This window comes from Dermacentor variabilis, chromosome 3 (genome assembly GCF_050947875.1).
Source record: "Dermacentor variabilis isolate Ectoservices chromosome 3, ASM5094787v1, whole genome shotgun sequence".
NCBI classification, from domain to species: Eukaryota; Metazoa; Arthropoda; class Arachnida; order Ixodida; family Ixodidae; genus Dermacentor; species Dermacentor variabilis.
The window spans coordinates 152,131,182-152,245,266 of NC_134570.1; the positions used below are offsets into that span (position 1 = coordinate 152,131,182).

The 114,085-nt window shown below is 47.3% G+C and overlaps 1 protein-coding gene across 3 annotated transcripts; it reads right to left on the reverse strand.

Annotated features, from left to right (window-relative positions):
- Window positions 1-44,914: 44,914 nt before the first annotated feature.
- On the reverse strand, window positions 44,915-96,692 carry LOC142576402 (monocarboxylate transporter 14-like). 3 transcript variants are annotated; one of them, XM_075686521.1, is made up of 5 exons: window positions 96,243-96,692; window positions 63,743-63,982; window positions 62,795-62,938; window positions 51,571-52,572; window positions 44,915-45,264 (listed from the first exon to the last, which is right to left on the reverse strand). In XM_075686521.1, exons 2-5 carry the CDS (start codon window positions 63,969-63,971, stop codon window positions 45,116-45,118), a joined length of 1,524 nt encoding a protein of 507 aa, XP_075542636.1. In that variant the 5' UTR covers window positions 63,972-63,982; window positions 96,243-96,692; the 3' UTR covers window positions 44,915-45,115. The 3 variants fall into 3 exon arrangements, with proteins under 3 accessions (XP_075542636.1, XP_075542637.1, XP_075542638.1); XM_075686522.1 differs by lacking the exon at window positions 96,243-96,692 and adding an exon at window positions 73,712-73,808; XM_075686523.1 differs by lacking the exon at window positions 96,243-96,692 and having other exon boundaries at window positions 62,795-62,895; window positions 63,743-63,865.
- Between the last annotated feature and the right edge of the window lie 17,393 nt (window positions 96,693-114,085).

Below are 114,085 nucleotides of genomic sequence, written 5' to 3' on the forward strand. Positions count from 1 at the left end.
CACAATTATCTACCCACATTTGGTGACATGCTGCGTCGTCACTTTATTGCCGCTATTGTTACATTGCGTAGACACGATAGCCCAGCAACTGCTTCCACTTTCCAAGCTCATCAGCTCAGCAGACACCCAGTTGTCAACTTCATTACATCTGTGAAATAATTGATATGAGAAATATAATTGAGCATTTGTTATAACAAGAAGATTCTATTCGACTTTCATGTGTAGTTTGTTTTAAAATGAGGAAGAGTTCTACATTTGAAAGCGGTATTTCGCGATAATTCGTATTTGATATGATTTTAGCATTTCGCTATTATAACTGCCCTGCCAAAGTAGGTGATCAATAATTTCAGCACACTCAATGAATATGCATAGAAAAAATAGCTATGCACAGCAGAACCGTAATATTTGTTGTCGCGTGTCTGCTGCCGTTAAGGGTGCCTACCAGTTGCGTTGAGCTCGTGACTCAAGTAATCTGTTTTGACTCAGGGATAGCTACAGCGTAAATTGATGTGAATCTTGTGCTCAAAAGCAGGATGTCGAGCAGAAGTATTGTCTCGCTGTAGACACTATACTGCACATACTGTTGGCAACCGCAATTCATTTAGGTAAGACTTGTTACGTGCCATCGTATTTACATGTCTCTACTGTCTTCCGCCAAGGCAAAATGAAAAGAAATAGCAAAAACGACAATAGTGAGGTATTTACAGTTCAGCAAATATGCTACTTACACTAATTTTTTAAATCTTTATGACATCACACACACCGCAACGTTAACTTAGATATCAAACTATGCAGAAACGACTGACAACTTGTAATCTTCGCTAAACGAAGCGTTCTTGGAACGGTGAATGAATGCTATACAGGTTCATTTCTTGCGTGCCATGGTCTGTTTGTAATTCAATGCATCATATAATAACGCGTACTGTTTGGGTTTATGCATGGTACAGCGGACGCTTTTAATATACTGCAATGGTCATGCTTGCGCACTAGACCGTTAATGCGCTGTGCTTAAGTGCAAACAGCAGTCCGTACCGATGCAGGTAGTGAGACATGCATGCTCAAATGCTACGACGCCGAAATCGAGGCGTGATGTCTGAGGAAGAATCGTGAGGAGAAGTATAACACAGATTGCAGCGGAGACACATAATTAAATAAAATTAGGGCTCCTATAACCGTAATGTAACAGTGGCACATTACTAGTCGCACATATTTAGCGGCACAAGAACTGGGTAAGCCAAACATAAAACAAAATACTGGAAAATGAAGGAAGCCATTCAAAATCGGGTGGTATGGCATTAATTCACGTGTGTGCTTTAGAGTTACCTAAGAGCGTACATTAAACTAACAGTTACAGTGCAGTACTATAGCGTTTAAAAATACAAAAATAGCAGCGGTCGCTGGCAACATAAGTCCTGAACTTTTCTGTCAGTGGTATTTAGGCTTCAGAAGGAGCCTACGAAGAACAATCAACATCCCACTGGAGCTATTTTGAACGTAGTTAGTGACCGCGTCACAACGTGAAATAAAGTAGGCGTTCCTTTGAACGCCTACTTTATGACGCATACTTTTCTCTTTATCGTTGTTACGTAGTGGGGCAATGAAATGCTTAACATGGGACGGCATTATCAAGTTGGCTTGAAATGAGGTATGGCCAGTCAGGCATGCGACCAGGTTCCGGGCCGGAAGAGCTAGACGACGAAGGTTTCTGACTAATTTGCGTGTATTATATGCTCATTCAAGACTGGCTACTTGTTTATACATTCTTTATATTCGCCTGCGGCCCGCCTTTTTACCTGTTTGGCGATATTTTCCGTCATCGAGTGCCACCTAGAATTCTTTCCGTTGCTCGAAGCCTTTATCGCATTCTTCCGGGACAACTTTTGCGTAGCGAGGTCATGTGGACGAGACAAGAGCGTCTTGTAGGTTCTTTTGAAAGTTTGCCTAGCAATTGTTATTGGCCGCGTACACTGTCCGCTCTCAAGGTGTATATAGAAGTAGACATAATGGGTGCGTTCCAATTCTGGTCAGCATCGGAGACAGTCTCTGTAGGCAGCTGAAGAGATGGCCAAGACAGCTTCTAGGCCAAGTTTCGCAGTTGGAGCCCTGTGGAAGACGCCTCTGCGACGTGACGGCACCTCACGGCGACAAAAAAAAGTTGAGAAAAGCACACATTATTTCTGTATTTTAAGTATTTATGCCTACGAACCCATGAAAAACTCAATGTGAGTTGTATTAAGGGCATAGAGAAGCGAGACTACGTTTTCGTGGTCGGCGTAGACCACATCCCCGTCGACTTTCCATGAGTAATACTTTGAGTGATTATTAGAGCAGCGATAGACTTATCAGGCACACATATAGTCGCGTGGTTAACTTAAAGAACAAAATGAGATAAGTCTTTGACGTCACCCATATCATCGGCGTAGACAGGAAAAGCAATGCACCAAGTACTTATGGATTAGTAGGTCTTGGTTAAGCTTTTCGGGAAGTAAAATGTTCCACTCGCGTATGCAAGAAATACCCTGTAAGAGTGATAACGTTTTGAAAACATGAGGATAGCATGAGTTATTCTATATGCTGCTTGTCTACGAAATATTATCACGTTATTAGTAGTATCAAAGGCCTAATCAAGGTCTAAGAAAATTCAACAGGAGCATTCATTTTTATCAAGACTATTCCGAATGAAATCAGTTACAGAAAGTAAAGCTAAGTTTGAAATAATTCGCGGTCAAAAATCGAAGTGCAAAATTTATTTATCCGAAATTTTTCCTAATGGTAGTTTAATGATATCACAAGTTATTTTTAAATAATTTTGCTTAAGGAGGAACCAAACAATATTGCTAAACGCGTGTGGTATTTGAATGTTTGTAAGAGGCGCGTGGGCGCCATCACTCGAGAAAAGAGGAGGGAGAACAAACTGGGCTCGGGCTGTGAATCTAACCGGTCAGCGCTGCAACCGCTGTTGTAAATATAACCTGTAAATAGTTGCTCGTCTTACTGACTCGTCCTTCACGTAACATTGTGGTTGACGTGGAACTTTTTCATCGTCGCCACGGAGCTCCAAAGCGGCCGCAATGTCGTCTTCTCAGACATGGCTTCCGATGGAACCACCCCGTCGCCACCTACACCTGCGGTGCCAACCACAACGCACGTTACGGTTCCTAGACTCCGTGATCCTGGGACATTCTGCGCCCAAAATGACGTTGACATCGACGACTGGCTCAGCTTGTATAAGCGTGTTAGCCAAAGCCACCGCTTGGACCCTACCATCATGCTTGGCAATGTGACCTTTTATATGGACGAGACACTGCGTGTCTGATTTCGCACCCATCAGATTGAACTCTCCAGCTGGGACATATTCAAAGAGGGGCTTCGCGACCTATTTGGCAACCAGTCAGGTTGCGCGAAAAGAACTTTCCAGACTGCGCGAAAAGAGCTCACCACCCATGTCCAGTCGTCGACCGAATCCTATGCCTCCTACATACAGGAAGTGCTCGCGCTTTGCCGGGAAGTCGACGTGCACATGACCGAGGTTGACAAGGTGGGCCATATCCTAAAAGGCACCGCGGACGACGCCTTCAATTCGCTCGTCTATAACGACGTTTCTACCGTCGATGCCATCGCCAAAGAATGCCGCCGCTTCGATGTAGACAAAAGCCGCCGTATTGTCCCCCAGTTTTTACGGCTCCAAAACATACCCCTGCCACGTCCTCTTGCTCCGTTCTTATCGCCACACGACCATTCTATGAGAACGTCACCCGTATCGTTCGCTGTGAGATTGAAGCGGCGAGTCCCGCCCCCCTTCATCCACGACCGCCTGACGGTACCTTTGACCAAGCCGCCCCCACTATTGCAGTTATCCAAGCAGCTGTGCGGCAAGAAATTGCAAACCTTGGCTCCCTACCGCCTGCTCTGTCTCCCGACCTTATTGTGCATCTGTTCCCATGTCCACAATCTGTAATGACCAGTATTTCGCTCCCAGACCACGCAATCCTATGGAATGGCGAACCCCAGACAACAAACCGATCTGCTTCCGCTGCAGAACGGCGTTGGTCAGGTATCCCACCACTACCGCACCACCTGAATGCCACCGTACTGGAGCTCATTCGCTGCTCCTCGCCCATACGCCAACGCTCGCCGTTATTCACCTCGCCGTCGCCTCAACGCCGTCGCTCCCCGTCACCCAAACTTCGCCACTTTTCCTCGCCAAACCAACGCACGGAAAACTAAGGCATGCAGCTCTTGTAAGTAGAGCTGCATCACGTTCGTCCTGTCCAAATCCTCCGTTGACGCTCCTCACCAACACGAGCCTAATATAAGTCGACGTAGATGGTGTTCCGTTGACGGCATTATTTGAAACTGGAGCCCAAGTATCCATAAAGAGCGGTAACCTATGCCGTCGCCTCAAAAACGTTATTACGCATGCCATCACTAGAGCCATGAGGGTCGCCCATGGCGCCACTGTTGCCGTCAGAGATATGTGCACTGCTCGCATAGGAATTGCTGGCCGCCAAGTTGCAGTCCTGTTCACCGTGCTGACCAGTTGCCCTCATTACCTAATTTTCGCGCTCGACTTTCTAACGACGCATTCTGCCGTTATCGGCTCTTCCACCAGTACGCTGTGCCTCGAGCTTGATCTTCTTTCAGACGTTCGCCCCGAACAACGGAACACCCTCCGCACTACAGCGCTTGTTTGCTTACCTCCAAAAGCCCTAACCTTCGTCGAATTGGCCTCAAGCGCAGCCGTGCCTGATGGCAACTATGTCGTCGTACGTATTCTTGATGTGCTCCTGGCGCGGGACATCTCTGTGCCTCACTCCGTCGTAATCCTTGCCGCTAATCAGATGTGTCTTCGCGTTATCAATTTTGGCTTGACGAAGCAAGTGTTACCTAAAGGCATAGTGGTGGCCTCACTCAGGTCAGTGACATACGACCACGTCACTGCTTTTGCAGTTCACGCGTCTCTAGATCGTCCTGATTACCGGCAGGATGCGTTGAACCTCGAATTCCCAGTACGTCCCATGGTCCGCCCGGACCTCGCACCTGACTAAGCAGCCGCTTACATTGCCTTTTGCTTTACTACCGCGACATATTTGACACTGACAATAGACCACTTGGTCAAACGTCCCTTGTTAAGCATCGGATAAACACGGGTGATGCTGTTGCCATTCACCGCCGACCGTATCGCGTGTCCATGGCACAGCGGCAACATGAAGTAAAGCAGATGATCGCCAGAGGCATTGTTGAGCCCTCGTCGAGTCCTTGGCGGTCGCCGGCCGTGCTCGTGAAAAAGAAAGATGGCACGTCGCATTTCTGCATTGATTACCCCTTACCACGAATCGACGACGCTCTTGATCGTCTTCATGGTGCCAAATACTTTTCGCCCATCGAAGTTTGGTCTAGTTATTGGCAGATTTCCCTCGATGAGCACGACCAAGAAAAGACCGCTTTCGTCACTCCAGGTGGCCTCTACGAATTCAAGGTTGTGCCGTTGAGTTTATGCAATGCCCCCGCCACGTTCGAACGTATGATCTACCCTCTGCTTCAAAGTTTCAAATGGTCAACATGCCTTTGTTACCTCGACGACGTCCTTGTGTTTTTTCCTACAGTTTATTCGCACCTTGAGCGCGTCGCAGCTATCCTTGACGTCTTCCGTAAGGCTGAGCTCCAAAATTAAACTCATCGAAGTGCCACTTCGGGCGCCGACAGGTTACAGGGCTAGTCCATCTCGTCGATGCTTCCGGAGTACAGCACGACCCAGAGAAGGTTCGAGCTATAACGGCTTTTCCTGTACCTCAGTCTTTCAAAGACGTCCGGAGATTTGTGGGGCTCTGTTATTATTGGTGACGCTTCGTGAAAAATTTTACAGCAATCGCTCAACCACTCACGGAACTTCTGAATAAAGACGTGCGTTTTACGTGGGACGTTAGGCTGGATTGTTGGGCGTGTTGGTTCGTTTTAGGTTTCGGTTGTAGACCGTGTTGTTCGTTTTAGCACCTTCACTTCAGATCATTTTACGTGGCGTTCCCCTAGGGCCTTCCGCATTTTCACGCCTTATCACAATTCTCACCAATCCAGCGGTCTTGGCCCACTTTGACCCGTGCGCACCTACAGAGGTTCGAACCGATGCCAGTGGTTATGGGATCGGCGCCGTCTTATCGCAATGCCAATAGGGACAGGACCGAGTTATAGCCTACGCTAGCCGGCTGCTGACAACTGCAGAGCGCAACTATTCGATTACCCAACGCGAATGTCTCGCTCTTGCCTCGGCTGTCTCAAAGTTCCGCCTATATTTATTTGGCAAGCACTTCTCAGCAGTCACGGACCTTCATGCGCTCTGTTGGCTTTCGTCGCTCGACCATCCCACTGGCCGACTCGGTCGTTGGGCCCTCCGATTACAAGAATATCCCTACACTGTGACTTAAAAGTTGGTACGCCAACACCAAGACGCAGATTGCCTCTCCCGCTACCAAGTCGAAGACGCGACCTCTACGTCTGATACTGACACCGAAGCCTGTGTTCTCTCTGTTCTCTCTGTTTTCACTGCGTCCTTGCGTATCATCATTGACCGCTGGAATCGTCACTTGCCAACAGTTCTCTTCGCTTATTCACACTTCATGGTGGCGTACTCTACGGCCACAACGTTCACCCCGACGGCCCTGCATTAGCCCTTTTGATGCCTAAACACCATCGCTCGGCTATTTTCCACGAACTTGACGGCCTCCCCACTGCTGGTCCCCTGGGTTTGTCACGTACCTACGACCGGATCCGCCGACGCTTCGTCTGGCCAGGGCTTGCTCGCTGCGTTCGAATATACGTAGCTGCGTGTGAGAGATGCAAGCGACGCAAGACACCATCGAAGCTCCCTGCTGGGTACCTTCAACCACTCGACATTACCGTGGATCCATTCTTTCGGGTTTGTTTAGACTTCGCAGTTTTCTTCTTTCTACCTCTGGGAAAAGGTGGATCGCTGTAGCCACGGATTACGCCACGTGCTACGCCATCACACGTGCGCTTCCTACAAGCTGCGCCACAGGTGTCACCGATTTTCTTCTGCGCGACGTGATTTTATTACATTGAGCTCCGCGACAACTTCTCACAGACCGCGGCCTCACATTCCTATCAAAAGTTATCGTGGACATCCTGCCGTCCTGTGCGACGAGACACCAGCTAACCACGTCATACCATCCGCAAAGAAATGGCCTCACTGAGCGCCTCAATCGCATTCTCACAGACATGCTCGCGAAATGTGTCTCTTCGGACCACAGTGACTGGGACCTCGCTCTATTGTTTGTCACATTCGCTGATAATTCCTGCTGCCACGACAGAGCTGGTTATTCCCATTTTTCCTTCTGGTCGGCCGAGAACCAGCACTGCCCCTCGACACAACCCTCCCTGTTCACACGGCACCGGTCAGGGGACTGCATCCGCTGTCCGGAGGGATGTCACTCGATGATGCTCGTAACCGAAGTCGGTCGTCCCTCGGCGTTTCTTGAGCGCAGCGCACATTGAAGGCCTGGTTCTCACGTTCAGGATCACACAGGACACTGCAAAGTGACTTCGGGAGAGTTGCCATTTTTGTTCTCGTTCCCAGCAAGCGTTAGAACTACGCCGAAACTCAACCGCTCAGTCAGCAAGCACGACGCAACCCTCCCTAAGCCCTGCCAGGCTCTTTCCCCTCTTATACTACTGCCTAGTTCCTTATAGTAGTCTAGCAGCACTCAGAACGCGTCCACAAATTTGAAAATTGCACTAGAAAGCACGTCATGACTTTGAAACACTAAACAAAAGCAATAGGTTAAAAATCCTGCCTCAGGAAGAAAAACATTAGTAAGAAATAACTTTGAGACTCATTCCTACGTTAGGGGCCTCGACTTAAGCCATCGGCGTTACCGTTGAGACTCCCCTTTTTGTAACGCACCTGAAAGGAATATTGTTGCAAAGCGAGGCTCCAGCGCGGGAGGCGGCCATTTAGGGAAGAGATGGTCTGCAGCCATTGGAGAGGGCAGTGATCCGTCTCAATGATAAACCTCGAGCCGGCTAGGTAGCATGACAATTTCTGAACGGCCCATACGAGACACGCACACTATTTCTCGGTGGCGCTGTACGCCTGCTCACGACTGGTCAGCTTACGACTAGCATACGGGACGGGGTGTTCCACTTCTCCATTTTCCCGTTGGCACAGTACAACGCCCATGCCTCGCTCACTAGCATCGCACTGAACAACGAACCCTTTTGTGTAGTCTGGCGATCGTAGCACAGGCTGGCTTGTTAGGGCGCTCTTTAGGGCGCTAAAAGCTCTTTCCGTTGTCTCGTCCCACACGACTGTTTGGGGCTCTGTTTTTCTTAGAGCATCCGTCAGGGGAGCCGCGATATCAGAGTACCTGGGGATGTACCTCTGATAGTAGCCGGCGACACCTAAGAACGACCGAATATCAGTCTTCGTGCGCGGTTGCGGGAAGTCTCGCACAGCGGCCACCTTTATTTCAGAGGGGCGGCGACGACCCCGTCCAATCACGTGACCGAGGTAGACAACCTCGGCCTGTGCTAACTGGCACTTGGGAGCCTTGACTGTCAAGCCCACTTCGCGCAGGTGGGTTAGCACTGCCCGCAAGTGTGCCATATGCTAAGACCAGGATGCGGAGAATATCGCTACGTCGTCTAAATACGGTAAAGCGAATTCTTCCTGTCCCATCACCACTTTGTTCATGAGGCTTGAAAAGCAGAATGGCGCGTTCTTCAAACCAAAACTCAAAACTTCAAGACCGAATGTTCCCATTGGTGAAATGAACGCCGCATACCTACTAGCCTCTTCTGTAGGTGGAACCTGCCAATAACCCCTGACAAGATCTAGGGTGGAAATAAACTGAGCGCTACTAACTTTCTCAAGGCGCTCCTCGATGTTAGGGATCGGATAAATTTGATCCTTATTGATGGAATTAAGCCTGCGGTAGTCGACGCAAGGACGAGGTTCCTTGTCCGGTACCTCAACTAAAATCAAAGGGGAGGTATAATCACTCTCACCCGCCTCAATAACACCGAGCTGTAGCATTTTCTTTACCTCAGCCTCCATAATATCGCGCTGGCGGGGTGACACCCGCTACGCCTTGGATCGTACTGGCTCTGCGGAGGTAATTTCTATTTCATGAGTAAGGACAGAAGTCCTACCAGGCCTTTCAGAGAACTGACCTTGAAACTCTTGTAAGAGCTGGTGTAGTTCGGTTTTCTGCTCAACGACAGCGGTGCTTTCCTGATTATGTCACTAATGACTTGATCGGTGTCTTCCCTGTTCGTCACTGAGCCTAGTCCCGGAAGCTCGACCGGAAGCTCTTCGGGAACGTTTACCATCATACACACCACTGCTTCCCGTTGTCTATAGGGTTTGAGCAGATTATAGTGGTAAACTTGCAGTGCTTGCCGTTTTCCTGGCAGACTCACCACGTAGTTGACGTCCGACAGTTTTTGAACAATCCGTGCTGGGCCTTCCCACTGCACGTCGAGTTTGTTTTTTAGCGATGTGCGCAATATCATTACCTCATCGCCCACCTCAAAACGACGGGCCCTGGCTGTCCGATCATAATAAACCTTGGCCCTCTGCTGGGCCTTTGCCATTGCTTCGCCTGACAACTCCTGTGCCCTTCTTAAGCGTTCGAGGAGCCTAAGCCCGGTCTCCACCACGACTGGGTCGTCGCCCCTGCCTTCCCACGATTCTCGAAGCATGCGAAGCGGAGACCGCACCGAGCGACCGTACACCAGCTCAGCTGGCGAAAACCCTGTAGCCGCATGCGGCGCCGTCCTTAATGCAAACATCACCCCAGGCAGACACAGCTCCCAGTCAGTTTGTTGTTCAAAACACAAGGCTCTCAACACGCGCTTCATGACGGAGTGGAGCTTCTCAACGGAATTCGACTGTGGGTGTTACACTGAGCTGTGTAACAGCTTTACCCCGCACCTTTCGAGAAAGGCTGTCGTCAAAGCGCTAGTAAACAGTGTGCCCTGATCTGACTGGATTTCCGCAGGAAAACCAACTCGCGCAAATATGGACAGTAGTGCATTGACTATCTTAACTGAGCTGAGTTCTTTAAGCGGCACTGCTTCAGGGAACATTTTCGCTGGGCAGATCACAGTCAAAATGTGTCTGTACCCCGTGGTTGTTACCGGCAGAGGTCCCACTGTATCAATAAGAAGAGCTGTCTAAAAGGCTCCATAATGACAGGCATCAACTTCAACGGCGCCCTCGATTTGTCCCCTGGTTTGCCCACCCGCTGACAGGTGTCACATGTCCTCACAAAGTGTTCTGCGTCACGAAAACACCCTGGCCAATAGTACTCTTGCAAGAAACGGTCCTTAGTCTTCTTAACTCCTAGGTGTCCGGACCACGAAGCTCCATGCGACAAGCGCAACAGATCCTGACGGTAGCACTGAGGCACGATCAGCTGATCGAACTCCACTCCCCTGCGGTCTAGATACTTCCGGTACAGGACCCCACTTCTTTCCACAAAACGAGCATTTTTCTTGGCGATACTTTCCTTCACATTGCAGCGCATGTTTTCTAGGCTGCCATCCTTTTTTTGCTCGGCTATCAAAGCCGACCGGCTGACTTTTAGCAACCTATTAAGTCCATCTGACGTAGGCGCGATGAGCAAATCTGCAGATAGCTCTTCTAACTTTCTCGTGTCGGGCATTTCCTCTCCAGTACCTGGTGCCTTCAACGCTACAGGCTAAATTGTATTCAGTTCGGACGTGCTCAGAATATCAGCTTGCTGCGCCTCCGACCCTTTCTCATTGTTCGACAACGTCGGCCCCGCAACTACCGCCTTTGCAGCGAGCTCCCGAACTCTCGATCTGGTTAAGGCCTAAACGCTAGCCTCGCCAAACAAAAGCCCCTTCTCGCGCAGGAGGTGATCGGACCTGTTCGAAAATAGGTACGGGTACTGGGGGGGCAGCATAGATGACACTGCGGCCTCTGTCTCAAGCGCTTCGAAAGGTCCTTCAATAAGCACTTTTGCTACGGGCAGACACACGCTATGAGCTTCCACGGCTTGCTTGATCCATGCGCACTCGCCCGTGAACATATCGGGTTCTACGTAAGAGGGGTGAGCGACATCCATTGTAGCTGCGGAATCGCGAAACACTCGGCACTCTTTCCCGTTCACGAGGAGGTCTCGCATATAAGGCTCGAGAAGCTTCATGTTCCCGTCAGTGCTGCATAATGACAAAAACACGACTTTTGTTTTCGTTTCTGGACACTGCGCCGAAAAGTGACCCGGCTTCTGGCACGTATAACACACGCGCGCTTGCCTCATCTCGAACTGCTTTCTGCGTTCGGCTTCGGCTGCCGCCATCTCCTTACGTTCGGTCGGACTGCTTTCACTCGCATCCGCACTACGTGGGTCCCCCCTTGCTTTCATGGGTGTGAATTTCGGCCTCTCAAACTTGGAGCCAAATTCACCCTTTTGACCGTCCTTAGCTCCACGAGCCCGACGCGTCACAAACTCCTCGGCTAGCTCAGCGGCTTTAGCCACCGTACTAACGTCTGGCCTATCCAAGACCCAGTACCGCACGTTCTCAGGTAACCGACTATAAAACTGTTCCAGCCCGAAACACTGCAAAACTTTCTCGTGGTCACCAAACGCTTCCTCTTTTTTGAGCCACTCCTGCATGTTTGACATAAGTCTGTAGGCAAACTCTGTATATGACTCACTTCTGCCTTTCTCATTTTCCCGAAACTTCCGACGGAACGCCTCCGCTGACAGCCTGTACTTTTTTAGCAGACTCGATTTCACTTTGTCAAAATCCTCTGCCTCCTCTCTCTTCGAGCGAGCGACTACGTGGGCCGCCTCGCCGGGTAACAAAGTGAGCAAGCACTGTGGCCACGTTTCCCGAGAGAACCGCTGCTTCTCGCACGTTCGCTCAAAGTTAACCAGGAACAAACCAATGTCCTCTCCAAGCTTAAACGGCCGCATCAGGCCAGTCATTTTGAACAATACTCGTTCTCCTGCACCGTGTGCCTGACTTCCATTACGAGCGCGTTCCATCTCTACCGCGAGACGCTTCATTTCCCAAGCGTGTTGACGGTCGCGCTCTTTTTCTTTCTCTTGTTGCTCTCGCTCTTTCTGTTCTTTACGTTCGCGCTCCTGTCTATTTGCCGTCACCCTCTCCTCAATGGTCTCAAGGCATTCCGGCAGCTCGTCATCCTCAACTTCTAACTCAAGAATAGCCCTTAGCAGTTCTGGTTTTCTGAGTTTGTCTGAGACATCCAGACCTAACACTCTTGCAAGCTCCAGCAATTTCCGTTCGCGCAACGACTTCCAATCCATGGCTGCTCTGAATGCTGCTTTCTCTACTGCCTACTATTGTCTTGCCGCAAAGTAACCCGGCAGCAACGACAACCACAATTACCAGCTCTGTTTCTGACACTAACAAAAGCCTGGCAAAACTCAGAAGAAGAAAGTCCCGCACTCACCAAACCTCGCAGCCAAGAATTCAGCGCAGTCGTTCCGCTGCAGGCAACCAGTCATCACACAGGGCTCGTTGCACTGCTCCCGGATGGTCGTTGTGCTGCTCAGCATACAGTCGACCGCATATCTTCGCTGCTGGCCTCCGTTGTCGCGATCTCACCGCTAGCAGCCAGTTATTGCAAAAGGGTCGCAAGCCCCAAGGGTAGCGTTGGCCTGGCGGCCTGGGGCACAGCTGGAAGCATCCGAAGGTCCCGGCAAAGCATGAGTCGACTGCTAACAGAACAACTTGTTTATTCTAGCATCGCAAAAGAGCGGCCGGTCAGGTCGACCGAAGAGGAGAGACGGGAGAGCACGTTACTCGACGGAAGAATTCGAAGCCTCCCTCTTGGCGTCCGGGGGCAGCTGCTCTTATACTCTCGGAGTTGAGGGCAAGAAGGAACGGCTCTCGATGGGGCGCACGTGACGGCGCCGCTCGGCACGTTGAGACGAGTAGTGACGCATCCGCCGGGCCGGCGCCGTTCAGACCTCCTCGCTTCACAGTTGGGGAGCTCCTCTCCCCGGCTGCCGCGCTTTGACAAGCGTGGGCACCAACATGCACACACACACGCACGCACACACGAAGACACGTGGCATTGAAACATGCCTGGACGCGCTTGGCGGGAAGCGTTGCGGCAGCACTGAACGGGCCAAAATGTCCGCCCCTTTGAACGAAGCCCCGGCGTCCGTTGCATCGGCGCCGGCTATACTGCGCGTCGTAGGCAAAACGTAATAAGACGTAAGAATGATCTAGATGGAATCACGAAGATGGTGGGACAACAAATACATAGGACGACGCATTGACGGCGATGCCATGAGAACGGCATGAGGACAATGGGATTATGATGGATGTATGATGACAACAGTGGGATGACGACTGTATCATAAAGCCTGTATGGCGACGATTACAGGATGACGACGCTATGACGAGTCGGATGATGTAGGTAGAGTGACGACAATGGCAAGGCCACAATAGCACGACGACGCTGGTCCAGGCAACGTACCCAAGACAGCAATTGTCTGACTACGACGGCACGATAACGGCGGCATATTCACAATTCAGTGAGGAAAAAAGATTGATGTGGAAGCGATGACGACGGTGAAATGACTGCGTGACGACGACGGTATGACAACTATGTAACGACCATGACTGCATCGGGACCCCAAGTACATACCTAGTTTCCCAAGCTATTAGCGAAATTCGTTCGCCGGGTTGGTGAGAAAGGCTTTATAATGACGGCATGAGCAAAGGCAGATGACAAAGCTGGAATGACGACAGTGGAACGACTAAGAATACAAGACCAGGAGCACGTAATTAGGGGTCAATGCAGGCAGACAACTGTCCCGTGGGTTGGAAAAACAGGCTGGTGGATAGATAGATAGATAGATAGATAGATAGATATATAGATAGATAGGTACATAGATAGATAGATAGATAGATAGATAGATAGATAGATAGATAGATAGATAGATAGATAGACAGCAGACGGATATATATATATATATATATATATACATATATATATATATATATATATATATATAGAGAGAGAGAGAGAGAGAGAGAGAGAGAGAGAGAGAGATAGATAGATAGATAGATAGATAGATAGATAGATAGATAGATAGATAGATAGATAGATAGATTAAAGCAATTGATGCCCACTGGGTGCGTTATGGTTCAGCTGTACTGCGAGCAAGAATGTTGCAAACTTTCTGCTGGATGATGGGTCGCTTAGTAAGAGGGATGCGGTTTGGCCGTGTATAATTCGGGCTGGCTTCACTGGTGCCATTCCATGCATAAAAAAGGGTGTTCGTCTAAGTCGAATATGTTGCATTACAGAGCAAGGAAGCAAGCTTGTCGTGCTGCGTTATTAGAAGGCTTGGAGCAACTGTTCCCTTTAAACATTGAAGTCAGAAGAACGACGAGGCGAGCCAAAAGCAGTACATAGGGTGCTGTCACAAGATAACGCAGAACTGCAGCAGTCTTGGGCGGACGTGATGTGCGCAAGCGATATACGCCGCGAGGGAGAACTTTCGCACATAGCCCAAAAGCAGAAAACATCGCTTCTTGTGCGTAATTCTAACAACCCTGTTAGGAAACCTGACGCTTAGCGACAACATGGGACCTGCATTAGGGTATACGATGTAGTCGCCGTCTGATGTCTGATACGGATAGGAGGGGTGATACATCCACGTAGGTCTGTGATGGTTCGTGGGCATAGGGACTCAGATACAGGTAGCAAAGTCATAGACAGGAAAGTTTTATCAACGAATCATCGACAGACGGCACATACACTTACGATGAGCTAGCAAGGCACTGAACCATTTTTAGAGCGGTCCACGCAGTCCACGGCTGATGTGTACTGTTGCAGCGCGTGTCCTTACTGACAATGCGGCTTCGTAAGATGGTCCCTCACATTATTGGTGACGAGATCGGAGGCGTCGGCGCTTGCAGACTTGCAGCGCAGTTTGTACGACGCAATCGTACAGGCGGCCAGCGCACGAGGAGACCCTGAACTGCTCGCGCGTAGCACGGCAGGCCCACGCTGACAGCATCGCGGCATCGCGGCCACGACCCCAGCAGGCGTGTTGTGCAGGACCCTTTCACACGGCTCGCCTGAACATCGCAGTCTCGGCCAGGGTAACCAGCTACAGCCGGGCTCCAGCGTTCGTTCACTGCAGGAACAGCACCGAACTTTTCTGTCTGGTCCGCACCTTAGCTCTGGCTTGGAATACTGGTTCATCGCAGGAAACGCCAGTCACGTCCCGGCTGGTGTGGTAGCACCGACTCGGCCCGTGTTGTGCCTCACTTTGAACCCGTAAATGCCATGGCTAGCGGAAGGGTACCGAGAACGGTTCCTTCCATACACGTTCGTCTCGAGCGCACGCATTCACTTCTTCGGCTTCCGTTGGCTTCTTCCAGGTAGCCATACTAGTTTTTTCCTACATTCCTCCCAACTTCTGACCGTTGTACACAGTTACCTAGCAGTTCCTTAAAATGGGACATAAGTTCAAACGCAAACTTGCAATAAATTACAAGGGGCGAATCAGCGCACCACGAACCTACGCCAGGAATAAGACGGTGTAGAACGACAATACGTCACAAGTGTTCAGTGAAATCCGCGCTACTCATATAGTCAGCACCGACATAGTCCACGCCGCGAATGTATTCAACATGAATTACATGCTCCATAAGGAGTAAATTCTAACGTAGAACCCTGTTATTTAGGTGTTCCGCTGACTGGTTGTACGCACTGCTTGATGATCGCACTGCAATTTGAATGGTCTCCCATACAGAAAAACACGACATTCCTGAATTGCCTAAACTACAGCAAGGCCTTCTCTTTCGATGGGCGATTAGGCTGATTCACGTGGCACTGATTTCCGGCTTGCATAAGAAACTGGGTGCAGACGACCTTCACATTCCAGGAGTAGTACAGCTCCTAGGCTTCGTGAAGACGCATCTGTTCGTAAAACAAACGGCTTGTGTAAGTTTGGGGATTTCAGCGCAGGCTGCGTGACCAATAGTCTCTTCACAGCTTGAAATGCTTTTTCATGTTCTCCATGCCAGACTAATTTATTCGGGAATCCTTTCTTTGTAAGTTCTGTTGATCCATATGTCAGCTCAGCGTATTGGGAACAAAGTCATGATAGTAACCCGCAAGGCTCAGGAAGGCATTCAGCACCTTTTTGTGTTTCCAGTTTTACAACCACTCGGATCTTCTCAGTAGTAGGTTTCGTCCTATGTAGTACACCATGGTCGACGATGTGATCTAGAGAGTTGGTCGTTAGGCAGCTGACTTCGCATTTTGCTGGCTTAATCGTTAAAGGAGCTGTTCGGACGTGTTGAGAAAATCTCCTCAGTCTTTCCGGATGCCATTTCCAGGTTTTGGTGGCAACAAGCGCGCCATCAAAGTAGTAGAACAAACTGGGAATGGCTTCGGTGATGACTCGCATTACCCTATTAAACACTGCCCGTGCAGTCTTGCTGCGAAAGTGCATAAACTTGAAATGATAGAGTCCGGATTCACTGGTGAAACCGTGAATACGTGCAGCTGCACTTCGCGTCTATGAGTGGAGTGCATAATTAGCCGCACGGCGAACTAGCCGGGACGTGATTGATCAAATTCGCATTCACATAAAGATGTCGTCAGTTCTCTAGGCTGGCTGGTCATCGGTACTTGCCAGTATCCTTTAGTAAAATAGAACCGTGAGAAGAAGTTCCATCCCGTGAGCTTAGAAAGCATCATATCTGTGCGAAGGGTCACCTCACAACCTGGGAGAATAACCCTACTGAGTTGGCGAAAGTGGATGCACAACCTCGTTGTGGTATCTTTCTTTTTAACGACCGCTTTATATGAGTGGTAGGCCGACGTTGACCTTTCAGTGATGCCCAGCTGGAACATGTCATTAACTTCTCTTTCCAAGGCTTGTTTGGCACAAAAACGCTACGGGTAATGCTACACCTGTGTTGGAGGCTCTGAAGTAAGTTGCAATTCATATTGAACAACGGTCCGTCCTCACCGGTAAAACGCAGATGTCTCTGAAATTGTCCTAGACCTGCCTGGTTTCGTGTCGCTCGTGTGCTGTGAGCTCCAGAGCTATACTCATGTCTGTCCACTCCTGCGTCTGTCCAAGTGTTACATGTGTTACATCACCGGGAGAATCCTGGTTCGGCGCAATTTCAGTTGGTTGAGCGGTGGTAGCGCCTTTAACCATTGGTTGGCTTAGTGGTTTGCACTCTTCATATTTCTTTAACATGTTACAACGAAAGAGTGTGACCGTATTTCCAAGGTTTACAAGGTAATCGAGTTCACTGCGTTTCTCGATTACTGGAAACGGACCTTTCCTAGAGGGCACCAGTTTGTTTTTATGGACTGATAATAATACTACCTAGGACAGGTACTGACTGCAGATCCGGATCATGAGACTGAAATAATTAGAAGAATAAGAATGGGCTGGGGCGTGTTTGGCAGGCATTCTCAGATCATGAACAGCAGGTTACCATTATTCCTGAAGAGAAAAGTGCATAACAGCTGTGTCTTATCAGTACTCACGTACGGGGCAGAAACCTGGAGGCTTACGAAAAGGGTTCTACTTAAATTGAGGAAGACGCAATGAGCTATGGAAAGAAGAATGATGGGTGTAACGTTAAGGGATAAGAAAAGGGCAGATTGCGGTTAGGGAACAAGCGCGAGTTAATGATATCTTAGTTGAAATCAAGAAAAAGAAATGGGGCATGGGGAGGACATGTAATGAGGAGGGAAGATAACCGATGGTCATTAAGGTTTACGGAATGGATTCCAAGGGAAAGGAAGCGTAGCAGGGGGCGGCAGAAAGTTAGGTGGACGGATGAGATTAAGAAGTTTGCAGGGACGACATGGCCACAATTAATACATGGCCGGGGTAGCTGGAGAAGTATGGGAGAGGCCTTTGCCCGGCATTGAGCGTAACCAGGCTGATGATAATGATGATGATGATGATGAATATTAGCACCCGGTCACCTGGAACAAGTTCTGGCTTGCTCGCCTTCTTGTGATAATATTATTTCTGCTGTTGCACATGTGCGTTCCAGACGTCTCCGAAGCTCCATCATATATGCATATGTCGTGTTTGTCGCATCGTCTAGGCGACAATTTGTCCATAACTCCTTGAGAACAGTCATGAGCTCTCCAAAATGACGCCTATGTAGCAACTCAAACGGAGGGAACCCAGTGCTAGTCTACGGAAACTCTCTAGAAGCGAGCAATAATGGTCCAAGGTACCCACCCCAGCATTTTGGACGTCCTTGACAGGTCACTAGAAGATGAGGGAGGCAAATGTTTTCAGCAAAGCAGAGCCGGTTTGGGAGCGTAATCGGAAGAATGAATAGCGGGAGGTACACGAGAAGCATAACGCCGGCAAAACAGTCTGTCATGATGTAACGTGCCAACAGAAAGTAAAGACCTAGGATATGTTCGGGGGGATAGATTGAGGGCATAAGCAAAACAGAATTACAGAGTCTGGTGGCACTCACAGGAGCAGGACACATACCAATAACGGCCCGTATTTCACCGTCGTCAAACCCGTACCCAGGCGATGGGGACGAACTGCTGGTGAGAATGCTAGCATTCATTATGTTTACGTGAACGCCAGTGTCACTCAGAGATGTAACAGACACGCCCGCCACGTCCACTTTGATGAGGTTGAGATGAGTGGGCAAGGTCAGGGGAAGATTTTAGCATCGAGCCGTTATCTCTAGGAGGTGCTCCCATTAGTTTTCCGGAAGAGATCACTGGGAGAATCTAAGGGACGGCGAATGACGAGATGGAGACGAACTAAAGTACCGGCTATGTAGACAAAGTACATGTCTAGATTACATTGGCCGAGAAGGATCGCCAGAAGTTACCCAGCATGCTTGCGGCTGGAAACGAGAAGTATCAGGGCGTGGACGGTGGGATCAAAAGTTGAGCCAAAGAGTCGAGTTCTCCGAAGCACAGCAGTGATGAGAAACATGGGTGACACGCCCAAAAGCGAAGCATATAGGGCTCCATTGTGCAGGGCTGCGGGAGCCCGTACAAGCATGCAGGCTTTGGTTGCGAGTGTCAATTGGTGGTAAAGTTCAGTGAAGTCTTGAAACAAAGCTCCATCTCTACCGCGCAGCTCCACGAGAACGTTACGTGCAGAATAAAAGCACAAAATATATTAACCAAATATTTACAATGAATTTAGAGGCTGACAGGATGATGTTAGCACGGGAAACCTATAAACTTCATCGTCCTCGAAATAATCTCCAATATTATTTTCATCAGCCTCTGAAGATATACGTGAAATAACAGATTTGATATGCTACAGTTCACGCGAGATAAATTGCTGGTTACTGGAAAAGAGCGCCATGACCTCATTTAATTGTAATGACCATCATTCAAAACAAAGTAAATTCATTTTGTTTACAAAGAATCCTTCAAGGTACAAGCGAGCATTTACTTACTTTGAGCGTCACAACAATACTGTCATTTCAGGGAACACACAAGCACCGCTTCTCAGAGGAAATATTGCTGCAACCCAAAACAAGGCGCGTTTTCGGTTTGTCTGCTTAGACATCTAATGCCGTGCTATATCAGTTCAGGTAGTTTCATGTGTTCAAGCTATGGTTTCAGACGAGCTAACGCATGCAATGACAAAAAATAAATACCGAAGCTTCCGAATTCTCATCACCTTGTAGTAGATTTAACGAAAAAAAAATTGCGGGGTCTTACGTGCCAGAACCACGATCAGATTATGCCACTCAGTGTGCGGTCTTTCACTGACGCTTGCATGTTTTGTGTTCTTGGCCTGGCGAGCTCCCATGTTGGCTTGCCTAGCAGCTAGCCAAGAGTGCACCGCCGTTTGTGAAGTTGAATAAAAATTAAACAAAAAATGTGGCTACCATATTGATTAAGGGGGCGGACCCATCAAATCACAATTTGTGCCGTAAGAAGGGAAACAATACAGAATATAAAAAACACATAAGAATCTTCCCTTTACTGACGCTCTCTCCTTTCTCTCCTGTTCTATTCTTGTATTGCATTGCTTAATGTACTATTACGCCATAACAAGTACGAACTAGTTCAACAAAAAGTCGTGATGCATAAAGACCGAATAAGGACGTCTAACAGACAGTTATTTGCATAAGCAACAAAACCAGACGGACGAAAACACATAAGGAGCTTTCCGGCAAATAATTTCCTCAGTGTAGGCGAGCTTTATGTCAAGCGAAAATGAGTGCCAGAAAAGAGATAATTTAAGCAACTTCTCACAGCACCCTTGTATCTCGCAGGAATGCGAATGAACTGCAAGAGAAACGTCCCATCGCCAAGTCACTACAAGAAAGCAGTTCGCTGAGGCACGCCCTGGCACTCTTCGTCATGCCGTCTTTCTACGTGATTGTCGCGGCCATCATCATTGACGACTATAGTGCTGTGCAGTTCGCCACGACAATAGTGGACTACGCCATCGACAAGGGCATCGCGTTCGATGGCGCGAAGACGCTGATTTCCTTCGCGGCACTCGGCGGGCTCATCGGTCGCGGCGCGATACCCTTCATTGCTCACATCCTGCCACGCATGCGCACTTCGCTCTACGGGCTGGGGTTCATTTTCATCAGTGCTCTCCTGTTTCCAATGCCAAGCGTGCCGGCATATGCGGGTGTCGCGACGATCACCGTGATGCATGGGGTCTGCAAAAGAACTCTGTTATGCTTCATGGCCTTTATCATTGCTGAACTGCTTGGCGTCGATCGGACAGCCGCTTGCTGCGGCGTCACGGGCATGGCAATGATACCACTTAGTCTAGTCAGCCCTATGATTGTGGGTAAGTGTTACGAAGATTATTCAGCTTTAAGAACTGAGCCAAAAACTTGCAATGGGGGGGGGGGTGGCACCAAATTTTATTGGACATGTTATTCTTCTCCATAGCCCGGAACAATTTTATTCGTGTGCTTCGGGATTTGTTGCACTGCAGATACATAAATTTAGCGCAATGAAGCGCTATATTCGAGGTTTTCTAGTTAAGGGTTGCTTTAGCTAAGACTGACAATTTAAAAAAGAGCATCTCGAATGTGGCACGTCACATAATTCCGTCCTTGAAGTCGACTACTCGTTAACGCGGATTACACATGCAATAGAAATTTGAATAGTTAACCAACCAATTACCACAATTTCACTCATTATGTACTAAGTACATTACAACAGATCTTTAATTTTGGAGTTCGAGCCGGTGATTTCGCAAGAAATATTCACTGTTAACGAATGTTGAGGATGACACCAGCTTGGAAATGTTCATTCAGAGATGTTGTATCAATAACACAGAACCAATACTAATTAACGAAATTTCACTAATTAGGTACTAAGCACATTACAACATATTTTGTTATTTTGGAGTTGTAGTCGGTGATTTCGGAAGGAATAATCACTGTTAACGAATATTGAGCATAACACCAGCCTGGAAATGTTCATTCCAAAATGTTGTAACAAAATACATTGAGTGCAAGTTGCTCTTTGGCCTTTATAGCATAAAATGCCGTATTTACAAACGTTCTCAATAACTGTTTCTAATGCTTGCCTTTCTGCACACAAGCCACATTGACCATGCGCGGGTAGCTACAAAATCCATCGTGAATGTCATCAATTGCCGATTACGTTTATTACCAGCGGCAAACTATCCGCCAAGGATGACCTAAATTTTTTATGAGAAAAACGTATGGTTAACCACCTACTTTTCGCATAAAGGGGCAAAAAAGGGAAACAATAAATAACACTTGACTAATATATATCATTTAAAAGTCCGAAAGAAATTCAACGTCATAGTGCAATTTATTGAATGTTGTGCCGAAACCTCAGCGCTGCTATACCTCAGTGTGACGTCACACATATTGAAGTCGTATTGCGTACTTTACTGGCTGTGGCTCAGATAAATCTTCCTGAACCTTGCTAAGTATATAGCTCTGTTAGAATACGGTGTAGTTGATCTTTACCAATAGCGACTGAACTATGCCAGAGAAGGCGCAGTCGAAATCCATGACGTCACCACGCGCTGGTGCGGGAAATTTAAGGCGGCGTCGCCACCTGTATTTCGTTTTTTCTTTTCATTTTCTTATTTCACGGCTTATCAAGCCTCTTCTCATGTTAAGAGTGTGCTTTGTGGTAATGTTGAAGGTTAATGTACTAGTACAGACTGTGTAATTCTTTCTCTTTAGTACCACTTGAAAAAATAAAATTAAGCAGTTTCTCCCGAACGGCGAAGCATCGACGGCAATAGCAAGGTTCCGCCTTACGTTTGAACTGATCGGATGGCCTCCTCACTATACGCGTGTGCGTCAAAAAGTCTGCCACTCTTGGAAGCTTAAACGCTGTGTAGGACTTGTGTAATGGCATCACACAGGCGCGACTGTGTTGCCTGTAAGAAGTGCCATCAGTGAAATTACATGACTTTCAGACTTCGAGCAGTGATATTGATTTGCTTTTAGTAGTCGAAGAAGATTTAAGATGAAAGGTGTGCATTGTAAACTAAATGTTCGGTTAATTTTTCTTTGAACACAGCAATTTTTCTCCAAATCTAAGGAATAGTTCTATGAAGAACATAGGTCCTGGTTTGTGCAACTCTGCTGGTTAAATAGCGACGCATCTGCCTTAAATACGCGGCGTAGATAAAGATGTAGCATACATAGGCACATTTGTACGGAACATTCGGCAACGGCGTGTACACATAATTGTTAGTGCCATAGAAAGCCCTGTTCACAGACGTCCTCGTGGCCGCACGGCGCATGGTCTTACGCTTCGGCTATCAGTTCGTTCTGTGTATCCTGCCGCAATGACTTTTGCCAACGGTCCGTCCCGTTACATGACGCCGTGTGAATAGCACTTGCTCATAACTACAAGTGTCGATTCTGATGGAACCGATGTCGGCAATCATGGGGTCAATTGCGACGCGCCAGGAAGTGATAATCGCTCGGAAGTTCGTTCCCGCGACAGGACAGCACTACGTAGGCCTCCGAGTATCACCGCTACTGCGTTGGCTGAATAAGTCACGAAGGTGACGAGAACCCAAGAACGTACCGCACAATACGGATGTGTACTTCGAAGGTTTCAGCGCCTTGCGTCGCCCCGTAATGAGAAGCAGTCACACAATAACTGGGCAAACATAATTCGCGGTGTATCTGTCACTGTCGCATATGGTATCAGTTGCAGTAAAAATACTCTCGCGCAATCTTATTTCATGCAATCAGGAGCAATCTCCAAAAGATATAAAAATAAAGAAAAGTAAAAAGTCGTGTGTAGTGTCTCTATTCTTCCAGTCATCTTCATTTGTGAAGGCGGCTCCCCGTGGTCGCGGACAATAAGGAACCTTCACGCAAGCGTGTGCAGGTAGGCTTCTTAGTTGTGGAGAAGTAGAAAGAAAAGCCCTCTTTATTCCTCCTCTTGCCTTTCTTACCTCTTGTTACTGACTTCGTGTATATTCCTTCTACTCTGCTTTCTCGATAAGCTTCACTGCGTGGCGTCATCTAGTGATACATAATAAAGAGCGCTCAGGACACCAGGAGCTTTATTTTGTGCTGCAGCGTTGGTGGGACATTGTGAAGTACAATCTTCGAAGTGTACTCTGTGCGTCCTGATTTAGAATCATCACAAGGAACTAATTCTTTTCTTTGTCTTTTTATAAACTCTGGCAGATAGCTCTGTGATTTCTGAAGCGGAAGGCTGCGGGCAAAAAAAAAAAAACACTAAGATATGTTGGCGGCAACAGCTATCTGTGTAAAAACAGTGACAGTTGGCTTCAGCGAAGGTCGCCCTCATTGCCTCTCCTTCATATTTACTACACATCACCGATCTCTTGTGCTTAAAACAGCAGCTGTTTTCTGCTATCCTGTGTGGCTGAGAATCTGGAGAAGCCCTTAGGGTTTGTAAATGTGTCGATGTCACATTAAGGGTCAGTACTACTGGAATACAAGGCTGAAGAAAAGTTGCAGCTACCTGTAATGCGCAAGAGTGACTACTATATCGAATAATGCTACCCCTTTTCTGAAGGTTACTTGGCACCATCATTCTTTTATGGCACTGTGCGCGTTCTAATGCAAAGAGATAAGATTGTAGGTGGCCTGGACAGAAGCGCTTTGACATATATTGCAAAATCTAGCATAGAGGGTCGCTTATTAAATTGCTATTCTTTGTTATCTACCAATATTGAACTCTTACACGGTGACCTTTCTTTCCATAGATCGTTTCACAGTCCTTACTTTCCTATGACTGTCTAGAGGAGTTGCTGTCCTTAAGGAGCCTCTGTAGTATGAGTTCAAACTTGACCAACAGCGGAAAAATTTAAAGTATCCTGTTCTTCATTGAGGAACGGCAAATTTCCCGTTGCACATAGCCGGTTGACTAAATTGGCGTCAAAGATGCTAATTTAAGAGTGGCACACAATTACTAGCACAAACCCAGGCGCCAAACTTGGCATCACTGAGGTCCATTGAAGATCCTGCAGGAACCGTGTGACACATAACCAGCACTCCAATTGGCGTCAAAGAATTTCATTGAACAGCGTTAACTACCAAGTGCCGAATATATAGGGACCGATTCCGGTGTGAAAAAGGTTCGTTGAAGTGTGGCCCATATGTACACTTTGCCGCGTACTAAGAGACCGAAGTTGGCGCCACAGTTAGTTCCGAACCCTGGTCCCTCAGCACAGGATCCCGAGGAGTTACCCATTAGATTATTGGCTGTACAGCGGACGAGATAGGCGTGAAAATGATTAGAGACACAGACACATCTCCCCCGATAGTGCATGAAGTAACCTAATATTGATCCGTCGCCAATAGCTACAAGGAATTCGCGTTACACTATATTCACTTCAATCTCAGTGCACCAGAGAACCTGCACTAAATCTCACTGCCCTACTGAGGAGGCCCACACTTGATTAAAGGAAACCGGCACAACGTGGCGAAATGACACCTAAAAGAAAGCTAAAAAGAAACGCTGTGCCGATTTGAGTTAGCGTTAGGAACCGTTATAACATTATTGGAGATAGTGAAGGCTTAACATTTATTCTAAATTTTGCCGATTTTCTTTTGTTTGAGTAGCGACTGGTCATTTCACGTCTCAAAGTGCAGATGCCAGTCAATAGGTAACAGCAGAGAGACTAATTTTACGTGCCTGCGGTTCCTCAACTTATAATGAAAATTTCCTTCAATTGCTATTTTGCATTCGTGTCCCCTCCAAATGCGGTCATTGCGCGCTGTGGTTCAACGGGTCACCTCGTGGTTATCAGAAGGACTTCATTGCAGCGGAGCCACTGCCCAGGTCAATAGCAGATCCTAAATGCTTGCCATACTTTCTTCACAGTTTTTCACTGCAGACATGGGTAGGTACGACAAAAGACGGGGTAGGGTATTACGTGCGAAAGCTATCGACGCCAGCTCTTCTGACATGAGCTGCAGTGTGCACTACCATTAAACAAGTTTGGGTACATTGTTCTTAAGTACACAAATTCTCCATCCCCGCCCTCCCTTATCTTCTCTCGTCATTCGTCCAGGATCCTACCGGGGCGGAAAAGGCACGTACGATGGATTTTACCAGATGCTAGCAGCGGTCAATTTGGCGGCTGCCCTCGTCTTCGGTGTATTTTCTGTGTGGAACCGAAGGCGATGAAATCTTGTATGGACAAATGGTTATTGCGAGTTGCATAGTCGAATTTCTTTTTGCGCATATCTCTTTTGTGATGACGCCGCCACAAATTCTCTCTTACTTTTTCGTTATTACTTACGTCACGTGAAAGGTGCGCCATGAAGGTGCAATGTATATATGCTCATACAGAATAAAGTTTCCTAAGTTGCTAGTCTGCAAGACTTTACTCACGTCCGTTGCTAACGGCGACGTGGTAGGTAGGAGACCGGCGCAAGTCTTCATCTCACTGCATCGTCGGCATCAGGGAGCACTACCGACCAGCGGAAAGCAACCGATAGCTTCGATTTTGAATTCCTTGCCAACCTCGTGGCGCACAGCTGTGCAAACAAAACATAAGTTATAAAATTGTATAAATTAAGATGTGCCAATTGGTCCTGCCGTTGCAGTGCATCTACAAATGATGCAATAATAAAATAAAACAATTTCGATTACGCGAAAGTGGCTTCGCTTTGCCTCAGCTGATCTTGTCAATTTTTCCTGAGAAGACGAGACGGTGGTGACTGACGGAAGCTTAGCTCAGCTGGTTGGGCCACTCGTGCTTCTTGTGGGTGTTGCTCAGTGTTGTGCGCGCATTCCTTGACTTTCTAGACAACGTTCACTTTCTCTAGACGATGGAGCACGAGGAAATTCGCAACCATTCGCATTTGTGGCGTGACAAGAAAAAAGAGAGGCAAACGAGCTCGAACAAGACGACGAGATGAATTCAGATGAATATCACCACACTTTAGCAGCTTTGTGGTAAAAAACAGGTTATTTCGACTCCCCTAAGACGACAGGTAAGCGACGTGCTGTACACTAAGCTTTGATTTTCGTTATTGAAGCATTTTTTGTGTAGTTAAGAAAACTGTAAACGAACTGGAGTAGCTCACGCAATCTTATCGAACACTATGTTCTGTTCGATGAGTTTGCATTAACCTTATTCGTGTTCCGTGTAGTAACGGTAATTTTACGCCCACCTACGCTCTTGGATAGCCTCCTATTTGGTGCATTCACAAATAGCCTTCTCATTTCTAGATGTTTTATTGTGAAGCTCCAATAGCCTGGCTGCCAATCACGAACTTTTGTTTCCTTGCCAGGTTGTTCAGCATTACGTTAGTCTGATTTTGCCTGAACCACTCCATTTGTAAACAACCCACGTCGATCTGTATGTGGACGAAAAGGTATCAACCCTGGAGCCACCAGAAACTTTCCCTGCCAGTTAACGAAGCTCTGCTCCCTTGCACACTTTACGAAACACTACCTCCAGTAAGTCAGACTGTGTGTGTGCGAGAGAGGGGGGCAAGAACAGCGTGGTATGCATCAGCTCCCCTTCGTCCTTGCTGATGGCAATGTTGCCCAGCTGAATTAGTATTATGGCTAGTTCAGCAATCAATATAAGATTACGATCGCATGACCATCTCACTGCTTTTCCACCACATCACATCAAAGCAGACTGTACAATTTGAATCGCTATAACAGAAACCATGGCCTGATGCTGGAAAAAACTGGCGATCTGGCGGTTGATGCGACAGAAACGCGTTATCATAAGGTCGCACTTCTTTGAGGTCCCAAATTCGTGATATAAAGCACGTTCACCACCAGGGATAGTGCTGTTCAGGAGCTCACTCTACACATGTCTTGCCTCTTCGAGGAGCGAAGTCCAACTGACGGTGGTCCGGGGCAGCCAGTTGCACTATATAAACATATATATGGGTATATATTGTAACGCAAACACACAATGGTCTGTCGTTGTTGTTGTTGTCCTGAGTGGCCATGGCACATACCCACAGTGGGGGATTGGCCAAGAATCGGGTGGTTTAATTAGGTGCATACAATTAATAATGATAACAAGGGAGTTAACAATTTGAGCGTGTGAGTTTAAAAGTAAACGTTTTGTGTTTGTAGAAAAAAGGAAATAATCAGATGAAAACCGGGTACAAAATAATAATAATAATAATAACAATAATAATAATAATAGATAAGAAATAAAAGAAAGCTATGGTTGGGAGGGAGAACGATCAATCTAACATGGAAATCGATTGGTTTCAATGAGGCAATTTTTGATCGCCAAGCAAACATTTCTGTGGCTGAACCCAACAATGGAGGCTCCAAAAGATAGGATCACAGGCACTGATAAAGTTAGACCAATAGAGCGAAGCGGGATTTCGAGTAGTCGTTTTCTTATAATAGAAAAACGTCTGCAAGACAACAAGAAATAGTCGATTGTCTCCGCTTCGCCACAGAATGAGCATAATGGTGAGGGGACCAGACCAGACCTGTGGAGGTAGAAGTTCAATGCAGGTATACGGCAGCGCAGCTTCTTGATGGACACTTCAATTTTCCGTGTTCGGCAAAAATCTCTGTTCCAAAGGTGTAGTAGGTGTCCGTAATCCACAGAGTTAGTAATTGCGGAGCCTGATACTGACTGTATAATGATACTCCTGTGAAATCTAGCAGCAGTAACATAAGCAGTCAAAGGGCAGCAAGGTAAAATCGGGCCACATGTCGATGCCTTGGCTAAAAAGTCTACAATTTCATTAATGATTAGTCCGTTATGGCCAGGCACCCAAATCAAACGCACGCTTCTCAAGTAACCAGGTACCAATGATTGAAATGTCCTCATCACGCGAGAATCACTAGAAGCAGTAAGGGATGAGCACAATGATAACGAATCAGTTACTATCACGGCTGACGTAATTTATGGTCCTAATTTGCGTAATGCCAGCACCACGGCCATGAATTCGGCTAAAAAGATCGGTATGAAATCTGGCAGCCGAAGAGAAAATGTCCAATCGGGAATCGGGGAAAATATTCCTACACCTGACTTTTCTTCACATTGTGAAGCATCTGTAGCAATTACAACGTTTGTTTGAATGTTTTTCAGGTGATCTTGTAATATACCATCTAGAATGCGGTGTGGAAGTAGTTTTGCACTATTAGGAAAGATGTCATCGAATTGAACATCCGTGGCAACAGCTCTGTCGGTAATAGGAAGTACATCGCATATGCGCACGCCCAAAGGGTCAAGTAATTTTTGCACGAATATAATTTGCGGATTATGTAGTCGCGGCCAGATGACACCGAAAAACAATGCAGGTTGTGAAATAAAGATTATTTGGGGATGACGCAGTAATGATTCATAAATCCTTAAGAACGTCTGCACCGTCAAATGCCGGAACCTGCACGAAAGTGGCGGAACACGGGATTCTAGATAAAGAATAGAATTTGCAACAAATTTAGGAAGACCTAAACACAGACGTAATGCTTCTCTTTCTAAGAGGATTAGAGGACGGGACATGTAGACTGGAGCTGCAGAGAAAAGCACGCAACCAAATTCTAATACAGGGCGAAGGTACCTACGATATAACATTAGGAGTGTATCGCTTCTCAATCCTATTCGACGACTGCTCAGCCTACGCAATATGCCAATTGCATGGGTACCTTTCCCAGTCACACGATCTATGTGTGAGCACCTGTTGAGAGAGGCGTTATAAATAATTCCGAGGTATTTAACAGATTCCACCTGTGGTATGTCTTGAAGGTGGTAAGACAATGAAATGTGCCCTATGTCACGTATCGGAAAAACTAGAATAGCACATTTGCTGGCATTGAGTGTGAAGTGACTAGCATCTAACCACCTCTCCAGATCTTAATGGTAAGTTCGCAGTCGTTGGTATAGCGTGTGGATGTCGTTTGCAGATGCAAATGACGCAATATCGTCTGCATAAACATAAGTAGTTATTTCTTGATGACAAGGTAGTGTGCGCATGAGAATATTAAAAAGCACCGGGGAAAGAACTGAGCCTTGTGGTACGCCTCTCGTTTGTTTGCGTTTAGAAGAAACGCCGCTTTCGCAGCAATAGAATTCTCTTTCACCTAAGAATGACTGAATCCACGCTACTATATACCCAGGAACACCACAGGAAGTTAACCGATTGGTCAATACAGTGTGCTCCACAGTGTCGTATGCTTTAGCGATATCGAGCGTCACTAAGGCAGCGTATTGTTTATGACGTCGAGCGAGTTGTATTCGGCTTTCTAAGTGGACGTGGGCATGCCAGATGGAGCAGCCGGCCCTGAAACCAATCTGACAGGGACTAAGAATGGAATTATCATTAATAAAGTTCATGATGCGACGGTCAAGAAGCCTCTCAATGAATTTTACTACGTTTGATGTAAGCGCAATGGGCCTAATGTTCTCCAATACATACCTTCCTTCTTGTTTCTTAAGCATCAGTATTACTTTGGCGAGCTTCCAGTGCAACGGAATCCAAGCATATTTAATTGAATAATTCACCAGGTCTAAAAGAACGTTAGGCGATTCCTGTAACAATATTTTTAACATTGCATTTGTGACGCCATCAGGGCCAGGGGCTGAATTCGATAAACATAGTGCAGTCTCATTTAGTTCAGCTAAGTAGTAAAGCCATCCCAATGATCTAATGTAGAATGAATAGCCGGAAGCCTGGCCGTAAATCGATTTTCTAAGCCTTTGGCAATCTGTTCTATGGAGGCTCTCAGTTCCTGCTGTTAATCTAATGTTAATGGTGTTGGTAGCACTTTCCTAGCACGAAGGAATGCAAATAAAGCACGCTTATTTTTTTAATTAGATAGATAATCGTAATGTCTAATATCGTATTCCTCTTTGGCACGATTAACAGTACGCTTAAATACACCAGCATGAAACTGATAATTTTTCAAATTGGTCGGGCACTGATTATGCAGAAGCATTTTCCAAGCGGCCTTTGTTTTTCTACAGTCCCGCGTACACTCGTTATTCCACCAACGGCAAGCGGTGCCTTTAGCTGAAGGGATGACAAATTCAGCTTGCTTCCGGGAATCCTCTAGAATTGAGCAAATGGTTGAAGCAATTTCCTTATCATTGGCATTGTCAAGTTTCGGAACGGCAGAACGCAAGAAAGTCTTAAATTTCGTATGGTCCACAAATGTGCATGACTGGTATTCTAAAGATGTTATTTGTCAATTCATTTCAAATGACACAGGAAGATGATCACTGTTGGTTCCTGAGCCAACCGCTACCCACGACAAAACCTTGATGCCAGCGCTACAAAATGTCAAATCTAACACTGAACGGAAGGGTCCTCTAGCAAACGTTACTTGTCCTGTGTTCTGACATGAAAGGTGACTATCAATAGTCCGCTCCGAAAGTCGCTTACCACACAAATCTGTTTTAGCCCCCACGACACGTGATGCGAATTCAAATCCCCTACAAACAAAATTTCTTTTCTACAGGCAGCCACAGCCCTATCAAGTTGACGTGTACTTTCCACACCGCTGGGGAAATAAGCATTTATAATTGAAAATGGATGGTACCCTGGGAGACATAAATCTATGGCCAAAATTTCAACAGTCGCAGTCCATGATTTGAAAGGAAATGTTTGCCTTGTGACAAATTTAGATAAAACGTAGATTAAAACGTAGACAAACGTAGATTTATTCGAGACTTATACGTATATTTAAATATCTTGTTGCGAGATCTTGTGTATACATGCAGTGAACTTTCTTTTCAGTGACAATTTTTTGTCCTTTATCAAGCATTTGTATATTCCATTGTATCTTCGCATTTCTAATGAACGAGGGCGAGTTAAATGAAAGTGAGCCTACCCACCCCGCGCAATTATGGTTCTGTTCATTATCTGCGAGGCATGCGCGTAGCACACAAGCATCTTCCATTTACAAAAGTGACATGCAGGTGTGAGGGTAAATGTTCTTTAATGCTCTCTTACACTGCATTGTACATGGTTGCATGACGTAATGAACAATTTCGAAGTTGAGCAGCGTGGTGTCGTGAGGTTTTTGACAGCTGAAGGTGTTTCCCAAAACCAGATTAGTCGCCGTATGGATGCCGAGTACGTTGAACATTGTATTTCATTGGCCACTGTGAAGCCCTGAAGCAAACAGTTGAAAAAGAACGTGAAAGTTGCAAAGACGATCCAAGACCGGACTATAACCATCGTGCAATCACCCCCAACACAATTGCAAAGGTGTATGAGCTGATTAGACAAGAATGGAGGATAAGCATTGATCAACTGGCAGAGCGTGTGAACATCAGTCGCCGTTCCGTTGACACCATAATTCATAAGCACATCGGTTATTGGCTCTCGTGTGCGCAATCGATGCCCAAGATTTTGAACCACCGCGAGAAGGTTCTGCGTTGCCTTGACTCATCTGATCCGGTATCACAATCAGGGCGACGACTCCTTGTCTGCAGTTGTGATCGGGGACGAACCATGGTGCCACTACTACGAGCCTGAAATACCACGGCATAGCTTACAGTAGAAACATTCGAATTCACCACCCCCAAAGAAAGCAAAGGCCGTCATTTTCACCGGAAAGGTGTTGTTGACTTCTTTTTCGATCGTCAGGGGCCATTACTGATAGAATTCGCTAAAGCCGGAGAGGCTATCAATCGTTTTCGATATTGTGAAACGTCGGATCGGCTAAGTGTCGCTATCAAGAAGAAACGACGTGAAAAATTGATGAATGGGGTCATCTTGTTTCATGACCTCGCTATGGTGTTGGACTGCTGAACACGAGGACGCGGAACTGAATCCCGCCCACGGCGGCCGCATTTCGATGGGGGTGAAATGCGGAAACATCCGTGTACTTATATTTAAGTGCACGTTAAAGAACCCCAGGTGCTTGAAATTTCCGCAGTCCTCCACTACGGCGTGCTTCATAATCAGAAAGTGGTTTTGGCACGTGAAATCCCATAATTTAATTTTTAATTGTTCGACGATAATGCCCGTCACCACGTCGCTGATGTGGTTAATACAAAACCGGCAACGTTCAAGTGGGAAACGCTGCAACATCCGCCATACAACTGAGACCTGTCGCCTTCCGACTTCCTCATTTTGGGACAAATGAAAAAAAAACAGCTCAAGAGAAAAAGATTCGTGTCGGTCGACGACGTGAAAGAGTCAGTTGCAGATTTGTTGAAGCAGTAACCTAAGAAGTTTTATGAGACGGGAATCACCCGACTCCTTAGTCAATGGGACAAATGTCTAAATGCTCATGGAGGCTACTTTTGAATAAGGTACCCCGTTTGTCCTATATTCGCATTGGATCGCTTTCATTTGACTCGCCCTCGTATATTTTACTGAACGGCTTTATATAGGTGCTCTCTGTTGGGACAATAATTTCGGTGCAATTACACACAATACACGACCGGTGACAGCTGCTCCTGCGTAATACATTGGAACAAATGACAGCGTCATTGAGATTTTTCACTGGCCGTTGCATATGTACAAAAATGTACACAAGGTTCTTCAATGACAAAGTTTCATTAACGTATTTGTCCTCAACTTTCCTCTGTTCATTTCAGGACCTTTAGATTTTTCATATCAGTGGCATGCACTGCTTCGCTGGTTTCGAACTGACATTGTTCTAAAGATCGTGTGATATTTTCTTTACTTTTTAAATAGACAAAAACAAGGAAGCATTGATATCAGTTATTTTGAGCACAATTTCTGGCACCATACGAGTATATCTTTTCACGAAAAAATACCTATATTACTTGGTGTGGCGGCGTCGGTGTTGTAAGCACCGACGCCGCCAACATTTTGGTGCCTCGCCGAATTTTCATCTGCGCTGTGGTGTTCTCTGCTGTATACCATAATCCGTGCCCACAGACGCGACATAGGGAAAGTAGGGAAAGTTATTATGTTTATGCAATTGGCGTCTGTATAACTCTAGTGCAATTTAGAACGTGCTCCTTAATAATTATCTGCAAAGGGAAGCGCCCAACGAGTGCACGTATGTACCGTTACGATCAAGCCAAATTGACGAAGCTCGCATTTTATTGCGGGCATTTTCGCCACTATGCACGAAGTCACCGTGAATCCCTCATCCTCTTAACACACGACATACATTATACATATGACGCACTCTTTGAGCATACCTACAATAAATGCCTCTACACCGAAATGACCAGTATAACGAAGCGATAACTGTGTACCGATTCAATTGTTAGCGCTGTGGTGCGCGTCTTTTACATGTAGTGAATTTTGCAACGAACCATTTAGAAGGCCCCAAGCACTTAGTTATAAATGGGTTCGACATTATGCATTAAGACAAGGGTAGATTACAATAAGAAAAAAGAATAACTGATCGGTGCAGGACTAACCTGGAAGGTAATGGCCGTAAACTTAAACTCGGGAAGTAGGACACGTTCCGCGGGAAACGAGAAGAAGGGAGGGTGAGGCGACGAGCCGATTACGCACCTAGACGAATAGACCGAGACGCTCAGAAGGGACGTAGACATGGCAACGAGCGACGTTCCGCCCAAGGCGAGCCTCGAAATAATCGACAGTGTGACGAAGCTGACACATGTGGGAAGCAAAGCGAGCACTTCTAATAAGGTGCAAATGACAAAGACATAATAGGACGTTGCGCAAACGCATAGCACAATTAGACAGAGACATCGAAGAGCACGCACTCCAGGTACGCAGGGCACACTGGAAAAGAATACACGTGCAACGGCCTCGAGAGGCAGGTGACCGGTGCGAGCGCTTGGCGACTTTTTAGACACCTATTAGATCCGGAGGAAACTCAGGCCGCACAAGGCCACAAGACTCGTAGGATAGTAAGAGATTAGGAAGGCGATAACTTCCTCGACGCAATACGTGACCGTTATTTGAAGAAGGCCGAAAGCATCCAGAACGCCGAATACGAAGGCGTCGCAAACGAGAAACTGGACGCGGAATTTAGCGAAGCATAACTTCCGATAGTCCTTTTCGCACGAAACGCCCGCGTCCGGCCCGGACCCCGTTACCAACAAGACTCTCCGTAACCTAGATGACAAGTTAATCTCCCGACTCGCGACCTACGTCAACAAGTGCTGGTGAGGGGGCTCCCTTCCCGAAGCGTTGAAACCAGCCCGCGTCATCATGATTCCTAAGCCAGGCAATAAAGTTTCACCCGATAATCAAAGACCGATTTCGCTCCTATCTTGCGTCGGCAAAGTAATGGAACACGCATTTCTCACTCGTGTGACCGACTTCCTCGAAGACTGCGACACGTTCCCGCACACCATGCCGAGACTCTGCCGCGATCTCGCCGTACAAGAGGTATTGCTTGAGCTAAAACACTATATCGTAGACGAGACTACCAGCTTCACTAAGGCAATACTCGGCCTTGATATTAAAATGCCTTTGACACCATTAACCACGAAGCAATATTAAAAACAGTAAATACATTCGGACTAGGACTTAAGAACATGCAATTACGTTTGAGATTTTCTTGCGGGCATCGTCGTTGGCGACGAGTAATCGCAGGAATTCGAGACGGGGCCGACCGGCACGCGCCAAGGCTCCGTCATATCACCATTACTCTTTAATTTAGTTCTACTCGGCATACCCGCAAAAGTAACATAAGTAGAAGGATTGCATCACAGATTCAGCGCGGACGACTTCACCCTCCGGCTTCCCGGGGGAGCATGTGATGGTCACGTCGACTGAATGGTACAGGTGGGAATAAATGTGGTCCAGGATTTGTTGCAAGGAACGGGCCTCGAGTTCTTGGTGACCAAGTGCGTACTCTTATTCTACAAACCCACGAGCACAGGTCGTAAAACCCTCCGCGACGAGGAACTGGAATACTCCAAAATACGCATAATATTAGCGCACGGAATTCCCATTCGCGCGCAGACAAAATTAAGAATGCTGGAGTTACACCTGCAGGCAAATGGCCATAACGGAGAGATGGTGCGATTACTCCGTCGTTCCGACTCTTGTGTCGCATCATGAATAGACGCAGCGGTATGCACGAACACCGCGCGATCCGTCTCGTGCAGGCGGGCGCGATAAGCCACATAATCTATGTTGCCCCTTACCTGAAGTGGATAGGGTCGGAAAAAAACAAGTTCGAGTGCATGATACGAAAGGCTTTCAAGAGGACGGTCGCCATTCCACTCAACGTGAGCGCCGACATGTTTCTAGAGCTCGGACTTCATAACTCACTTGACGAGTTAATTGAGGCGCACGACGTTGCGCAATACGAACGACTATCCAATTCAAAAACAGGTCGACGCGTCCTCGAGTCACTCGGCATCCCCTACCACACTCCGCATCAAGAAAAGACGGTCTCTCGAGCATTTTGTGCAATGGATCCAATCGCGACCGAGAAATTCGGCCCGGATCGGGCTTGACCGCGATCAGAAGTGCGCCGTGTGACACTCGTATTACGCCTTTTCGAAAGAGGCACCTGCCCTAGCCCGGTCGTCTTACACCGTTACCCAGGGTTACACCCGACTGATGAGCCTGCAGACAGAGAGCAACTCATAGCAACATGCTTTGGGAATGTGCCGGCAACAACGCTACTGAAACCTCCGCCATTCGCAACGCGCCCATAAGCGAGGTCGTTACTAGCGCGCGGAAAGCCTCGAGGGAAGCCACGCCGCCCGTGCTGCGGGGTTAGCCGGGGACCTTCTTCGTCGGCGTCGCAGTCGCTGGGAGGAGGCTCTCAAGAGTTCGGAGTTGGAAGGCCAGCTCTCGGCCGTCCGGCAAGCCGAAAATGCCACTCGAGTCCAAGGACTTCGAGCCGCCACATGAGGCAGACACAACAAAAAAGCCGGGACAAGTCTTTTTAATAATGTTTATTTTCTTCTTATATATACAAGAGGACTTCCCATAGCATGTTCTTAAGCGGTCGCTAAAGGGAAACAATAGTGCAGTCTTTACAGATAAGGTATTCTTTAGAGTAAATATTATTCTTAATTACAAGGTAAAAGGTTGTTTACTAGAAGAGAAAATGAAGGCCAAAGTTTCAGTTTTGAATTTCGCAACAAAATTCCTTAATTATCACTTGCGTATGCCCTCATTGATTTCAAAATTCATATTTCTTTCGTACTTGGGATTGTCTTCTTTCCTTGTGGTACATGGGCTCCATGTTACATGTAATAAGTGTTCTGCACATTATTTCGCGGATGTATGGAGGAATGATTTCTTTTCGGTCCGTGGTGGCTATAAAGCTTTTACCGTAGCTCAGCCGTGGCAGCACTGATCTTCCGGTGGGCGTGAGCTTCAGTCATTCTCACTGACTGGCTTTATGAACTCCAGCTAGTCATTGCAAGGTGTTGTGTGCACCCATCTTGAGAAGTTTCGTAGTAGAAGCCGTGTCTGGTAGCCCCAGGGCGATATTGATGGAATTGAGTATTTCAATGTTAGATTTTGCTACTTGTGAATTCTTCAACGGCGAAGACAAAGGCAGGATCCGGACGCCAGATACACTGACGCAGCCAAATACTCGCAAAGAAACGCTTACGCCCTGACCGTCGTAGATTTTCATGGTAGAGAGCTAGCGACCGCCGCAGTCCTTGCACAAAACCCTGAGACTGCAGAAGAGATGGCGATCGCCCTAGAAACTATCGCGTGCATGAACGCAGCTGCCGTCTTATCCGATTCTGAAGCAGCTGTAGGGAAATATGCTAAGGGTCGTGTGTCGACAGAAGCACTAAATTTATCGAAGTACCGCAGCACTCCGATCCTCTACACCTGCGTGACATGTGCTGCTGGGCACGAATGGCTGGAGGAGAATGAAGCGGCACACGCCACGGCCCGAGGTCACATCTGCCGCGCGAACATTTCCTACTATCGAGATGCCCGGTCTGCGTCAGCGGGCAGCGACCGTACCCATCACGTACTCAGCGATCCTTCAACATCACAGGCTGGAACGCACGGCGGTCCCACCACCTCAGCCAAAGCTCAACAAAGAAGAAAGTACAATATTCAGAAGACTAGAGAGTAACACTTGCACCCAAGGAACACTAATGCACAGACTTTATCCAACGCTACAAGGTTACCACTGCACAACGTGCGGCGTACCGGACACCTTGGTGCATCTGATCCTCGAGTGCCCATGGCATTGTTACGTTTCGCCTACGACGCGCGGTTTAGCCGGCGCGACTGCAACAAAGCGGCAGACATTTTGGCCCGTTCGGCGTCGCCGCTACGCTCCCCGCCAAGCGCGTCCAGGCATGTTCCGATGCCACGTGTCTTCATGTGCGTGTGTGAGTGTATGTGCAATTGTGCCCGACTGGAGGCGCTACGAGAATAGAAGTCACCTTCTCCTCCCAGCCATTGTGCCCGACCAGAGGTGCTACGAGAGTAGAAGTCACCTTCTCCTCCCAGCCATTGTGCCCGACCAGAGGCGCTATGAGAGTAGAGGTTACCTTCTCCTCCCTGTCTTTGTGACCGACCAGCGGCGCTACGACAGTATGCGTCACCTTATCCCATTGTACAATCACGTGCTCGTCTATTGAGGGGTTCCTTCTTGCCCTCAACTGCGAGAGTATAAAAACAGCTGCCCCGGACGCCAAAAAGAGGGCTCCGATTTCTTCTGTTGAGTAAAGTGCTCTCCCGTCTCTCTACTTCGGTCAACCTGACCGCCAACTCTTTGCGATGTTAAAATAAACAAGTTGTTTTGTTGTTACCAGTCGACTCATGCTTTGCCGGGACCTTCGGATGCTTCCAGTTGTACCCCAGGCCGCCAGGCCAACGCTACCCTTGGGGCTTGCGACCCAGGTGCAACCACGGGCGTCAGCGCCGAGTTCCCAACAGGTCGTACCATCGGTGCGACCACAACAACCGTTGCCATCGGTGGGATTCAAACAACTGGTGGCAGCGGTGGGATTCAAACAACTGGTGGCAGCGGTGGGATCGCGACAACGGAGGCCAGCAGCGAAGAGATGCAGTTGACTGTATGCTGAGCAGCTCATCGACGATCCGGGAGCAGTGCAACGAGCCCTGTGTGATGACTGGTTGCCTGCAGCAGAACGACTGCGCTGAACTCTTGGCTGCGAGGTTTGGTGAGTGCGGGACTTTCTTCTTCTGAGCTTTGCCAGGCTTTTGTTAGTGTCAGAAACAGAGCTGGTAATTGTGGTTGTCGTTGCTGCCGGGTTAGTTTGCGGCAAGACAATAATAGGCAGTAGAGAAAGCAGCATTCAGAGCAGCCATGGATTTGAAGTCGTTGCGCAAACCGAAATTGCTGGAGCTTGCAAGAGAGTTGGGTCTGGATGTCTCAGACAAACTCAGAAAACCAGAACTGCTAAGGGCTATTCTTGAGTTAGAAGCTGAGGATGACGAGCTGTCGGAATGCCTTGAGACCATTGAGGAGAGGGAGACGGCAAAAAGACAGGAGAGCGAACTTAAAGAACAAAAAGAGCGAGAGCAACAAGAGAAAAAAGAAGAGCGTGACCGTCAACACGCTTTGGAAATGAAGCGTCTCGAGATAGAGATGGAACGCGCTCGTAATGGAAGTCAGGCACACGGTGCAGGAGAACGCGTATTGTTCAAAATGACTGACCTGATGCGGCCGTTTAAGCTTGGAGAGGACATTGGTTTGTTCCTGGTTAACTTTGAGCGAACGTGCGAGAAGCAGGGGTTCTCTCGGGAAACGTGGCCACAGCGCTTGCTCACTTTGTTACCCGGCGAGGCGGCCGACGTAGTCGCTCGCTTGGATAGAGAGGAGGCAGAGGATTTCGACACAGTGAAATCGAGTCTTCTAAAAAAGTACCGGCTGTCTGCGGAGGCGTTCCGTCGGAAGTTTCGGGAAAATGAGAAAGGCAGAAGTGAGTCATACACAAAGTTTGCGTACAGGCTTATGTCAAACATGCAGGAGTGGCTCAAAGAAGAGAAAGCGTTCGGTGACCACGATAAAGTTCTGCAGTGTTTCGGGCTAGAACAGTTTTATAGTCGGTTACCGGAGAACGTGCGGTACTGGGTCTTGGATAGGCCAGACGTGAGTACGGTGGCTAGAGCCGCTGAGCTAGCCGAGGAGTTTGTGACGCGTCGAGCTCGCGGAGCTAAGGACGGTCAAAAGGGTGAATTTGGCTCGAAGTTTGAGAGGCCGAAGTTCACACCCATGAGAGCAAAGGGGAACACGCGTAGTGAGGATGCGAGTGAAAGCAGTCCGACCAAACGTAAAGAGACGGCGGCAGCCGAAGCCGAACGCAGAAAGCGGTTCGAGATGAGGCAAGCGCGCGTGTGTTACACGTGCCAGAAGCCGGGTCACTTTTCGGCGCAGTGTCCGGACAGAAAGCGGTTCGAGATGAGGCAAGCGCGCGTTTGTTATACGTGCCAGAAGCCGGGTCACTTTTCGGCGCAGTGTCCGGAAACAAAACCAAAAGTTGTGTTTTTGTCAATATGCAGCACTGACGAGAACATGAAGCTTCTCGAGCCTTACATGCGAGACCTCCTCGTGAACGGGAAAGAGTGCCGAGTGCTTCGCGATTCCGCAGCTACGATGGATGTAGTTCACCCCTCTTACGTAGAACCCCATATGTTCACGGGCGAGTGCGCATGGATCAAGCAAGCCGTGGAAGCTCATAGCGTGTGTCTGCCAGTAGCAAAAGTGCTTATTGAAGGACCTTTCGGAGCACTTGAAACGGAGGCGGCAGTGTCATCTATGCTGCCCCCCCAGTACCCGTACCTATTTTCGAACAGGTCCGATCACCTCCTGCGCGAGAAGGGGCTTTTGTTTGGTGAAGCTAGTGTTCAGGCCTTAACCAGATCGAAGGTTCGGGAGCTCGCTGCAAAGGCGGTAGTTGCGGGGCCGACGTTATCAAACAACGAAAAAGGGTCAGAGGCGCAGCAAGCTGATATTCAGAGCACGCCCGAACTGAATAAAATTGAGTCTGTAGCGTTGAAGGCGCCAGATACTGGAGAGGAAATGCCCGATAAGGGAAAGTTAGAAGAGCTATCTACAGATTTGCTCATCGCGACTACGTCAGACGACTTGATAGGTTGCTAAAAGTCAGCCGGTCGGCTTTGATAGCCGAGCAAAAGAAGGATGGCAGCCTAGAAAACATTCGCTGCAATGTCAAGGAAGGTATCGCCAGGAAAAATGCGCGTTTTGTGGAAAGAGGTGGAGTCCTGTACCGGAAGTATCTAGACCGCAGAGGAGTGGAGTTCGATCAGCTGATCGTGCCTCAATGCTATCGTCAGGATCTGTTGCGCTTGACGCATGGGGGTTCGTGGTCCGGACACCTTGGAGTTAAGAAAACTAAGGAACGTCTCTTGCAAGAGTACTATTGGCCAGGGTGTTTTCGGGACGCAGACCATTTCGTGAGGACATGTGACACTTGTCAGCGGGTGGGCAAACCAGGGGACAAATCAAGGGCGCCGTTGAAATTGGTACCTATCATTACGGAGCCTTTTACACGGCTCGTTATTGATACAGTGGGACCTCTGCCGGTAACAGCCACGGGGTACAGACACATTTTGACTGTGATCTGCCCAGCGACAAAGTTCCCTGAAGCAGTGCCGCTTAAAGAACTCAGCTCAGTTGAGATAGTCAATGCACTACTGTCCATATTTGCGCGAGTTGGTTTTCCTGCGGAAATCCAATCAGATCAGGCCACAGTGTTTACTAGCGCTTTGACGACAACTTTTCTCGAAAGGTGTGGGGTAAAGCTGCTACACAGCTCAGTGTACCACCCACAGTCGAATTCCGTTGAGAAGCTCCACTCCGTCATGAAGCGCGTGTTGAGAGCATTGTGTTTTGAACATCGAACTGACTGGGAGCTGTGTCTGCCTGGGGTGATGTTTGCATTAAGAACCGCGCCGCATGCAGCTACGGGGTTTTCGCCAGCTGAACTGGTGTACGGTCGCTCGCTTCGGTCTCCGCTTCGCATGCTTCGAGAATCATGGGAAGGCAGGGGCGACGACGCAGTCGTGGTGGAGTACGTGCTTAAGCTCCTCGAACGCTTAAGAAGGGCACAGGAGTTGTCAGGTGAAGCAATGGCAAAGGCCCAGCAGAGGGCCAAGGTTTATTATGATCGGACAGCCAGGGCCCGTCGTTTTGAGGTGGGCGATGAGGTCATGATATTGCGCACATCGCTAAACAACAAACTAGACGTGCAGTGGGAGGGCCCAGCACGAATTGTTCAGAAACTGTCGGACGTTAACTACGTGGTCAGTCTGCCAGGAAAGCGGAAAGCACAGCAAGTTTACCACTGTAATCTGCTCAAACCCTATAAACAACGGGAAGCAGTGGTGTGCATGATGGTAAACGTTCCTGAAGAGCTTCCGGTCGAGCTTCCGGGACTAGGCTCAGTGACGAACAGGGAAGACACCGGTCAAGTCATTAGTGACCTTATCAGTAAAGCACCGCTGTCGCCTGAGCAGAAAACCGAACTACACCAGCTATTACAAGAGTTTCAAGGTCTGTTCTCTGAGAGGCCTGGTAGGACTTCTGTACTTGCTCATGATATAGAACTTACCTCCCCAGAGCCAGTACGATCCAAGGCGTATCGGGTGTCACCCCGCCAGAGCGATATTATGGAGGCTGAGGTAAAGAAAATGCTACAGCTCGGTGTTATTGAGGCAGGTGAGAGTGATTATACCTCCCCTTTGATTTTAGTTGAGGTACCGGGCAAGGAACCTCGTCCTTGCGTCGACTACCGCAGGCTTAATTCCATCACTAAGGATCAAATTTATCCGATCCCTAACGTCGAGGAGCGCCTTGAGAAAGTTAGTAGCGCTCAGTTTATTTCCACCCTATATCTTGTCAGGGGTTATTGGCAGGTTCCACTTACAGAAGAGGCTAGTAGGTATGCGGCGTTCATTTCACCAATGGGAACATTCCGTCCTAAAGTATTGAGTTTTGGTTTGAAGAACGCGCCATACTGTTTTTCAAGCCTCATGGATAAAGTGTTGCGGGGACAGCAAGAATTCGCTTTACCGTATCTAGACGACGTAGCGATATTCTCCGCATCCTGGTCTGAGCATATGGCACACTTGCGGGCAGTGCTAACCCGCCTGCGCGAAGCGGGCTTGACAGTAAAGGCTCCTAAGTGCCAGTTAGCACAGGCCGAGGTTGTCTACCTCGGTCACGTGATTGGTGAGGGTCGTCGCCGCCCCTCTGAAATAAAAGTGGCCGCTGTGCGTGACTTTCCGCAACCGCGCACGAAGACCGATATTCGGTCGTTCTTAGGTGTCGCCGGCTACTATCAGAGGTACATCCCCAGGTACTCTGATATCGCGGCTCCCCTTACGGATGCTCTAAGAAAGACAGAGCCTCAAACAGTCGTCTGGGACGAGACAAAGGAAAGAGCTTTTAGCGCCCTAAAGAGTGCCCTAACAAGCCAGCCTGTGCTACGATCGCCAGACTATACAAAAGGGTTCGTTGTTCAGTGCGATGCTAGTGAGCGAGGCATGGGCGTTGTACTGTGCCAACGGGAAAAGGGAGAAGTAGAACACCCCGTCCTGTATGCTAGTCGTAAGCTGACCAGTCGTGAGCAGGCGTATAGCGCCACCGAGAAAGAGTGTGCATGTCTCGTGTGGGCCGTTCAGAAATTGTCATGCTATCTAGCCGGCTGGAGGTTTATCATTGAGACGGATCACTGCCCTCTCCAATGGCTGCAGACCATCTCTCCCAAAAATGGCCGCCTCCTGCGCTGGAGCCTCGCTTTGCAACAATATTCCTTTGAGGTGCGTTACAAAAAGGGGAGTCTCAACGGTAACGCCGATGGCTTAAGTCGAAGCCCCTAACGTAGGAATCAGCCTCAAAAATTGTTTGTTACTGATGTTTTTCTTCCTGAGGCAGGATTTTTTTAACATATTGCTTTTGTTTAGTGTTTCAAAGTGATGATATGCTTTCTAGTGCAATTTTCCAATTTGTGGACGCGTTCTGAGTGATGCTAGACTACTGTAAGGAACTAGGCAGTGGTATAAAAAGGGGAAAGAGCCTGGCAGGGCTTAGTGAGGGTTGTGCCGTGCTTGCTGACTGAGCGGTTGAGTTTCAGCGTAGTTCTAACGCTTGCCGGGAACGAGAACAAAAATGTGAACTCTCCCGAAGTCACTTTGCAGTGTCCCGTGCGAATCTGAACGAGAGAACGAGGCCTTCTCTGTGCGCTGCGCTCAAGAAACGTCGAGGGACGCCCGACTTCGGTTATGAGCATCATCGAGCGACATCCCTCCGGACAGCGGATGCAGTCCCCTGTCCATCGGGATCTCCTTCCCCCGGCGGGGCGGTCTGTTACGTTTCGCCTACGACGCGCGGTTTAGCCGGCGCGACTGCAACAAAGCGGCAGACATTTTGGCCCGTTCGGCGTCGCCGCTACGCTCCCCGCCAAGCGCGTCCAGGCATGTTCCGATGCCACGTGTCTTCATGTGCGTGTGTGAGTGTATGTGCCATTGTGCCCGACTGGAGGCGCTACGAGAATAGAAGTCACCTTCTCCTCCCAGCCATTGTGCCCGACCAGAGGCGCTACGAGAGTAGAAGTCACCTTCTCCTCCCAGTCATTGTGCCCGACCAGAGGCGCTACGAGAGTAGAGGTTACCTTCTCCTCCCAGTCTTTGTGCCCGACCAGCGGCGCTACGACAGTATGCGGCACCTTATCCCATTGTACAATCACGTGCTCGTCTATTGAGGGGTTCCTTCTTGCCCTCAACTGCGAGAGTATAAAAACAGCTGCCCCGGACGCCAAAAAGAGGGCTCCGATTTCTTCTGTTGAGTAAAGTGCTCTCCCGTCTCTCTACTTCGGTCAACCTGACCGCCAACTCTTTGCGATGTTAAAATAAACAAGTTGTTTTGTTGTTACCAGTCGACTCATGCTTTGCCGGGACCTTCGGATGCTTCCAGTTGTACCCCAGGCCGCCAGGCCAACGCTACCCTTGGGGCTTGCGACCCAGGTGCAACCACGGGCGTCAGCGCCGAGTTCCCAACAGGTCGTACCATCGGTGCGACCACAACAACCGTTGCCATCGGTGGGATTCAAACAGCATCCAGACACAGACACATCGTCTCGACCGAAAGATTGTAACGCCTGAAAAGAAAGTGAAGACCTCATCTAAGCATAGGAGCGGTCTCAGAGGACATGGAACAACAACGACGCCTCGTAGCCAGGGCCATGGAGACAGTGAAGGCCAGAGGGTTCCTGTAATCAGGAGAGCACCCACCTAGACTAAAGCCGGGGCATACTCCGGGTACTGTTTCGAAAATGAACGTTTAATCCTCCTCCTCCTCTCGTACTTTGGAAATTGCGGCCATGTAAGCGTTATCTTAAATTGCTCAGTTCAATCTTTCCTTGGTTTAGAATAGGATATGATAAATTTTCATTCACAGAAGCTTACGTCGCCCTGACTAGACGTCATGAGGATCTCGTGATATCATAGCGCGCTTGTGTCAGCACCAGTCTCGCTATATATATATATATATATATATATATATATATATATATATATATATATATATATATATATATATATATATATACCAGGCAAATTAGTAAATATCGTCAATTTATTTTCCTTTCCAGTGTCCTGTTCCAATCAGGCTTAAAAGCCGCTTACATATAATTTTTGGCGTCCACTTTCCAGCTGTTCTGGCACTGTTTCTGGACTGGCGATAATAGGAAATGTTGCTATGACTCCGCAGTCTCCCTCTGGTTGAGGCGTTTACAGACATTTTTTGCACCTCGTGAACTTAGTTCGAGGAGTGCGTTTGGACATTGCTTCTCCTCTTCCTGGCGTCAGTGAAGGCCTGCGCACACACCATGAGCGCGGCGAACAGGTCGATGGCACCACACATTCGGTAGAGATTGTCGTACGAGCCCCTCACGTCACGGAATGCACCTGCGAGAGACAGAAGGAGCAGGCTGAGACAATCCTAACACGCCCGGAGCCGAAATGTTCGCCATCCGGCTTTTGTCTATTGGCCGCTTTTAAAGGGACACTAAAGCGAAGCAATAAATCAGTTTAAACTAAGGAAGCATTGTTTGAGAACCCTGCAGGCAGTCATCTAAAAAAAATAGTTTCATTATTAGATGAGAAAATGAAGGTCCAAGTATCAGTATTTGAATTTCGCGCCGAAACCCCAGTGCCGGTACGTCAGCGTGTCGTCAGGGATTCCAAAGTATGTTTTCGCATTTGGGCCGTGTTGGCTGAATAAAGGTTATCGAAACTTGCCATGTTTATTATTTGGTTCCTTTAGAACACGATGTAGTCAATCTGTACCGTTATATATAATTAGTAAGCCCGAGAAGATGCCATCAAAATCCAAGACGTCACAGCCCCCAGGTGCGGGAACTTAATTAGGCGTCACCACCCATATTTTCTTCTTGCGCTTTTTCTGGCTTACCAAACGTCTTATTGTTGTAAGAGTGGTGTTTTTGGTGTTGTAGAATGGTAATTTACTAATGCAGAAGAAATCACTTTTCCCCTTAGTGTCCCTTTAATGTGATATACTTAAGAGCCCCGTTGCGCAGTCGGCACGCAGTCGGCACGGCTGCCTTGACCGTGAGCGAGAAGTGCCTGCCAATAATATTGCGGCGCGCACCGCGTTTCTACCAATCACAGAGCGTCACGCGCCGCGTGCTTTCTACCAAACATAGCGCGGCGCGGCACGTTTCTTCCAACCGTGGCAGCGGCGGCGCCGGCCAGGCGGGGAATGAAAAAAAAAAGTTTTTTTTTTTTCTGGAATGGCCGTTCCGGCCCTGCGAAGGTGGATGTCCAGCGGAGCTGTTGCAAAGCGCCACAAAACTGTTAAATACAATGCTTTATGGATAATGCGGTAATGCCAGTAATGGTAATCTAGATTACCGGTAGTGATGGGAGTAATGATAATTTTCAGTGCTAATTTGTTGCAGCACTCCCAGAAGAGTGTTGCAACAACACTGAAATCAGTTGCTAGGCTCCTCTTTTTATGTGTGAAACACTGGGGACGTCACGGACGTCGCTCCCCAAGCCGCAAGGTGCCGTTCTGCGCAACAGGAATCTTTACCGGCAAACTTATGCGGGGTGCTTCGCATTTGTTGTCAGGGGCGCCTTATCATCAATGACGTGTTTCAGATGCTTGTTTTGCGCTTGTTCTTTATTGAAGCGTATGCTGTACTGTACGTTGGATGGGCGATTCCGAAGAATGTGTGCGCTGTTCGCTTCACTTTGCTGAGTGCTTCCAGCCTCTACCTTACCGCGGGGATACTCCAGGCCTGCACTGCCGCCGAGATCAGCGCACGTTTTTTTCTAACTGCAGTGGACACGAGAAATGGCGACCACGGAGAGTATACCAGCCTCGCTGTAAGAAAAAAGAAAAAAAAAGAAAAGAAAACAGAAAGCTCGTTTTTATGCATAGCTTTCGCCGCCAGCGTTTCTCTGTAGAGATTGCGGTTGCCTAATCTGCAGTTTACGGGAAGCGTGAGAAGCAGTCAGGGATCGTTAATTGTATTGCGTTCTACTCTTAAAGGTGAAGCTTAAGCGTGTCGCAGGTTTTAATGCGTAAGCATTCTTTAGCAAGTAGCCGAGCCCCGTCCCGCGAAAAGTGTCATGTCTTGTATCTCCACAAGATGTTGAAACTTGCAAAGTTAACAGATTTATTCGCTATAATAGCGTATATGCAGCTGACTGATATCTTTATAAGCGATAAGGAACAATTTAAACCAAAAAAGAATACGCATAAACACAGAATAACCACAGCCATACAAAGGGCTCCTTACAAAATGCACGGGGAAGCTCATAGCAGGAGTGCGCTGACTGAAATTTTGGGTTGGGTGAATTTGAAATTTTGGGTTAGGTCAACGTGAAATTTGGAGGTAAGCCAACTGGAATATTGGGGTGGGCCAACTTTAAATTTGTGGATTGGCCAACTTAAATTGGGCCGTATGTACTTAGGCAACCCCAGTGGAGTTTCGGCATTCAATTTTTCTTCTTACTGACCCATTTGATTATTTAAGTAGCACCACACGTTGCTAATCAGCCGACGCTCATTGCCATGGCACGAGGAGCGTCTCTGACATAGTTCGCTACCAAGCATCCACAATACTCAAGCCGCCTAACTGACAGAGTCATTTATGTAATGAACGGCAGAGAGGTTGGCCTGAGCTATAACTAGCTCTGACCTGCATTTCACACGCATGCACTTTAGACGCCTATGTGACCTGGCTTCGAACAAACGATCTGGAAATGTGCGATGGCCCACTGTTAACATGACGAAACACCATTCCCTTAGTGATAAATTTCACCGGTAACGATGTGTGTAATATCTGCCTCGATAACGCAAGATCTCCACAATAGGTTACGAAAGCGAGCTAACCCTGAATGACGCCTGTCAGGAGAATGTAATAGAATCGCGGGCTTTAGAGCCTCAAAGCAACAGATGGGGTACAGGATACATCCTAGATGGGGGCTCGGAAATACTTTACACGATGTCGAATTCTTTGATTTAGGCACACGAGCATTAATTCCGGCTTCAGTAGAAAGCGGCCACCGCGGTAAGAAATCGAACCCAGCGTCTCGCCGCTAGCAGCCACATGTCACAGCCAGTGCTTTCTACATGGCATAAAGTTCAGTGTCTGGGACCTACAAAACTACGATGTGAAACGCCTACTCATAAATAGGCGAATCCTAATTAAATCAGTGCTTCCCGCTATGTCTACTGATTCTGCCTATTTGATGATGGCAGCCACTCGGACACAAATAGAGAAATCACCAAGTGGCTCACGCGGAGCTGAATTACGCCCCACGAGAAATAACACGCATAAGCGGAGCATATCGCGCGAATACAGACACGATCGCACTTGTCCACAGTGCTCCCGTCACTTTATCTGGATGCTCACATCATCCATGACGCTAAATAACGAGTTGAAGATCGGCCGGCAAAGATGACAGTGAGCACGCATTCGGCATTGATAAGCGGACACTAATAAAAAAAATTGACGGTACCTTAAGTATCCTTACGGGATTTGAAGGCGAAATCATTATGAATTATCTAAGTCATCACCATTAAAGACTTAGTTAAGTGCTACAACAGGCTTGAGTTCCGTTATTCGCTTTCCTTTTTTTGCGTGCGTTATTCACCAGAGTGCCACCATAGAGAACTCATCGTCAAGTAGGTACGAGTTCATATTGTGTTTGCTTAATTATATCACTATATTTATTTATTTATTTATTTATTTGAGTACCCTAAGGGCCCATTAGGGCATTACATAGGGGGGGACGAAAAAGTTCAAGCATGAGTGAATTCTGTACAATGTAAATATATGAAGGCATTAGGAACCATAAAAAAACATCTAGCAGAAGCAAACAAAAAAAAGAAAGAAAGAAAGAAAAGGGTAACGAAATTTATACAATGTTTAGTAGTGTGAAACACGCATAAGAACCTAGAATGTGATGCAAACAATCAGTACCCATCGGAACACGATGGGTACTCAAATCAAATAAACGTTTAGGTAAACAGCCGACACAGATACATAGCAGATGAAACGGAGTGAATTTTACACAATGCCAAGCACTTTAAAACGCTGTTTAAGTAAATATTCAAGAAAATGTGGGTTCTGACAGGTTGACACACTCTAAACAGGTTAGTAGTGCTGCATGAAATGATGATGATTCCGTAAGCGAGACAATGTTTGCAGGTAGCGAGTTCCATTCGGCAATAGATAAAACGAGAGGCGAATTTTGATAAGCGTTAGTCCTGGCAAATATAGGTTTTACTTTATGAACATGGTCTGTGCGGGTAGAGATGTGGGGAGCGGGAAGAATATGGGCTCGAGCGAATGCAGTGTTGCTGTGGTAAAGGCTATGGAAGAAGGTCAACCGTGATAATTTCCTGCGCATGCCAAGTGAAGGGAGATTAAGTAATTTCTTTAAGGCGGACACACTTTGATATCGCGAGTATTGCCGACAATAAATGCTGTCATGCGGATAACGCGCGTGCCGTTCGTTTCTGGAAAGTACCGGGCTCGCAGCGTTAAAGAAAGGAAACGCATCAAGACAGATGACGATTATCGTTCTGCGGCAGAAGGGGCACTTAGAGTGTGTAAAACAAGCCTTTTAAAGCAGCAGCCACATCGCACGCGGAGCTGACCATCGACACTGCGCATGCGTATATCATCGTACAACACAGTGCTAACTGCGGCAGATAGCCGAGCGAAATATGGCGCACAATGTGTTTTCTGCGACTGCGATCCCCGGTCTGGGACATGCGAGCCTTCGTTCCGTCGTTGTTCAATCATCGTCGTACCGCAACCATCGTGCCATTGTTCTTGCGATGGCATAGCCTTCGTCATCGCGTCAACACAGTCGTCATGCGCTAGCCGACAGGCTAAAGTGAACTGCATGAATCGCTGCAGAAGCCTCCATCCAAGCAAGCTTGCGTCATGGACCATCAGAAAGTACATGATTTCGTGACAGAAGCAACCAAGGTAAAGCTGCGTCTGTCGATAGCAACACACTCGACTGTAATCTACAGGTGGCTTTTATTGCCACCTTTTGCTTTGGCACCAAGACAAACCACTCTTGCGCGTTGTTTTCTCACTAAACAAATAAACAAACAGACAAACTGTGAGAACAGCTTTCAACGGTGGTACCGTGACTGTACCAGTACTAGGTTCATGCATTTGTTTTGCCCTACTGCAGCTGATATTATAAAAAGTGTTAAGTTTGATATCCATTACTTGTTTGCTAGTCTCAAATGCAACATCTACACGCAGAATGATCCCGCTTCTAAGGTACTGTGTATTGCAGCCAAATATATACATTACAATGGCCACAGTATCGAGCACAGTTTCAACTGCATGGTCACGAGTATTATATGTGTTAAGATGCTAGAGTCTCCCAGCAATATGCGAACAGCTAATACGCAGCAAATTATGCTCCTTAGCCCCTTCCGACCCCCCAAAATTCGCAATATTATACAGATTTAACTCTATATTGTTTTAATGCAAATTCTGGTCAAATTTTACCGCTCACCATTCTAGAAAGATGGTGGCAGTTGACATCCTTTTTGACTTAAGGAAAATGTTGAAGTTGGGGGGGCAACCACAATTTCCGTATTCAAATGCATGTGAAACGCAGAGATGTTTTAATGAGGCAACAGCTGGGCAGATCTAAATTAATTTTAATGCATTTCAGAGAAAAAAAGTACCTTCTATCGAATCTTGGATATAAAATTTCATTTATGGACTGAAATTTCAAATCACTCAAAAGACGTCAAATTTTTCTTCAAGTACGCTGCATTGTTTTCTGTCCAACATGAAAATCTAGCTCTATAGACAAATTTGTTTATCTCTTCGTATGAACAGGAAGGTCGGCATTTTCGTTAGACACCCTGCAAAATCATCCATCCCTTGATGTGTGTGAGATCGTGTCAGCTTGTTCGTGTAGTGATGCGTTCCGTGCCATCGCTGAATGCAAAACCACAGCTGTCGAATTTCTTTTCATGCACCTACGGAGAACGTTAACTTGCTCATCGGCAATGAAAAAAGTCACTAAAAACGACGAACGCTTTTTACCAAAGCTCGCCGTGTATCGCGAGTAGCACATGTTAAGCGTCAAGCACAAACCAACAAGTCTTTACGATGTTGAAAGAATGAGCTAACGGGTTAGGACTATGGAAAAAAATAAGTCGGCGAAAAACGTCGCACAAACCTGCAAATAGCGTACCACATGGTACATACCCTATAGTCAATTCACATTACCGGTGCGTCATAAGAGCTTCACAGCATGCAGTGGTGCGCAGATTCTTAATGCCAAAAGAATGCCAATTTTTGCTTCACAAAAGACAAGGCAGTATTTACTAAGCCTTAGTTTTCGGCAGCGTGAAGCCAACGTGAACCATTGTCAATTCCATGCGTGAATTTCCCTAATAGATTTCTTTCTTGAGGATGAGGAAGTTCTTTCCTTGCATTTGTTGGGCTACAAAGGCTTCAGTTTCGCTGCAGATACAGGTGCAGACACTAAGATAACTACAAAAGCAATGTCCGAAAATCACTGCCAGAAGAATTAGGATGCAGCGAGTATTAATTCTACCACCACTTGCTTGCAGTTTGATTATTCAAATAACAAAAGTGCTAGAAATATCCCCTCTACACACTCATTCGTAGTTTTGTCGTCCCACCCGAGCAGGGACAGGGAAAAAATAGGCAATTTGGAAGACCTGCTTACCCACGATAGAAGGTTCGCAGAATACGAGCGGTAGCAATGCCACGCCCATGAGACCCCAGGACACTGCAACGCTGTGCACGCCCAGGTAGTCCGCTACGAGGACGGACTTGAAGGCGTTCAGGTAACCCTGCTGGACACCGGTCACGAAACTGACCACTGCCAAGGCCGCGAAGCTGCCAACGTGGGGAAAAATACAGAAACACAGTGCCAACACTGCCAGGCTGAGGGCTGTGATGGGACAACGGCTGTGCGCGAGCTTGTCAGTGATCAGAGGAATGATGAGGCGTCCGATGAATCCTCCCGAACACTGGCATGTCACGAGCTGCGCGGCGGCGTTCAATGCTATGCCTTTGTCCGCTGCATAGTCAACTATAGTCGAACCAAACAGCGGAAGAGTAAAGTCTGATGCCACCATAGCCACCAAGAGAATGTAGAAGCATGGCGATCGCAAAACCTCAATGACTTGCGAGATAATACCCAAGGGAGTGCTGTGCCGTTCCAGAGGTTTACCCGATGGTGTTGCAGAGGCCATCGAAGACTTTGACACAACATCCACTGCCCTCTTGGTATCGATATTGTCTGTAGTTTGGCCTACCTCACCGTTGCTCATCCCTAATGCAGTGTCAAGAGCGAACACTGGCTGTTGTATAGTATAATTACTAGAACTGGAGTCTTGGGTTTGCGCTGTCGCCCCGTAGGTGGCGGGCGCATCCTTCACTGCTTCGACCGACGCGGTCTTGTGTCTGCAACGCGACCACCTGACAGGTTTCGCGTATCGCAGCATGAAAGCAAGAGGAATCAGGTTCAGCGTCAGTGCTCCCACAATAAGGAAACAACCTTTTAGACCATGTTCCGACGCCAAGTGTGACAGGAGTGAAGGTCCGACAATGCCTGACACCGAAACGCCCAGGAACTTGATACCAGTGGCGAAGCCTCGGTACTCTTCAAAATAGCAGACGACGTATACAGCTGCTCCTATAGCAAGGGCGCCGAACGATGCCCCTGAAATGATTTAAAGTGGCAAACAGTTAACTGCGATACGTCTTGCATACAGTTTCTTTTCTAAATGCTTTTCTCTCGTTTGCAGAGAGGACTTGCGTTTGCAATCATCATATATTTATTTTATTATTAGCTTGTCCTATGCCCCCTCTAGGACGAATGCCTCTATGAGCCACCTCCATTAATCCAAGGAGACTTCATTCTACGTCGGCCATTTCTTAATCTCTTTCACGAGCAAATTTTCTGCCGTCCTCATTTTGTTGGCTCTTATTTCTGTCGTTCTTTTCCTCCAATACACCAGCTTTTATCTATTCTATGCATGCCCTGCTTGACCCTTATATCATACGGCAATTATATATGCATATTTCTTTTTGCGAGCCCAGTGTACCAGCCACTGCAGTTGGATTACGCTGGAAACAGTAAAGCATGTCATTTGCGTATGCTCGAATATGCCCGTACGAAGGAGCACGCTTTAGTGCTTCTTTTCGCAAGCTTTCCACTGGGACCTTCACAAGACTTAGTTACAGAGCCACCCATGCGTAATTAACATTCCTGGGCAGCACAGAAAGACCTTGGCTCACGGCCAGTTGTGACAGGTCCATCTCTCATGCTCCTACATTTATTAATTACCTTTTTTTTTCTCTTTATTGTTTCACGGATTCTCTCCGTGTAGGGGGCAGAGGTAAAGGCAAAATGCCTGACAGAGCCTCTGCGCCCCTACAGTTCAAGGCAGCATGACATATCATTCACATACATATTTGTCGAACCTATCTTTAACACACAGCACACAGCAACGAAAAATTCAATTATTCAGGACACATGTCTCCAAAGCATCACTTTTGCTTCAGCGGGATAGATTTCGAAAAAAGCAGAAGATACATATGCAATAAGTATTATATAACAATAAAGTTGGCTTACACCAGAAGTCAACAAAGAAAAAAAACCATAGAATCACTGGTTTCACTGGTCGTCTACTTTCTAACGCTCTTTTTCACCCAATAAGCTTCTGTCCTGTGCAGAGTAGCATTCGTGATGCCGACCACCGCATATTCAAGAAATATGTCCTTTTGATGTGCTCAACTTCATTTCTTCCCAAATAATCTTGATAATAAATATCAACTACCTGTGTTCACCCTATCGTCCATACTGCACCTTCCCAACATTTCGATTCGGTTCCTTTTTGTAGTACCCTAAGCTTTTGCTCCAGCTTCCTTGTTATCCACCGCGTTTAAGCGCCATAGCTTACTAATGGCCAAAGCCACGGTTTCTATTATTTTCTTATTTCCTTCGGCAGGAAGCTAGGAAATGGCTTGTATGGAAGATGCACGATTTCTTTTGCGCCTCTCCTTTAAGCTGGCGCTCTAAACGACGTGAGTCCTGCTTCTCGCAGCGACTTCAGGCAGCTGCTTGGCCTCTCACAGTAGCTTTGGGACAGTGGGCTATGCCTAGTTGATAATGAAATTCATGCAGCAACCGCAATGAATGCAAGGGCCAATCCAAGTGACACTCCACTATCATTTTTGAATGCGATGATGGCACATTGCAGTCGTCCGCATCGTGAAACGTGTGCGTCAAGAATATGCATACTGTATTTATGCGCACATAGAACTCTGCAAGCAAAATTGAAGCGGCACCGTCACAATCGCCATCGTTAAGTGCACCAAGTCAATTGTGTTCTTAGGAAGGCAAAGCATATATAGACGATTCGGCGTCGTATTAGAGAAATGCATTCTAGGTAGAGTTCATTTTGCGAACCGTTTCTTCCACAAAAGCTCGGCCGCATATATGGAACATTATGCGTCGTCCTGAAACATCACCAAAACAGGGAAACGTCTTTAAGTTATTCGCTGTTCCCCAAGATCGCGGACAGCTTTAGTGGGGTGGAGGAATTCTGGGTGAAAGTCGCCGTACATGGCGCATGTTGTCTATCACGCTCTAACAATGAAAAATTCATATGGCCCATGAATTTAAATGCGATGCATTTCTTGGCAAACGTTTGCCACTTTGACAGCATCTATCTATCTATCTATCTATCTATCTATCTATCTATCTATCTATCTATCTATCTATCTATCTATCTATCTATCTATCTATCTATCTATCTAACCGCCTACATCTTAGCTTTTTGGTCGTTTGGTTGACTTGGTGTGTACCAAATTTGGCATAGTATGACTAGAGCGTCTGACGAACATAAATGATAGGTCATGACATGAATATTGTGACACGTGTGTCTTGTAGCTCATGAAACGACCGCCTACATATTGGCGCTCTTGCGAACGAAAATGTTCTTCGAACGGGATACGGCGTCTGAAATCTTCGCTTGCACTCCATGGTGGCGGTAAGGTGGTCGCCTCAACGCAACTTGCATTTGGGATCGCACCTATGCTGAGCGTCGGGGTTTGCTTCCCCGCATCCTCTGCAGATGGCGTCGTTGGGTGAAGAGCAGACGTCGGAGCGGCGCCCGAGTCGGCCGCAGCTGTAACACAGGTCCATTTGCTTGCGAAATAAAGTCCACCTGACGATAGTGCCGCCTTGTGCCGCCATTGTGCCCTGTGACAAAATTTGGCACCCAGTACCCCTCGAACAGGACCACCATGGTGCCAGTGTTCTTGATTCTTTCGGCGCCCAGAGCCGTGGGATTTATCGGATTGACGAGTTTTTTGTCGATCGCTGCGGGCCCGTCGGTAAGGGAGACGCCTCGGAAGACGCCCTTGCACGTGGAAGGGGGGGGGGGGTTCTCGTAAGCGCTCACCTCAAAACGGTAATGTACTTGTTTGTTTTTAATGCGAATAGCACTCTTTACCTTCTTCAGCCGTTTTGAATCTATCTATCTATCTATCTATCTATCTATCTATCTATCTATCTATCTATCTATCTATCTATCTATCTATCTATCCCCTTGCCTACTTTGTGCCCCAAGTTATCTACCTGCTTGGGCCACTAGCGATGTGCTCCATGTCGTTATGCTGTCGTGGCCTTCACATTGTGTAAATACAGCTTCGTTATGTCGTACTTTTGTCGTGCCGTAATTCTTATGCACCACGATCCATTGGCCTTAGCTGTGTAATAACTTGGGCCACTACGTATGCGCTCGTGGTCGTAATGCCGTTGCCTTCATTTCATCAACGTCATTCCACCTTTGTTATAGGACACTCATCGTGCCATCGCCATAACGTCATTGTTGCCATGGAATTGTCGTCATAAGCCGTCATTCATTCGTTGTCACGCCGCCATAGTGATGCCCTCGTAGTCATTCAATCGTCGTCATTTCAGCTTCGTGATCTGACTTTTGTCATGCTTCATGATATGACTTTCGTCGTCGTCACGCTTTCTACTAAGACTTAGTGGTGCACCTTGTGTGATATCTTGGGTCATATGTACGCGTTCAGGATCCTGATGGCCTCGTGCTCGTTACATTGTCGTCATTCAAACTTTGTCGTCGCACTCTGGTCATTCGATTGTCATGACGTCGTCGTCTTGAACATGTCGTGGTCGAGCATTCGTCGTCATGCTGTCCTTTCGTCATTGTCATTACCTCGGTAACCTTGTCCCATTGTCCTCATACAACCTTCATCTCTCCGTCGGCGTCAATCATTCTTTGTCACTGCATTGTAATCGCACTGTCGTCGTTCAATCAAGATGAACAACTCTTGTCCAGCTGCCATTGTCAGACAATCGCTATCAGGCATTCATTGAGACCAGCGTGATAATGCGGTTTTAGTCATGCCATTTATTCTACTCCAGCGTCATCAGACCACTCTCGTCATGCCGTCCTCGTCACGCCATCGTCGTCATACAGGTTTTGCGACAGTCATCGTCTCTCCATTGTCATCCTACACTCGTCGTCATTCCTTCTTCTCATGCCATTGTCACGCCAGAATCGTCACGGCGTCCGCGTCATACAGTCATCGTCAAGCACTCGTTGTCTCACCGTCGTTGGCATGCCGTCGCGGTCTTTCTATTGCCATGATAGTAACAATAACATCCGATTCTGGTCATGCCATCGTTGTCATATCCCCTTCGTCGATCCATCCCGTCGCTCGTTGTTCGTCATTCTATCCGAATAATGGTTTTTCGTCATTCGGTAGTGATTATGCCAATGTTGTCATATGACCGTTGCCATTGTGTCATTGTCACATAGACGCTATCATGCACAGGTTTTCATAATGTCGTCGCTATGCCGTCTTGGTCCTGTGATCGTCGTCCTTCTCGTCGTGTCGTATGTGCGTCGCGTGTGGTCGTGTCGTTGTCCTCATGTCTTAGTCGCAACGCTGTTGTTACATCATTGTACCATTGTCGCCATGCCGTCATCGTTATAGAGCCTTTGTCGTTCTCATCCCAACGTGACTCCGCTAACATTATCAAGTCATGGTCTCGCCTCCATGCTCATGGCCTACATCGGCAAGCGAACCGAGAACAAGGTAAAAGCGGGAGCATAGGTTTCGACAAGTACACTTGTCGTTTTCAAGGCGACATACGCTTTCCTCAACACAGTATATATAGGGGGGGGGGGGTTCTCCAAAGGGGCCAGGGGGTAAGACGGGTAGGTGAGGCAACGACCGAAAGTGCGTTATCGGAGAGGGTGTAGGCTTAAAAGGAAAGGAATGCCATTAACACGGCTGGTGACACGGCAGCGTATCAGTCGGTCGTGAGTTTTCTTTTTCTTGAATGGGGCCTGGACGATGGCAGCTGGGATGGGGGCAGGGATGGTTTGGTACGCTGAAAGTTAGTGAGCTATCGTCTCTCTCAAAATGATTATATAAAGAGCGGCAGCAGATGGCACTCGAGAAAGAAAACCACTAAAATTAAATACAAATATAAATAAACCAAAAAGGAAAGGCTGCCAAGAAAATTTAAAAAATTAAGAAAGACACTATGCAACCAAATTAAATAACTGAGTGCGTCTGCCTATAACTTAAATTTAGCATCGCGAATAGATCTAGAGCTTCTTTTGAAACATTTATGGCACGAGCACTATTTTCTGCATCCCCTTTTGTTATAATTTTGACAGAAACGATAGCTCACTGACCTCCAGCGAAACAGATAATCTCAAAACTGGTGTCATCTTGTGAATTCCGTCAATGTGGATCTAACTTACGTAATCCGCGGCTAGAATTTATAAATTGCAATATGAGTAATTATTTATTAGTGCATTTTGTTGATTAGCTGATTATGCATTTCAATTTTTTGCGCCAGTGATGTCCGCCTCTTCAAGTAGACCAGCTCATTCACTAGAATTGTGCTATCTGCCATAGGAATTTTCTTTAATTTGGATGTGCTTGCTGAAACACCCGATATATATATATATATATATATATATATATATATATATATATATATATATATATATATATATATATATATATATATATATATATATATATATATATATATATATATATAAATGTTGGCACGTGTACTTTATCGGGCGACCACGTTTCGCCGCCTAACAAATGTTATCGCACAGCGTGGGACGCGCCTGCATGTATCCGAAGTTTCTGGCAAGTTATTGATGCTTCTATCCGCTGTCTGTTGTCTCCGAACCTTATGTTGTCTGATTTCATCGCCTGACGCGAATGGTGTAGAACTTTGTGGAAGGCACGCGGGTCCCAACGATTAGTCTGGAACATTCGACGATTGATGTATAAAAGCCGACGCGCTTGACCCGTTGATCAGATTTTCGACGATCGCCGGCCGTGTTCGCCGCTATCGTTGTGCTATAAGTGGCAGACCTGTCTCGTTTACTTGCATGACGTCGTTGTCTTCGCCGGAAATTTCGACGATCACCTTAGGCTGCTTGCAACAGTACTAGAGGCCATGAAGTCATCAGGGCTCACTCTGAAGCCAGAAAAGTGCCGCTTCGTTTACGATGAGCTTCTGTTCCTAGGCCACGTCATCAGCCAGTCTGGAGTCCGCCCCGACCCGCAGAAGACAGCTGCCATCGCAAAGTTCCCGCAGCCCATCAACAAGAAGGCAGTGCGGAGATTTCTTGGAATGTTTCCGAACTACAGGCGATTTGCCAAGGACTTTTCACGCATCGCTGAGCCGCTGACACAGCTAACTAAATGTGACGTCGAGTTCAAGTGGGAAACGCCGCAGGCCGACGCATTACAAGAACTCAAACAACGCATGCAGTCGCCGCCCGTACTTGCGCACTTCGACGAGTACGCCGATGCCGAAATACACACTGACGCCAGTAGCCTAGGCCTCGGTGCCGTCCTATTCCAGAGAAAAGATGGACATGAACACGTGATAGCTTACGCTAGCCGGTCATTGTCAAAAGCGGAAGGCAATTATTCTCGCCATCGCCATCGCCATCGTTTGGGCTACAGCGAAATTTCGCCCTTACCTATATGGCAGGCCATTCAAAGTGGTCAGCGACCATCACGCGTTGTGTTGGCTAGCTTAAAGGACCCTTCAGGACGGCGGCCACGGTGGAGCCTCAGACTACAAGAATACGACATCACTGTAACATACAAGTCCGGACGAAAACACTCAGATGCCGATTGCCTATCACGCGCCTCCATTGACCCGCCGCCGCAATATGACGAGGATGACGACGCCTTCCTTGGAATAATAAGCGCGGAGAGAGAAAAACATTTATTTGAGAGAGAAAAACATTTATGGAAGACTTCACCGAACAGCAACGAGGAGACCCGGAGCTAAAAGCTCTAGTCGAGTATTTGCAAGGGCACACCGACATTGTCCTTAGGCCATTTAAGCGTGGATTATCTTCGTTCACGCTTCAAAACAACCTACTCTTGAAGAACTTCTCACCAGTCCGCGCCAACTACATTCTTGTTGTTCCCTAGGCGCTGCGTCCAGAAGTGCTGCACGCCCTATATGACGATCCAACCACTGGGCAACTCGGTTTCTCCCGGACCTTATCGAGGATACAGGAAAGGTATTACTGGCCGCGTCTGACCGCCGACGTCGCCCGTTACGTCAAGACATGCCGAGAGTGTCAGCGACGCAAGACACCACCGACAAGGCCTGCGGGATTACTACAGCCGATCAAGCCTCCCTACCGACCTTTTCAGCAGATAGGGATGGACTTGTTGGGACCGTTTCCGACATCAACTTCCGGAAATGAGTGGATCGTCGTGGCGACTGACTATCTCACCCGCTTCGCTGAAACTAAAGCTGTACCGAAAGGCAGCGCAGCCGAAGTGGCGAAATGTTTCGTCGAGAAGATCCTGCTGCGACATGGTGCTCCAGAAGTCATCACCGACAGACGAACGGCTTTTACAGCACAGCTCACGCAAGCAATTCTGCAATACAGCCAGACAGGTCACAGGAGGACAACTTCCTACCACCCGCAAACGAATGGTCTCACGGAGCGCCTGAACAAGACCCTCGCCGACATGCTAGCGATGTACGTCGACGTCGAGCACAAAACGTGGGATGCGGTCCTGCCGTACGTAACATTCGCTTACAACACAGCGGTGCAAGAAGCAACATAGATCACGCCATTTAAGCTGGTTTACGGCAGGCACTCGACGACGACGCTCGACGCCATGCTGCCGCACGTCACTGACGAAGAAAATCTTGACGTAGCTACCTAACTCCAGCGCGCCGAAGAAACCCGACAGCTCAGCCGCCTGCGGATCAAGAACCAGCATAGGACCGACAGCCGACACTACAACCTCCGACGACGCTTCGTCGATTACCAGCCCGGCGACCGTGTTTGCGTATGGACCCCGATACGCTGACGAGGATTCAGTGAAAAACTACTCCGACGCTATTTCGGACCCTACAACGTCATCCGACGTATCGGCGCTCTGGACTATGAGGTCGTGCCAGACGGCATTTCGCATTCACAGCGGCGCCGCGCACGATCTGAAGTGGTCCATGTGGTGCGTCTTAAACCCTTTTACGGACGCTGACGAACTTCCTTATTTTGTTGTTTTCTTTGCTACGAGTGTTTTCCTTTATTACTTTCGTTTGTTTGCAGCATCGGGTCGATGCTTTTTAAGAGGGGGGTAATGACGCGTGTACTTATCTTTATCGGGCGACCACGTTTCGCCGCCTAACAAATGTTATCGCACAGCGCGGGACGCGCCTGCATGTATCCGAAGTTTCTGGAAAATTTTTTATGCTTCTATCCGCTGTCTGTTGTCGCTGAACCTTATGTTACCTGACCTCATCACCTGACGCGAATGGTGTAGAACTTTGTGGAAGTCCCGCGGGTCCCAACGATTAGTCTGGAACATTCGACGATTGATGTATTAAAGCCGCCGCGCTTGACCCGTTGATCAGATTTTCGACGATCGCCGACCGTGTTCGCCGCTATCGTTGTGCTATGAGTGTAGCCTGTCTTGCAGGCACAGGTTCGCCCAATAAAAGTTAGTTTTGTCGTTCAGAGTATTGCTACTGTCTTCTTCAACTTCACCACCACGTGACAATATCTTACAGTACGTTGGAAACTTGATGTGCTTTTCTATATCCATAACTTAGTTGGACGGCATATATGCTGAAACAGCGAGACTAATCGTTATTTTTTGTCTGGGGCGTCTGCAACGAAATGAAGGCGAAGCAGCGAAGATCATATATTTACCTGTCACTAAACTGCTGTAACTAAACTTATGTGTATGTAATGCTCAGTTCGTCGGATCCGATTGCAGTTGTCAAAGAATCCGTCGCCTTCACCTTGGCAGTGTCAAAGAAACGTCTTGTGGCATCTCTATTGTCGTGGTGAGCTTGTCTTATCACTCAGTGGTCTAATTTGTGATTTCTCAAAAAGTAGAACGCTTTATTTTCTCTAAAGGATTCAGGCGTCAAAACTCCGAAACTACTTCCTCTGTAGATTGGTTTCTCTCCAAAACTGCGTTCAGTTCAGGTGTCAGTTATGAGTTTAAAGCACAAATAAAACCTCTACTTAGGTAGGAATAGCATAATCTACATTTAAAATAACGCTGCAAGAGAAATCCGCCATCTACAATGATAGCTTGGAGCATATGCGTGATCTGAGTTGATTATCTCCTCAAACTTAACTTTTTCGTTCACCTGGATGCTGGAAGGCATGCATTTGCGTTTACAAAACGCTTCAATCTGAGTGGGGAAACAAGGGGTAGGCGGGAGATGAAAATTCGAGACGTTTCGACGGCCACGAGAGGACTTTTGCTCAAGGCGATGCCTATGCTTTCACCCTGTTTTGGTTTGACTCATCGTCCTGAATATGTGTTGCTGCTTCTAAAGAAGACGAAACTCATTTGATGGACGACTAGTATTGCAGGCCCATTATATTCATATTGGCTCTTTAAAGAGTCACTTTATTACCCAGCGCGCCAGTTTATCGTATGCTACCTACTTTCGCGGTAGAGGGAACGGGACAGGTAAAGTTAACAATCGCCAGGGCCTCACGCCCTGCTTTCTCTGAAAAATTCAGTAGCTTTAATTGAACACATTTTAGCTTGTGCGTGTTTTGGGTAGAGTTCATAGGGAAGAAGGTATTTTCTATCTTTCTACATGTAATAGCTTATTTCCAGGGCAAGCGGCCGTGACGTCATAGAGGTGCAAGCCACCGCAGCTTCCGGTGTTCTCCCTTTCGAAAAGGTAACCGCAAACGCACGGTGAGCATCTTCCAATGTTCTCAGCATGCCCACACTTCAGTCACTGCGAAAAAGAGGAGTGGCTGTTTCGTCGCCCTCTCATCTACGAAAAAGGTTTATTGCACATGTATAGTGCTCGTGGCAGCACACCACTGGTCTGTGAAGTGAGAGGATATCTGGTGATGGGCATACTGAACAATCTGCGCCCCCATTTGCCACAGCCTAGGTAACAAAACATTTGAAGCCTGATTGGAAGCATTTAGAAAACAGACAATGCAATCGGGGTAAATTTTGCTGTTACGCTTTCGGGCAAATGTTCCCAGCAATCCGCTTTACAGACACTTTTCTGTGAGCCACTTGCACGTGAAATAACGTTTAACCAAAATGAGATCTAATAGAAACGAAATTCTGCATGTTCTCCTTGTCGATTTATATAGGAGTACTGGAGCAAGAAAGAAATCATCAGGAGGTTGCTATGGCCCCGTTATTTTGACTTTTGAAATCATGCGCTGCCTCTCCTTGAGCGCTAAAGAATGGTTACGTTCTACAGATTGTCACTTCTTTATACACTTAGCATTATTCAGGCGTATGCAACTCCATGTACCAGCACTAATAAGCTAGATACGTCAGACCTTTATTCGGGAGTTGCCGTCCAGTGAGCAGTGAGCACGTACCGTAGAGAACTCCCAAGGTTACAGACATCCAAGCCATGTTTGGAACAAAGGCGCTGGCGATGATAGCCACAGGGCACAGAAGGGCGCCAGCCAGGATTGTGCTGTGAATGGACACTCTGTGTTGAATAGCTCCGAGTGCAAAACCTTCGAAATAGATGTACTAACGTTAGTGAAAAAAGAACTTGAAATCAGTAATACTCGCACCCTTATCGCACTGTAATACGTATGATAATATTTATATTACGACATGCTGCAATTAACGAATTGTGGGTGGTGAGGTTGCAAGGTATATCGACATAGAACAATTTGTACGGATAGCATCGATTTGGTGTATGCACCATTAAACTTGCCCTAAGGTGGCATTGTTGGCGCGCATAATTTTTTTCAAAGCAAACGCCGTTTTAAGCACACAAGCACAAATATTGTTCAAACGCCAAAGTGCTTCGTCGCGAACCTCAGAACTGAATATCTAGAAACTGGCATCATCCTGAGAATTCATTTCATTTGTGCATACGCCTCACGAACTCACAGGAGAAAGTACTTCTTGATGGGCTAGTTGGTAGCTGCTCGTTATAAACTATAATGACGCCAAATAAATATAAGGACGCCGTTTATTTGGCATGTTTGTATTTTATAATCACAGGGGAAAATTTGTAAAATGAAATATATATGGTAAAATTTTGTATGAAAACTTATTCAGCACAATTTTGTTAATTTGTAGCCTACGTAGTCGGTATGCTTGTGCAAGTAACGACCATCTCTTTAAACAATCCACTTCCACGATTAGAGTTGGGCTATCAGCCACGGGTGATATTAAGGTATGTACAGTAAAAAAAAGAACAAAAATACGATATACCAACCATAAGGGCCACATTTAGAAGATATACTAAATGCGTTATGTGTCGTACCCAACGACCGCTGCTGCTCACGTAATGATCCATATTTTACCCATAAGGCTGGTCGTCACTGTCTGCATGGTTCTAGGCCATGAGGCTGTTTGCCGATCGACGACATATCCGTCCATAAACAGGACGAACAGCAGGCCACTGTTGGTCTGTGGAATGGACACAAGGAGGCTTATGAAAGCCGTGATGAACGGAACTGTCCAGCAGCTGTCAATGAATCCAATGGAAGGCTGCAAGCCGGTTTTCGAGGGTGACACTGATGGAACGGCCATGGTGCACAGCGCTGCGAAATGTAAAAGAAAAATAAAGTGCCGCTTCAATGGCATTTCATTTTTGGCTTAAAACAACGTTCAGTTATGTCAGCAGGCCCTTTGTTGACGTCTTGTCGCGCTACTTGGAACTTTCTTAAAATATGAATGCATACCAACTCGGCCAACTTTTGGTAAATCTGTATACATGAAACGAAAACTTGTAATGCTAGTATTGCTTATAATCAAGCAACCATAATACCCAGGCGCCCTACTTCGGTGTCGTTGTGTAGAGGAAAGAAGCCATTACTCGACCAAGCATATATCGCGTGCGCAGATGGTGCCATTGTTGCGTCATTCAAGAAGAAATGGGCGATAAAGTTAGCCTTTCGCATGGCGCCCAGAGACGCATTTAACTCCGCACTAGAATAGATGTTTAGAGGTTTATTTATTTACCACATTAGTACACTGATATATACTAAGTGGTAGGGATGGCAGGATAAAAGCTGCATAACGGCAGCTTGACTAGTCCCACCTCCCCATGAAACAACAGGCAGCAACATGGCAAGATATTCGTAGTACATTCTTTTGGCAAGGTCAATATATACATATTCACAGACGCATATATATACTCACATTTGTACACACACATACATATATATATATATATATATATATATATATATATATATGTGTGTGTGTGTACAAATGTGTGTATATATATGCGTCTGTGAATATGTATATATTGACCTTGCCACAAGATATATATATATATAGATATATATATATAGATATATATATATATATATATATATATATATATATATATATACATACACACATGCATATACGCATACATGTATGCATGCTACTTAGAAATAGCAAAGGAATACTTTTCAACCGACGAACCAAGAAGTTAATTATTCACAGAAATTTTTGCAGTAATGTGCTCTTGGATATATGGCGTATGTGTACATCATTTAGACTATATTTGTTAAGTGTAGAGGGAAGACAGTAGGAGAGTGCTTGAAGGCCATAGTTAGTCCGAGGGCGCGGGACTTCCCAGTGTTCCGTATATCGATTTAGGCGAAAAGAAGGATTCCGCTGCAAGTTCGCGATGTTTATGATATGATTAGTACCCTTAACCATGTCACGTTTAAAAGAACACATAAGTTGATACTCATAAAGGCGGTCTACACGTAAAATCTTGAACTTCCGGAATATGTCACGCGTATGTCCATTGTAAGGTAAGTCTGAAATAGCACGTAAGGCATTCTTTTGAACTGAAACTAAATTACCTAATGATTTCTTAGTACTATTTGACCAGACCAGGTTACAATAGCGCAGGTGAGAAGCAAATAGTGCGTTATAAACCATAAGTTTCTGTGGTATTGGTAGTAGCCTCTGGCATCTGCGCAACATACCTAACGCTTTACTAAGTTTATTTCGTAAGTAATTGGTGTGGTGGTCCCATAGCATCAATTCATGGAAGATAACACCCAATGTTTTTGCTGTAGCGGAAAGTTCTATTTTTGTGTCATTGAGTGTGAGGCATTGGGTTAGATCACAAGGCGCGGATCACTACGTTTGTCAATCCAAGCGGGAGTGGCGGCACTTTAGAGAGCTCATTCAGATATAGTAATGTTAATTTATCACTCAAACGTGTGCTCACGAGGAATGTGGAAACATACTAGTGTGCAAAAGATTTACGGCTGCTCGCCTATGGTTCCCGGGCGTTCGGCAAATAGGGTTCAGAGACCGCATGAAGAGACTCGGGCAATGAAACAGAGAGATGCCAGTTCGCGCCCACCACATGACTATGGCCTGAGCACTATGAACACGAAGCCTGTGCTATAGGAAGATTACACATATGACCCCCACAAGCAGTATGATAAGTTAACAATGTCAGCTTTGTAATGTGTTAATAAATCTCACTTGTGCATTTGGTAACGTCACTTCCCGACCCTAGTACTTGCTTGTTTGTGTGTAGTGTGGCGGTGGGCGGATTAATCCTGGTAAGTAGATTAATACAAGAAAACTACATGTCCGCAAGCTGTGACTATAAATATTACGGCGGAAATTATCCCAAAATGACTGTCGATGGTAACACGAAAACTATTTAAGTAATGTAGGTGCAGGTAGTATTTATCAAGTCCCATTCATATATCACCACTACTGGTCATCCTGAGACTTTGCTTGCTTCGGCTACATGCAGTATACACTGTCTCCTGCAATAGTCGACATTGCTGTGGTGCTCGCTTGCCAGAGTTGCCAATGAGCATGACGGCGTGACGATGATCATATGACGATGCAGTGATGACGACGAAAACAAATGTCGAGGAAATCGGAAAGGCGGTATGACGATGACGACGAGAGTATGACGTACAGGATAAGTTGCGTCACATCTTGCATCATTCCGTCGGCGTAGTAGTCGTAAGGATGACGGTATGACAAGAGTCAGATGACGTTGCTCGAAAAACCACAATCGAATGACCAACCCCATGTGAGCAAAAAAGGTTTATTGGAGGTCCGGGCAGAATGACAACTCGTCGCGTACCGGGCTACTTCCACGTCAGGACCGGCAGGTGTGGCCCACCGGTCGCGGGCATGCCGCAACGCCAGGATTTGCTTGTCTAGAGCGAGGCTACGCAGAAGCGAGTCCCACTCCTCGTTGCTGACCCGAACTCCCAGGGCATGCGTGATAGGGTGGAGTTCAGCCCGCTGGACGGGCAGGCGTTGTCAGTATATACGTCAAGGTACACTTTGTGCAGAACGCCAAGCCACGGGTATGTCCTGGTATGTGAGAGTCTAAGAGAAACGGCTTGCGCCCTATTCAGCTTGTGGTGAGGGGTGGAAAGACTATTCTAGACATGTAGAAGAATTTTGTATCCTCGTTGTGAGCAGCGGAAGCATCCCTGTGGCTGTCGGGGTGAGGGGAGTCGGCGCTCCTTACCGAGGAAGCGTGCTCGGTGAGGTCGCGCGCAGCCTCGTGAGTAGACTCATTGAGGTTCGGGGGAGCACCCTCGACCAAGCCTACTTGAGAGGGAAACCAGTGAGTCTAATGATGCGTGAGAGCATACGGACTCTACACGCTAAGAACGTGAGAAGCTTGCTCGGCGATACAACCCTTCTGAAAAGCCCTAACTGCCGGTTCGGAATCGCTATAGATATCGGACCCATGACCATCTAACAGAGCGAGGGTGATGGCGGCTTGCGCGGTGACTTCGGGGTCTGAATTTTGAATCGAGGTGCTATTATAAATCTTCCCGCTGCTGTCGCCCACGACAATGGCAAAGGTCTTCCCATCGCTGTACTCTCCGGCGTCGACGAAGCTTGCTCTGATGTCTTGTTGCTTGATCTGTTTTAGGATCGCTGCTGATCTGGCCTCGCGTCTACCCTCGTTGTGGCCGGTAGGCACGCTTGGGAGCAGGGGCGCGACTTCGAGCTTTTCTCGAATGCACCTAGGGATCGAGGCACTTACCATTGAGAATACCGCAGGATGGTAACCCAGGTCTTCAAGGATGCCTTCACCTGCCCCTGGGATGGCCAGGCGAGCGCGTTGCGCGCGCTCTTAGGCTTCGACAATGTACTCGACGATGTTAAGTGCCCCAGCTTGAGGAGATGCTCGGTATGGGTCCTTATGGGCAGCCCGAGAGCCGTTTTGACTACTTTGCGGATGATAGCGTTGACCTTGTCTCGCTCCGCTATCAGCCACTTCTTCATAGAAATCGTGTACGTGCAGTCGCATAGCACGAAGGCTTTGATTAGACTGAGGAGATGCCTCTTCATGCCTCTGTATAGGTTTGGGATTCTACGAACGAGGCAGAAAGCGTTGTCCGTCTTCGCGGTGATCTTGCGGAAAGCCATTCTATTCCCACTGTTAAATTTGACAAACATGCCCAAGACCCGAATGAAGTCGACAAGTGCGAAGACTGATGCTGCTTTGGGAAACTGGCTTCCATCTTTAGCTCTTTTTCCCTTATGTTTTCTGTAAAGCAGAAGCTCCGATTTGGCGGCAGAGCATCGACGTCCGGTGGGGCAGAGATACTGCTCAATAACCTCAATCGCCTCCTGCGTCCTGCGTGGCTTCGAGTCTGTCTAGCAGACGCCCGAGCATCAGATGGGGATGCATCGGCGTAGAAGGTGTATGCCACGCATACGTTAACGACTGGTACGCTTGCTTGAGCAGGCAGAATGAATACATGAACGCAAGGTGCAGCGCACACAACATTTATTCGATATGTAATTTTAACAGCAGTATCACACGGCAACATTCAACACTTATTGCACACGGACTACGTCCTCCCTAGCTATGTTTTACGCTTGCGCTACCACGTTAACCAACGTCTCTGCAGCGATCGTTTATACTCTATCGTAGCGAGGATTACAGTACCGGTTCTGTTCGGGGCCGATATCGGCGTCCCCCGGTCTGTGGTCCGTCGTTGCAATCCGGTCGTCTTCAGTCATCGCTGGTGTCCACCGTCACCGATGCCTCGGCCGACGTGACGAAGGCCCAGTCACTGAGGAGCTGTCGCGCTCCAGCAAAGCGGGACTCGTGCCGGCGGTCGCTCCTGGTGCGCGCCCGCCCAGCTTAGTTCCCTACACGGTACGGTGACTGGCTGCAGCCAGCCTTCGCGCGTCTACGTTTAGCGGCGTGAACGCTGACGCGTCCTTGCAGGTAGGTCCGGGCCAGCGGTAGTTCCGGAGGCATCGGTTATGTGCTCGCCGAACCTGGTAATCGGGCGAGGCGTCGCCGCATCACCTACGTACTGCGGCAGGACCCAGAGTGGCGATCTGCGGCCCTCTTCTCCTGGAACGCTGCGCCCCGGCCACCACGTCCTTCTATGCGCGCGCCCCTTCCCTAAGATGGCCGCTCCACGCGCTCGCTTCGCTCGCTCTTCCTTTCTTTCCAATCTCTTCTGGCGTGCCTTTGACCTTAGTATCACGTTCTCGTCTTCTTTCTTTGTCTGCGCTTGTCACTCCTGACAGTGTATTTGACGCCCCCGACGCATGCCAACCTTCTCGTCGAGAAGGTGCTTCAGCATACACCAGGACTTGCCGTTGAGCGTCTGCCCGTCAATTGGTTCGCAGAGCATCCCGCATCTGCTGTCATATCATGACAAGCCAACAAAAACCGACACCAAGGACAACATAGGGGAAATTACTTGAGTGAGTGAGTGAGTGAGTGAATAAACTTTTATTCGGTCCAGCAAAACGCGATAAAACGCGCACCCGGCTAATCCCACGACGGGACTGACAGATCTAGTCTGCCGGCCCGATCGCGGGCGCGCTGGACGGCCAGGATTTGATCCTCAAAGACAGGACTTCGCAGGAGCGCGTCCCACTCTTCCTTGGTGAACTTCGGGCCCAGCGACCCGCACTCCCAGAGCATATGAGGCAACGTAGCTACCTCACCACAGGCCACGCAAGAACAATTTGGATAAATCTCTGGATATATGCTATTAAGGGACGCCGGATTTGGGTATGAGTTCGTTTGCAGAAGTCTTAGTGTGACCGCCTGCGGCCTGCTTAGCTTGGAGTGAGGCGGGGGGAAAACCCTTCTCTCTAAGTAAAAGAATTTCGTGATTTCGTTGTGTGTGAGAGGAGCGTCTCTGTGTCCGGGGAGAGAGTCGCCCGATCCGAGGGCAGCGCGGTCGGTAAAGCCACGCGCAGCCTCGTGGGCAGACTCGTTGAGGTTCAGAGGAACCCCCTCAATCGCCCCGACGTGTGCAGGGAACCAAACGATCGAGTGCATGGAGGTGTTGCCCTGTTTGGCGCCTTTCAGAATTTGAACTACCTGCCGGGCTACCCGGCCTTTCTGGAATGCCCTGATGGCGGCTTTCGAATCGCTATACACCCTGTCTCTCCGACCGTCTTGCATGGCGAGTGCAATGGCCACTTGCTCGGCCACCTCTGGGTTCGTCGTCCGGACGGAAGCACAGTTGATGACTTTGCCCAGCGTGTCAATGACGGAAACCGCAAAAGCCTTGCCGTCTCGGTATGCAGCTGCGTCAACGAAGCTTGCTGCGATATTGTCTTTGTTTATTTGCCTTAGTATATTAAATGCTCTTGCCTTGCGACGACCTGCGTTGTGAACGGGATGAACGTTGCGGGGAAAAGGGGCGACCACGATCTTCTCCCCTATTTCTCTGGGGATTTGGGTGTCTTCAGCCAAGTTCTTGGTTGGTGCGTGTCCGATCTCCTCGAGGATACGCCTGCCGGCTGGCGTGGTGGACAGCCGAGTTAGCTGGGCCCGTTCCTGAGCCTCGGCCATCTCCTCCATGGTGTTGTGTATGCCGAGCCGAAGGAGGTCCTCTGTATGCGTTCTGACGGGCAGCCCGAGGGCTCTCTTGAAGAATTTTCTAATGAGGGCATTAAGCTTTTCCCGCTCGGCTCTGAGCCAGTTGTGCATGGCCACCGTGTAGGTGAAGTGACACAGCACAAAGGCGTTGATGAGCCGAAGCAGGTTGTCCTCCTTGAGGCCACGATGTCTGTTCGTGACCCTTCGGACGAGGCGAAAAGCATTGTCGGTTTTCGCAATTATCTTGCGTAGCGCAGTGCCGTTGCCGCCGCGTGATTCTATGAACATACCCAGGACTCGGATGGTGTCGACCCTGGGTATCGGGTCACCGCTCCGAGTGAACAGGTGAATGTCACTTTCCGAGACCGGTTTCCAGCCCTTGGGTCTGCGGCCTTTTTCTTTTCTATAAAGGAGAAGCTCAGATTTGGTTGGGGAACATCTGAGTCCGGTGGGTAGCAGGTACTGCTCCGTGACGTCTACCGCCTCTTGCATGGCGCTTTCCACTCGCCCTTCGCTACCGCCGGTGCACCAGATGGTGATGTCGTCTGCGTAGATGGTGTGTTTGATTCCTTCAACTTGGGCCAGATTCCTCGAGAGACCGATCATGCAGATGTTGAAGAGAGCAGGCGAAATGACCGAGCCTTGCGGCGTGCCCCGTGCGCCCAGGAGCACCTCGTCGGAGACGAAGTCGCCGATCCGCAGCCTCGCTTTCCTCCCCGTCAGGAACGAACGGACGTAGTTATATAGTCTGGGGCCCAGCTTGAGGTCGGCCACGGAGGCCAGAATGTATTCGTGGAGAACGTTGTCAAACGCTTTCTCCAGGTCGAGTCCGAGCAGGGCCCTGGTGTCTCTGGTACTGCCATCGATGATGTGATGTTTGATCATCTTCATGGCGTCCTGCGACGAGAGGCCGGCACGAAAGCCAATCATGTTGTGAGTATAGATGTTGTTCTCTTCGAGATATCTGTTTAGTCTGTTGAGGACGACGTGCTCCGCCACTTTCCCAACGCAGGAGGTGAGAGAGATCGGTCGGAGGTTGTCCACGTTCGGAGCCTTGCCGGGTTTGGGGATCAGGACGACGTTGGCGCTCTTCCATTGCTCTGGGACGCTGCCGTTTTTCCACGTCTCATTGATCTTCTCGGTGAGGTATGCGATCGAACCGTCGTCAAGGTTCCGCAGCATCTTGTTGGTGATTCTGTCGGCACCTGGCGCACACTTCCCCTTGAGCGCGAAAATGGCTTGCCTAATTTCCCCCACGGTGAAGTCTTCGTCCAATTCCGGACGGGCTGGTCCGATGTAGTCGGGAAACCGGTCTTCCTCGTCGCCATGCTTTATGGGAAGGTATTTCTCCATGAGCTTGGCAACCAGCTCGTCCCCGGAACAGGATATGGTAGCTTCGTGAAGGGCTCTGGCGAGCGTGTGTCTCTGACTGGATCTGGTGCTGCCCTCGTCGAGGAGATGTTTAAGCATTCCCCAGGACTTGCCGTTACGCATCTGCCCGTCGATCGAGTCACAGACCTCGTCCCATTGCTGCTTGCCGAGGGTCCGACAGTGATCTTCGATGGCCTTGTTAAGCTCGGAGATCTTTTTCCTCAATCTTCGGTTAAACCTTTGTCCTTTCCATCTCAGAAGCAGCGCCTGCTTGGCCTCGAGCAGATGGGCCAGCCTACTGTCCATCTTTTCTACCTCCAGGTCGCTGACGATCTTCTTAGTGGATGACTCGGCGTCACTCTTGATTCGCTCGCACCAATCTTCCAGGTCTTTTGGGACGGGTGCGCTGTCGTTGCCGCGGAGCTTGCGAAAAAGGTCCCAGTCCGTGACAGTGAATTGTCTGGATTTACTTCGGGTGACTTCGAAGCGGGTCTCGAGCACATAATGGTCGCTACCAAAATTTATTGCGGTGTTGCTCCACTCGGCTCCCTCGACGTTCTTCACGAACGCCAGATCGGGGGTAGTGTCCCGGCTAACCGAGTTGCCGATTCGGGTGGGGAACGCCTTGTCCGTGATGAGCGTGAGGTCCATTTCGTTGGCGTTCTGCCACAGACCCCGACCCTTGCTCGTGTCGTAGACGTACCCCCACACGCCGTACGGTGAAATTACTTGTGCTTAATAAATGAAATAGAGAAACGATAAATTATTCGAAATTAAAGTGGATGAAAAAACAACTTGCCGAAGGTGGGAACCGAACCCACAACCTTCGCATTTCGCGTGCGATGCTCTACCAATTGAGCTACCGCGGCGCTGTTTCCCCATCCACTTTCTTGGTTATTTATGTGTCCTAGTAGAACCCTGGGAGTGTTAGCCAGTGCCACCACTGAGAGACCTTGGCGGCGGACGTGGGACGTCGTTTTTGCCGCAGGCGTCACGAGAACGTGATCTTTATTGGGTGAAGGCAACTGGTCAATAAACCCACATATGCTAGTTGAAGGTATCAATGTTGCCGGATTCGAGACCCTCGCTATGTTCTCAACGAGACGAAAGGGGGTTAACCGAGGGGCCCGATATTTATTAGTCTTATCATAAGAAGCCAACAAACACTGACAACAACAAACGAAAAATAATGGAAATCAAAGTGGATGAAAAAACAACTTGCCGCAGATGGGAACCGCGCGAAATGCGAAGGTTGTAGGTTCGGTTCCCACCTGCGGCAAGTTGTTTTTTCATACACTTTAATTTTGATTAATTTATCGTTTCTTTATTTCACTTATTAAGCACAAGTAATTTCCCCTATGTTGTCCTTGGTGTCAGTGTTTGTTGGCTTCTTATGATAGGACTAATAAAAATCGGGCTCCTCGGTTAACCCCCTTTCTTCAGGTTGATCTGCTGTCATTGTATTTTGCAGTGGTGATCGATGACATTGTTAAGCTCCAAGGTCATGTTAGCACATCCAGTCGCGCTAGCTGGAGGACAATTTTATATGCAAGTAGACAGATAGATAGATAGATAGATAGATAGATAGATAGATAGATAGATAGATAGATAGATAGATAGATAGATAGATAGATAGATACATACATAGATAGATAGATAGATAGATAACACCTAACCTAGATAAAAAACGCCTCTTGCATTATTATGTTAGTGGAGCCAGGTCCTCGCGTTGCACACAACTGAAATACTTTGTGTAGCGTCTGACCTCTGTGGGCAATATCATTTAACGAGTAGCCGACCATGAACATTGGAGGCCTCCTACACCTATCCAGGAAGAGAAACTCTCCTTGTTTTAGATGTGGTTTTCACGTTTTTCTTTCATTTCTCTTCGCCTTCTTGTATAGGATGCGCCTGTGGAAAGTGCGTTTTGACCACCCGACGGGATTCTACCGGCGATAGAGGGTGCAGTGACCGCAATGCACTAGCGACGCTGAGGTCTCATCGTGGCATCCGCTCTCACAGGCACGTGCATTAACGGTGTTACAACCATTTCCTGTTTTTCACCCTCTATAACAGGTGGCACGTTCCCTACCTTGTCTGCTTCTGATGCGAAAGCCGTGTGCGGAACGTAGCCGGTGAATGGGAGGTCACCAGGTGAGCTTCGCGCTCTATTCCATGCAGAATCGGCTGAAAGGTGCACGAAAAGTACCCCCTATTGGCAGCCATCAAGACGCGCATTGTTGAGCGTGAACACGCGCTAGTTTCCCTGAATCATCAGCAAGCGGCGGCCCAGTGCACGACAAATTAAATCCAGTGAGAAATACTTAGCGTCGGGTGAACACTTTCGTCAAGATGCAGAACTAGCTCAAGCAGCTAACCTTCGTCTGTATTGTCTAACTGTTTGTTTTATTTTTCTTTATATCCTATCTCCCTGTCTTTTCACTCCTGTTCAGCTCCTAACCACTGTTTAGCACTCAGCAGACGGCGTTAGACACTGAGGTCAGCAATAATCATTGCTTCCGTTCGCTCTCATATGTGTGTGTGTGTGTGTGTGTGTGTGTGTGTGTGTGTGTGTGTGTGTGTGTGTGTGTGCGTGTGTGTGTGCGTGTGTGTGTGTGTGTGTGTGTGTGTGTGTGTGTGTGTGTGTGTGTGTGTGTGTGTGTGTGTGTGTGTGTGTGTGTGTGTGTGTGTGTGCGTGTGTGTGTGTGTGTGTGTGTGTGTGTGTGTGTGTGTGTGTGTGTGTGTGTGTGTGTTGTCCAAATGAATAACCACATGTTCATTTTACTTGCTTTTGTTTTTGCCCTGTACTTGTATGTACTTGTGCCGTATGTACTATGCACTTGAACAACTTGTTTCGATAGTCGCTCGTCGGGACAAACTGCCATTGTTCTATGCGTCAAAATGTAATCTGGGGTCATATAACGTAAAACTATTCCAATATGTTTCTATTCCAATTTGCTGACGTCAAATTTGCGTAACCACCGACGCAAGCACCGGGCGGTCACCCGCAGGGTTGTCTCAACAGACCAATCAAACGCTCTCCTCGTTCATAGGAGGTCACTTTTGTTTACTTGAAAAACGAATAACATTGCCTACACTGAGCGGCTTGTCGTATCTAATTAGCTGACAAGAGGCGAGGAGAACGCTCAAGTGGAGAGGGATTCACTGGGGCAGAGCCAGTGCACTGAAAATCGATAACCGGATGAAGAGGGTGGTGCCGGTGTCGGCGATTGGTCGGCTTTCCCTTACTTAGCTTGTGGTGGCTGGTCGAAAACCGCGGCGGCATGCAACGGAAGCTTAAGAATGACGCTAAAACTGACCCTCAGCAAAGAAGAGTTGGAAGAATGAGGTAGTAAACGTGCCGAAAGTGCTTGAAAACGTTACACGGTCACGCAAGAAGTTTTATTATACGTAAATACACCCATGCTCTCCGGCAGGCGCGAGGAGCCAGCGTCTCAGCGGTCGGCGGCAGCCATCTTTTATTCCTTTCGGAACATGGCAGCCTGCGGCTATTCCGAAAAAAATTCAGTTTTGTTCGGCATATTAATGCATCTTTATAGTGTACAGGTCACTTTGACGCGGTGAGATTGTGCGGTTTTGTGACGTCGCGTGACAGGCAGGTGAAGTGAGTGCAGCCCGAAAACTTTTTACCAACAGCCGAGGGCTAAGGCGAAAAGGCGTCGAACTAGAAATAACTGGTTTTCTTGTTTCTGTCAAATCATGCATTATCAGTGTATACATGTCATATCACATGGGGAAGTATCGCAGTTTTCGTGACGCCGCGTGGCAGGCAGGTGAAGGGGGGTGGTCGAAAAAAGTTTTTGACCAATCGCGGAGAGCTGATAGCAGAATTGGAATAGAAAAGTTTGGAATAGTTTTACGTTATAGGGCCCCTGCACAACTATCATTGGGCTGCCCTTTTTATATTCTAAACAAAAAGAAATAAACACCTGCACATACTTTTAGCATGCTAGAGGCTTCTCTTCAATTATTTTCTTAAAATGTTTACCAGCACGAGCAAGAAACGTGAACTTTTAGGCACGTTATATTTATAGTTTGGAATTCTAGCTAAACGTATCAAGCTCAATCCTGCAATGGTTCGATCACATGACTCAACGCGAAAGAAATGGAATTCTTCGGTTAGAGAGAGTTTCACAGACGACGTGGCGTCAGTGAGGATGTGGCTTGAAAATTTCCGGTTTTATATATTGCATTCAATTTGGATTTTATACAGTCGCATTTAAAAAATACGGACATGCTTGGCCTTATAAACCTGACTTACTGGCCATATAGTTAAGCTGTCAAATAAGTAGAACTAGCATCATGGTTTGGACAATTGTGTGGTGCTTCTCCGGCATGTTACAGCAAAACAGAGTATGATAATGCGAATAACTGCGAAATATTTTTCTATAAATTTGCGAACTTTCGCATTATTGCGCAGTACTGGTTCTTGACGTAGCCATTCTTTCCATCATAACTGTGCAGGCTGTAAGTAACACCTGAATATTTTCAGCGTTTCTGTCAAATCGCAAAGCTTCCGGAAAGCAATTGCTTGTCAACGTCCTTACAGTTATGAGCCTATTATGAAACTTACTGTTATGAGCAGTTATGAAACTTATTATAAGCAACAGTTAGCAAAATTTATCAGCATGCACCAGTTCAGTAGGTTGCCCGACGGCTTATTCTCAATAAGCTAAGGACGCCGCCGTATATTGGATTGAAAACTATATACGTAACGCTCAGACACAGAAGACCAAACGAGTGTAGCAGATATGCTATAGCTGAATTTAGGTTGAATATTTATTGCTGGGAACTGGTAACAAGTTTGCTATTAGAAATTCCCGATGGGTGCCAAAGGAGGGGACACAAATTACAGAAGTGCTGCATTGGGCATTGGGAGCACATTCAAAATTTGAACGCATAGTCTTTGACTTTGCTGATGTAGTTGATGGGTGAGTGGGCGCCTCCTTCTTCGATTGGACTTATTGCTCGCTGTGAAACCATTTGAAGTAAACTGTCGTCACTATACAGTTCACGCTTCTCGTGCTTATCATGCAGAAAAATAAATAAGAAGAAAGAAAGAGATGAGAAAGAGGAATAGAACAAATTCTGACATGAAATTATTTTAAAATAGTCAAAAAAAGGTTGAAAACCAATGTCTATTGCTTAACCATAATATTTGCGTTGCAAGAGGGATCGCTCAACTGCACGTAGCGAAAGCGAAAGTGATGGTGACAAACTTCAGGCACGAATTCAACACATCAAAAAGGGCTGGCCCATCGCATACACCGAAGAAACTGTTGAAGCCAGCAATGCGTTTGTCCTCTCTGATTCTGCCGCATGTACCACGACGCTCATAGTTCCCGAACCAGACTTTGACATAAAGTGACCTCTCCCCGTGAGTAAGCAGCAACAGCTCAGAAATCTTCTCCGACGATACAAAGTCTGCTATTCGACGTCATTGAGGATTCGACAAACACCAGTTGCAAAGCATCGCATAAAAATAAAAGAGTGCGCTCGACGACTCCGCCAGACCGCTTATCGAGTTTCGACGCGAGACCGTGAAGCTATTACGCAACAAGTCGACGAATTGCTGCACGGTGACATCATCCAGCTGTACAAAAGCCCTAGGCATCTCATGTAGTCTTGGCGAAGAAATAGGACGGAACCTCACGTTTCTGCATCGATTATCGTCGACCAAACGAAATCCCGAAAAACGGCGTGTGCCCCCTCCCACGCATACATTTTTTTGGCTCTCCCACGCTAAGTACTTCTCGTCTATGGATCTCAAGACTGGCTACTATCAAATAGAAGTCGACGAGAGGGTCGGCGAAACTACCACCTTCATCACTCCATACGGCCTTTATGAGTTCAAAGTCATGCCATTCGGACTGTGCTTGGTGCCTGCAGCGATACAGGGCGGGATGGACATGGTATTAGCAGGATGGAAGGATGACGTCGTCTTCTTCGCGGGAAATTTTGACGATGACATTAGACGGCTTCCAGCACTACTCTGAAGCTGGAAAAGCACCGCTTGGCTTACGACGATCTTCTGTTCCTAGCCCACGTGATCAGCAAATCTGGAGTCTGCCCTCACCCGCAGAAGACAGCTGCCGTCGCAAAGTTGCAGCAGCCCATCGACAAGAAGGCACTGCTTAGATTCGTTGGCATGTGCGACTACTTCAGGCGCTATGTCAAGGACTTTGGACGCATAGCTGAGCCGCTGATACATCTAACTAAATGTGACCTCGAGTTGAAATGGGAAACGCCACCGGTCGACGCATTTCAAGAACTCAAACGACGAATGCAGTCGACACCGGTACTTGCGCACTTCGAGAAGGACGCAGATACAGATATTCATACTGACGCCTGTAGCCTCGGTGCCATCCTAGTTCTGAGGAAAGACGGACTTGAACAGGTTATAACTAACGCGAGCCGGTCGCTGTCGAAAGAGGAAGGCAATTATTCTACGACCGAAAAGGATGCTTCGCCATAATTTGGGCTATAGCAAAATTGGCAGGATATATCAAAATTGGCCTATATGGCAAGCCGTTCAATGTCGTCAGCGACCATCAGGCGTTGTGTTGTCTAGCAAGCTTAAAGGAGCCTTAGGATGCCTGGTGCGGTGGAGCCTCAGACTGCACGAATATGATGTCAGTGTAGCCTACAAGTCTGGGCGAAAACACCCTGATGCCGACTGCCTGACTCGCGCTCCCGTGAACCCGCCGCCCCAAGATGAGCTAGACGAAGACGCCTCTTTAGGTACACGATGTGCAGACGCCTTTGCCAAACAGCAACGAGCCGACCAGGAGCTCTGATGCCTCGACGAGTACTTGCAAGGCAAGACCGATTTTGTCCCGAGGATATTTAGGCGTGGATTGTCTTCGCTTTTCCTACGAAGCGACGTCCTGGTGAAGAACTTTTCGCCAGCATGCGCAAACTACCTTCTCGTTGAGCCCGTAACTCTCAGGTCAGAAGTCCTGCAAACCCTGCACGATGATAAGACAGCTGGGCATGTCGGGATTTTCTGTATGCTCGCAAGAATACAAGAGAAGCACTATTGGCCACAGACTGCCGCCGACGTCGCCCGTTAAGTGAAGACATGTCGAGACTGCCAGAGACGCAAGACACCACCGACAAAGCCGGTGGGTCTACTACAGCTGATCGAGCCTCTCTGCCGACCGTTTCAGCAGATCGGGATGTATTCTTTGGAGACCTTTCCGACGTCAACATCTGGAAATAAGTGAATTCTCGTCACCACCGACGACATTACCCGCTACATCAGAACGAAAGCCCTGCGTAACGGGAGTGCAGCGAAAGTAGACAAATTTTTCGTCAAGGACATCTTGCTGCGACATGGAGAGCCAGAAGTCCGCATTAGTGACGAAGGAACGGTTTTTACAGCTAAGGTTACTCAAGCCATCCTGCAGTACAGTCAGACAGGTCACCGGAGGACCACTAACTACCACCCGCTGACGAATGGCTAATAGAACGACTGAACAAAACGCTCGCCGACATGTAAGCGATGTACGTCAGAATTGAACACAAGGCGTGAGGTGCGTGCTGCAGTTTGCCACATTTGCTTACAACACGGCAGTGCAAAAGACAACACAGATCACGCCGTTCAAACTGGTTTAAGGAAGGAATCCGACGACGACTCTCGACGCCCTGCTGCCGCAATATTGACGCCGCCGCCTATCTCCACTGCGCCGAAGAAGCCCGACAGCTCGGCTGCCTGCGCATCAACAACCAGTAGAGGACTGCCATCCCGTACTACAATCTTCGACGACGCTACGTGGACCACTATGTGGACCGTGCCGGCGACCGTGTTTGGATTTGGACGCCGATACGCCGACGACGACTCGGTAAGGAACTATTATGCCGCTATTTCGGAAACTACAAGATCATCCGATGGATTGCCGCACTTGAAGAACGAGAAAATTTTTATTATTCACTCACGAAAATAAAAGCACAGTAACAAGATATACAGAAGGGGGTCCCAAAGCTCAAAGCTGTAAGGGGACCTCCTGTTTTAATTAGAAAGAACAAAACAAATGAGGTTAGAGCAAATGCAGCCATGTTGTAAAGTTGTCTACAAATAATAACACACGCCAGCAAGAAAAAATGACAATATATAGTAGTATAAAAAATTGCGTTTTGAATAAATAAAAAGTAACGAAACAATTCAGGCTAATGCAAATACAGCAAGGACGTAGTATTGTTACCATGTAGTAATGCAAGAAAACAAGTAAACTGAAGACATGGCTTAACATGACATGACCGAATTGCGAACATTCGCGCCATGACATGACGTCTGGCCTGACCTTGACTATAAGGTCATGCCAGATGGTATTTCGAGTTCACAGCGGCACCACTCGCGACCTTAAATAGTCCATTTGTCCAATAGCGCTTGAAGCCGTTCTGCCAGCGCTAACAAACTTTCGGACTTTGTTTCTTCACTGTTTTGGTACATTTTTTTGTACTAATTGCACTTTTGTTTTTCTCTCTCCTGTTGTGTTTGCACCATCCGGACGATGCTTTGTAAGAGGGGTTATTAACATGTGTACCTGTTCATCCTCACCAGGAGACCGCGTTTCACCAACACCACCCAGAAACGCAAGGCTTGTTCACTCCTATTAATTACGTTATTCATTACGACGGCTTACACACAACTGGCAGACACTATACCGTCGGATTGTAATTTGAATATATGAGTAAACATAATTATGTTACGTGAAAACTCAACACAAATCCCTTTTGCAAGGTTTCTACCATTTAAAGAGGTGCGCACACAGTTGCTTGCAAAACCAAGCAGATGGCACTCATCTCCGCTCAACCACGGCCCACGCAAGAGCCGCGTTTCTACCAGAAAGCTCGCCTACGCGCACAGCGCTCGCCGCCAGCGTTTCTCGGTGAACATTACGGTTACGTAAGCAGCAGTTGCCGGTAAGTGTGAGACGCAGTCAAAGTTCTTCTAATGTTATTGTTTTCCACTCTTAAAGGCGGAGCTTGAGCAGCCTCCAAATTTCGGATGCATCGCTAGGCACCTTCATCCTTTGTGTTTTAAGACAGATTTTTTCTTATATTTTTTCCCATTGTTGTGTGTCTACATGGTCGTTTTTGCTTGCATTCTTTGCATGCAAACGAGTCTCTCTTTCTCTCACTTTCTGTCTGATGAATTCTGGTCGTCTTCTTAGACTTTCAATTTCCCTGTGCTTGATCTTCCTCCATTCTGTGTGGCCGATCTTCAGCTACAAATAATTGTGCACTTTATTCATCCATTTATTTTGACCAATGTTACTGAGTATTTTTTCCAAACTAATGTTGCTCTGATCCTCTCCGGCTTCAAAAGAGACCTAGCTCAAGTCACCCAGCATCGCCTCATTTGGGGTTTTGCCATGGGATCCCAAAATCAACCGGCTTGCCGACCTTTGGTTAACTTCCAATCTCTACAAAATTCAGATTTTAAGCGCACAATGGCATTTGCGAACAATCGCGCTGACACCTCTTTTTCTTTCCAGAGCCGGTGCACCGCCTCAATTATTGCGGCCCCACAGTGTTCTGTGTTTGATGAATGCTGCGTTCTGCTTCACATTTACTTTCAGAATATATAGGTGGGTGCTGGAGTAGGTCTTTTCCTTGTTTATGTATGTTCCAATATATTGTTACGCCAGTACTCTGATGAATAAGAGGTCGACGCATATAGGCATGAGCGTTTTTGTCAAGGCACAGTGAAGAAGAAGTCACGGTTGCACTCGGTATTAAAAAGGCCACCCGCCGCTCTGCCGCCTGAATAGCGCTCTACGACCCCTGTTCCTGACGTTCCGACACTGGTGGAAGTGCTGGGTACAAACGAAAAGCAAGGACCGTAAATTCGTAAAGGCCGTCCTTGGTAACGAAGGCAGTTTTGTCACGATCTCTCCTATCGGCTTCGGTCTGCCAATACCCGCTTCGCAGGTCCATTGAAGAAAAATGACGTGCATGCCGCAGCGTACAGACTTGCGTACAGATGCCAGCGGTCATGGCGTAGGTGCCATCTTAGCCCTGCTTTAGCGTGACCGGGATCGCGTTATTGCTTATGCGAGCGGCCTCCTCACACCATCGGAGCGCAAATATTCCATTACGTAACGAGAATGCTTTGCTGTAGTCTGGGCGGTTGCGATGCTCCGTCCTTACGTTTACGGCCACCCCTTTTTAACGCGATAGCGTTAAGGAGCCCGTGTCGCAGAAAAGCCGGTGTCGTCGGCGTCGGTGTCGGTGTCGGCGTCCGCGGCGTTGGCCGTGAGCGATAAATCATGGCAGGCACTTCATAAATAAAAAGCAACTTCCAAGATGGGCTGGGTGGGAATCGAACCAGGGTCTCCCGAGTGTGAGACGGAGACGTTACCACTGAGCCACGAGTTCGATGCTTCAAAGCGGTACAAAAGCGCCTCTAGTGAACGCGGTGTTGCCTTAGAAACGAGCTGTTTAGGCTCAGGCGTGCGTCGCTTGCTCAGGCGCTCATTTCGTTGTCGCGCCGAACGCTGCGTTGCTCGACGCTCACCGCGTCCGATGCGGGGCGCGTAGTGGCTGCGCCGTAGCCCAGTACCCCTTGGCGGGTCGACGGGAACGCTGTCGCGTTCCACTCTTGAAGGCGAAGCTTAAGCGTCCTCCAATTTTTCGTAGTCACCGATCATCATGCTCTTTGCTGGCTCTCATCGCTAAAAGATCCTACAGGCAAGCTTGGTCGATGGGCTTTGAGGCTACAAAAATTTTCATATTCCGTGGTCTACAAGTCCGGCCACCTGCACCAAGATGCTGACAGTTTGTCGCATTACCCTGTTGATGACTCTGACACCTCCAATATTGCAAGTACTTCTTGCGCATTCTCTGTATCCCAGCTGCTTCATGTCACCGACGAGCAACGCCGTGACACCTACATCAGAGCACTCATCGACCGTTTTGAACACTCTCCGGCCGATGCTGCTCTACGCCTCTTCGTCCTCCGCGACGGTACTCTGTACCGTCGTAACCTTCATCCGGACGGCTCTGAGTTCCTACTTGTGATACCTAAACACCTCCGCTCAACCGTTCTAGAAGAGCTTCACGACGCACCAATGGCAAGACACCTCGACGTATCTCGAACCTAGGACCGTGTACATCGCCGTTTCTTCTGGCCGGGCCTTGTCCGTTCCGTACGACGTTACATCGCCGCTTGTGAACTTTGCCGACGACGCAAGAAGCCTTCCCAGCTCCCCGCTGGTTACCTGCAGCCGGTCGACATCGTTGCCGAGCCCTTCCATCGTGTCGGCTTAGACCTTCTCGGCCCATTTCCGGAATCGACATCAGGAAACAAGTGGATTGCAGTCGCGGTGGACTACACGACCCGCTACGCCATAACCCGCGCTCTTCCGACCAGTTGCACAACTGATGTTGCGGACTTGCTCCTGCATGATATCATTTTGATTCATGGTGCTCCGCGTCAATTGCTAACAGACCGTGGCCGTACGTTCTTAGCCACAGTCATTGACGACATCATGCATGCCTGCTCAATACAGCATAAATTTAGCACCTTCTATCACCCCCATCAAACGAACGGCCTCACTGAGCGTTTGAATCGCACCCTTACAGACATACTATCCAAATACGTTTCGGACGACCACCGTGACTAGGACCAGGCTCTACCTTACATTACCTTTGCGTACAACACTTCCCGTCCCGAAACTGCTGGCTTTTTGCTTTTTTACATCTTGCATGACCGTAAACCGATGCTACCTAACACTGGACACTGTGCTTCTGTCCACCACAGCTTCAACTAACGCTTATGCCCGTGATGCTGTCGCCAATACTGATCATGCTCGCCAACTTTCGGGCGCTCGTCTAGAAGTCTCTCTAGGCAAACAAAAGCAACGCTACGACCTCCGTCACCGTGATGTCCATTTTGTGCCCGGCATCCTCGTGTTGCTTTGGTCACCATCGCGTAAAGTTGGCCTTTCTGAAAAACTGCTTCCCTGCTACACACGCCCATATCGCGTGCTCCGCCAAGTGACCGATGTCACCTACGAAATCGTTCTAGCAACGCCCACTACGTACTCCGCTGTGACAACCAGTCACATTGTCCACGTCGCCCGAATCAAACCATACAACTCTCCACGCGCCTTGGATATTTAACAGCACCGTGACGGTGTTTTTTCAGCCGGGGAGTAGTATTACGATATCGTCGACCGATGCCCAAGGGACGAGCCGCCGCGAGAACGACAACGAAGTGGGTCTGTGCCCTTGGCGCGAGCGAGTGTCCGCCTGGTGGTCTGGCTCCAGTGTAAATCGCCTGTATATAGCCTCTTTCATCTGTGTTTTTCCACACGTAACAATATATATATATATATATATATATATATATATATATATATATATATATATATATATATATATATATATATATATATATATATATATAGAGAGAGAGAGAGAGAGAGAGAGAGAGAGAAGACGGCAGCAAGACTGAATGAAGAAACTTGCGTTTTATAGAGGAACCTGTGCCCTTAAAATCAGGCTGCACTCAAAGAACAACGATAGTGGCGAACACACTCAGCGATCGTCGAAAATCTCATCTGCCAGCGCGTTGGCTTCTTCAAATCATCGAAGGTTTCAGAGTAATGGCTCGTGCCCGTGTGTGTTTCAGAAAATACTACACAATTCGCGTCGCACATGCATTCAGATTACACAAGCTTGGGTGACGACAGACAACGGGTAGAATCATCGATAACATTCGAGAATCTTCCGATACACACGGGTGCGTCCCGCGCTGAGCGATAACACTCGTTGACGGTGAAACGCGGTCACCCGAAAAAATAAACAAGTACGTGTGTCAATGTCCCCGTCTCAAGAAGCATCGTCGCGATGCTACAAACATACTAGTAGAACGAAAAACAGAAAAGGACACTTAATAAAAAAAAGTAACAAAACAACAAAAAAGCATTGTCGAAAGTGGCACAACCCAAAAAAAATGATATTCTAAAGTTAGCTACGCAAAATCTTAAAGTTCGCACGCGCTGGTAGAATGGCTTGAGCCGCACAACATGGACTATTTCAGGTCGTCAACGGCGCCACTGTGATAGCGAAATGCCGTCTGGCACGACCTCATAGTCGAGTGCGCCATTGTGTCGGAGGGTCTTGTAAGGTCCGAAATAGCGGCTTAATAGTGCCTCACCGAGTCCTGGTCGGCGTGTCGAGGTTTCCACCCAAGCACGGTCGCCGGGCTGGTATTCCACGTAGCTTCACCGAAGTTAGCAGTGTCGGCTGTCCATCTTCTCCTCGATCTTGGTGGTTCTCACCGGCGAGCAAGCTGTCGTGCTTGTTCGGCACGCTGGAGATAGGTGGAGATGTCGACATTTACTTCGTCGGTCACGTACGACAGCATGGCGTCAAGAGTCCTCGTTCGGTTCCTTCCGTAAACCAGATTGAACGGCATGATCTGAGTTGTTTCTTGCACTGCCGTCTTGTAAGCAAAGGTTACGTACTGCAGAATGGCATCCCATGTCTTGTGTTCGACGTCGACGTACGTTGCTAGCACGACGGCAAGAGTCTTCTTCACCGCTCCGTAAGACCATTCGTCTGTGGATGCTCGGCAGTTGTCCTCCTGTGGCTTGTCCGGCTGTATTGCAACATGGTTTGGGTGAGTACTGCTGTAAACGCCTTTCCTCTCTCGATGATGAGGACTTCTCGGGCACGATGTCGTAGCTGGATGCTCTCGACGAAAAAAGGGGCTACTTCGACACACTACCTATAGCCAGAGCTTTCGTTTTAGCGTAGTGACTAAGGTGTTTTGTGACCATGACGATGAGCTTGTTTCCATATTCCGACGTGGGAAAGGGCCCTAGCAAATCCATTCCAATCTGCTGAAACAATTTGAAAGGTGCTTTGATTACCTGTAGTAATACCGGTGGCCTCGTTCGCGGTGTCTTGCGTCGTTGGCAGTCACGGCAAGTCTTCACGTAACGGGCGACGTCGGCGGTCAGGCGCAGCCAGTAATACTCCTCTTGTATACTACAAAGCGTACGGGAAAACTGGAGGTGCACGAATGTCTAATCGTCTTGTACGGCGTGCAGGACTTCTGACCAGAGTACAGCAGGTATAACGAGGAGGTAGTTTGCAGGAGCTGACGAAAAGTTCTTCTTCACCAGGACGTCATTTCTCAAAAAGAATGAAGACAATGCGCGCCTAACTATCCTCGGAAAAAGTTGGTTATGCCTTGCAAGTACTCAGCAAGGCTTCTTAGCTCGGGGTCCACTCGCGTCGTTGTTTTGGTCATCTTTGGGCGGCGGGTCCACGGGAGCGCGAGACAGGCAGTCGGCATCAGATTGTTTTTGTTCGGACTTGAAAATTACAGTGATATCATATTTTGCAATCGAGGCTTTACCATGCCAGGCGTCCTGAAGGCTCCTTTAAGGTCACTAGCGAAAGCAAGGCTTGATGGTCGCTTACGACTTTGAACAGTATGCCATATTCGTGAGGGTGAAATTTTTCTATAGCCCATATGATGGCAAGGCATTTCTTTTCGGTTGTAAAATAATTGCCTTTTCTTTTTGACAGCGAGTAGCTAGCGTCAGCTATCACGCGTTCAAGTCATCTTTCCTCTGGACTAGAACGGGACCCAGGCCTAGGCTTCTGGCGTCCGTGTGGATTTCCGTATTGGTGTCTTCGTCGAAGTGCGCCAGTACCGGTGGCGACCGCATGCGTCGTTTGAGTTCTTGAGACGCGTTGCCCTGCGGCGTTGCCCACTTGAACTCGACATCACATTTAGTTAGATATGTCAGTGGCGCAGCGATACGTGAAAAGTCCTTGAGAAAGTGCCTCTAGTAAGCGCACATGCCAAGGAATCTACGCACTGCCTTCTTGGGGACCTGCTGCTGGAACTTCGCGATGGCAGCTCTCTTCTGCGGGTCAGGATGTACTCCATACTTGCTGATAACGTGTTCAAGGAACAGCAGCTCTTCATGCGCAAAGTGACGCTTTTCCGGCTTCAAAGTGAGTGAGGAAGACTTGATTGTCTTTAGTACTGTTTCAAGGAGGCTCAAGTGCTCGTCGAAAATTGCAGAAAAAACAACGACATCCGCCAAGTAGACGAGGCAAGTCTGACACTTCAACCCTGCTAACACCGTGTTTATCACGCGCTGGAACACTGCCGGCACCCAGCACAGTCCGAATAGTATGACTTTAAACTCGTAGAGGCCGGCTGGCATGATGAAGGCAGTCTTTTCGGAATCCCGCTCGTTCAGTGCTGTGTGCAAATAGCCAGTCTTGAGATCCATCGACAAGAAGTGTTTAGTGTTGCAGAGCCAATCCAATACTTCATTTGTCTTTCTTCGTAATCCCATTCAATCGACGATTATTGATGCAGAAACGTAGCGATCCGTCCTTCTCATTTACCAAGAATACGGAAGATGTCCGCGGGCATTTCGACGGATGGATGATGTTGTCGCGTTGTATTTTATCGACTTCTAGTCTTATAGCTTCACGTTCGCGCCTCAAAATTTGTAAGCTCTGCCGGAGGGGTCGAGCGCATTCTTCGGTTATTATTCGATGCTTTTGCAGCTGGTTGTTGAATCCTCGATGACGTCGCAATGCAGTCATTGTATCGCCGAGGCTCCTGAGCTGTTCCTCCTTACTTATGGGGAGATTTGGATTTATATCGAAGTGTGATTCGGGAACTGTGGTCGTCGAGGTAGAAGGTGCAAAACGTATTGCTAGTTTCTACAATTTCCTCGATGTATGCCATCGTCGTGCCCTTGTTGATGTGCTTGAACTCTTGGCTAAACTTTGCGAGCAACACTGGGGTTCTTCCCCCATGCAGTCGAGCAATCCCTCTTGCGACGCAAATTTGACGGTTGAGCAGTAGACGTTGGTCACCCTCTATGACGCCTTCTACGTCTGCAGGTATTTCGGTGCCGACAGAAATAACAATGCTGGAGCAGGGCTGGACGTCAATTTGATTTTTAGAGAACACTCAAGGCACAGTGACTACGAGAGCTCTCCAGCGGTATCGTTTGATCTTCGAATTATCCTATTCGACTTCAGCTCGATGACTGCGCCTTGTTGGTTCAGGAAATCTATGCCAAGAATTGCGCCTCGTGGACAATGTTGGAGGATAACGAAGGTGGCAGGGTAGGTGCGGTCAATAATGGTAATTCGGGCCATGTGGATTCCAGTCGATGTCATCAGGTGTGCTCCAGCTGTCCGGATTTGAGGGACTTCCCATGCAGTCTTAACTTTCTTCAACTGAGTGGCAAGGGCTCCACTCATCACGGAGTAGTCGACTCCTGTGTCCACTGAGGCTGCGACTGCGTGGCCATCAAGAATCACGTCGAGGTCGGTGGTTCCTTATCTTGCATAGCAGTTATGTCTTGATGTCGCACCACGGTTCCTCGGGTTGCGTCGTCAGGTCTTTTTTCGGCGTATAGTTTGCATCTAGGGTTCGTCGGGATGGCGATGTCTCGTTGATATATCGTCGAGATAGACTTTTCGCCATCTTTGTCGGTGGCGCAGAATCTGCGTCTGTTCGACGAACCGCAACCGCACCCCCAACGGTTGCTTCTTATACTTTAACCGATATGGGCTGACGGACCGACTCCGGGCTAGGCCAGCGTATGGACGGTGCCATGGTGACAGGTAGTGGCCTGGTGACGACGGTACGGTCATCCAGGGCTCCACTGAGTAGCGGCGAGGCAGTCGGCGATGAGGGTGCGGTGTTTTGACGGCGAAACGTCGCAGTCCCATCTCGGGGTAAGGACATCGGCGGTAGATGTCGCCAGCTTCTCCGCAGCGATAGCAGAGCGGACGGTGGTAGGGGCTCACCAAGCGTCAGCCTTCCTTAGAGCGCTGCACGGGGCGATTTCTTGGCGTGCTGGCGGCGGCAGTGCTGGAGGACGGAACAAAGACGTTACCGCGCCTTGGCGTAGTCGTGGAGAGGAAACATCACGGCGGGATACGGCAGCGTACGTCATCACTTCCGGCAGAGGCTGTGGCGATTTAAGTAGTCCGAGGGATAGTTGGAGTTCCTCGCGTGTGACATCGTCAATCGAACCCACTTGAGGCTGCTGTAAAGGGAACAGCTTCTGAAGCTCCTCCCACACGACCACTCTGATAGTCTCGCGAAGGTAGTATGTGACGAGTGAGTCAACTCCGGCGTAGTTCGATGAGTCTGTGCGGCGGTCGAATAGCCGGTTCCGCATTTGCAATGTCTTCTCCCCGATGGCCGGCCTCGCTGAGAAACTCGTCGACGTTCTTCGGTGGGATTCGTACATTCCGGCGAGAAGTTCCTCCTTCACACCACACATGAGTAGACGGACTTTCTTCCCCTCGGACATTTCCGGGTGGGTGTGCCGGAATAGACTGCTGATCTCCTCCGTGAAGATCGCGATTATTTCATTGACCAGCTGCACTTGTGTTTCTAGTAGAGCTTGGGCTCGTTATCTCCGTACGACTCTTGTGAATGTCTGCAGGAAGTCGCTTCGGAAGAGGTCCCATGTCGTTCAGATGGTTTCCGTTTTCTCCAACCACGTTCTGGCGGCGCCCTTCAATACAAAAAAATGACTTATCGCAGCTTGCCGTTGGAGTCCCAGTTGTTGAAGATCGCGGTTCGTTCACAGGTCTCATGACAGGTTTCTGGGTCTTCGTACGATGATTCATGGTAGGTTGGTGGGTGCCGAGGTTGTTGCAGCAGAATTGGGGACGCTGGGTCAGTCATTGGGTTTTATGACTTGGGCTTGATCCCTACGGTTTTTTTGGAAGAGGTCTGTATTCCGGTAGCAGTCCTTTCTGTCTGTGGCTAGCTCGCTGGTCCTCGGCGACATTGGTGTTGTCCTCGAGTTTCGGGCATGGATCGCGACTTCTGTACGGCGTTCTGTACATGAATTCACTAACACCTCCACCAGATGAAGTGTAGTAGTGACGGTGAAGAAGGCAGCAAAACTGTGAATGAAGAAACTAGCCTTTTATTGGGCTAACCTGTGCCCTCAAAAGCAGACTACACTGGAAGAACAACTGCGGCGAACACAGTCAGCGATCGTCGAAACTCTTATCTGTCGGTTAAGCGCGTCGGCTTCTACACATTGGTTATCGAAGGTTCCAGAGTAATTGGGGGTGCCCGCGTTTCTTCCAGAAAACTTAAGTCAGAACAGAGAACGGGTATAAGAGTTGAGAAACTGCCGATACATGCGGGCCCTTCCCGCGCTTTGCGATAACATTTGTTAGGCGGCTAAAGCGGGCACCCGAAAAGATAAACAAGTGCGCTTGCCAATATATATATATATATATATATATATATGTGTGTGTGTGTGTGTGTGTGTGTGTGTGTGTGTGTGTGTGTGTGTGTGTGTGTGTGTATGCACTACATGTTTTTATACTTCAATGCCCTCGAATTTCCCAGATTTTTGCAGGCATGTTTCATTCATTTCAAATATATCCCTCTGTACAACTTTTTGTTAATACCTCTGTCGCCAAAGCGTAATCAAATCTAATTTTTATAGGAGGTCCAATCAGCTGAACATGTTTGATTCTAGAGATATGTGTGTGCTTCTTTGAGTTTCGAGGTGCTCAACATTGCTTTTCGACAACCGTGTCATCTTTGAAGGGTTCTATGTGCTGCGATACGCGCAATACTTTATTCTCATAAACATTGTCATATAGGCCTCGTTTGTGCCGTCGATGATTTTTTTTCTCGACAATAACGATGAATAACAGATATCATTTCACCACCAAGCACAAACAGCACCGCTCTCAAACTCTGAATAGAGAACAACACAGGTGGTTGTGCCAGGCCGTGCAGTCGTCAACCAACTCCAAGGTTATTGCAGGGATTTAATTTTCATAAGCAACCGTGGACGAAAAAGAAAACAACCCAAAAGTATGATGATCGAAGCTCCGCCATATCGCCTCATCCTACATTGACGATGTCAGATGTGACCACGAATTTCAACCAGAGCCTGAACTTCACAAACAGCTTAACTTAAGCACTCTACGGTCAAAAACCTGCCCTTGAACTAGTCAAAGAGGCGCGAATTAACCTTAGGAAGAATATTTTCTCAGGTGACGTGCCAACGCTGGTCACGCTAGATAATCCGTTGACACACTTGTACCCATATTGGTGCTTTTTTTCATCGCGCACAGCAGTATAACGGGCCTGGCGTTATTCACTGTGTCGGTACATTCATCACTGCTACGACTTGCCACAGCATTCACCTCCCTGTTCAAGAATCTTGAGTTTCGTTGCCGTGGTTCGTTAGAAGATGGCATTAAGATTAAGACAACGCAGAAAAAAAAAGATGTCCTCAGTGGCAAAACTGCGTGGGTCGAAGTACCGTTCACTATATTCCCGATGATGGGGATCGCATTGTCTTCAACGTGTGCAGTGTAGCGGGGGCAGTCGAAAATTTTCGTTTCCTTCAATTGGTGGCGATGGTCCCAACACAGCTTCCATCTTTAACTGCTGTCTCAGTACGAAAGAAAGAAGCCAATGATAATGCGCGTCCATGTCTTCCCGTATACTTCATTTCTTGTTATTTCTTTTCTTTTCCTTTCTTCGGACCCTGAATGTAGCGTCTGTCAGACTCCTGAGGCAAATAGACCACATACTTTGCGTGTGCCCTCAACATGCAGCCGAGTGATGTACACTTAAGTTTAGTGTTGACTGTTTGGACTCCCGCCCCTTTTCGTAAAAAAAGCTTTTAGGTGCGTGGAGAAAAGCTGACTATGTCTCTTGAACTTTCTACGTGAGACTGGCTTAGACAGTTTTCTCTAGGACATGTGACATAAAGACAGAGCGAAGTGTGCTTTCGTGATAATTTATTGTGTGGGGAGGATTACTACCGCGTGTAGTGGGCCTAAAGCTCACATCCGCAAAATGGACAACGTGTATGTAGTAGCTCATTGTACCAGGTAGGTGGTACTCATTGTACCACCTGCCTTTCCCTGTGTGTCCCACTTCCCCTTTTCTCAGCGAGGAGTAGCAGGCTAAGGACACGCTCTCCAAGAAGACCTCTCCTCCTTTCTCTTCATGAAAATCTACCTCACCCTGCCCCCGGCCCCTCCTGAAAGCGGAAATTATCGGCGTGATAAATCATGATATTCGTGTAACTGCATGTAACGGTAGCTGCATTACATTCAGACTGGCTCGTCGCAAAAGTAATACCGATTCATAAAGGTGGCAATAGGTTGCACATAGACACATACCAACCAATTTCTTTAACAAGCTACTGTTTCAAATTAATGGAGCACATCATCAACAAATCCATTGTTAGTTACATAGAAAACGATAACCTTATATACCCTAAATAGCATGGCTTCAAGAAAGGCCTTTCTACAGTGACACAGCTATCGAAAATTTCGCATGAGTTTGCAGAGATAATTAAGTCCGGACTACAAGCAGACGCCATATTCGTCGATTACTCCAAACCCTTCGATCGCGTGCCTCACTGTGAAATGATCCAAAAACTTAAACTTATTGGCATTGCATCTAACAGTGTTGCGTCGATAGCATCTTACCTCACACTCAGATCACAATATGTATCTGTAAACAATAATGAGTCAGACAGCCTTGAAGTCTTTGCTGGCGTGACGCAGGGGTCCGTGCTAGGGTCATTGCAATTTCTTATGTGTGTCAACGACATCCCATGATGTAGTGAGCCTAAAGTAACCGTACGTCTTTTTGCAGATGATTGTGTTGTCTACAAAACTGTTTGGTCTGTCGATGATCAAACTAAACACCTCACTAAACAGCACCAAAACAAAAGTCGGTGGTACTCCGTTAGACAGGATGCCAGTAAGTTATCGCAGAATACCAAAGATCTGATCAAGAAACGCCACTGTATGAGAGCCTCTAACCGTACAGCTAGAATGGAACTGGCAGAACTTTCCAAGTTAATCAATAAGCGTAAGACAGCTGACATAAGGAAGTATAATATGGATTGAATTGAACATCCTCTCAGGAACGGAGGAAGCCTAAAAACAGTGAAGAAGAAACTAGGAATAGGCAAGAATCAGATGTGTGCGTTAAGAGACAAAGCCGACAATATCATTACTAATCTGGATGAGATAGTTCAAGTGGCTGAGGAGTTCTATACGGATTTTTACAGTACCAGTGGCACCCAAGAAGCTATTCGAAGAGAGGATAATCTAGAGGAATTCGAAATCCCACGGGTAACGCTGGAAAAAGTAAAGAAGGGCTTCGGAGCTATGCAAAGGAGGAAGGCAGCTGGGGAGGATCAGGTAACGGGAGATTTGTTGAAGGATGGTGGGCAGATTGTTCTAGAGAAACTGGCCGCCTTGTATACGCAATGCCTCATGACCTCGAGCGTACTGGAATCTTGGAAGAACGCTAACATAACGCTAATACATGAGAAAGGGGACGCCAAAGACTTGAAAAATTATCGACCGATCAGCTTACTGTCAGTTGCCTACAAACTATTTACTAAGGTAATCGCAAATAGAATCAGGAACACTTTAGACTTCTGTCAACCAAAGGACCAGGCAGGATTCCGTAAAGGCTACTCAACAAGAGACCATACTCACACTATCAATCAGGTGATAGAGAACTGTGCGGAATATAACCAACCCTTATATATAGCTTTCATTGATTACGAGAAAGCGTTTGATTCTGTCGAAACCTCAGCAGTCATGGAGGCATTACGGAATCAGGGTGTAGACGAGCCGTATGTAAAAATACTGAGAGATATCTGTAGCGGCTTCACAGCCACCGTAGTTCTCTATAGAGAAAACAACAAAATCCCAATAAAGAAAGGCGTCAGGCAGGCAGATACGATCTCTCAAATGCTATTCACAGCGTGTTTACAGGAGGTATTCAGAGACCTGGATTGGGAAGAATTGGGGATGAAAGTTAATGAAGAACACCTAAGTAACCTGCAATTCGCTGATGATATTGCCTTGCTTACTAACTCAGGGGACCAATTGCAATGCATGCTCACTGACCTGGAGAGGCAAAGCAGAAGGGTGGGTCTAAAAATTAATCTGCAGGAAACTAAATTAATGTTTAACAGTATCGGAAGAGAACAGCAGTTTACGATAGGTAGCGAGGCACTAGAGGTGGTAAGGGGATACATCTACTTAGGACAGGTAATGACCGCAGATCTGGATCACGAGACTGAAATAATCAGAATAAGAATGGGCTAGGGCGCGTTTGGCAGGCATTCTCAGATCATGAACAGCAGGTTGCCCTTATCCCTCAAGAGGAAAGTGTATAACAGCTGCGTCTTACCATTACTCACGTAGAGGACAGAAACCTGGAAGCTTACGAAACGGGCTCTACTTAAATTGAGGAGACGCAACGGGCTATGGAAAGAAGAATAATAGTTGTAACGTTAAGGATAATAAAAGAGCAGATTAGGGTGAGGGAACAAACGCGAGGTAATGACACCTCAGTTGAAATCAAGAAAAACAAATGGGCATGGGCAGGACATGTAATGAGGAGGGAAGATAACCGATGGTCATGAAGAGTTACGAACTGGATTCCAAGGGAAGGCAAGCGTAGTAGGGGACGGCAGAAAGTTAGGTGGGCGGAGGAGATTATAAAGTTTGCAGGGACAACATGGCCACAATTAGCACAGGACCGGGGTAGTTGGAGAAGTATGGGAGAGGCCTTTGCTCTGCAGTGGGTGTAACCAGGCTGATGATGATAATGATGATGATGATGATAAAACAGCAGTGCGATTTGGTTTGATAGGTAGGGAATGAGGTTCAACACCAGTAAAACAGCATGCCTCACTTTTACACATAAAAAGGTACCTGACATGTTCACTTACAACATAAGAGGCGCAGCTATAATAAGATGAGATACTGTAAAATATTTGGGTGTGACATCCTCGAGCTCGCTCAAATGGGACACACACATTCATATCACATGTGCAAAGGCATTTAGGCAGCTCAATTTCTCACGTCGTAAATTGGCAACAGCCCCATCCCATGTCAAATTAACTTCGTACAAAACCCTCGTCCAGCCAATACTTGAGTATGTCAGTATTGTATGGTGCCCGCAGCAGTCTTACCTAATTGATAAACTTGATAAAATACAGCGCATCGCACTCCGTTACATTTATTCCAGATACTCGCCGTTCGACAGCGTCACTGCCTTACGTGAACAAGCAAATATCCCGACTCCAATATCAGGAAGGCGTATCGCTGCCATGAAGTTCCTTTTTCTTCTTTATCACGGGCACATAAATATAGATAAAACAGAGCACATTAGGCCACCCTTCCAACATTCGGAAAGAAGAAATCACCGTAAGTGCATCACACAGTTTTCTGCGCGTTGCAACACATTTAAATGCTCATTTTTCCATCTGCAATTAAAGCCTGCAACCGTCTGTCGGAACCAATTGCACATGTTGACTCCGTCGAGGAATTCGCATCCAGAATACGTGCACTTTTTATGATTAGGTCTCTTTCCGATTATGTACTGTACTACAACGTTGCGTTGCGCAACTGTGTGTTGGCAGTTTCCCACCACATCTGAATTGTTCGTAGCTCTTACCCCTTCCCTGTATTATCTGCCTTGTACTGTGTGCTTTGGTGTGTCGTTTTGTTTTCATGTTATATCTTTGAATTGTAATAATTAGCGTATTTCATTGCTTTCTTCTGTTTTCACCAACATTGTTTTGTTGTTTTCATTGTGACCCACTCCTATATGAGCCTGTAAAAAGACATACAGTATTGCCAAATAAATAATTAAATAAAATAACTAATTACAAATTCATTAGCTCACTTTTCATTATCTTCTTAGGAGGCATGTTGAAATCGCGAAATTGTAACCAAGCGGTTAAGCAGTCAAGTCACATAGTAAAATTATAATGCTAACCTCACTATCCAGAAATTTGTCAGCAAGATGTTCTACAACATTCTGTAGCCTTCCTGTTAAGTGGTTTCCCGGAGTCTCCACGTAGCACTTCTGGCCTATGCAAGTCCTAGGCGGATGCAGCTGGAGAGGTGTCCTCATAATAATGGTGCTACAATGTCACCTGAGCAAACGTGACTTCAGTACTGCTAGGCTTCATTTTAGCATTTACAGCATGCGCAAGACAGTCGTAGTCGGCTATGACATGAGCCGTAAAGAACATTATCAGCCAATATTCCTATTCGAAATATAAAACATAAGGCCCGTACCATAATTCAATATAATCAGTAGGGTTTATTTAGGGAACGTACACGTTTTCATACAGAATCATATAGCATCTACAGGATTAGCATATGGGTCATATGAGGCTCAGGGAAATTTTCACAAGGGCTAGACTATGTTATGAAGGCGTTCTAATTTTTCGTGCCGGCAATTTCCACCTCCAGCGCTCCAGCTGGATACATGGGCAGCACTGAGTATTGCAGGCCCCTTTAACCAAAAAAAAGTATATTTGTATAGCATAAAACAAGCGCACAGGTGGTAAGTGTCAAGGAAATGCGTCGTATCATAAATTCATTTCACCGCACAAACGCAAGCATCCGCAAAGTTAGATGCAGAGGAGACGGCCAAATACTTACAGGTACCACCAGTTGACCGCTTTTCGCGCAGTTTACTATATGCATTCCGTAACTATGCGTTAACTACGTGCTACCAATGCAAAATGAAGCGTCGATATACTTACGAAACTGACTATTTCCCAGTGTCCGGTGATCACCAGCACCATAGGTGACGAGAAGAGGGCCACCGTCGCTTCTCGATCGCTTTCAGGTTAGCGGTCACAGCACTCTGACCGGCGGGCTTAAATACAGCCCCAGCGATAACCGCGGCATCGTTGCGACCCTGCTGCGACTAATGGGGAATTGCGGTCGGGTCGCCTTCGCGCTGCTTGCGTTCTGTCAAGCACCCGGCATCGGCAGCTGCGCGCCTCTGTCTCCGTGTGAATAGTATCAGAACCTGCCACTTAGGGGCGTCGTGGGTGCAAAACATGTGCGCTGCTTTCGTTGTCAGCTCACAAACAAAAAATTAACGTCTGTAGGCTGTTTCGCATGGCGCGATTTTCACTCAGCGACAAAGCGAATTCCGTCGCTCAGCGACCGCCGCGACGTCGTGGTCTCTCCGCGACTGGACTGCAACAAGTTGGTCGCGCCGTCGCAGCGATCGCCGCGATGTGGGAAGGGCAATGTGTGTGACGAAACGAAGCGCCGTCAAAATAGGCGCTTTCCTGTTTTACCGCGCGTTGATAGCTTTGCGGAGCAATGTCGCGCGCCACTCTCTGTTATGCTTTAATATGGCGTACCCATAAGCGCCTGCGGCTTAGGAGCTTCACATTCTTTTTTTTTTCTTCCGCTTACACAATTGGTTTAAAAGGACAAGCTGCACGCTATCCAGGTCGGGAGCAGACGCCGCCTCAACATAAGGCACGTACCCACTTGATCGCCACCATCGCTACAAATTGTACCAGCTGCTTGTACATGCACACTCAATAGTAACTTGTTGTTCTGCAAAAGCAAATACTCATCAAGAAAAAACAGTTGTGGCTTCTATAGTAACCACGAAACTATAGTGTACTAAACGGAACCACTCCACCGACGCCCCACAAGCCGCACGCTCATACTTGCGGTGTTGTGCAGCGTCTCATTTACCGCATCTGCATGCAAGCTGTCGCAAAGACTCAACGCTTTTAAACGTTAGAAACTGGTGTACTTATTCTATTATCGAATAATAATAGGAAAATTCAAATCTTTCACTAGTTTCCGTGTTGTTTCTATTTAACGATGCAGGCACGGTGAGCAGGGGGCAACCTTGCGCCTCGCTGGGATGAAAATGGCGCTGCCGCAAAATGCATGTGAAGGCTGTCAGCGAAAATCGCTCTGTGACGTGCGCGGCAGAACCATTTTTTTCGCCCCAATCGCGCCATGTGACACAGCCTTATATTTTGTTTCAGATACTGCGATTTTAATCGCATCGAATGTACACTTTTGGTCGCATGCGTCTGAAATCGCAGCTCAAAAGTAAACCCCCCACCCCACCCACCCACCTCCTCTGTGACTGCGACTCACACGTGACACCGATCGCAGCGATCGCTGCCATTTCTTTCCGAAACTCCACCGAGAGCCGCGAGAGCTATTTCGCGGCTTATTTAAATAAATAGCGTCTTTCGCTCAACCTTCCTTGAACAGTGCCACTAACTGCATGGACCGATGTGTCGCACATGCGGTATTACGTACTATCAGCACTGACACGCGAACAAGGCACATAGATAATGTAGTAGGTCAGGTTCGGTTCTGTGATTACTGTCCGTTTGTTGGCACGCAACGTTGCTAATGAAGTGACGTTTTTCTTGATTTTTTTTTCACGTAGCTTCGGGTGCTAATAGCACTTACTTCTGCGGGCTTTTCGGTTATTAACACGCGCTGCGAGTTTCAAACAATGCGAGGTGTCCCTCACGAGACGACATAGTCTTCGCATGTCGTCCCAATTTTCAAGTTTGTAGCATACAAGCTACTCGCGATATACGAAGAGGCCACACTTGCCGCGCGGTATGCTTTTACGGACTCAGCAATTTAAAGAATATGCAACTACACTGAAATGCCGCGTCTAAGGGATGTGACATACCAGCATAGTATCAGGCGTTTCAACGTCGAGTTATACGCGCGATTATTTAGTTGTAGTCCGTACGCGTCGGGTTTTACGGGTTGTTTTCCCGGTGAATCAAACGTCTCATTTCAAGGTGCTGGTACTTCCGCTGCGAGACGCGATTGCTTATGACGGTCACAAAGCGAAAGCGTAAACTATCTTTCTTAATCAATTTTCTAGAATAGCATATTCAACACTTTGAGTATGAGTAAACAGGATCGTCCATTTGTTTTCGAAGCGCTAGTGCACGATAAGCGTCATTTAAAATTCTGTTCTTTTTCCGTTGTATCATTTTTTCCCTGCATTTATACCAATAAACCTTCAACACGTTGTAGATTTTGTATCCTTACTACAGATGTATTAGATTTAACTTGAAAAGCTAATTGCATACTGCAGTTACTTCCGCGCATCGAGCTTCTTTTGATTATGCTAGTCGTAAGGTACCCCGCTGTCCTAAGAAGCATCGTCGTAAAGATCCCTGCCATTATCTTATTCTCCCTCTCTGACTTGTGTAAAGTGTATGGAACAATCTGAAAAGCGGGCCAACACCATATTTTTATAAATTGTAGAAAACACTATGAACAAAAGCAAATCAAAATTGTGGAGTGAAGTCAGCTAGTTGCATGCCTTCTTGCAAATGATATCATCCTTACAAGTGCGGACGGTTCTTGCCCGCCCGCAGCTACTAAAACGCGGACGCACCAGGAGGTATAAGCCACGTCAAACATGAGAGATTCGGAGTTACTAATGAGCTTGAAATTATATGCATCTCTGCATAAACTAATTTAACCGTATCCTTATTTTTCTATTACGCGGTTTTGCGTGCCAAAACCACTTTCTAATTATGAGGCACGCCGTAGTGGGGGACTGCGGAAATTTGGACTACCTGGGGTTCTTTATAACGTGCGCATAAATCTCAGTACACGGGTGTTTTCTCATTTCGCCCCCATTAAAATGTGGCCGCCGTGGCCGGGATTCGATCCTGCGACCTCATGTTTAGCAGCCCAACACCATAGCCACTAAACAACCACTGCGGGTTAAATCGTATCCTGACACTACTGGCTCTAAGTTGAAGTATCATGCAAGTTGCAAGATATACAGAGCCAGCATCACATTCGTGCATCTGAATCGCGTTTTTTTTGTTAAATTGTGAGAAGGAGCTGCTTACTGGTCTATTCCATGCTGTGATTCAAAGATGTTTGTAAGCAGACTCGGCCAAAATTATTCTCAGCCAGGCTCACGTGAACTGAGTTTCACGGGCCGATCCAAGTCAGACTGAGCTGACTCTTGAGTGAGTTCACCGACCTATGTATACAATGCATGACGTTAATGTTTTGACCTTTGACGAGCATAAGCACACATTGCATAAGTTCCGTGTTGTATCACTTGAAAATAAGGACTTCATTTGAACATTGTAACAACGCTAACACATGCATCCACAAAGTAACAAGGACTAGACACAAGCCCTTGTGTCTCGTCCTTGTTAATTTTTGGACGCATGTGTTAGCGCTGTTACAACTTTCAAATCAACTATGCACCAACTCCCCCAGAAAGAAATTTTAATGAAAATAAGGACAATCGTACACATTGCAGTTACAGATACAGCTTAATTACATGATCAGATACAGCTTAATTACATGATCAGCTTGACAGATTGGGATGCTTGTTTCTATGCATGATTACCGCACACACCCCGCGGTGGCCCAACCAGGTTATGTTTCAGAATGAAGTTCACAACACAAATTCCATTCCACGACATACCATTTGCTGCTTTCTTCAGGGACAGACGCGGTCTTTCTGGTTGCCGCCTGCTGCTGCCTTTGGTGAAAGAATATGGCTAGGAGCAGGCGTCATTTATGCGCAATTACGAGCAATATACGCAAATCAGTTCTACAGAAAGTGACGCTTAGCACATGAATTACGAGGGTCTCTCTCCACTGACAGGACGATTTCGCTGCTGCCGAATTCCGGATACTGCATGTGCAATGAGGACAGGTATATGGGCTTGTTGATAGCTTCCATTTTGATTTGTTGTAGTGCAGGCAGAGAAACACCAACATGCAAGGCATATGAGACAACACCCAGGGCTTAACGACCAGCTGCGAACACCTGTGAACGTCCACAAGGTCTCCTCGTACTGACCTACAGAAACTGTTATTGGGCACTCCAAAACAAGTTTAAATTTCGAATCGTTTTAGCTTACAAAACAGGCGTAGTATTTGTCCCGATTTAGTACAGGTCAATAACACTATAACACACGGTGCTTTTTTTATTAAATTTGAAAAATTTTGGTGATGCAGGTGGTGCATGTGGTGGTTTTGGTGGTGCAGCGGTTAGAGGTAGAACACCCGCCTCGCATGCCAGAGGTCCATGGTTCGAATGCCGGTGCCGCGCAATTTTCCACCGGATTAAAAGAATCCGCGTGTTGATAAAATTGCATAAAACAGGCCTGGAGTGTGGCCTGATCCCGGTGACCAGAACCGGTAACGCACTTCCTCACCAGAGCAGGATCGGCAACCCTGGTGCAGTACTTGGCCACGACCTCCTATATAAACACAATAATCAAACCCCGGCCCTCAGTCCCCAGCAGCTGCGAAGCAACTGACCACGGCGACGGTCACACCTGCGACGCAGCAGAGGGTGCTAAGAATCCCTGGTTCCGGACAGGCCGCCATTGGAATATGAACCTGGCAACGTTTAACGCTAGGACATTTTCAAGTGAGGGGAGTCTAGCAGTGCTATTGGAGGAATTAGAGGGCAGTAAATGGGATATAATAGGGCTCAGCGAAGTTAGGAGGCCAAAAGAAGCATCTACAGTGCTAAAAAGGGGGGGCTTAGTGGAGAGACGAGAACTCGGAGTCGGATTCCTGATTAATAAGAATATAGCTGGTAACATACAGGAATTCTATAGCAATAACGAAACGCTGGCAGGTCTTCTTGTGAAACCTAATAAGAGGTACAAAATGAAGGTTGTGCAGGTCTACGCCCCTACATCAAGTCATGATGACCAGGGAGTCGAAAGCTTCTATGAAGACGTGGAATCGGCGATGGGTAGAGTGAAAACAAAACACACTATACTGATGGGCAACTTCAATGCCAAGGTAGGCAAGAAGAAGACTGGAGACAAGGCAGTGGGGGATTATGGCATAGGCACCAGGAATAGCAGAGGCGAGGTACTAGTAGAGATTGCGAAACAGACTAATAAGCGTATAATGAATACCTTCTTCTGCAAGCGGCATAGCCGAAAGTGGACATGGAGGAGCCCGGACGGCGAGACTAGAAATGAAATAGACTTCATACTCTGCGCTAACCCTGGCATCATACAAGATGTGGACGTGCTCAGCAAGGTGCGCTGCAGTAACCATAGGATGGTAAGAACTCGAATTAGCGTAGACCTGAGGAGGGAACGGAAGACACTGGTACATAATAAGCCGATCAATGAGTTAGCGGTAAGAGGGAATATAGAGGAATTCGAGATCAAGCTACAGAACAGGTATTCGGCTTTAACACAGGAAGAGGATCTTAGTGTGGAAGCAATGAATGACAATCTTGTGGGCATAATTAAGGAGTGTGCAATAGAAGGTGGTAACTCTGTTAGACGGGATAACAGTAAGCTGTCGCAGGAGACGAAAGATCTGATCAAGAAACGCCAATGTACGAAAGCCTCTAACCCTACAGCTTGAATAAAGCTGGCAGAACTTTCGAAGCTAATCAGCAAGCGTAAGACAGCTGACATAAGGAAGTATAATATGGATATAATTGAACATGCTCTCAGGACCGGAGGAAGCCTAAATGGAATGAAGAAGAAACTAGGAATTGGCAAGAATCAGATGTACGCGTTAAGAGACAAAGCCGGCAATATCATTACGTATATGGATGAGATAGTTCAAGTGGCTGAGGGGTTTTATAGAGATTTATACAGTACCAGTGGCACCCACGGCGATAATGGAAGAGAGAATAATCTGGAGGAATTCGAAATCCCACAGGTAACGCCGGAAAAATTAATGAAAGCCTTCGGAGCTATGCAAAGGAGGAAGGCAGCTGGGGAGCATCAGGTAACGGGAGATTTGTTGAAGGATGGTGGGCAGATTGTTCTAGAGAAACTGACCACCTCGTATACGCAATGCCTCATGACCTCGAGCGTACCGGGATCTTGGAAGATCGCTAAGATAATCCTAATCCATCAGAAAGGGGACGCCAAAGACTTGAAAAATAATCGACCGATCAGCTTACTGTCAGTTGCCTACAAACTATTTACGAAGATAATCGCAAATAGAATCAGGAACGTCTTAGATTTTTGTCAAGCAAGGACCAGGCAGGATTCCGTAAACGCTACTCATCAATAGACCATATTCACACTATCAATTAGGTGATAGAGAAATGTGCGGAATATAACCAACCCTAATATATAGCTTTCGTTGATTACGAGAAAGCGTTTGATTCTGTCGAAACCTCCGCAGTCATGGAGGCATTACGGAATCAGGGTGTAGACGAGCCGTCTGTAAAAATACTGAGAGATATCTATAGCGGCTCCCCAGCCACCGTAGTTCTCCATAAAGAAAGCAACAAAATCTCAATAAAGAAAGGCGTCAGGCAGGGAGATACGACCTCTCCATTGCTATTCACAGCGTGTTTAAAGGAGATATTCCGCGACCTGGATTGGGAAGAATTGGGGATAAAAGTTAATGGAGAATACCTTAGTAACTTGTGATTCGCTGATGATATTGCCTTGCTTAGCACCTCAGGGGACCAAATGCAATGCATGCTCACTGACCTGGAGATGCAAAGCAGAAGAGTGGGTCTAAAAATTTAACTGCGGAAAACTAAAGTAATGTTTAACAGTCTCGGAAGACAACAGCAATTGCCAATAGGTAGCGAGGCACCGGAATTGGTAAGGGTATAAATCTACTTAGGGCAGGTAGTGACGGCGGATATGAGACGTCAAAGTCATGATAGTAAACCGCAAGGCTCAGGAAGGCTTTCAGCACCTCTTTGGGTTTCCAGTTCTACAACCACTCGGATCTTCTCAGTAATAGGTTTCGTCCTATGTAGTGCACCATGGTAGACGATGCGATCTAGGGAGTCGGTCGTTAGGCAGCTGACTTCGCATTTTGCTGGCTTAATCGTTAAAGGAGCTGTTCGGACGTGTTGAGAAAATCTCCTCAGTCCTTCCGGATGCCATTTCCAGGTTTTGGTGGCAACAAGCGCGCCATCAAAGTAGTAGAACAAACTGGGAATGGCTTCGGTGATGACTCGCATTAGCCTATTAAACACTGCCCGTGCAGTCTTGCTGCGAAAGTGCATAAACTTGAAATGATAGAGTCCGGATTCACTGGTGAAACCATGAATACGTGCAGCTGTACTTCGCGTCTCTGAGTGGAGTGCATAATTAGCCGCACGGCGAACTAGCCGGTACGTGATTGATCCAATTCGCATTCACATAAAGATGTCGTCAGTTCTCTAGGCTGGCTGGTCATCGGCACTTGCCAGTATCCTTTAGTAAAATAGAACCGTGAGAAGAAGTTCCATCCCGTGAGCTTAGAAAGCATCATATCTGTGCGAAGGGTCACCTCACAACCTGGGAGAATAACCCTACTGAGTTGGCGAAAGTGGATGCACAACCTCGTTGTGGTATCTTTATTTTTAACGACCGCTTTATATGAGTGGTAGGCCGACGTTGACCTTTCAGTGATGCCCAGCTGGAACATGTCATTAACTTCTCTTTCCAAGGCTTGCTTGGCAGAAAAACGCTACGGGTAATGCTACACCTGTGTTGGAGGCTCTGAAGTAAGTTGCAATTCATATTGAACAACGGTCCGTCCTCCCCGGTAAAACGCAGATGTCTTTGAAATTGCCCTAGACCTGCCTGGTTTGGTGTCGCTCGTTTGCAATGAGCTCCAGAGCTATACTCACGTCTGTCCACTCCTGCGTCTGTCCAAGTGTTACATGTGGTACATCACCGGGAGAATCCTGGTTCGGCGCAATTTCAGTCGCTTGAGCGGTGGTAGCGCCTTCAACCATTGGTTGGCTTAGTGGTTTGCACTCTTCATATTTCTTTAAGATGTTACAATGAAAGAGTGTGACCGTATTTCCAAGGTTTACAAGGTAATCGAGTTCACTGCGTTTCTCGATTACTGGAAACGGACCTTTCCTAGAGGGCACCAGTTTGTTTTTATGGGCTGATAATAATACTACCTAGGACAGGTACTGACTGCAGATCCGGATCATGAGACTGAAATAATTAGAAGAATAAGAATGGGCTGGGGTGCATTTGGCAGGCATTCTCAGATCATGAACAGCAGGCTGCCGTTATCCCTCAAGAGAATAGTGTATAATAGCTGTGTCTTACAAGTACTCACCTACGGGGCAGAAACCTGGAGGCTTACGAAAAGGGTTCTACTTAAATTGAGGATGACGCAACGAGCTATGGAAAGAAGAAGGATGGGTGTAACGTTAAGGGATAAGAAAAGAGCAGATTGGGTGAGGGAACAAACGCGAGTTAATGACACCTTGTTTGAAATCAAGAAAAGAAATGGGGGGCATGGGCAGGACATGTAATGAGGAGGGAAGATAACCGATGGCCATTAAGGGTTACGCACTGGATTCCAAGGGAAGGGAAGCGTAGCAGGGGGCCACGGAATGTTAGGTGGGCGGATAATATTAAGGAGTTTGCAGGGACGGCATGGCCACAATTAGTAAATGACCGGGGTTGCTGGAGAAGTATGGGAGAGACCTATGATGATGATGATGAAAAATTTTGTACCCTATGCGACAAAACTTGGCAGCAAGCAAACCTGGGTGTCGCATCAGCCACTTCGTTGAAATCGCAATTGCATGCAATGAAGCCTCTAAAAATCGCATTGCGATGCGTGATACTGCCGCGATTTTTCTCGCTACTGTGAAAGTCCTATGGCGGCACCCCATTCATCCACAATAGGTAGACAAGCTTTACAGTGCAACATCACTGGTTGTTATCAGCGCTTTCTTTTCATTTACAGCGAAACATTGCATTCTGTTTGCTTCTGTAGAATTTTCAAAGCTGGTGTTTATTTCATCAGGGTACAAAAAAAAAAAACGGAAACACCGTATCTAAAAGTACCGACCAGCTGCTTTGATGGAATTTGTATCCCGTAAAAAATTATCCCTTGTGCAAAAAGATTCTGTACAAAAAGCCAGTTTCTGCCGTGCTTTCAGACACGCCAGTGTTTCCATAAAAGAAGGTTTTGATATTTCTTCCTATGTACTGATAAAATATTTTCTCTGTTTTTCTCATTCAGGTAATGAAGCTAATGAAGGTAAAGGCCCTAGAAGTTCAACACGTGTTGCCGAGTTGCGTGTTGAGTTTCTTTTTTTTTTCTCACTCCATCTTGCCGCAAGAAGCGCGCTCTCAATGAGCTCAGTATCTGTGGCCCTTATAAGTGACAGTATCTTATAAGTGAAAGAAGAATGCAAGTATATAATAGGCAATTTAAAGTTTAAGAAATAATAAAACGTAGCTCTGTAACTGTACCAGTTACGCGAACAAATTTATCAACGGGTATACGAAGTTACTCGGGTCGCTGAAATTTTACTCAAATATAACTCCGAACCACAATGACACTTCCTTGAGGAAAGAAAGAAAAAAAATATTCTTACCGGAATTTGCAGTTTCGCGGGCCCGTGGTCGCTACAAACGCAGTCGGCTACTTAACCAGGCGCCAAGTGGGCTACCTGTAACAGAGTCACTAGCACGGAAAAATGCGCGCAATGCTACAGCGGGGAGTTTGCCAGCTTCGTTATCGATGGCGCTCTGCCTCAAGCACAGCAGTCCGCTTTTGCACACGCGTCGCTTGAAGGTGCTCGATTTCACTCCGACTCTGCGACCTCCACGAAGGCCTTCAGTTCCGATCTGTCTAGTCAACAAAAGGTCGTGCTATTTCCGGCGACATCTCTGGCGCGACGGTGATGGTACACGCGGCATTGGCGTCGCCGCGTTAGCGCGGATAGAAGGTCGGCGGCACGCAACTGTAATATACACGGTGCGGTGGTTCGCTCTCAACGATTTGGCCCCTTTAATGCGTATGCATTCTAGTGCATACTTCTAGTGCACACACAGCCACCGTAGTCCTCCATAAAGAAAGCAACAAAATCCCAATAAAGAAACGCGTCAAATTTTGTACCCTATGCGACAAAACTTGGCAGCAAGCAAACCTGGGCGTCGCATCAGCCACTTCGTTGAAATCTCAATCGCATGCAATGAAGCCTCTAAAAATCGCATTGCGATGCGTGATACTGCCGCGATTTTTCTCGCTACTGTGAAATTAATCAAGCCTAAATAACACTCCTTAAAGCTAAAAAAAGGTAAGGAAGGCTAACCAAGTGTGATTGTTGAAATGATTATTTAAGAAATAATGACTCTTTTTCAATAAGCTGTATCGATAAATTAATAGATGATTTATTATTATTTAATTACCTATTATAGACTCCGCCTAATCACTAATAATTAGTGCACTTAAGCTACATATGACCTAATTTCAATTGATTAACATAAATTAATTAACCTTAGTCCAGAATATTTAGCGTAATTACGATTACTTATGTCTAGTGAAGAATAATTATGATTACATTATTTTCGTCCAATAACAATAATACCGACTAATTTGGTTGACCAATAAGCTAATTTCCACAGGCCATTGCAATAATTACAGCCCATTCCGTCATCCTTAGCACATAGAACAGGGGTGTGCATAAATCGGCCAGTCAATGAATCATTGGTTGCGTGAGTGCAAGAGTGCTGACTGGAAATCATGCTCAAGCACTATCTGTAAAGTCCAATTAGGGAGTTCTTGCACTAAAATTTTTCTGCTGATAAAACAGGCTGACTGCAGTGAAGTAATGATAAATTGCCCTCTAAGGCCACACTATTGCAGAAAATGCGCAGAACAATTTACTTTAGAAAAGGGCAAATTGCCTTGAACCGGTAACTGACGCTCGGACACACGGTCTCAGTTTTGGCGCTTCCTTGGGGCACCTTTGCGCATCGTTCATTCGCGCTCCGCCTACTCTACTGATATTGTTGCGGAACGTAATTATTTCAGCATTCTGTGCCAATCATTCATTGACAATAAAAAAAGGTTTTGATAACGATACAACGATATAAACAGCAAGTTAACGCGCACTCTGTATGAAAAAATAAACACATACATGTCCGTTTCTTTAACATGAAAACCTTCTCTGACAAGCTACATGTAGAGGATGTGCCAAGTACGCACGTCACTAAATCACCATGAACAGGCAAAAGAAACCTCAAATCTTTTTCTCTGAAAACTGATAATCGATGATCATAACATAAAAGGTCCCTCGCGTTCCTCCAACTCAAATAAGCAAGAACTTCTCTGGGGTTTTTTTTTTTTTTACCCAGTGAAATGTAATTTTTGTTCCTAACATGTCTTTCGGGCTGTACGTTGGAGGTTTTAGCTGGGAGTTTGCACGACGGTGATGGCGAAAGCTGACGCCGTCATCCAGCAACGATGCCGGCACAGGACACCCGAAGTCGCTGTATGAGCAGGGTCAACATTACACTACAGAAGACCTATAACCAACTTAAGGAAGGGAAACTTAGTTTCCAAATTCCAAAGAAAAAATTTCTGGTTCTCCTGTAATCGCGAGTAGATGTAATCATGAAATGACAACCGGCAAACTAGATTGGTTATAGATGATACTAGACACAATATTAAAATGGTTGTAGTGCATGTTCGCAAGGGCACACCCCACCACCCCACACCGCTCCACGCCGTACTGTGCACTGGTCTACATGGACGCTGCCCGTGCAGAAGAAAAAGACCGGCTTAAGTCCGCACGACAGGTGGCGAAAGATGCCAGGGAGACGGAGTGCACTGCCCAGCTCGAAGAAGAATGAATTGAATTCGCTGGTTTCATGTGCCAAATCGACGATTTCATTTTGAGGCACGCAGTAGCGGAGGACTCGGAATCAATTTTGACCATCAGGCGATCTTTAACTCAGTGCACGGGGCTCGGGCGTTTTTGCATTTCGCGTCCATCGAAATGAAGCCGGCGCGGCTGGGATTTGATCCCGCGACACCGTGCTTGGCAGAGCAACACCAGAACCGCTAAGCCACCACGGCGGGTAGAAGCACCCGAAGCAGGTGCCACGCGGCGATGCGCCATCTCTCGAGATGACGCGATACGCCCGCTGCGTAACTTGGGGGTCGCTGGAGTTGAGCGCTTAGCGCCAGAAGATGACAACTGAGGCTTTGCTTTTTTTTTATGGCAAAGAAAATTTCCTCGTACTAGAAGTCGCAGCTTGAATGATATTGTGAACAAACGTTATGAAGAGCTCAGCAGCAACATTTCTTGTGACTTGTTTGCATAGTAAGTAGCCCACGTAATGCGGTCCTGTACTAAGCGTTGGGGGCCAGTTCCCCCGCTCGGATGATCTCGTTTTGTTATCATAAACTTGCCCGGATAACGGCTCTGACTGCTGGCTCAAGGTCACTTGAAGGTCGGCGACAAAGGGAGCTGAAAGCATTTCATGCTTAGTAACGGCTGAGGTGGCGTCGTGAACTAAAGTGTGCGACCGAGGGTAAGCCGTTCTTAAATTTAGGACTAATATCCTGATCATTACGCAGCCAGCAGTACGCACACGGTGGTTGCTGCTAGTGGCGCTGCTCACTCGCAGCTTTCGATTATTTTGGTACCGCCAGCTTGGCGGCGTACTGTACGCTACTGTAGATAGGTCGCCAGGTGACCTAGAAGCCTCAAAACAATTACACAAATGTAAACCTACATTGCTTATTGTCATAGTGAATGAATAGTTCATGGCCAACCTTCGTACAGATCAAGTGGACTTAATGCAGTCAGTCACCGAGTTCCAACGTACGAACAGATATGACCATCTGTTTAATGGAATGGAAAGGTGAGATCACGTGACTTTTTCACGCGAAATTTCCCTCGCTTGCAAGCGAAGAATTTTCTTCAGACAAGCGATACTAATAAGAAGAATCTGTACCGACGAAAATTATTATATCCACTACCTAAATGACCTTAAAGTAACGCTTTCGGAACGAAACTCTCCACAAATTTCTCTCCACATCGTACAGATTTACCACCCATTATTATCAAGTAACGAGTGTCTGAGAAAAGCGTTTCCGGATGTACCAAGGATGGCCTATGGCCGCAACAGAAACATTAAAGACATGAAGGCACATGGAAATGTCAGCCAACATCATATTCCAGCAATAAAAGCACGGTCTCGCCACAGGTGCAAAACATGGAAGCACCTTCAAAGTGACGGTGAAAGTGCAAGCACCGCGAATGGCTGTACACACGAAGTGAAAACTAGCTTTACATGCGCTAGTTCCGGTGTAATGTTTATGCTTGAGTGTTGCTTCTGCAAGGAACAATACATCGGTGAAATGGTACAATAATGAACGTCATGTTAAAGAGACATCGCGCGCACACAGCTGAATATCTTCCCAAAGCCGCCGCCGCCGAGAATTTGAACCAACGAGGTCAAAACATTGATGAACTTAACCTCTAGATACTGCAGTCAAATTTCCGTTCTGTGCGAGACAGAAAATATAGAGAACCGTACCTAATCCATAAGTTCAAGACATTGCAACCAATAGGCATAAACGTTTCAAAGGGAGCTTTAGAATATGTTCTCTATATTAAACTTCGTACTACGGGCTACAGCACTTAGCTATTTTTCATTGAGTTCCTTAGCACTTTTTTCTTTTTTTCTTGGGTTGTCAATTTGGCTGTCAATCATATTTCAAGTAGTCTTTTCTTTCATTGAATCCCTTCCTTCCTTTATTTATATATTAATCCCTTTCTGTTTTACGCAAGCACCATTTTCTACCGCTACATGTATTCTCTCTTTCGGAGACGGTAGTTCACTGAACTCCAGCGGAACACGTGTACCCCTCCCTCCCCTCCCCTTTCCCGTCGTCTAGGTGGCTTTCCCGAAAAGAGGAGCCTACAATGACATGTCAACCGGCTTACCCCCCCCCTCCCCCCCCCCCCCCCCAAGGCGTAGCCTTACATTCCTCCACGGACCTTCCATAGCGCATTACCTTTCTTTTCAAATGCACCCCCTCCCTGCTAACAGACCCTCGGGAATTACCTCGCCCAGCCACTTTACCCTCGCTCCTATTTGGAAGAAGCGTACTTCTATATACCGTGCCGAGGATAGCGTATGTCGCTTTGGAAAACGCAAGCCCACTTGTCGAAACGTTGGCTGCCGGTTTCACCTTGTTCTCGTGTTTCTCGTCGTCTAGAATTTCCATCTCCCGCATTAACTGTCTCTTTTTTCCATGTTTGACTGAGAGCAGTGCCCACTACAACGTTGCATGGCAGAAAAGCCAAGATAGCGCGCTGTTTTACGTAAGCATTTCTTTCAGTTGTGTCCTTTTGTGTACTGTGCTCAGTTAAGCATGGGTTAGATGACACTTGTTTCGATATAGCACTAACAATTGACACAATTTTTTTTATATCTCCAATTAAATTAATCAAATGTACGAGTGTCACTGGAAGTATATTTGGTAACTAATGCTAAGGGAACGTATCATAGTGGGTCATTTATGCAGAAAAAGGCAGCCTGTCTATTATTAATGCTGTACTTCGCGTTACCCATTTTAGCAACGTGACAAAATAGCAAGAACCTCTTTTGAAATACCTTTGAAGAGCAGCAAACATATTGTTATTACTAATACATTTTTGCACAATTGCGAGCGAAATAAATCGTTTTATGATATGCCGTTTGAATCCGCAGCCGACGCTTCGGTACATCTGCAAGCCTTGCAGATTTAACATATGACTACAGGAATCTGTCTTATCCTCCTTGCATGCGATAAAAAATAAAATTTGTAAACGCTAAGCAATGTGTTTTTACTCACCGGTGCGGCCACGACCCACCGGTGTCTCCTAGTAGTCTCCTAGCAGAGTGCCCTCGGTTCCAGCATTGAATTTTCGTGCTAGCTAGCGCCTTTTCTTTTCAAGCAACACATCATTAAGTGGCTCGACGTGACAGACCTCTAACAATGGAAGCCGTGCATTCGTTATGACAGTGGAACACCGTAGGTGATAAAAATCAATGTCTCTATGCAGGTTCACTTGGTGGCCACGGCTTTAGAATAATAATATTTGGGGTTTTACGTGCCAAAACCACTTTCTGATTATGAGGCACGCCGTAGTGGAGGACTCCGGAAATTTTGACCACCTGGGGCTCTTTAACGTGCACCTAAATCTAAGCACACCGGTGTTTTCGCATTTCGCCCCCATCGAAATGCGGCCGCCGTGGCCGGGATTCGATCCCGCGACCTCGTGCTCAGCAGCCCGGCTTTAGAAAGTCGAATGCATAAGTACGTTGAGACAATATACTTGTCAAAAGCAAACTGCAGCAAAACTAGCCTGCGTGACACTGCTCAACGGAATTAAACAGCCCGTTGGCATATATAACCGCCCTGCAATTTTAATCAATACACGGCCTCAATTGCAAACAAAAGCGATGGGCTCCAGCTTAGGGGAAGTCCGAGGTGTCTGAAATTGTTGATTCAAGCAACAAGGCTCAATCTTTAATAAGGAAAGCGCAATTTAGACAATAACCTACTTACTTCCAAAACAAATTACATGTTAACCATGTTTCTCTGTTATTATAGGTAGAGTTATCGATTATATATTTATCCACAATGAGCACACCTAGACGGAAACCACGAATCAAAGCATGCCACCAAGTTACAGTACCTTCGCTTATGCACTTCGTGTTGCAAAGCACCGTGGTTTATTTTTTGCTCTCTGTGCCGATCGGTGGATCTTGAGAGTATTGGGGACGAGGCTACAGTTTCACAGCATGCGCCCCCAGCATCGCGTCAATTATACCTGGGACTCCCAGTATCCTTCGCAGTTAAACGGACCTCCCGTGCTGGCTTCATCCTTCTATCGAAACTGTAATTATTCAACGACTGTACGCATTTAGAGATTTGTATTTCTGAATGTGCAACAAATCTGCCACTCCATCTTAGAAGGCACGTTTCACTTTCGTGTTAACAGTAATTCCTGTGGAAGAAAGACCAACCATGTTTTTTTTTCATTTATCAGGAAATGCAAAATTACTAAGTTCAAGTAACCACGCTAGGCCACTGCGAGTGACACTGTAATACTGGGATCGCGAGGTTGCTTCAGAGGAGGTTATTTATTTAAAAAACACGTCATTTAGTCACAATGGCCTTGCACGTCTACGCGCACCACAACGAAGTGACGAAGTTGCAATTATTTGACGATAAAGAATCACTGGATATTTTCATTTCTGCTAATATTGGCCGCTGTCTCGCGGCAAACTAGCAACGCCACACTGAAGAGCAAAATTCAGCTATAATAGACACCTTTCTACTGACTGTTATGGCATCCTCCGTCTAGAGACTGCAGTGTCACATGATCCTCATATTACGCCCTATTTGAGCAAAACCCACTTGATTCTAACTTTCCTTTTGTAGCAGCGAATCAAACTCCCAACTACAATAGCCCACGGTTTATTTGCGATTCAAGATGAATTCATTGCTGTGGCATCCAAACCACATATTAGAAAATACCCGAGTCATAGTTAATTAGGCACCTAGCTGGTCGCATAAGCAGTGTGTGAGAGTCATACAATTATCGAAATTTTAACATAGCAGGTTAAGTGACCTAATGGCATGACGCGATGTGATGAGATTGCATGCTTGCATTGCCTTTTCTTTAATACTGCTGATTTATATTCAAGCCAACTCGTTCCTGTTTCGTGATACCACAAAGGTCGCTGTGTGGAGTGATGAACATATCCTGACAAGCCGCTAAAGCCCGACGTTAGGATGGATGGTTGGTTAAGCATGATCTGAGGTGAACACGCGACAATGACGCTGCACGAAGAAGGAACACTGTGTGTGTGTGTGTGTGTGTGTGTGTGCGTGCGTGCGTGCGTGCGTGCGTGTGTGTGTGTGTGTGTGTGTGTGTGTGTGTGTGTGTGTGTGTGTGTGTGTGTGTGTGTGTGTGTGTGTGTGTGTGTGTGTGTGTGTGTGTGTGTGTGTGTGTGTGTGTGTGTGTGTGTGTGTGTGTGTGTGTGTGTGTGTGTGTGTGTGTGTGTGTGTGTGTGTGTGTGTGTGTGTGTGTGTGTGTGTGTGTGTGTGTGTGTGTGTGTGTGTGGTTACGTTTCGCCTACGACGCGCGGTATAGCCGGCGCGGATGCAACGGACGCCGGGGCTTCATTCAAAGCGGCGGACATTTTGGCCCGTTCAGCTCCATTACACTCCACGTAATGGGCCCGCTGCCCGCCAGGGCATTTGCCTTTCTGTTTTCATACGAAACTCCCCACTCTCATAAGCCGAGTGCCTTACCCACGGGGCTAAATTTGTTGAAGCGTCTCAGCGCGATCGCTTGCCCGCGTGGAGTTCGCTCAGCGTGGAGGATCGCTGAGCGGCATTCAATAGGACTTTAATACTTTCGCGTTCCCAACTCATGAGAAGTGCTTAGGTGTCCTCGGTTTTTTTTTTTAAGAGCATGTTTCTTATGAAAACTACGAAGGCCTGTGGGACGCGGAAAGAATGCACGTGCCCGCATACGTGCTCCCCTATCTTTTTTTTAATCGGAAGAAAAGAAGACAGAAAACGATGCATGAGGGGGGGATTTGGCGTACAGGGTGACCCTAGCGACCTTTCCTTTTCATCTGGTTTGTATTTTCCCTTTTTTAAAACAAGTTTCTTTTTTTTCTTTTTCCGTGCATTGCTTCTTGTCATGTGCACTGCATATCCAAATTAGGAAGGAAGAGCTGTGGTTGCGATAAGCTTCAATATGTATAAATTAAGGGTTCTACAATTCTAAACATCGATGGGCAGTAATAGCGATGATAATGTCAAA

Coding starts and splice junctions, on each gene's coding strand:
- LOC142576402 (XM_075686521.1), bottom strand. CDS start 63,971: ATGGCCGTTCCATCAGTGTCACCCTCGAAAACCGGCTTGCAGCCTTCC. Junction 52,573..62,794: donor AACCTTGGGAGTTCTCTACG/GTACGTGCTCAC, acceptor AAATCATTTCAG/GGGCATCGTTCGGCGCCCTT. Junction 45,265..51,570: donor CTGCGAACCTTCTATCGTGG/GTAAGCAGGTCT, acceptor TGTCTCTCGCAG/GTGCATTCCGTGACGTGAGG.